Here is a 144,179-nt window from a genome sequence, read left to right as displayed (position 1 = left end):
GGAATTAAAATCAACAAAGAGGGTGGCTTTGCGAGAAACTGAATGGCCCCCTCAAGGATAGAACTCAAAAATGGGTTTAGCAGGCCATTGATTTCACGGAGGGAGGGAGGAGAAAATGAATACAAAACAAATCTGGTCTATTTCTTGTTTTGATCCACTTCATCTATCTTTATACATCTTGCTGGCAGCAGACTGTGCAGTATAACTGCTAGCCATCCTCATCTTCTGGGTGCTCGGCAGAAGATGGTGCAGTATGACTGCTGGCCATCATCTTCTGCTGGCTGCTGATTAAAAGACAGTGCACTGCCGGTAGGACTCAATCGCCATGAGACACAACTTAAAAGGGAAATGACCTGGCTGAGTCACTCCCATGTTTGCCCAGGCACCCCGACCTCATTGGGGTCAGTTAAAAGAGCACCCAGGACTACGTCGACAATGGCTACCAGTCATATTGCACTGTCTGCTGCCAAAAGGCAATAAACTGCTGCTCTGTAGCAATGCAGTACCACGTCTGCCAGCACCCAGGAGACATACAGTGACGGTTATCTGAGCGGGCTCCATGCTTGCCGTGGTATGGCGTCTGCACAGGTAACTCAAGAAAAAAGATGCAAAACAATTGTCTGCCCTTGCTTTCAGGGAAGGAGGGAGGGAAGAGGGGGCCTGATGATATGTACCCAGAACCACCCGCCACAATGTTTTAGCCCCATCAGGCATTGGGATTTCTACCCAGAATTCAAATGGGCGGCAGAGACTGTGGGAACTGTGGGATAGCCACCCACAGTGCAACACTCCAGAAGTCGACGATTGCCTCGGTACTGTGGACACACTCCGCTGACTACATGCACTTAGAGCATTTGTGTGAGGACACACACAATCGACTGTATAAAAACGCTTTCTACAAAACTGACTTCTATAAATTCGACCTAATTTCATAGTATAGACATACCCTCAGGCGCTCATTCTGCTCTCATACTGGTGTAAATCAGGATTAACTCCATTTAAGTCAATGTAGCTATCCAGTGTAAAACTAGTGTGAATCAGAATCAGGCCACCTGAGGACACACTGGGTGGCCTAGCCTGTTAGTCATCATTACTCACAACTGTACATACAGAACAAAAAGCCTGATTGAAACACAAGAAAATAAATGCTTCAAGCTAGAATTTATGAGAAATGGGTCGTGTAATGGGAAACAATTCTTTTACCCATAGTCCACAAGTTACTAAATAACATAAAGTTTGCCCCTTTCCAAGCGGCTTTGCCAGTCACTTTTCAACATGGCAACTACAAATATATTACTGTAATGTCGTTATTTGGCCCATGGGAGCTAACGGGCAGTTCCTGGAATTTTCTTGTTTGGGAAATATTTTTTATGAGATCTGGATTTGGGTCTGAGTCAATGTAGGGAAGTGTAGGAAAAACAAGGCAGTCACAGGCAGTGTCTGCACTCACACAATAACCATGTTCTAAAACTGTGTCCCACGGGGATCTGTAGAAAAAAGTGTGACTAGGTCTTGTGTAGTGTCAATCACACTGCACTGGAAGGAAAGATAGCTGAGCAGAACTTTCAGCCATTCTCGGTCTCAATAATCTAGAATGGTAACTGGTTCTCAAACCATGATCCATGAACCACCAGCATTTGTCTGCTAGATTAAGGAGCCCTTTACTATCAGAAATCTTATCCCCATGTAGATACCTATCATTTTGTAAAGGGATCTTGTAGATACCTACATTTTGTATACTGCTCAGTACAACAAAAATAAGGCTACTCACAGGTGAGAAAGCTGAGAACTTGCTGCTTTATATAAATACATCGCAACAAAGTGGGGAGAAACAGCCACTAGCTAAACATGAAGAAAGGAAGGGGTGGAGCATAATTCCAACACATAATACGCTGAGTATTGATGATCACTTTACTACATATAGACTGTGATCAAGTCACTTCTGTCTTAGAATCATAGAATATCAGGTTTGGAAGGGACCTCAGGAGGTCATCTAGTCCAAACCTCTGCTCACAGCAGGACCAATCTGCAATTTTTGCCCCAGATCCCTAAATGGCCCCCTCAAGGATTGAACTCACAACCCTGGGTTTAGCAGGCCAATGCTCAAACCACTGAGCTATCCACTTCTGTTCTCTTCTCTTTTGTATGAGAATTTTGTGACCCGACAAATGTTGCCATGAATGTCCTGGGTTTTGATTTTGAAAGAAAGAAAGAAGAATCTACCTGAATAGCAGAAGCTGTCTTGTTGACAGGAGCAGTAGTGGTGGGGCAGGGAGTGGGAGGAGAGAATAATACACTAGAAATAAAACTTTGCTTATCTTACTGTAATGACAGAAATTATTCCTCCTTATCTTAATTTATGCAAAGTGTATAGTAAAGAAGGTTACACAGGCTGTTTCTGTGGAACCAGCCCTCAAGATTGAAAGAAAAGAATCTGCTTTCTAGTTGAAAACTCGAGAAAATGGAATTTGTCACAGTTAAGTTCCATAATTTTAGAGAAGTTAAATAGTGGTGAAACCATCAGTTTACTGTTAAGAGCTGATGTAAAGAGCTGCAGAGAGGAAGCCCTTCCCAATGCACAGCAACTAGTTTTTTGCGTCCTACAAAACTTAGGGACTGTGCTACAATTCTTGAGTGCCACCTACTGGCACTTTATCGGGTAATTATTTACATCGATACAGACATTGCTCAGGACACTAATTAACCCAAGCACATTTAAAGGAAAGTTGTAGAACTTACAAATGATTTGGGTGTGTAGGCGGCTATGAAGCTGGTGCAGCTTTTTCTTTGCACCACACCTTTACGTTTATATGTTGTCTACCTCGATGCAAAGATCAGGTGTCATTTTCAGAGTTGTCGTAGCAAGGAATGGAGAAGACTGACTTTTGTTCTTCCTTGTTGCTTTTCCTTAACCTAAAATGGAAATCATTGTAGACACAGTATGTGTTTGTTTCTTCACACAATGACAAAATGTCCAAAACTTTCATATAGCAGGGGTGGCCAACCTGAGCCTGAGAAGGAGCCAGAACTTACCAATGTGCATTGCCAAAGAGCCACAGTAACACGTCAACAGCCCCCAGTCAGCTTCCTCCCCACCCCCAGTGTCTCCCACCTGCCAGCAGCACTGCCGATCAGCACCTAACCCTCCATCCCTGCACTTCCCGCCCACCGCGATCAGCTGTTTTGTGGTGTGCAGGAGGCTTGGGTGGGGGGCGGGAGGAGGAGGAGCAAGGGCACAGCAGAGTCAGGGGAAGGGGCGGGGGCCTTGGGGGGAAAAGTGGAGTGGGGGTGGGACCTGGGGCAGAGCCAGGGGGTGAGCAGGTTGCACCCTGTAGCACATTGGAAAGTTGGCACCTGTTGCTCCAGCCCCGGAGTGGAAGCCTAGACAAGGAGCCGCCTATTAACCTCTGAAGAGCCGCATGTGGCTCCGGAGCCACCGGTTGGCCACCCCTGTCATATAGAGTCTGATTTTTTCACCATCTAAGGGGTGAATAAAGCCTTACTGGTAAGTATTATTTAGATGGGAACCTGTCAAGAGAGAAAAGAGACCTGTTGAAATACTGAAACAGGGAAAGATATTTCTATAAAGTGCTCTGAAATTTCTCTCTGTAATATACACATAATTCTTTAGCTAAGCGTCCTGTCCCTCACAGTGTTGAGTGACTGCATCGAATCAGGCCCTATAGTTTTGTGACTAGTCACTCCAGTTTCATTTTATTGGATGTCATTTAGAATCCAGAGACCTTTTCCCATCAGATTATAACAATTATGAAATCAGTCAAATTTAGAGCCTGAAATCTGTCACATATATGATAACTGATGTTCCCAGAGAGGATATAAATTTCTTGTTGAAGTTTCTACTATGTCACAAACCACAGAAACACAACAGGAGCAATTTCTAACCATCAGCAAGAATCCAAGAGGGAATCAGATCTATGTGCACTAGCATGTTAATGTCTGTTATTTGCAATGATACATCTATACTCCCTATTATTCTTGAGGATACTTTTTGTCACAAGATTTTGTTTCAGCATACTTTTTTTTTAAACAAAAATAATTTGTAGATAGAGAGAATTGGCTCTGATATTTGAGATCTGTGTAAGCTCAAAAGCTTGTCTCGCTCACCAACAGAAGTCCAATAAAAGTTATTACCTCACCTACCTTGTGTCTCTGATATTTCAGTCACCCTGGTTTGGTGCATTTCCAGTTTGACAAAAGAAAAGTCAGAACAGGGAGTCTAGAAACAATAGCTAATAAAGAAACCATTAATGCAACATTAAGGCTAAGAAATCAAGTTCTTGGGAGTCCAGAAATGAGGTCCTTAACTATCACTTTACATCCTCAGCTGGTGTAAATTGGCATAGCTCCATTGACATCAATGGAGTTATGGTGATTTACTCCAGCAAAGGATCAGCTACTGAAAGCTCAAACTGAAATTTGTCCTCTGCCTTAAAACACAGCATCATTTAAGCTTCAAATCAGCATCTATAGGGCCCAATCAAGTAGAATTACAGGCCATCCTGCTTTGCTGTGTTGTTTTGAGGATTAATTAATTAATGCTGGTAAAATGCTCTGAGATCCTCAGAGAAATTAACTGAGAAGCATGCTTTAGATACCCCAGTATTTAGTAGTCTGGAGAGGAATTCAAAACTACTGATCAAAATCTCAGGTACTAGACTTGGCTACATTGAAACCTGCAATGAAACAGTCCCCAGCCTATGGCCTGGGTATAAGTCCTTTTCACAAAGCAGTCAGTGGCCTCTCCCAGGACCTGGATTTGTTATTCTGCTGTTAGCATTCCTTGTGGCGACATACAACTAATTTCAGGGATCAGGCCTGGAGTGGGCTTTGGAAATGGCTCTTCTGGAGTGAAATCCTGGCTCCACTGAGAACAGTGCATGTTTTGACCTTGACTTCAACAAAGCCAGGATTTCACATCAAGCGCCTTCCTGTGTTTGGAAGAGGAAAAGGGGGTATAAAAAGGCAAAGGTGGCTTCTTCGCTGCAACCAGCAGGATTAACACATAGTTGTATGAAAGATGCTAATTTAGCCGCAAACTAGCCTTATCATCTTCTCAGCCCTTCTTCTCTTTGAAAGTGCTACCAGTGGTCATGCAGCCCCGCAGTCTTTAGTTTGATAGTTTAGGATTAACGGTGGAGTTGGCCAAAAGCAGCAAGCCATTCTGAAAGTTCTCAGTATCAGCAGGAATTCCAGTTTATTGAATTTATTGAGCCAATTTACTGGATCTTTTAATCTGGCCTCTAAAGCTTGCAATTTTACCCTGAAGGACAGGGGAACATTTGAAAAGCCATTTCACTTCCCTCTCCATAACCATATCTAAGGGAAATGAAAGTTGGCGACAGGAAAAAATGAACAATGGTCAATATCCTCTAAGCCATTCCTTGGAGCTCCAATTTCATAATACTGCAAATCATAGGAGCCTTGAGCTTTATCCACACAAAATTGCTTTGGGTTTGATTCTGACTTCCCTCATGTTGGTAATATGAACTAGGAGTAACTCAATAGTTACACTTGTGCAAACCCTGTGTGAGGGAGATAAGGATCGGACTCTTTGTTCTTAAACTCATTACCAGATTCTTTAGCTAAGTAAAATGATTATTTCCCCCACTATGATGTAGTGAAGGAGACACCAAATAATTGTTTGAGATGCAAAAACCACATCTTAATCCCTGTAAAATCAAAATATCTGTGGAGGTATTTTTAAAAAAGTAATAGCAGGTTTCAGGTTCTTTTAAGGGTCCTATTTCCATTATATTTTCTTTAAATGTCAGGTTGTTGGCAGTAAGTTTAAACATATCCAAGTCTTAATGCAATAGTTTGTGTTTATATATATTTTGACTTGGGAAGGACAAAAGGAAGGTTCACAAATGAAGGCACTACCATCACCATTAATACATTGCCTTTTACACTAGGTAGATGGCATTTCCACCCATTCAAAGTGCTAGCAGCTGCTTATCATGTGTCACCAGCTGCCAGAACACATTATTTCTTAGAGTCAAGGTTCATTGTTGGAAATTCCACTGTGTCAAAACCGCAGCACTGAGAATATTTTCCTTTTGGCTTCTTTAATCATTTGCTTCTTGTCATCATTATATGCACACTCTTATCTCTCCTATGGGGAACCGGGTGACTGTCTATTAAGGAATTTATCAAAGGCACTGATATTAAAAGAAGAGGGAGTGCTTTGTATTCAGTTCACAGGTATTTGCAAAGCAGCAAGCGACATTCTCAACCTCTTCAGTCTCTACACAAAATGTTCATTTAATAAAGGATATAATCATTTACACAGGAAAGAAACGGCATTTGTTAGAAGCAGATAAACATATGGATATAATGCATCTACTGTCCCTTTACATAGAAATGTAATATACTGTGTGTAGGTAAGTTCTGTCTGTAGTGAAAATATTTATAATCGAAGAGACATACACCCATAACAGAATTTGCCTTCTCTGGGGAAGGAGAAGTTCAGCTACTTGAAGATGTAAGCACGGTACCTTTCAGCATGCAGGTTTCTCACCTCTGATATTTATTAGGGTAAAGTCTTTCACATGCTTTGTCTTTTTCTTCATCATTTCAGAATAAAACAGCCATGTTCTTAAAGATGAACAGAACTGATTTTAGAATATACATTAGTTTTGGGGGTTCCCATACCATTAATATGTTGACACCCCACAAATCTCTTTCTCTCATTTTCCCCAGTCTGTATCCTCTATCTATTATCCACCCACATTGGAGCTATCAGATTTTCTCCAATAGGAGGTAGGAGGCAGTGTAGGTTAATGGTTAAGGCACTGGGGCTGGGACTCAGGAGACTGGGGTCAAACATTATTAACCCCAAGCATTCAGTCAGGCCCCAACTGGGCATGAGATAGATTTAAAAATCATATGATTTTTAAAATAAGTTTTGGACTCTTTTGATTTGCCTTCTAGCTTCTGAATTTTAGGGTGCACTTGGGTCATGTTCTCAAGCTTTTCTCTGCACCCATGAGGGCCTTCCTTTCTTAAACGAAAGCTGAGATTCACATCTTATCACTTGTCCCCAAGTGCTGGGGCTTTAACTAAAACATCCAATAGCATATTATAATCAAAACCATGAGAATTGGCACCATTGGGTTCCTCCCTAGATGAGATGTTCTACATGAGCTAGGTATTATTAATCTTATTCTTCCCTTCTTCCACATGGTGGCACAGAGGAGTGTTTCCCCTGCCCCCCAGAGAGAATAAATTCCATGTTGCTTTTTGCTTGGCAATGTATTAGTCATTGTACATTTGGGACAGAACCCCTAGTCATTGTACATTTGGGACTATGGCAGCCCCCATCAGCTAAAGGTTTTATAAGTATCACAAGTTTACTCTAGGCATTGTGCAGTATCACCTCTAGCTGACACCATCCCCTGTGGCCTGGTTCTGACCAGCATAACAATGCTGAGGCATCTCCCAGTGTCTGTGTGGCTAAGAGCGCAACATTTACTCAGTAGGCACAGGCAATACAGAAATCTTTATTGTTGCTCCTAATCTATTATTGGTTAAAAATAAGGTGGCTAAAACCCACAGAGCAGGATTCCACTAACTTCTGGACTGAAATGTTTATAACAGATAGTTTTACATGTTACATGTAAATAGCATGTTTTCATTAGGGATATTTACCTTGGAGTCAGGAACAAAATGTTCATGTCCTTTTATGTATGCAGTGTAGTTGTAGTCGTGTCGGTCCCAGGATAAGAGAGACACAAGGTGGGCGAGCTAATATCTTTTATTGGACTAACTTCTGTTGGTGACAGAGACAAGACACCTCTTTGTCTCTCTCTCCCTGCCGATTGCATTCTCCTCACCCGAGAAGACAAAAGGAAACTGCTGTTGAGCTTTGGGGGAGGGATCCTGACCTGAAGAGTTTGGTCAGTATTACTGGAAGCATGTGGTGAGAAAGTTTGCTTGAATCAAATACAGTTTGTTAAGTTAGACACTAGAAAGTGATTTATCTTTATTTTTCTTGTAACCATTTCTGACTTTTATGCCTGATTACCTGTACTCACTTATAACTTCTCTCTTTGTAATTAATCAACTTCTTTTATTGTTATCTAATCCAGTGTGTTTAAATTAAAGTGTCTGGGTAACTCTATTAATTCTTACAGGTTCTCCTGTTCCTGAAGATTCTTATTTGGTTCCACACATCTTTCAGGATAAAAATAATGGCTTAATAATGGTTTCTGACTTCATTTCGACCAGGGTGTAAGTGAGATCAGAAATCTTCTTCTTTCCCTTATTCCCAGTTAGCTGGGGTCAGGTCACTGGATCCAACTGTGACGCTGTATGGAACCTGGGTGACACATTAGGATATTATGAATACCAATATTGTAAAATTGCAGTGAGTCATGCCAGATAGGCCATATAAGATATCTGCAAAAGTGTTATAATTTGTCAGATATAATAATCCTGTTTATGTGCTTGTATCTCCTTTGTATTATGAGTTATAGACATGTATGTATGTCTGCATTTCAAACTTGTGCTATGCTTCTGGGTGACACCCCCAGACGGTTTGGCATCAGCACTGCCTAGCCTGCTTGATGGCCCATTAAGGACCATCAGTTATACAACTGACCCACTGAGAGAAGGCAAGGGATACACCTTATGACCCAGACAGAAAACACTTCTTCTGGGCAGCTTGTGTTTGAAACAAAGGAAACACAGGCCACATGGCAAAAGGCTATAAAAGGCAGCTGCATCTTCTCCATTTTGTCTTCAATCCTGATTCTTACCTCTGGAGGAACTTTGCTACAAACTGAAGTGCTGAACAAAGGACTGAATGACCCAGCCAAGCTGCGGATGTATTCCAGAGGGACTTTCAAGCCAGAAAACTCAACAGTACTGCTAGGAACCTGATATATGGACTTTGAAGTCTTTGTATGTATGTGACTGTTTTACCATTTAACTTTTCTCTTCTTGTTCTTTCTTTTTTCTTTATAATAAACCTTTAGTTTTAGACACTAAAGGATTGGCTGGCAGCCTGGTATTTTGGGTAAGATCCAAACCTCTACTGATCTGGTAATGTGGCTGACCCTTTTGGGTCAGAAGAACATTTTTATATGTGAGCAGAGTTTCTTTAAATAACTTCTCATTGTACTGGACCTAGGTGCTGACTGGGAGCCAGAGAACTGGAATGCAATAAAGGTGGCTGTATGATTTCTTTTTTGCTTCTTGATAACCATGGTGGGGAATCAGAAGCACAGTTTGTGACTGGTCAGAGAGTTTAACTTCAGTGTTAACCACTAGTCTTGGGAGCATCTGCTCTCCCTTTTGCAGCCTGCCCTGACATTGGCATTTCCAGTGAGGGCTGCCCTAGGCACCATGGGTGACACCATCTTTTCCAGGCTTGTGGTCCAACACCAGTTCCATATCCTCTCCATCCTCCCACACACAGTCTATCCACTGTTTTCTTGGCTGTCCTCTTGTTCTCCACCCACACAAACTGTATTCTCAAACAGGAATCCCTTCATCTATCCTTCACACATCTCAGCCTCCTTTCTTGCAGCTTCTCTCTGATTCTGATGACCTTAGTCTCACTCCTGATTTCATCATTCCACAAGCGGTCCAGCAATTTTATCTCCCCTGACTGCCCTGAGACATCTTATTTCAATGGATTCCAGTCTTCTCAAGTGCCTCTCTTTGATTGACCATTTCTCTGATCCGTACAGAAGAGCTGGTCTTATCGTGATTTAGTATAGTTGTCCCTTGAGTAGTCTGGGCATCTGTTTATCATAAATCACTCCACTTATCTCGCACTTGATTTTCCCCACACTCAGCAGCCTTGCTTGCTCTTTTCTGTTGATTTCTCCACTTGCTGTTAACCAGTCCCTACTTAAACGCAGAAACCTGATTTAGGCACAAGTTCTCAATGTTGATATTCATCTGTCTTGGTTCCGTGCATGTCACCTATGTGACTTCAGTCTTTTCTTTATTCATTTTGAGTCCACAGTTTGTTAGTTTCCTGTTCCAGGCATCAGTCGCGTGGACCAAAGCTTCCTCGCTATTGGTCATTAATGCAATATTGTCTGAATAGATCAGCTATTTACCATCTTCCATTTGGGTTTGCTTACTCATGAAGTCCATCACAATTATGATTAGTAATGGACTAAGTGCTGATCCCTGGTGGGGCCCAACCTTCACCTTGAAACTTTCATCTTGAAAGGGCATCTGCACTTTTGTCATAGAACCACCAGACAATCCATCACCATCTGGACAAGGGCCTCTGGTACCCCCATAGAATCATAGCAGAGGCAGTCACCTAGGTACTTTGTCAAAAGCTTTCTCCAAATCAGTGAAAGCCCATCCATGCTCAGTGTTTCCCTCCAGCTTCTTTTCCCAAAGCCAAACTGCTCCCCTATTTGACAAATGTGACTATCTATGATTCTCTCTAACTGTTTAATGAAGTGGAACAGCAACTTAATTCCCTGATGCTTTGAACAGTTGTGTAGGTCACCATTTTGTTTATATATTGGTACCTGTGTGGACTTTCTCTAGGCTCTTGGGATTTCCTTCTCTTTCAAACTGCATGCAGGACTCATGTGACCCACCGTAAATTAACCTCTCTCCTTGATCATTTCCTCCAGGACTTCATTCAGACCTGCTGCTTTGCCAGGTGCCCTCTTCAGCAGTGATGTCTGCTTCTCACAGGTCAACATCTGTGATTATTGGTTCCCACAATGGTAGTGTGGCATATAAAGGGTTCTCCTCATTAAGAAGACCCTAATAGTATTCACTCTATTGCCCATTTACCGTGTCTCCTGACACAAGCCATCTGCCCCCTGCATCCTTTAGGAATGGCATATTCAATCTGTCTTCCTTCCTTTTGTTTCTTGTCCTCACAATCACATCTATTTCCCTTTTGGCAAGCTTAGGGCAGTTATTCAACTCATTATGCAGCTTATCTAAAGCTAAATGTCTCACTTTTCTAACTGCTTGCTTGGAAGCTCTGTAAGTGGCTGTCACAGTATTGGGCAACTGCATCTTTAGTCCCCTTCCATAGTCCCTCAAGGGCACCCATTCCAAGCTCCTGGCTCCTCAGCCCTCATCTCTCTTGGGCAGAGACCCATGTCTCATTCTCTCCTGACCAGGGTTTTTTCCAGGCTGCATAGTGAGTTCCCCAGACTGCCTAAAAGGCCCAGGTCTGTGCTTTGCTTTCTCTCTGAAGGCTATGAACAATGTAACTGCCAGCAGTTATGAGTTACCACACAGCTCCTTTTAAGCAAGCACATTTATTTTTAAGGTGAAAGCATTATAGAGGCAGATTAACAACAATGAAAGAACCTACCCCCATGCTAGAAAGCTTACCAGAGGTTACCCCAACTCCAACCTCAGGATCTGGTAGGTATCGTTCCTTCAAAATACACAACGGGGTTACTGTCTCAGATTCAGAAAAACCATGAGTTCAGTCTCTCCTTTATACAGGTTGGGCCTTTGGTCTTGGCCTCATATAACAGGTGGTCAACAGCCAGTGGCTCACTCCTGAGGGTGTAGCTTCAAAAGGATGTTTTTTTTTCATAACTGGAGGTGGGAAATTTGCACTTATCTCCCCCTAGATATTCCGCAGGTATCACATCTGTCACATCTCCCCCCTTGGGAGAATACATATAATCCCTGCCCACTATTATACATAAACCATTCATTAATACAATGGACCCCAAAGATACTTAAACTTAGTTCAACAAGGTCTCCCAAGGATATTGCAGGAAATTGCCATATCTGCCACAGTGGCAACCGCTTCTTCTGAAGGATCATTTTCCCTCACCTTTCTGACTTTTCTCCTATTTCTTACTGCTTTCTGCACCACCTTGTTCCACCACCATTCTTTACAAGATCATGGTCCATCCAGCGTAGGGCATCCACATAGCATGTCATATCAATACTTTCTTGAAGATACACCCCTCCTCTTCGGTTGTTCAAATTTGGGCATCTCTTGGCTCAAACCTTGTGACTGTCTCTCTAACGTTGTCTGCAGTCACGTTGTGCAGTCTCCACATCCTGATGCATGTTGATCAGAAATCAAGCCCTAACAGCTAGGGCCCTACCAAATTCATGGTCCATTTTGGTCAATTTCACGGTCATAGGATTTTAAATATCATAAATTTCATGATTTCAGCAATTTAAATCTGAAATTTCGCAGTGTTGTAATTGTAGGGATGCTGACCCAAAAAGGAGTGTGTGTGGGGAAGGGGAGGGTCGCAAGGTTATTGTAGGGGAGGTTGCGGTACTGCTACCCTTACTTCTGTGCTGCTGCTGGCAGTGGCGCTGGCTTCAGAGCTGGGCAGCTGGAGAGCAGCGGCTGCTGGCCGGGAGCCCAACTCTGAAGGCAGAGCGGCCGCCAGCAGCAGCGCAGAAGTACGGATGGCAGGGTACGGTATTGCCACCTTCACTTCTACGCTGCTGCCTGCAGAGCTGGGCCCCCAGTCAGCAGCCGCCATGCTCCAGCCTCCCAGCTCTGAAAGCAGCAATGCAGAAGTAAGGGTGGCATAGTATAGTCAAGTTCCGGCTCCTGACACAAGGAAGAAAGGAGAGCAGCAAAATATGGACCCTGGACTTCAAAGTCTGCTTTTCTGACTCCCTCAGGGAACGGATGGGCAGGATCCCCTGGGAGAATAACATGAGAGGGAAAGGAGTCCAGGAGAGCTGGCTGTATTTTCAAGAATCCTTATTGAGGTTGCAGGGACAAACCATCCCGATGTGTAGAAAGAATAGTAAATATGGCAGGCGACCAGCTTGGCTAAACAGTGAAATCCTTGCTGATCTTAAACATAAAAAAGAAGCTTCCAAGAAGTGGAAGATTGGACAAATGACCAGGGAAGAGTATAAAAATATTGCTCTGGCATGCAGGAGTGAAATCAGGAAGGCCAAATCACACCTGGAGGTGCAGCTAGCAAGAGATGTTAAGGGTAACAAGAAGGATTTCTTCAGGTATGTTAGAACAAGAAGAATGTCAAGGAAAGTGTGGGCCCCTTACTTGAGGGAGGCAACCTAGTGACAGAGGATGTGGAAAAAGCTAATGTACTCAATGCTTTTTTTGCCTCTGTCTTCACGAACAAGGTCAGCTCCCAAACTGCTGCACTGGGCAGCACAGCATGGGGAGGAGGTGGCCAGCCCTCTGTGAAGAAAGAAGTGGTTCAGGACTATTTAGAAAATCTGGACGAGCACAAGTCCATGAGGCTGGATGCGTTGCATCCGAGAGTGCTAAAGGAGTTGGCGGATGTGATTGCAGAGCCATTGGCCATTATCTTTGAAAACTTATGGCAATCCGGGGAGATCCCAGACGACTGGAAAAAGGCTAATGTAGTGCCCATCTTTAAAAAAGGGAAGAAGGAGGATCCTGGGAATTACAGGCCAGTCAGCCTCACCTCAGTCCCTGGAAAAATCATGGAGCAGGTCCTCAAGGAATCAATTCTGAAGCGCTTAGAGGAGAGGAAAGTGATCAGGAACAGTCAGCATGGATTCACCAAGGGCAAGTCATGCCTGACTAATCTAATTACCTTCTATGACAAGATAACTGGTGCTGTGGATGAGGGGAAAGCAGTGGACATGCTGTTCCTTGAGTTTAGCAAAGCTTTTGACACGGTGTCCCACAATATTCTTGCCAGTAAGTTAAAGAAGTATGGGCTGGATGAATGGACGATAAGGTGGATAGAAAGCTGGCTAGATCGTCAGGCTCAACAGGTAGTGATCAATGGTTCCATGTCTAGTTGGCAGCTGGTATCAAGCAGAGTGCCCCAAGGGTTGGTCCTTGGGCTGGTTTTGTTCAATATCTTCATTAATGATCTGGAGGATGGTGTGGACTGCATCCTCAGCAAGTTTGCAGATGACGCTAAACTGGGAGGAGAGGTAGATACGCTGGAGGGTAGGGATAGGATACAGAGGGCCCTAGACAAATTGGAGGATTGGGCCAAAAGAAATCTGATGAGGTTCAACAAGGACAAGTGCAGAGTCCTGCACTTAGGACGGAAGAATCCCATGCACCGTTACAGACTAGGGACTGAATGGCTAGGCAGCAGTTCTGCAGAAAAGGACCTAGGGGTTACAGTGGACAAGAAGCTGGATATGAGTCAACCGTGTGCCCTTGTTGCCAAGAAGGCTAACGGCATTTGGGGCTGTATAAGCACTGCCAGCAGATTGAGGGATGTGATCATTCCCCTCTATTCAATATTGGTGAGGCCTCATCTGGAGTACTGTGTCCAGTTTTGGGCCCCACACTACAAGAAGGATGTGGAAAAATTGGAACGTGTCCAGCGGAGGGCAACAAAAATGATTAGGGGACTGGAACACATGACTTATGAGGAGAGGCTGAGGGAACTGGGATTGTTTAGTCTGCAGAAGAAAAGAATGAGGGGGGATTTGATAACTGCTTTCAACTACCTGAAAAGGGGATTCCAAAGAGGATGGATATAGACTGTTCTCAGTGGTAGCAGATGACAGAACAAAGAGTAATGGTCTCAAGTTGCAGTGGGGGAGGTTTAGGTTGGATGTTAGGAAAACTTTTTCACTAGGAGGGTGGTGAAACACTGGAATGGGTTATCTCGGGAGGTGGTGGAATCTCCTTCCTTAGAGGTTTTCAAGGTCAGGCTTGACAAAGCCCTGGCTGTGATGATTTAGTTGGGGTTTGGTCCTGCGTTGAATACGGGGTTGGACTAGATGACTGCATGAGGTCTCTTCCAACCCTGATATTCTATGATTCTATGACTGGCCCAAGACAGAATTTAGTCCCGTCTCACAATCCCACGTTCTGATCACTAGATCATTCTGTCTTGGCCAGACCAGAATGATATTTAGTGATAAAGAGACTTTCACATAGATTAGTCTCCACTTTAAAAAAGCAGCCAGCAAGTCACCACGCTGCAAAGCTCTTTAAGAGAAAACCTCCTCCATCACTGTATGCACTGGTATTTGAGAGTCTCCACCCAGGCAGGGGAAGTCAGGCAGCAGTAGTTCTAGTCACAAAAAAAGACAAACACAAGTGAGCTGATGGTTGCCATGGCACATTAGCTGCACCTCAAGCAAATTAGTTTCTCCTTCTCAGTCCCAATAACACTGGAATTTCCTGGGTTTGGTGTCTTCAGAGGAGTGGGGTGGCAGGGTATTATTTCTAAATGTGGATGAAAGGGCCCACAGAGCCTGTGAGCCAAAGCCTTCTCTGTCCATTCATTCATTACTGCCGTTTTCTCTCTGTAACTCTAAGCTGGTAGCACTGTGTTGCTGTGAACAGCAAGGGATACTTCAAATCCTTAAACACAGATTTAGGTTCCTAAAACATTGTCTCTCATATCAAGTTTATTCTGCAATCCTGCAAATCCTCACTCACATGAGCAATCCCATTGAAATAAATAGGATTACTCAGGTGATGAGACACTTGCTGAATTGGGGCAAGAAATCCCACTTAGACGTGTGGCTGTCTGGAAGCAATCGACCTTACACAATACACATGTCCAGTCCAACCCTCATGTCGCAGCAATTCTGCGTGACAAATTTAACTTTTATGCTGGAACAGACCCCTCCCCATTTCCGCATCTTCCCCTCCACTCCTACCACCAACCATTTCCACTTCCAAGCTATAAAATTCAAAGTATAAAGCTGGCAGACGATGTATGGCACCTGGAGGCTGAACTTCCCATATTATCTCCCTTTCCTTCTCTATCTTACTGTACTGAATCCAGCTGACACCGGTACAGGCATGTGTGTGTTAGCATACACAGACACCCAGGACTATACATCTATAGGGATGTGTTCAGTGAAACAGGTCTCCCTACTAGCTTCTGTCTGAACAAACCCATCTAATTGATTTCCAGACTCTGAGTACTCTGAGTGTGAATTTTGTATTGTGGAGCTGGTTGCCAAGAGCACATTGTATTTATTGAATCTGGTTGCGTAAGGCAGCTTTTCTGGGATTTTTTGCTTACAACATGAAAATCAAACAATAAGCCAAGAGCTCCCCCTATCATAGAATCATAGAATCATAGAATATCAGGGTTGGAAGGGACCCCAGAAGGTCATCTAGTCCAACCCCCTGCTCGAAGCAGGACCAATTCCCAGTTAAATAATCCCAGCCAGGGCTTTGTCAAGCCTGACCTTAAAAACCTCTAAGGAAGGAGATTCTACCACCTCCCTAGATAACGTATTCCAGTGTTTCACCACCCTCTTAGTGAAAAGTTTTTCCTAATATCCAATCTAAACCTCCCCCACTGCAACTTGAGACCATTACTCCTCGTTCTGTCATCTGCTACCATTGAGAACAGTCTAGAGCCATCCTCTTTGGAACCCCCTTTCAGGTAGTTGAAAGCAGCTATCAAATCCCCCCTCATTCTTCTCTTCTGCAGACTAAACAATCCCAGCTCCCTCAGCCTCTCCTCATAACTCATGTGTTCCAGTCCCCTAATCATTTTTGTTGCCCTTCGCTGGACTCTCTCCAATTTATCCACATCCTTCTTGAAGTGTGGGGCCCAAAACTGGACACAGTACTCCAGATGAGACCTCACCAATGTCGAATAGAGGGGAACGATCACGTCCCTCGATCTGCTCGCTATGCCCCTACTTATACATCCCAAAATGCCATTGGCCTTCTTGGCAACAAGGGCACACTGCTGACTCATATCCAGCTTCTCGTCCACTGTCACCCCTAGGTCCTTTTCCGCAGAACTGCTGCCTAGCCATTCGGTCCCTAGTCTGTAGCTGTGCATTGGGTTCTTCCGTCCTAAGTGCAGGACCCTGCACTTATCCTTATTGAACCTCATCAGATTCCTTTTGGCCCAATCTTCCAATTGGTCTAGGTCCTTCTGTATCCTATCCCTCCCCTCCAGCGTATCTACCACTCCTCCCAGTTTAGTATCATCCGCAAATTTGCTGAGAGTGCAATCGACACCATCCTCCAGATCATTTATGAAGATATTGAATAAAACCGGCCCCAGGACCGACCCTTGGGGCACTCCACTTGATACCGGCTGCCAACTAGACATGGAGCCATTGATCACTACCCGTTGAGCCCGACAATCTAGCCAGCTTTCTACCCACCTTATAGTGCATTCATCCAGCCCATACTTCCTTAACTTGCTGACAAGAATACTATGGGAGACCGTGTCAAAAGCTTTGCTAAAGTCAAGAAACAATACATCCACTGCTTTCCCTTCATCCACAGAACCAATAATCTCATCATAAAAGGCGATTAGATTAGTCAGGCATGACCTTCCCTTGGTGAATCCATGCTGGCTGTTCCTGATCACTTTCCTCTCATGCAAGTGCTTCAGGATTGATTCTTTGAGGACCTGCTCCATGATTTTTCCAGGGACTGAGGTGAGGCTGACTGGCCTGTAGTTCCCAGGATCTTCCTTCTTCCCTTTTTTAAAGATTGGCACTACATTAGCCTTTTTCCAGTCATTTTTCCCTATGTTTGGAGTAGCTGCTTTTTACCTTCTTGGGAAACATGACTAGAAGAGCCCAAGTTTTTTAAAAATACGTGGGATTCAGTTAAGTACATAGGCCAAGACTTTTTCAAAAATAGGTGTCTCTAGTTAGGCTCCTAAACAGTATTTTAGATGCCTAAATAAGTCCCCAGCTATTCAGAAGTACTGAGCACCCAGCAACTCTCACTGACTTCACTAGGATGCTCTACCAGACTAAGAGTTGCTGTTTTAAATCCCGAAGACTTTTTATTTTACAAAACAAACTGAGAAGGCAATGGTGTTCACCCAACAAATTAGACTTATTTCAATGAGTGGGGGTGGAGAATGGGTGGCCCAAGGAGCTCTCTGTGCCTCAGTTTCCCATTGGGTAAAATAACACTTAGCATACCAAAAGGGTTTTGCAAGCTCAATTAATGTTTGTGGACTACCTTGAGATCCTCTGATAGAAGACACCATATAAAGGCAAAATATTTTTATATACAAGATTTTATGTAGGTGTGATGCCCTTGGGATGGTTGCCTAGTTAAATGTCTAGACTGTAAAATATTTTAACAGTCCATTTCAATGTTATTTTATCACTGGAGTGATGTAGGCCCAGAGGCTCAAAGGTACATAGGGCCAAACTCCTATTCATTTCAATGGGTGTTAGGAGCCTTAATACCTTTGAAGAGCTGGAACAAATTTATTCCCCATCTGTAAATGGGGATAATGATATTTAACTCCTTTGTAAAGTGCTTTGTGATCTACTGATGAAAAGTGCTAGGTATTATTATTCTGCCAGCAGGTGGTGACATTGAGTACTATTTATTGTAAATGCAGCAAAAAGGAATTGTCATTTTAAGAAATGAAGTCGTAGAGGGTGGTCTCTATTTTGGAGTTTACACAAAGGATCAATCTTTTTTTTTTTTTTTGGACATGTTCATCTATGATAGTGTAGACAAAAGAGGGAGCTTCCCATGAAAATCATATACACCAGCTGTACTCCTTAGATGGTGTAGTCCCTTTTATCATTATTAAAGAATTCACCATTCAGGGCTTCCAAAATACACTGCTAATCCAATCTAATATAATGCAATGGAGGTAAATATATTGTTCTTCTCAAATTCCCCCACTTATAATATTCAAATGATTCTTCTTTAAAAGACAAAGACAAATTCAACCTAGTACAAATAGCTCTCGCTAAAAATGAGAGCCCCTTTCTAAGAAGTTGCCCATCAGCAGACCCAATGACACTAATCTTAATGTGCATTTTAAAAACTGTGATAGCCTACTGGCTATTACATTGTACTGTCTCCTTTCCCTTTCATGTAATCACTGCACACCCTCCATTGAGTGGCTGCCTACCACCCTTTCTCCTGGTATTTCTTGTATTTCTGATATTTCTGCCTCAGGCTGCTCTCCCAGCTGGCAGCACCACGTGGTTGCACCTACCCCAGCCTACCCCTTGCTCCCATGGCTCATGAAGCCTGGACAGTAGTAAGGAGCAGTTCAACTATAGGCTGAGCAAGTGCAGAATGGTGGTAGAATGCGATTCTGGGACTGCATGGTCCCCTGCCCTGATGAGCTCACCATGCTGGCCAAACAGGAAATGAAATTCAAAAGCTCCTGGGGCTTTTACTGTGTACCTGACTAGTGCATCTGAGTTGAAAGTGCTGTCCAATGTGGTCACAATGGAGCACTCCGGGATAGCTCCCGGAGGTCAATACCGTCGAATTGCATCCACACTACCCCAAATTCGACCCAGTGATGTTGATTTTAGCGCTAATCCCTTCATCGGGGAGGAGTACAAAAATTGATTTTAAGAGCCCTTTAAGTCAAACAAAATGGCTTCGTTGTGTGGATGGGTGCAGGGTTAAATTGACCTAATGCTGCTAAATTCAACCTAAACTCGTAGTGTAGACCAGGGCTTGTATACCCTGTGTCATCCTAACACAGAAATGTTACAATTGATGTATGGTTAATTAACAAAATGCCCATAACAAACAGGATCAAATGTATCCCTAGTGTTTGTGATAAGTTCCCCACCCACATAACCCTGCAGCTAATGTATGCTTGGCTGTAAATATTCAACAGCTTTGTAGACAGAGAATGTATGTTCACTTCTTAGCAGTTTTTAGAGTTTTGGGGCAAAACCCTCTTTCTCCATGGAATGGGATACCCCACCCCAAAGGGAGAGATTAGTTCTGAGAACCACATTCTCAGTCAGTCCTCTGTTCTTGAGCTTGGTGCAGAGATGGAGGGATAGGAGTAGAGGTTGTTTTATGTGATCTTTGCATTCCCTGTTCTGGGCCTGGCACAGGGAACTTTCCTATGGATGCCCTCCAGCTATACACCTGGTCTGAGAGTAGAGCTGGCATAGAGCCCTAATGCTAGATGTGTGCTGACCGGGAGGCTGCTGTGCGGGGGGACAGCCTTATGAAGCTGCTTTTAAAGGTTCCTTTATGCTGCCAGAGTGGCATACAGGGATGTTGGTGGTAATTGACCATCAGGCTCTGAGAGTCTAATACGCAGCGTACAGTCCCCTACTGGGGAAAGCCCCCATAGGAGACAATCTAGCCCATCTCCCCAGTGGATGCTTCAGGCAATACTCACGGCTGGGTACAATGACATTTTTTCTAGAGGTGGTCGGGAATTTTTCAACAACATTTTTTTTTTTTATTCATCAGAACCAAAACATTTTGCAGGAAAGGGGAACAGAGTTCCCATTTCGGAAACACTTCAAACAACGTTTTGAAATAGTTGAAAAGTCCCATTTCAACATTTTTGAAAAAAAAAGTTCTGTTTTTTCAGTTCAAAATGACTTTTCATTTCCAAATGTAAGTTAATGTATTGTATCTTTTTTTAAATAAAAAGATAAAAATCAAACTTGAAACATTGAGACTGACCCAAACTGAAATATTTTTTGAGTTTTGGTTCACTAAATTTTCAACTTTTTGTCCCTTTTTGGGACTCAAACATTTTTATAATATCAAAAATTTTCCCAGGATGGAAAAACCGTTTCCCACCCTGCTCTACTTTTTTTCCCTTTTTGTTGCTGGATGACATTATATGAATTAAGTTACAAAGGCCCATTTTGCAAGAAGCTTTTGGAGGACCTCAGACCTTTTTACAAGTTTTTGCTAGGAAGAGGAGCAAATGGCAGATAGAGAGGGAGCTATGTTTGGAGGGGATTTCATACAGGAGATGACACAATCTCTTCCCTTGGTCTGAGAGACAGCATTGTGCTTCATCCATGACAAGCTAATGGCACACCATTCTTTCGTCTGAATGGATAGACAAGAAAGAAATCCCTCCTGTACCTGCTGCCAATATATTTTTGGCTGGACAGTCAGTGTCTGGCAATGACTCCAGGCACATGCACAGAACAGACTCAACACTATTGTATTGGCAGAGTTCCAGCAAATGCCTCCACAACCTATAAGAGTTTGTGTATAAACCATTGAAGCTACTAGCAATGTTTATCCTTCTCACATTACAGCCACATGGGAGCCTTAAGGAAACACAACATTACAGCCAGTTGTAGGCAAAATTATTCAGCTGGGATAATGCTTAAGATTCTCCATATGCATGTGATAGGAATGTCTGTAGCCAACTCCTCCAACCAAACGTGAACCTCATATGTCGCATCAAAAATGGCTGAGAGAGAGTGTTATCATTATTCAGATTAGGGAACAGATAGCATCACAATTCCTAAGCCTCCGTCCAGCTCAGCCACTGATTTTCTGTATGACTTTGAATGAGGGAATGAGCCCTGTCACACTGTCTGGAGTGGTTCACAACCATGAGTGCCACCTTCAGTGCAGACTGTCAAGACGCAGGACAGAGACCCCAAATGGCCTGGATCGTGTTTTCTATCATTAGATTTCTCCAACGCAGTAACTAGAGTGAACTCCCGAAGCACTATAACCATCTTACCATGGAGTCACAGACAGTCCCTGTGACGTTGAACTCGGTATGATTTTATGAAAATATGCTACTGAGTGTGAATATAATGTAACTGGAATATGCTTCATGCAAAAGGTTTCTTGTAAGGTATAATTACAAAGCTTATAATCTACTGAGTGTAGTCATCCTATTTGTATAAATGTATCATTCTTGTATCTGAAACTAGAAATATGAAATATAACTCTGAGGTCCTACTGTAATTATGCAAAGTGTGGGCCATTAATGGTGGTTTGGAACCTTGATGGCTCCCATCAACTAGGACAGTTGGTTGTAAATGGCTCTGTTTACTTGCAAGTCTTCCTGTGAGTCAGGCCAAGAAGAATGAAGGCTTGGGGTCTCACAGGACATGTGACCATGTCACCTGGTACCGGAATCCATCTTAAACCTGGTGCTTTTCCATTTAGAAGGAGGGGTGGAGACCCAGAGAGACAAAAGACCCCCGCCTTGTGCCAAAGCTATATAAGGGGGTGGAACAGAACAAAGGAGGTCCCAGTCATGAGAAATCCCCTAATTACCACCTAAGATGGAGCTAACAAGAACTGTACCAGGGGAAAGGAGTGGGGAAAGGATTGGGCCCAGACTAGGAAGGAGTCCAGTCTGTGAAAGAAGCTTATTGGAACATCTCTGAGAGTGAGATTTTATCTGTAATCAGTTTCCTACTGTATTAGGCTTAGACTTACATGTTTTGTTTTATTTTGCTTGGTAACTTAGTTTGTTCTGTCTGTTATTACTTGGAACCACTTAAATCCTACTTTCTATACTTAATAAAATCACTTTTGCTTATTATTTAACCCAGAGTAAGTAATTAATACCTGGGGGAGCAAACAGCTGTGCATATCTTTCTATCAGTATTATAGAGGGTGGACAATTTATGAGTTTACCCTGTATAAGCTTTGTACAGAGTAAAACGGATTCATTTGGGGTGTGGGCTACCAGAAAGACTGAATATTGAGTGCTTGGAAAGTCTCTTTTAACTAAGAAGCCCCTGAGCTGAGTGGATCTCAGTTTCAGTGAACTGCAGGGGGGGGCGTGGCCCACCACTTGGTCTGTGCTGTAGTTGACTGCAGTGTCTTACTCAGCAAGACAGGAGTGTAGGGAACTGTTCTCTGGCAGGGGGGTTTGTTCTCATGGTATCCCAGAACATCTAGTGACAGTATTGAGGGAGTTTCTGTGATCGAACCTGTCACAGTCCCCTTGGACATTCCAGTCTATCTTGCCACCCAGGCAAGCTGGACTTAGTGATGGTTGCTATACACCAAGATCACAAAATATTCATGTTGCTTCCAGTCCCAAGAGACCAGTCACTTAAAAGTTTATTCGTTTCCTTCCAGTGTTTTACTTTAAAAAGTTCCAGGCATCTCAAATGTGGTCTTCCTTAGCTTCGCAGAAGATTGCTTGGAGATGCCAGTGTTGTGTATTGTGAGTTCCTACACCCTTATTAAAGGATTAGGAGTACTGAATTTTTAATAAAGACATTTTTCTCCCAACTGTTTGTTACACATTTTGGAATTAAATAGGTTTTACCAGAAACAAAATACAACAGTCTGTATAAAAGTCCCACTCTCTCTCAAATTGTTCATCTTTCACTTTTGTCAGTTGTGATGTCATCATTTTACTGGTTGTCTAGTGACTATAGAGTTTTCCTGACTTTCTAATACAAGAAAAAAGCAATAAAGCTTTTTTTGGAAAAATATTTCAGGCCATCTTTATACATCATAAAGAAGCAACAAACAAACAAACACCCTAAAAAAATACCACAAGCCCATTTGTTTTTCATTTTCAGGTCACCTCAAAGGTTCATGACCAGGGTAGGATGCAGATCTGTGTTTTTTCCTAGCTACAGCTTCTCGTTTAACTGTGTGACGGTAAATCAGCCTATCTTTCCATTTCCTCATCTGTCAAACGGGTATAATACTAGAGAAGAAAGCTGGTCTTGTGGTTAAGTTGCTAGTTTGGGATTCAGGCCATCTAGGTTCAATTTCCAGCTATGCCACAGATTTCCCATGTGACCTTAGACATAACAGTTGGTTTCTTTATGCCTCAGTACCCCATCTGTAAAATGGAGATGATATTTGCTTTTCTCCCATCCTGTCTTGTCAGTTTAGATTATGAGTTCTTCAGCTCTTTTTCTTTCTCAGCTCTATGTTTGCAGAGTGCCTAATACAATGAAACCCCACTATTAATTGGTGCTACTGTAACACAAATTATAGTAATAAAAATAGTTACCTTCTTCATAGGGGTTTTGTAATGCTAAGTTTGTTAGTGTTTGTATGTCTGAGACCCTTTGGGGTTCTCTACTAGCAGTTGCTGCAGAATTCCAAAGTAGCAGTACTAAAATACAGCTCTTCCCGGGAAAGGAAAACATTGACTTTTTCTAGTACACTCACATTTTTTAAGGTCTCTCACCTCAGAAGGTGGGTGAGTCATGAAACACACACTTCTTTCAGAAAGCTACTAATTAGCTAGAAATAGAATAGAGCAAAAGTCACAGTGTTAAATACAAATCCACACACTTCATTTGGTAGCATTATAAAAACCCTGACACGCTATTGCCAGGTCAAACCAAAAGTGGAAAAGCAGAGAAAATAGAAATGGATAAAGGAGCAGTGTGAAATACAAATGGTACAGATTTCATTCAATATAATTACTGTGTAAAGCCCTGACAGGCATGAGCTATTGCATGGCCAACATCTGGAAGGCTAAGTCAATCCTGCAATTACCACTCTGTAAAGAAATAGGTCAGTATCATCGTATTTATCTCATCATATAGTTTGATGAACTAATATACTGGATGAGAACCTGGGGAACTGTTGCAAGACTGACAAGTGTATCTCAGTAAATGTGTCTGCCAGTTTTCTCATGTGTCTGCCAGTTTCCTGTGAGCATGGTTGTGTTTTGTTTTAATATAGGATCTAAAATGTCTGCCTCTATGGGAATTTCCTGTTCCTTCTCTGGATTTGTCCCTGATAAAGAGCTATCTGGGCTCAATGTGAAGGCACTTAACTCTATAGAGTGGATTAGTAGGATCGAACCAGTATAATCCACACTAGCCCAGTGTTATTGGCCTCATTAGCACCACAAAAGCAATTTCCCCTCCCTTGGTATTTACCCCTTCTTGTCAACTGTTGAGAATAGGCCACTTCCACCTTAATTGAATTGGCTCGTTAGCACTGACCCCACACTTGTTAAGGCAACTCCCATATTTTCATGTGCTCTAGTATATATTCTGCTTACTGTATTTTTCATGCCATGCATCTGATGAAGTGGGTTTTAGCCCATGAAAGCTTATGCCCAAATAAATTTGTTAGTCTCTGAGGTGCCACAAGGACTCATCATTGTTTTTGCTGATACAGACTAACACGGCTACCCCTCTGAAACCAGTGTTATTTTTGTCTTCCTCTAATGGCTGATCCTCAAAAGGATAAAAGCCTGTCACTGCTGCCAGGTAAGGAGGTTGCTCCCTTATTTCACCTGATACAGGCTCATACTTTTAAAGTTAAAGGTTCCAGGTTCAAATCCTACTGACAGCCCAAACAGATGCTCATTTTACCAGAATGCAAGCCTAGTTTTCCAGGGCCTACCTGTTGACTCTTCAGACAAGAAGCAACAACCTAATTTTCCCCATTATTCCCCATCTTGGGAGGTTGTGCTTCTAGGCAGAAAACTACAACTATAGCCAGACACAGCAAATAGAGGTTAAAAAAAAAAAAAAAGATAAGCTAAGAAAGGCCCAGGTGCACAAAACAATAAATAGAGAAATAACCCATAGAAGCCTTGAGACTTTCTTGTTTAGGGTCAGCAATGTATAGCTGGGATCCTTGGCACGCCTGGCCAAGGAGTGATTGCTAACATAATGAAAAGTTATTGTTAGCTCTTTTGAGGTGAGATTATTGGCATTAATAATTACCACCAATGAAATAATATATGGGAATTTTGGGATCATTAGTGACAATGCCCAAGAAACTCAAAGAGCAAACAGAAATGGTAGGAGCAATAAGAAATGTGCTATTTGGGTAAATATACAGCACAGATAGCTTTGTGAAAGATGTTAATAAACATTTAAAAGAGGATGAAGCACATCTTGCAATAGAAACACTTAACAACCTATTCATTTCAGGGTCCCAACCTTGCTTCTTAAAGGGAAATCAGGTTTTTGTAACAACCTACATATATCAGGCAGGCATACATTTTCAATTACATCTTGTCATCAAATTTCACCCATTATCATAGACCCAAGATTATCAGACTAGTCACATCCCATCTGTTTAGATCAGGTCAGATTGATTGGCAACCACAAAGCTGCTAATCATCTACATGAGATTCTAAATATTAGATTTTTCTAGACACATTTTCACAGAAAGAAAGTTAGGAGGCAAATCCTCAGGTGTCATGAAGTAGCATAGCAACAATGATTTCTATGCGGCTTTGCTGATTTATGCTAGCTGATCATCTAGCCCTAGATTTTTACCAACACATGTTGAAATAGTTGTATGTTTCAGGTATTGTCCAGATTTGGTTTCACTACTCATTAGACTGAGCATGCTACCATCTAAATCAGTGGTCACCAACGGGTCAATCGCGATCGACTAGTCGATCCTAGAGGATCTCCCAGTCGATTGCAATCTGTGGTGGCACAGTGGGGCTGCTGCTAAGACAAGCTCCCTGCCTGCCCTGGCCCCATGCTGCTCCAAGAAGCAGCCAGTGCAGCCCCGGGGGCGGGGGGGGAGGGGGAGGCAGGGGTCTCCCTCTGTGTGCTGCTCCTGCCTGCAAGCACCGTCCCCGCAGCTCCCTTTGGCCAGGAACAGGGAGCTGTGGCCAATGGGAGCTGCAGAGGCAGCACTTGCAGAGAGGGGCAGCGCACTGAGTCATTTGCCACCCACACCTGCCCCAGGGGCCACGGGGACACGTTGGCCCCTTCCGGAAGCTGCGTGGGGTCGGGTTAGGCAGGGAGCCTGCCTTAGTGGAAGCCATGCTGCGCAACCGAGGTAAGTGTTCCCAGCAGGAGGCCGCACCCCAACCCCCAGCCCCCTCCCAGAGTCAGAACCCCAAACCAGCCCTGAGCCCCCTCCCAGAGCCAGCACCCCATATGCATTCCTGCACCCTGAATCCCCTCCTGCATCCTAAGCCCCAGCCCTGACCCCCCTCCCTGAGCCAGCACTCCCACCCCCTCCTGCATCCCAACACTCTGCCCAAGCTCTGACCTTCCAGAGCCAGCACCCCATATCCCTTTCTGCACCCCAAGCCCCTGCCCCAGCCCTGATCCCCTCCCAGAGTCAGCACCCTATACCCCCCTCCACACCCCAACACTCTGCCCCAGCCTGGAGCCCCCTCCTGCACCCAAACTCCCTCCCAGATCTTGCACCTCTCATCCCCTTCTGCACCCCAACCCCCTGCCCCAGGCTCAGCCCAGAGCCCCCTCCCACACTGCGAACCCCTCGGCCCCAGCCCAGAGCCCACACCCCCTCCCGAACCGCAACCCCTTACTCCAGCCCGGTGGAAGAGAGTGAGGGTGGAGGAGAGTGAGTGACGGAGAGGGGTGGGATGGAGTGAGTGGGGAGGAGTATTAGGCAAGGGGTGGGACCTCAGGAAAGGGGCGGGGTAAATCCTGGGTTGCCCTTAAATTCCAAAAGTGATCTTGGGTGTAAAAAGGTTGGAGACCACTGATCTAAACAATTGCCTGTCCATCATCACTTTAGTGAATGGACACATCAGAGAGCCCTGTGTTTCTCTGTGGTATGCCACTCTTGTGTATTGTTTTTATTACCAAACAGCTGGAGATTACCATGTCTTCCTGAAAAACCTGACTCCAGAATCCTTGAGCATCCTGTTGAAAAAGAAAATTCTTTGATTGCAGAAGTTCTATTTAGGGGTTACTCTGCTGGAATTTATTCCTATATAGCTCTAAGAAAATGACATTTCTTGCAACAGTGAAGTGATACTTGGAAAATCTGTGATTTGTTATTCACCCCTCCGAACCAAGTAACTTTCATGATAGCTTCTAATTATATAAATTACAGGATGCCATATGGTAGCATTTTCAAAAATGCTCTGCTGAACTCTTCTTCCACTGAAGTCAAAGGGACTGTAATTGTTAATTTTGAGGGAGCAGAGTTAGGCCAACACTGAGTGCTTTTTTTTTTTTTTAGTTTGTTGCCAACTCTACATAGCAGGAAGTCACCAGACAAACCTTGAAAAGTCACTAGATGTGGCTGTTTAAGCACTCAAAAGGAGTCAAAAATGCCACTAAACAAAATTTCCAGAGAATTCAACAGAGAATTATACACACACACATGCTTAGACAAGTATAGTCCCAAAATTATTCACAAGCAGCTCAATAGTGTTAATAAAAATCCATTTCATGCTCGTCTTATTACATTCTGTTGGACACCAAGTCAATATTCTGTCTCAACTGAGCATGTCCTCGGAAGGAATTGCATTCCAGGGCTTCTTGGGCTGAGATCACTATAATCTGCAGACGAGGAAAAAAAGTTTGTGGAGGCTAATTAAATATTTTGCTCAGATACTAATGGAAGCCACATAAAAACCATAGACAGAGTTCTGTGTTCATCAGTAAGCTTTATCTGAACAGTGCTTCAATATTTTCTTATTTAAACACATATTTTACTGCACTCATATGGCAATAAAAATGGAACATTCATCACAGTTTAGGTAATTAGAACCCAACTTTCTACTCTCATCATCCCTTACTTTAGGATATAATAAAGAACAACAGTATTTACAGGTTAGCATGTCATTTTATTATAGTGAATCTTATTTACATGGTTCAGATCTAATATTGATTTTTTTGTTCATTTAAACAAAAATGTACTTAATACATTATCTCTTGGAATAAAGTGAAAATTATTAATAGAGAACATGATAATTATTAAAAATATATTTTTAAAACGCTTTAGAAGCTATGATGTTATGCATTAAAAAGGCAGATCTGGGGTGTGTGACATGGCTTAAATATACTAGCATTTCACGGCTGGAGACCTTGCCTCCAGTCTGATTTAGTTCGCAGGTAAGATGCGTTCAGTGGTCTCAATTGAGGTTACAGACACTTGCCCAAATTATAATTCAGCACATTCAAGAAGAGAGCCCTAGCCCTGGAATAGGAGGGGCAGTGCAGGTTGCTGGTGAGGTGCTGGGTTAATTTCTTACTTTTCACGGGCACTAAAATTTCACCAAAATATACAGATTTTTTTTAAAAAAAAGTCTTATCACCCCAGAGTTGCTCTTGCCTGGCTATAAAAATTAAACAGATACCAAAGGGACCACCAATGAGCATCATTCCACTCCCATGTCTTTATAGGGATGGTCCCAAGCCCTGAAGTTTAGATCAGGAGAAAGATCCAAACTTCCTAAACATTTCAGTGTCTGTGTATCTACAGATGGCTTGAAATACAGCTCCAGTCATTTGCTAACTCTGCGCCATGTCCCTGTGCTGACTATCCGTAGTCAGAAAATCTGTACATAGATTTGCAGTGTCTAGCCTTGTTTCACTATTGCACTAGATCTCCCCTGAGCTGGAATTTGTGTACCTAAACAACCAATGGCCAGACATTGACACTATATGGCTGTATCTATCTGGGGGTAGGGACAACTTTCTCTGGGACAAAATGAGTGCCTGAATAAGGGAAGAACAGTCAGGCAACTTGGGATTTTAATCTCTCTCTGAGATACAATGGAGGCGGATTTTAGTGTATCCACAGAAGCACTGACTGGCTGCATCTCACTAAAATGACAGCAAGGGAGGGCAGGTTACTACAAGGATGGACAAAAGAAAAAGGATCACATTTCCAGTTAATTGAAACATACCGTCTCTTATTCAGCTAATGGAGGGAAGGGGGCCCCACCAGACTGTATTCATGCTTGTAGCCTCGGCTGTTTGCGTGAGCCCTTTCAGTCTAGTAATCAGTTATCCAATAATTTGATATGATTATAGTACACAGAATCTGTAGTGTTGTATATTTTTACACCTCTTAAAAAAAAAGCCTGAAAATATAAGACATTAGACCATAATTACACTGAGTAGAAACACATACTCTTTACCACTTAGAGCTTGTGAAATAATCAGACTTTCTGCTCTCCTAATCATGACAAGTTGGCAAATGTAGCGACAATCAAGAATTTGAGCTAACTCCTGCCTCCCTCACATACGAGGTCAATGGCACTTGGATAAGGCAGCCTCGGAAGACAGAAAAGAAACAGACTCTTCAAAAGAGACTCATGTCTTGGTTGCTGATAGATTCATTGTCCTGAATGTACTGGAGAATGTCTACCTCGTCCATGGTTTGAATCTTGTCTTCTTTCAGCTTTGCTGGAGGGGCTGGACTAACATTGTTCTTAGTGGTGATTAATGGCTTCTTAAGCAATGCTGGTTTATGTGGCAGCCTGGGTTTTGGCTTGGAACTCTCTCTCCAGAGCCTCTCTAAATCCTCTTCAACCCTAAGGAAAGAAAATAAAAACACAAAAACATACATGACTCCTCATTGGAGCTGACTGGGAATTTTTTGACTAAAAATATTTTTCCTCAGAAAATGCCAATTCACTGAAACTGAAACTTAATGGGAAAGGGTTGATTTCAACATTTCCCATTCTGAAAATTCTGGAAACTTTGAAATTGTCACAGAAACCAGTAAAATGAGACACTAAATGAAAAGTTCCATTTTTTTAAATGTGAAATGACTTTTTATTTAGAAATGCAAGTTAATGTAGAATAAAGAAAAAGTTAAAAAAATTGAAATGGAAATAAAACCCTTTCCGTTGAACCAAACTGAAATTTTTTTTTCCTGTTCACAAAAGTTTGAGATTGATTTTTTGCCTCAATTTGGAATGGGAAAATATTTTTGAAATCTCACCATTTTTCACAGGACAGGTAAACTCTTTCCTGCCCAAGTCTGCTTCTCAGATGAACAAGATGAACTACATATCTAGCCTCTAACGCTGATCTGGATAAAGTTAACCACAGAATGGCTTGTTCACACATGCTCCTGTGAAACAGAAGGCTCTTTTGATCTGTGTGCACTATGCTTTTTTAGGGTAACTTTTCCCAACATTCTAATCAAATAATATTCAAACAACATCAAAACATAGAAGGAAAAATTAAAATAAATTACTGGAATTTATAGTGTCAATGGTATTTGTTTGGCTGGATTGAATGCTGTAGGTATTAGTGTGAGATTTCAGGGTGGGATCAAGCGCTCTACATTGGTCTAACTCTACTGCCGTTGAAGTCAGTGGCAAAACATGGGAGCAGGGTCAGTGCTGAACACTTTGAAAAATCTCATCTTTGATCATTCTGAAAGCTGCAGCTGGAAAGGCCCCTCCCCCCTTGGCAACAGGATGGGGGAAGTTCTGCCACGCACTGGGAGTGCTAGATTGATAGGGTGCACCCCTCTCTGCAGCAAACATGGCTCCCCAGAAGCAATATGTGCAGAGCAAGTGGAGATGGGGATAAGGGAAGGGGCAAAGCCAGAATCTTCTCTTCTGTGGGGATTCTCTGGTCCTCCTGCTAATGCTGTGACACCAGTGGCTAAAATGGGTTTGGCAGAGCAGCTCTGCAGCCACTTTACTGCCTGGGGTGGGCAAAGTTCCTTTTAATTGTGTCCCTTTTCACACTCTATGCTCGTTGGGTGGTGACCAGAGCCTTGGATTTGGTCCTTATCTCAGATTAGTTAGCCGGTATTTTGGCTCCCTGTAATGTCATTTATTCTTTGTTGTTCATATTTTCTCCACCAATGTATCTGTTCCTGTTGCGCTAGCTGATGGCTTTGGGATATACTGGGTGAAATCCTGGCTCCATCAACGTCAATGGTAAAACTCCCACTGACTTCAATAGGGCCAGAATTTCACCCCTTAAATATTTATTTACTGGTGTCCCCTAGCAGAGATTTAATAAGTCTCTCTACTAAGTACAGCAGAGCAATAAAGGAGCCATTTGCAGGTTATTAAACGCAAAGCAACGCTGAGGAGTCCCATAACCATAGAAGCAGTTTATTCTGCTTATGGCTCCAGCACCACGGCCATTATTCCACACAGGCAATAACAAAAGAAGAATCAACAAATCTGGGACGCTTCTCTCATCACATCATCCATCACAGTTACAATTCTATAAATATTTGAATTTTAAAATACCAGGTACTCAAAGAACTCCCTCGTCATTATTACTACTAGCAGAAATAGTATTAGTTTGCCTTTCCTGAAAGATACAACATAGAATTTCTGACTGCACTGCCTAAAGGAGTGGTTTTCAACCTGTTTTCATTTGCAGACCCCTAAAAAATTTCAAATGGAGATGTAGACCCTTTGGAAATATTAGACATAGTCTGCCGACCCCAGTGGTCTGGGGACCACAGGTTGAAAACCACTCGTGTAGAGTGAATCTAGTTGAACTTAACATCATTTGGACCATGCAATGGCTAAGTAGCACCTTGACCTTTCTATTTCACAAGGGTTTTTCAGCCTTTTAAGGTTGTTGGAACTTGGCCCCTTATTTGAAGTCAAACATTTTGACAACCCCTTACGTTTACTATAAAAGTAAAAGTGTATAAATGATAAGCCTATATAATACAACTACATTTGACCTCACAAACTTGGAAGGTGTTGTGAACCATGAAATAATTCTGAAAATTGTATTTTCTCTGCTTTAGATCGTAATAACATTTTCAACGCCTGGCAACCTCCCTGATTGCCTTCCATGTCCCGGTAGGAGTTACAGCTGGAGCAGGGCAAATAAATGATTTTTCTGTACAGGGGCAGTTCCAAAAAAATTGAAAATAAATTTGATTTCGGCTCAATCAAATCTGAAATGTATACAAACTTTGATTAGTCAAAAAAGTGCACTCTGGGTCTCCACATGGGTCTCCAGCATCCACTGTGAGCACCCTCACCAACGAGGTAAAGGTTATATGGTGGGGGGAAGAGGGAAGCAGCACCACTTCCACCTCTGGCTGTTTTGTGAATGGCTGAAAACGTTCATGTTCAATTTGTGAATAGTTTCAGGTCGACCAAACCTGCATTTTTGGTCAAATAAACTATTAGTTTGAAAAAATTTTTCTCAGCTCTAGCAGTGACCCACCAGTTCAAAAACACCGTATGAAGGTATTGCTCCCCTTTCCACCACGCTCTGTCTGCCTGCCCATCCTTGAGTCGAACACGTACATTGTTGTCTGCAGACTGGGGCCTCAGATTGTGAGCTCCAGGTCAGGAACTATATAGATTCATAGCTACTAAGGTCAGAAGGGACCATTATGATCATCTAGTCCGACCTCCCGCACAACGGCACGCCACAGAATTTCATCCACCCACTCCTGCGAAAAACCTCTCACCTATGTCTGAGCTATTGAAGTCCTCAAATCGTGGTTTAAAGACTTCAAGGAGCAGAGAATCCTCCAGCAAGTGACCCGTGCTCCATGCTACAGAGGAAGGCTGTCTGAAAACCACCTAGCACATTGTGGGCAATACCACAGAACCAACCAACCAACAACTAATATTTATCATGCCCTGGGTTTTACTATCTTCATCTTAGATTATAAAAACGGAAAAAGCTTTATCATGTATGACTTTTTAAAAAATTATCAGCAAATTTCCTGTAAAATTTACACAGGATGTGTCTCCTCTTACCCCATTTCTCAATGTCCACATGTGTTTTCTGTAATAATCTGTCTGCTAGCCTCACGGTGAGTCCCATTCCTAGAGGTATCCCTTTGCACAATGACAATTCTCTTTCATTTTTGACTGAATTAAATTCTAAAGCAGGCCACAATTAAATAATACATTTTCTGCATGAATATTCTTAGGCCATAAGGAAAAAGAGGCCCTGTGTTCACACAGTACAATGCAACAAATGAACCAGAAATATACAACCCACAAAGACGTAAAGGACAGAGAAAGACTATGGTACATCAAGGCTTTCCCCAATTATTTTCCCTTAGGCACTGAATTATATTTTTCTGTGTTAAATCAAAACAACACACCTTAATATACTGCATGTGCAAACAAGAAGGGTTTGAGCTGTCATCCAAATTGACAAAAACAGAGTTGTTCATCTGTAATAATGAGGGTAAAAGTGGGATAAGATATTTAACTAGCTGTGCTGAGTGTTGCTCACATACACAGGATAGAGCTGATTGCTAACTTTAAGGTAGACAAGGACTTGACTTCCAGGAATATCTCAAAGTGATCTTGGGGTTTTCACTATCCTCTGCAGCATGGATCATGTACTAAGACTGGGAAGTGTATCCTCCACTCGACTGTAGGGTGAGCAGATGTCCTTGTTTTCATCAAAAGTTCTAAAGTAAAATTTTCAAAACCATCTAAGTGATTTAGGTGCCTAAATCCCATTTTCAAGAGTGACATGCTCAGTTTTTTAAAAGTATTTAGGCATTACCGTGCTTAGCGTCACAATGCCTAACCGATTTAGGAGCCTATGTCTTATTTTCAGAAGTGACAGGCACTTGGGAGCCAAAATCCCATTGATGGTCAATAGGATTTAGGCTTCTAAATCAGCAAAAAGAACAGGAGTACTTGTGGCACCTTAGAGACTAACTTGCAACATTGAGTACAGCAACACCTAAATGCCTTTAAAAATCTGGGCCAGCACTTGGCAGCCTAAGCCTCACTGAAAGGCAATGGGACTTCAGAGTCTAAGTCACTTCAGTGTTTCTGAAAATTTTCCCCTAGTATCCCAGGCAGTTTAGTGAAGCCAGTTTCACCTCAGTTTCACTAGCTCTCGCCAGGTGTCCAGCCAGCTGCCTTTCCCACTCCCTTCTTCTCTCTGGCCTAGCTGTGCCTGTGCTCAAGATGCAAAGTATCGTTTGAATTATTAACATAGCAAATATGCGTAGACATTTGTAGCTGTCCAGCAGCTCAGAAGGGAAATTATTAAGGCGTTCAAAAAACTTTTTTTAAAAAAAATTAGAAATAGTTTCAAATAACAAACATAGGAAGGAAGCTTTTGAAAAGAAAATTTGAAAAAGAAGAAATTTGCAACTTTTTCATCTGCATTGAATCAGAGGAACCAAAGATTCACCTTGGTCTCTCTCACTCCTAGCTGATGCCATAAACTGGGATTCCCCGATGTCACATAGATGGCATGGTACTGAAAAGTTAATTAAGCTGGCATCAGCGTTCACCATTGCCATGGTCTAGTCAATACTTAGCTTAATGGAGTTCAGACAGTATGAACGAATGTCCAGATCAGGCAATTGGCTATCAACCTGCAAGTCTCTGCCAATTATGTTTCAAAACCACAGATATTATAATCTGAAGTAAATAACCCTGAATACCAGAGGGGATAGGAGAAGGGTCTGTGACGCTAGGCAAGGTTACTGAGACATGTGCAGTGTGGGTTGGTTTTTTTAAATAAAATCCCTTTCACTTCAACTCAGGGTAGAACAATCACAAAAGTCAGAGATGGAACAGACCTTTTCAGGCATGATCCAGCCAAGCACTTTAGCACCTGCTGAACTTTAAGAACGTGAGTAATCCCAGATGTTAGAGCTAAGAATGAGTTTAAGAGCATCAGGGCCCGAATGCTCAGGGCAGGACTGTTCAATACAGCGCGCCCTCTGGTGCTTTGTCAAATCTAATCTTAAAAATCTCTCATGGGACTGAGCCTCTAGCCTGTCACCCGGAAGACTATTCCCTATGCTAAAAAGCTATGACTGTGAGGAAACATTTCCTGATCCTTGGCCTAATTTCTTTTAATTTTTGTTAATTTCACCTCATCACACCTTAATCCTTTGGATACCCGAAACAATTCCTTCAGATACTTCTAGTCAGTAATCATATCCCCTAGGTTACACAACTGCCCTCCGTCATCCTTCAGTAAAGCTCTACACATAGAGCCAAACTCATCCTTGATGTAATTTCACTGACATCAGAATTGTTCCAGAGATAAATTTTACCCATTAGGGGAATATTCAGAGCTTTCCTCTGCCTTAGTGGCTTAGGTGGGTTTCTGCTGTGCAAGGGGAAGGATGAATAGAGAGGGAGGGGAAGGAGATTCCCTCTATATGACACCTTGCTCCATATAATCTTGCTGCATGGCAGAGCACAGGTGATGGGTAGGGGATGAGGAATGGTTCTGGGTGAGGCTAGACAGCCCACTGAGGTTACTTTTGATAGGAGCCTCTTTGGAGTGGTTGCCCAGGAACTTTGTGCCTGATGTTGATGGTGGGTTTCTCCTCCCTCTCATGCACCTGCCAAACACCCAGCCCAGCTACCCAAGCCAGGTACTTGGCTCTGGGTTTTCACCTTAACATCCTCTCCAGAATTTGTCACATCAGCCCTAAATCATGTTTGTATTACAGTCAGTTGAAAATATTGAACTGGAGATCAAACTGCTGCCACATATCCCCAGAACAGATTCCCTGTTCTCTGGTACACTATACAATAAGTAATAATTCTATCCCCTCCGCCCCCACGGCACAAATATTGAGTGAATAAGCAGCCTAGAGTGACAAAGGTCTGGCCATATACAATGCACACAGAGAGATCAGGTATAGATTTCAGGACCTCAAACTAAAATATAAAGGCTCGACTTGGTGCTTTCAGTGTTGTAGCTGGGTTGGTCCCAGGATATGAGAGAGACAAGGTGGGTGAGGTAATACCTTTCATTGGACCAACTTCTGTTGGTGAAACAGACAAGTTGTCGAGCTTCACAGAGTTCCTCTTCAAGTCCTGTAGGTCAAGGGTAACCATATTTTCCCCAAGGGAAAACGGGACACTCCCTGTCTGGCCCAAGCCCTCCCTGAGATCCCCCAGTCCCCACCACACTTGGGCCTGCCTGAGCCCTCCCTGCCTCCCGCCCACATGGGACCAGCCTGAGGTCCCCCTCCCCACCGGTGCCTGGGGCTGGCCCAAGCCACCCCGCTGCCCGCCTGCAACACGCCCCCGTCCGAGTCACCGCACCGCCATCCTGCGACATCCTCCCCACACCTGGTCCAAGCTCACCAGCAATGCCTCCCCCATCCCCCCGCTACCCTTCCTGCATGCACGGCCACATGGCTGGTGGTCTGAGCCCTCCCGCTGCATGTCCGCGCATGGGGCAGCCTGAGGTCTCCCTGCACACAGGATGGGGCAGCCTGCCCGCGCTGCTCTCTGTAGCCCTCCCTCCAGTGCAGGGCTGGTGTTATCACTGCCCCCCACACACACGCTCTTCCGTGCCCCACTAGGGGTTCCATGTGCGTGGGGGGGGTCGGCTGTGAGGTGAAACACTGCTCACAGCCTGCTCCCACTGCCACAGGGCCAGCGGAGCCCCGCCATATGGAGGAGCAGGGATCCTCCCACCATGGGTAAGCAGGGACCCCCTTCTCCGCGGGCTGCCCCAGGCGGGGGCACACCGTGCTCTGGCTTCTCAGCCGTGCAAGGCGGGAGCTAATGACGGTGTGGCGGGAGTGCTGCCCAGGAGGTAAGGGGGGCGGTGGGACAGGAGCAGCAGCAGAAACGGGGAGGGGAGCAGCGGAGTTCAGGATGCTCCCAGGCGCGCTCTCACTGCCCATCCCCGGCACTGCTGCCACTGAGGAGGCAGCAAGGAAGATTCCGGCACCCGCTGGGGAGTGCAAAGAGGGGGGCATGGCTGCTTGCTGCCCCCCACTGCTGGCTGTGCTGCGATCCCCGAAAATAAGGGACAATTTGCCCGTATTTAACTAAAAGTCCAGACACTTGGAAGAAGGCTTAAAAACGGGACGTCTGGTCGCCCTATGTAGGTTGTCCTTTGTAGCTCGAAAGGTTGTCCGTTTCACCAACAGAAGTGGGTCCAATGAAAACTATTACTCACGTTGCTCTCCATTAAGTGTAGCATTTGTCAAGGTCAGACATTTTGTCCCCTCGAGGGCAGGAATACGCATGCCATTGACCAGTAACCTGGTTGGTTATTGTGACTTTCAGAAATTCTGACTCTCATCTGGAGTTGCACTTTAATCTTAGTTAGCTTTTGTCATAGCAGCTAAAATGTTTATCGCACAGTCTTAAAACACCAAACAATATATGGCCTCAGAATGCTGCTTAATAGAAATAATAATTTAAAAAAAAACCAGAACCTGATACCAGAGGACAGTTCAGTTTCAAACGGGTCTGGGAACTGGTAGTCCTAGATTTTGAAAGACATGGGTTAGCTAGAGATCTTTTACAGAGAAATATAGTATATAACGTGCAATCTTTGTCTCACAAGCCACTTTCAGTGCTGTTGTGCAAGTCAGAATGTCTGATGCTTTGTTGCTTGATTGTGAAAGACATGGTTAACAACAACGTAAAATGCCTTAGGCCAAGGTGGAACCAAGGACTTACATTTCTTGGCAAGTAAATGAATTGTTACCATGCATAACTATCACATTTAACTCAGAGCTGGGGGATGGGGGGGGGGGAATGAAACCTAGCAACAGCATGGAGCTCTTCTCACAGGAAAAAAAAAGAAAACATTTGTTTAAAAGATTATAGGGCACAGATATCCAGCTAATGAATTCTTCTCCCAAAGTCTGACTTCTCTTGGAAAAGGAGCACTGTAGTGTTTGAAATTCTTGTCATAATAATGTGCTTATTCAACTACAGTGCAGATTCTAAGTAGTAATGGAAAATATCATTTTTTTCCTGGAATAAAAAAGTATCTCCTATTAAAAATAAAAGGCTTATAACAAATTCAGCTGTGTGAGGTTAAAGCTGAGATGTGAATTTTGAAAGGGAGAAGGATTTTATGTAGAGAAACAGATAATGCTGTCATCACACTGACCAGTCTGTTTGTTCCTCCACCTGGTGTCTGTCTTGCCTATTTAGACTGCAAGCAGGGCTGGTGCAAGGATGTTTTGCGGCCTAAGCGAAACTTCCACCTTGTACCCCCCCTCTGCCCTGAGGCGCCCCCCCCCGCCCTGAAGCACCCCCCCCCCCGCTGCAGCTCCCCTCTGCCCTGAGGTGCCCCCCCTGCGGCAGCTCCCTGCCGCCCCCTCTCCCTTCAGGGAGCTGTGCAGCAACTCCCCTCGGCCTGGGGAGCCATGCGGCAACTCCCCGCTCCAGCTCACCTCTGCTCTGCCTCCTCCCCGAGCACGCCGCCGCTTCTCCTGCCTCCCAGGCTTGCAGCGCCAATCAGCTGTTTGGCACGCAAGCCTGGGAGGGAGAGAAGCAGAGCGGGACGGTGCACTCACAGGAGGAGGCGGAGCAGAGGTGAGCTGGGGCCCTGTGTGCCGCCCCCCAACCCCCACCATTACTTGCTGCAGACGGCCCTCCCCGCGCCCCTCTGCCCCAGTTCACCTCCGGTCCACTTCCTCCCCAGAGCGCGCTTTTGGCCACCCCCAACCACTTGGTGCCCTGGGAGACTGCCTAGTTCACCTAATGGTTGCACCGGCCCTGACTGCAAGCTCTTCAGGGCAGGCAGGGCAGTTCCATTCATTCTCATAAGAACATAAGTACTGGGTCATACTGGGTCAGCCCATCTAGCCCAGTATCCTGTCTTCTGACAGTGGCCAATGCCAGGTGCTTCAGACGGAATGAACAGAACAGGTAAGCATCAGGTGATCCATCCCCTGTCACCAACTCCCCCATCCTGGCTAATAGCCATTGATGGACCTATCCTCCATGAATTTATCTCGTTCTTTTTTAAACCCTGTTATAGTCTTGACCTTCACAACATCCTCTGGCAAAGAGTTCCACAGGCTGACTGCGTGTTGTGTTAAAAAATACTTCTTTTTGTTTGTTTTAAACATGCTGCCTATTAATTTCATTTGCTGACCTCTAGTTCTTGTGTTATGAGAAGAAGTAAATAACACTTCCTTCTTTACTTTCTCCATACCAGTCATGATTTTATAGACCTCTATAATATCCCCCCTTAGTCATCCCTTTTCCAAGCTGAAAGGTCCCCATCTTATTAATCTCTCCTCATATGGCAGCCGTTCCATACCCCTCATCATTTTTGTTGCCCTTTTCTGAACCTTTTCCAATTCCAATAAAACTTTTTTGACATGGGGCGACCACATCTGCACGCAGTATTCAAGATATGGGCGTACCATGGATTTATACAGAGGCAATATATTTTCTGTCTTATTATCTATCCTTTTCTTAATGATTCCCAACATTTTGTTTGCTTTTTTGACTGCTGCTGTACATTGAGTGGATGTTTTCAGAGAACTATCCATAGTGATCTTTTTTGAGATGGGGCAACCACATCTGCATGTGATATTCAAGATAAGGGTGTACCATGGATTTATATAGAGCAGGGCTGCCAAGCGATTAAAAAAATTAATCACAATTAATTGCACGATTAAAAAATTGTGATTAATTGTGTGATTAATCACATTAAACAATAATGTTATTTTTGGATGTTTTCTACATTTTCAAATATACTGATTTCAATTACAACACAGAATACAAAGTGTACAGTGCTCACTTTACATTTAATTTTTATTACAAATATTTGCACTGTAAAAAACAAAAGAAATAGTATTTTTCAATTCACCTCATACAAGTACTGTAGTTCAATCTCTTTATCATGAAAGTTGAACTTACAAATGTAGAATTATGTACCAAAAATAACTGCACTGAAAAATAAAACAATGTAAAACTTTAGAGACTACAAGTCCACTCAGTCCTACTTCAGCCAATCGCTCAAACAAACTTGGCTACAATTTGCAGGAAATAATGCTGCCTGCTTCTTGTTTACAGTGTCACCTGAAAGTGAGAACAGGCATTTGCATGGCACTGTTCTAGCCGGCATCGCAAGATATTTATGTGCCAGATGCGCTAAAGATTCATATGTCCCTTCATCTTCAACCACCATTCCATCTGACATGCATCCATGCTGATCATGGGTTTTGCTTGATAACAATCCAAAGCAGAGCAGACAGATGTATGTTCATTTTCATCATCTGAGTCAGATGCCACCAGCAGAAGGTTGATTTTCTTTTTTGGTGGTTCGGGTTCTGTAGCTTCCGCATCTGAGTGTTGCTCTTTTAAGACTTCTGAAAGCATGCTCGACACCTTGTCCCTCTCAGATTTTAGAAGGCACTTCAGATTCTTAAACCTTGGGTTGAGCGCTGTAGCTATTTTTAGAAATCTCATACTGGAATCTTCTTTGCATTTTGTCAAATTGGCTGTGAAAGTGTTCTTAAAACGAACATGTGCTGGGTCATCATGAAATATATGGCAGAATGCAGATAAAACAGAGCCGAAGACATACAGTTTTCCCCCAAGTAGTTCAGTCAAAAATTTAATTAACACATTATATTTTAATGACCATCATCAGCATGGAAACATATCCTCTGGAATGGTGGCTGAAGCATGAAGAAGCATACGAATATTTTGCATATCTGGCACATAAATACCTTGCAACGCCGTTTACAACAGTGTCATGCAAATGCCTGTTCTCACTTTTAGGTGACATTGTAAACAAGAAGCAGGAAGCATTATCTCCTGCAAATTGTAACCAAGTTTGTTTGTCTGAGCAATTTGCTGAAGCAGGACTGAGTGGACTTGTAGGCTCTAAAGTTTTACATTGTTTTGTTTTTGAGAGCAGTTATGTGACAAAAACAAAATCTACATTTGTAAATTGCACTTTCATGATAAAGAGATTGCACTATAGTATTTGTATGATGTGAATTGAAAAATACTATTTCTTTTATCATTTTTACAGTGCAAATACTTGTAATAAAAATAATAATATAAAGTGAGCACTGTACACTTGGTATTGTGTTGAAATAGAAATTAATATATTTGAAAATGCAGAAAAACATCCAAAAATATTTAATAGATTTAAATTGGTATTCTATTGTTTAACAGTACGATTAATTGCGATTAATTTTTTGAGTTAATCATGTGAGTTAACTGCGATTAATTGACAGCCCTAATATAGAGGCAGTATGATATTTTCTGTCATATTATCTATCCCTTTCTTAACGATTCCCAATATTCTGTTAGCCTTTTTGACTGCCGCTGCACATTGAGTGGACGTTTTCAGACAACTATCCACAATGACTCCAAGATCTCTCTGAGTAGTAACAGCTAATTTAGACCCCACCATTTTATATGTATAGTTGGGATTATGTTTCCCAATGTGCATTACTTTGCATTTATCAACAGTGAATTTCATTTGCCATTGCCTCCTATACATTCTGGGGCTACCCAGAGTGTGTTGCCCTGCAGGACCTTGGGGTTATGAGGTTTCAGGCCTCCAGTCCACTTGGAAGCCCCGGAGGGCAGGAAAGAGTGAATGAAGCCACAGTGCCAGAACCCAGGGGGAGGTACCTCATCCAGGTTCCCCCATCACCACCACACACACTTGCTAAGAGTCCAGGAAAGCTGACCTCAGAGGAGGTCTTTTAATAAGAACAACAAATATGCATGGTAGGGAGGAGCCGTGTTGGAGTGGACAGGGGGATTTTGTGGCAAAGCAAAAGCCTTGTGGTATGTGGAAAATTATCTAAATCAGGGGTGGGCAAACTACGGCCCGCAGGCCGTTTTAATCTGGCCCTTTTGCTCCCGCTGTGGAGCGGGGCTTGCCCTGGTCCAGCGCTCCAGCAGGGAAGCAGGGTGGGGGCCTCTCCATGTGGCTCCCGGAAGCTGCGGCATGGCCCCCCTCCGGCGCTCCAGATGAGAAGCAAGGTTGGGGGCCGCTCCACGCAGCTCCTGAAAGCAGCAGCACAGCCTCACTCTGTCTCCTACACGTAGGAGCAGCCAGGAGGCTCCGCTCTGCACGCTGCCCCCACCCCAAGCACCACTCCCGCAACTCCCATTTGCCAGGAACTTCGGCCAATGGGAGCTGCAGGGGTGGCGCCTGCGGACGGGACAGCGCGCAGAGCCGCCTGGCTGCGGCTCCACATAGGAGCCGGAGGAGGGACATGGCCGCTGCTACTAGGAGCTGCTTGAAGTAAGCGCCGCCTGGAGCTTGCACCTCTTAGCCTCTCCCCGTGCCCCAACCCCCTGCCCCAGCTATGATCCCCCTCCCACCCTCCAAACCCTCAATCCCAGCCCAGAGCACCATCCTACACCCCAAACTCCTCATCCCCAGCCCCACCCCAGAGCCTGCACCCCAGCCGGAGCCTTAACCCCCTCCCGACACCCCACTCCCCCACCCCAGCCCGGAGCCCCCTCTCGCACCCTGAACTCCTCATTTCTGGCCCCGCCCCAAAGCCTGCACCCCCAACCAGAGCCCTCACCCCCTCTCGCACCCCAACCCCAATTTTGTGAGCATTCATGGCACGCCATACAATTTCTATTCCCAGATGGGGCCCTCGGGTCAAAAAGTTTGCCCACCCCTGATCTAAATGGAGATAATCTGATTAGAGCCTTTTAAAGTTCCCCCGCTGCTAATATAAAGTGTTTTCTTTGTTCATAATAAGTCTTTCTTTGTTCATAATAATTTTTCGTATTTCATTTTTAACGCTTTCAGAGAGAATGTGGAGTCTTCACAGTTTGTGCTGTTGGAAGGAGAGATTATAAATGCTCCTTTATGTTGTGACATAAACAGCCCACACTTATTTTACCATTCGTCATCTGTAATGGAGTTCTTTCACTCTGAGAGTGTTTTCTAAACCTTTCCTCATTTTTTTTGCTCTCCTCTGGACTCTCTCCAATTAGTCCATATTTTTCCTAAAGTCTGGTGCCTAAAATTGGAAACAGGACTCCAGCTGAGATCTCACCAGTACTGAGTTGAGTGGAACAATTAGCTCCCATGTTTTACATACGATACTCCTGTTAATACTTCACAGAATGATATTAGCCTTTTTTTCATAACTGCATCACGTCGCTGAATCATATTCAACTGGTGATCCACTATAACCCCCAGTTCCATTTTAGCAGTACTACCACCTAGCCAGTTATTCCCCATTTTGTAGTTGGGCATTTGATTTTTTCCTTCCTTAGTGAAGTACTTGGCACTTGTCTTTATTGAATTTCATCTTGTTGAATTCAGACCAATTTGCCAATATATCAAGAACCCCCTTTTGAGTTCTAATCCTGTCCTCTAAAGAGCTAGCACCTCTCCCAGCTTGGTGTCATCTGCAAATTTCACAAGCATGCTCTCCACTTCATTATCCAAGTCATTAATGAAAATGTTGAGTACCAAACCAAGGACTGACTCCAATATGCCCCCTCCCCCCAGTCTGACAGCTAACCATTGATAACTACTCAGAGTATGGTTTTCCAGTTGTGTACCTACTTTACAGTAATTTAATCTAGACCACATTTCCCTAGTTTGCTTATTAGAATGTCACGTGGGACTGTATCAAAAGCCTTACTAAAATCAAGATACATCACGTCTACTGCTTACCCCATCCAGTAGACCAGTAAGCCTGTCAAAGAAGGAAATTAGTTTGATTTGGCTTGACTTGTTCTTGACAAATAGCTATTAGCAAACTGGCTATTCCTTATCATCCTATTATCCTCTAGATGCTTACAAACTGATTGGTTCATAATTTGTTCCAGTATCTTTCCAGGTATCAAAGTTAAGATGACTGGTCTATAAGTCCCCAGGCCCTCTATGTTCCCCTTTTTAAAGATAAGTACTATGTTTGCCCTTCTCCAGTTCTCTGGGACCTCAGGTGTCCTCCATAAGGGTCACCTCACATATCCTCCATAGGGGTGACTTCTAGTGCTTTTTCAGAATCCACCGAGTACCTTCTTACTACAAGGTCCCCTACAGAAGGCTGAAGGGCTGCCTCCTTCTCCGCTGCCCCACATCTCTGGCCCACTGACGGATCGGTTGTTGCTCCTACCTCAACCCCAGGTGGCTAGAAAGAGGTCTCTGCTCCACTTTCAGAGGGGAGCAGGACTGTAAGTATGTCAGGGCTGAGGCTGACTTTATTTTTGTGTCCTGAAACCACAGAGGCATTGCCCCTGTTAAACAAATAACAAGAATAAGTGAGGGACGGAGAGCATGGGAGACAGGAACATCACAGGTCACTATGGGGGAGGGACCCATGGAACAATCAAGTCCATGATTTTATCAACATTTGCTGAAAATCAGTCATGATTTTTTTGCAAACATTTCTGTGGCAAACCACTAGCCCTGCTCAGGAGCGAGGACGAGATATTGACACATATCACCAGCCCCTGCATGAGGCATGGAGACACACTGTACAGCTAGTTGAAGACTTTTCAACAAAAAAAGGCATTTTTTGACCAGTGCCAGCGAATTGCTGAGCTGCCTGGGACACAGCATTAGGTGGGTGGGAAGTTAACTTACAGCAGTAATTTAAATATCTTGGGGGAGCCCTTCAAACACTGGCCTCACTCTGCTCCCACTAAAGTCAACAGGGATGTTACTAATGACTTCATTTAGAACAAAGATAGGCCAACGGTGAGCGCTTTGAAAATCCTACCCTGTGTCTTTCCCTCGTCCAGTGCCTGGGATGACTTCACTATTAATGGACTATGTACAAGGGACAAAAAGCACACGTAGTGCAGTCATTCAAGTTAGGGAGGTGGTAGAATCTCCTTCCTTAGAGGTTTTTAAGGTCAGGCTTGATAAAGCCCTGGCTGGGATGATTTAACTGGGAATTGGTCCTGCTTCGAGCAGGGGGTTGGACTAGATGACCTTCTGGGGTCCCTTCCAACCCTGATATTCTATGATTCTAAGCACTCATGTTCAAAAGAGATGACAGACCTTAAGGTATGTCGACACTGCAATAAAAGACCCACAGCACAGCCTGAGCCCAAATGTCTACACTACAATTTTATAGCCCTGCAGCCCGAGGCCTGCAAGTCCGAGTCAGCTGACCCAAGCTCTGAGACTCGGTACTGTGGGTTTTTTATAACCGTGCAGACATACCCTAAGAGACCCTGGCCATGTTCTGCTGCAGTGAAAACTGGCAGTTGAGAGGCTCTCTCCTGTTGGTACACTGAGAGGACCATTTACAGTCAGTCAACCAAACACCATCAAAGAGATACAGGAAAAACAACGAATAGAGTTTAGGTGGATTCAGAATGGTCAAATGGACACCCCTCTCCCACATTAAATATCCTGACAAAATTTTCAAGAGAAACAAAAAGAAAAAACCACTAGCAGCAGATCCCACAAATCTCTACACTTGCAGAGAATGTCTAATCAGCATCTGAACCATCTACAGCCACTTGCTTATATGCAAACCAAACTTGCAGGTGACACTCTCCAACTGCCAGTGGTGGCTAGATTCAGCTTTCAACTTACATGACCCAAAGGGAGAGAGAAAAACATACACAAGTGCAGCCCCCAAACTGTGACCCATGGTAGTATAGGAGGCCACATGGTGCAGTCTCCTCCCCCTCCTTTCCAGCTCCTTCTACAGACCTCTGGGTTCTTCAATGTATGGGAGATGTAGGGGCCTGCGAAAGTGGGTGGAAAGGAGGAGGAGGTGCCAATCTACTTTTACTAGGAGCTACTGCTACACAGGAGGAGAAAGCAGCAGCTGCTCTCTGTGACCAAAGCCCGCAGTGGGACGAGAGTTATTAATCTTTTTAAATCATAATCATTTTCCATATTAACAATAATCTGACTATGACACACAATCCTTGTGGGAAAGCATCTGCAGGGAGTAGGAACCTCAAAGGGGGTTTCCCAATGGAGTCCATTTAGTTACATACATATACCGAGGGCATTGGGTTTACTTGCTTAATGTAATAAAGTACAAAACAAGGGATCTGCTGTTCTCTTGATTTATGGAAAAGTTATGTGGATAAATCCCTTGGTGTTCACAAGAGAACAGACCCCAAGCTTCACAACAAGTCAATGTAGGGCTAAAATCTAATCTCAGATAAGTGGGCATGTACTGGCATGGTCTTGAGTACACCACCACTGGGCATACATGTGTGAGCCATCCTCCACATAGTCTGTTAGTGGTTACTACAAGAGGGGGGAAATCAGGACATTTTGTTTGTATTCACAGTTTTAGAATACAGTCATTCTTCACTGATGCTTGTGCTTAGTACAGTATATCCTTTAATCATACTATCCTACACTAAATGTATCTGTCTGGTCTAAGGCAAGCTATTTGCAAGGATCTTGACTTCAGGACCTCACTTAGGTTATGGTACTGACTTGATTTCAGGCTTCCTTTGTTCCATTTTTCATTTCAAGGGGCACTCGTAGATGGTTTTAGGCCTTGCGTTTGCGCTCTCTAAAATGGGTTTTCAAAAGAGCTTCACGTATATATAATATGATGAGACAACTATGCCTTTTTCAAAGGTGACCTGCAGATCAATATTAAGTGTATGTTGTGTGCTGCATGCACTAAACAACAAGGGCAAAAGAGCTGTTCACCTCATGTGGTTTTTAACCTCTCCTCCCCTTTCCTTCTCCACTGTACTTCCCACTATTTCATATCCCACCCCGTGGAGTTTCTTTTTCCAAAGTGATGCTCCGGGTTGTGATGTCACAGAGACTCCCTTATTCCCACTGGGGAACAAAGATTTGGTAGAAGACTCAGGAAAGTCCTTTTAAAAAATATTTTATATCCCACATGGATTTGGAGAGATATATATTAAGATCCCTGTCTGACCTCCTCTGTCCCTACCCCAATATGCCAGCTCCAGCAAGGTTTGCAGTAGCTGGGATGCAATGCTTGTTGATGTATCTGGAGGGGCTGATTGGAATTCTGGAACTAATGGGGTGGGATGGGGAGTAAGTTCAAGGCCACTTGTGCACTGAGTGGTCTCTGGACTCTGTTTAAATAATTCAGTATTTCACCCTTCATTAGATCCTTACACAGATATCAGTTTCTTGAACTCTAACACAAACTTTGTCAAAAAATAAATCCTGCTGCAGTTTTGGGCACCGAACTTGAGACAACTTGGGGCTGGATTTTCAGAAGTGCCATGAGGTGCAGTGGAATGCAATGGGAGCTGAAGATAATCTGTGCTTCCAGAATCAGGCCACAAGTGTCACTAGTTCGGCATCAAAAATTGAGGTACCCAGAATCAGCGACTACTTGTGAAAGTTAAGCTACAAAGGCTTCTGGCTTCACAGATAAATTCTCTTTGGGGCGAAAAGAAGAACTCCACTAGGTTAAGACAGCAGGATCTCATTTGTCACCTCACATCGTCCCTGTTCTATTTTGCTTCCCATCAGGTCCATAATCAGACTCCAACATTTCTATGTTTTTCAGGTTCTCTGCTAATTTCCATCCTTCATTATTTCTCTTCCTCCAATAGCTCTTCCTTATTCCTGCTATTTCTCTCCGTTCAGTTTACCTGCTCTGCGCTATATCCATAGGGCACTATCTTTCTACATCCCTACCAGGAATAAGATTTGTCTCTAGATCAAGAGCGATTCCCATGCCATTTTCCAGTTGGGTCACACACTTGATTTTCTGCTGGGCTACACCTACTCATTTACAACTGAATGTTGGCACTGCCAGCTGCTGAAGGCATTGATGCTGGCACCGTGACAACTCAGGGGGAAAAAACAGTCATAACTTAAAGAATTAGTATCTTCTCCCTCTTCTGTCATTATCACCAGCTCTGGCAATTGATCAACTGTCACTATCTTCTTCAACACCAAATCTATATAAGGGCATAATCTGCCAGTCGAAGAGCGGGCTTCAGGGTCCTCTTTCACTGTGACTGAGCAGGGAAGACTGCGTAATTTGAAATGCAATAATATGACAAATGGTCAGGCTCTTTCCACTGCTTTCATGGCTAATGGAGGAATTGCACTAAATAAGGCACTTTTGTTCTAGTCATATCACCAATTTAGGTCAAGCGTTTTATGCCTAGATTAACAGCACAGAATAAAGCAGACATGAAAAGCTGAGAATGTGTGTGTTCACTCCCAACGTGCCACCTCAGTAAATCAAGTTATGTCTTGCCACATCATGTCTTGTAAATATCAGATGTGCCCCCAAAGTGTAAGAGGAGATGGCATATAACCTAACTTAACTGCTGCATAAATTAAGCCAGGTATTTCTGCTGTGATATGTTAGTACTAAGGCATTTTGTATAAACAATGGAGGCTGCAAAACTACCAGCTCCAAGGGATTAAGAACACACATCAGAATTTTTTCATCTCTACTCAGGACTGGTTACTAAAGTAGGATACTAAAAAGCTGGTTAGTAACTAATAACATGAGCGAAAAGGTGGTTCCGCAGCTAGGGGGCCAGAGTGGGACTCAGGAGACCCACATTCGACTCCTTGTACTCCCACACACTTCCCATGGGACCTTATTTTTTCTGAGCCTTAATTCCCGATTTATAATGAGGGAATGATCGGAGCAGCAAAACTACCTCAACAGGAGTACTGTGAGGATAAATACATTGAGAGGCACTCAGATATTCTGGTAACTGGGGCCATATTAAGTACCTTAGATAAAAGGAGGGCATGTTCATGAATGCTTCCTTCTACCTCAGAGCCTCCTGATAATCCAGATCTTGCATAGTTCTGATTAAAATATAAATGAACGTTATAAGAGACACTGTTTAAATAACGAGGAAGCCCAGTCTAGTGGCTTGAGCACAGTGTCTGAGCCATGAGCACCTAAATTCTAATCTCAGTTCTGAAACAAAGTTCATCTTTACCCTTGGACAAGCCACTCCTCTGCCTTCATTTCCACATTTGGAAAATGGAGAGCTAACCTACCCATCTACCCTCCTGGGGATTATTTGTAAAGCACCTTGAGAAAGTAAAGGTGCTACTGTTTGTCAGTGCCCATTATTCTTAAGCTTTAATAAAGATGATGTGTGTTTGATTTTCAAGCTTTTAAACAAATGTCTGCGCTTGTCTTGGTTAGTATGAATGTCAATCCACTTTCAGCACAGAATGTTTTTTAAGCTTTGCCCTGGAATTTGTGGCATTGGGATCTAAATTGCTTCCTGCTCAAGAATGCCAAGTGGATATCATTACTACAGGAACCGTTTTAGATGAATACCTCAATAGCTCCTCTGTGTCCTCTTTGAGGCTGGTGCTCAGCACATAGTCCTTGTTCTCACAGGCCGTTGGCAGCAGCAGTGAATCACCTAGTTTAACAGTCCCACCGAGGTCTGGGTCTTCAAATAATTTCAGGTCTAAAGATTGAATCATCAGAAAGCTTTAGTCAAGCTTCAACTACATCACCACCATGACTGTTAGCAGGGGAATCAAGTTGTGTGGCTGAAAGGAAACATCCTATAGAAAATTTATTTTTATAAAAAGTCTTCCATAGCCAAAGTAAAAATTCACAAAGCGCTAGGAAATACATTCTTGATACACTGCACTAGCAGGAGCTACTGGCTCTACTCACCCATCAACATAAGCTAGACAACAACTACAGATCCATAACAACTGACAATCCCAAAGTCCAACAGTGTATGCCTGTTGCAACTGCAAGCCATGTTTATTTCCACTTCTAGCTAATTTACAGCTGAAGGTCTGGCCCAACATTCTTACATCGAAACCCAAGTTTCATGCACTGCACCATTCCATTTTAAATACAAGAGCCTTATAGAAGCTTTGGGGACCACAACCTAACTGTACATAATGGAAAATGGAACATATTTACTCTCTTTGGCTGACAAGTTCTTCTTGGAACTGGAAGATGAAAAATCTTTTACTGGGCCAAATAGTCCTTCCTCAGGATCTACTTCCTCATCAAAAATGGTTAACTTGGGTTTGTCTTCCTTGGCTGCAGGAGGTGCAGGCTTCTTAGGTTTTTTAGATCTAAAAGTACAAGAAACAAGAAAGAAATTCAGCTGATATTTCTTACATTACAAGAACTATCAAGGAATTCAGCCAGAAATGGAAGCAAGATGTATATTAAAAATTACAACATGATCACATTTGATTGTAATTTTCTCCTCCTTTTCAGGACTTTTCATTTGTCTGGGAATAGCAATGGTAGACTCCTGAATACATTTCAGCACCACTGAAATACAAGTGAGGGGAAGGGAATGGCCTGGACCCATTTGGCCACGTTGCAGACACTGGTTAAATCTGTGTGATGTTTTAGAAGAAAAACCCTGTGAGCCTCCCCAGTCAGTGGCTACTACTTTTAGTCCTGTGTACCTCACTGGTGAAGAGAAGGTAGCAGATACTTTAACACTGCAAACTCACCCCCACCAGTGGGCATACGACACTGGGGGCCTTGTCCAGGATCTGCACCACCTTTGGCTGAGGGAGAGGCAGGGCCATGAGCCCACATCCCTTTAGTCTCTGTAGCAATCCCACTCAAACATAAGGAGGACTTGTGGCACCTTAGAGACTAACAAATTTATTTGAGCATAGTCTTTTTGCAGATATAGACTAACACGGCTGCTACTCGGAAATCACGCAAACATGTAGCAGCATCCACGGCAGAGCGAGAAGCACAACAGTGACCTGCTCAGAACCTACTGACCCACTCAGAAGATCAGCAGCCATGTTCTGTATTAGCTGAAGCTTTAAGGCGGCCTTCACAGTTAGGTACCACACATTACAGCAATGCAGCCTGAGGTAAGAAAGGGGAAAATTCAAGAGAGAAGTCGGCATGTGGGGAGCCAGAGAAAAACGGAAGGCTAAGAGGAAATCTTTGGATGAGAGAATTTAATTCAAAACAAGGGGAAATGCCTATTCATTAGGGCATCAAATCATTTGCACAGAATCTCCTGATATTTGGACCCACAAGCATAACAGTCATGTCCTCGCAAGGTACCAGTCCACCCCCAAAAGGCACCTTTTGCACTAAAAGATCTGCTCTTCTTCTTTACCCAGTATAAGGTCAGGTTTCAGTCTACAGTAAAACTAATTAGCAGCATTTAAAATGCTATTGCCATCAAAAAAACAAGGCAATAATGTTGAAGAGATTACAAGTGCATTCCAGTCACATTAAACAGGCCAGTAAAATACTCACCAGATTGCGGCCACACACAGAGGGTAAGCGGAGTCTGGCTACTTTTCATAAGAGTTTATCATCAACAAAACATAAGCCCTGGTGAATAGCATGTTCCTGTTGTTGCTTCATCTCTTAGCAACAGCAAAAGATGCACTTTAAATGACTACACAAGATCGATAAGTAATGCTTAACCACTGAATGTTTTGGAAATGTACCATACTGACGGGAAATGACAAGGAAGCAATTGCTAAACAGCTTGCTAAACAATTTCAAATGGCAACAAATTCAGTTTGTGTTTTGGTGCTCAGATGCTACAGAGGTACAGTGGTTCAGGAGTGGGGGTGGGGGGGTTCCTGTGGTTAGGGTGTTAGCTAAAGACCTAGACTCAATACCCTGCTCAGCCTCAAACTTCCTGTGTGACCAAGGGCAAGACACTTAATCTCTCTGTGCGTCAGTTCCCCATCTGCAAAATGGAGATAATAGCACTTTCCTACCTCACAGTGGTGTTGAGGATAAATACATTAAAGACTGAGGTGCTCAGATACTACAGAGCTGGGGGCTATATAGGTACCTAAGATAGATGGACAGATCTGTTAACTTCTCTTTCCCAACTTACAAAGAGCCCATTTTTCTCCAAATACACAAGCCTTTTAATGGCATGGCCACCTAGGACATAGGTGAGTAGATAGTGGAGTTCATGTGTAAATTTCTTTCCAGTCACCTCTCTGCCTGATCCAAGGTGATCGTATGTATAGTAAAAGGTGCATAGTTCTGCAGCATAGTTTCCGTAATCCTTTCTTTCATGCCCTTCAGCCTCAGTTTTTCCCTTTATTTGACTAGATGCAACCATTCATCCATCCACTGGAGAGAGGTACGTTTTAAATTCGAACATTAAAACACGCCGAGGCAGATTTCTGGAGGTAGCTCTTCTCCATCCTGCAATTGCTTACAACACGACACAAAAGAAAAATATACCTTAAATCTCCATATAAGTGATCTTCAAATATTGCAGCAGGAGTGAAGATGAAAAATCAGGCGCATTGCTACAGAGAGAAATGTACTTAGCCAATTGAATGTTATGTTTTCTTTTTGCTATTATTGCGCATTTCTGCTGGGATTTTCCTTTTTTAAAAGTAGATTTTAGTGCTCAGTTATTAAGTACTGGCTTAACAGCTGTGGAGAGTGAAGATCTTTGTAGCCTCAAAACAGGGTACTGCACAGTGCTTCCAAGCACTGCCCCATCAATCAATGTGTCTTACTTCTGATATGGAGAGAGCACCTCCAGGGGATAAGAGAATCATTAGGAAGCTTCCAGAAAATGATTATTTCCTCCTGGACAAATTAGATGGTACACACCTTTTCTGGGCCAGATCCTCAGCTGGTATAAATCAGCACAGCTCCATTCACTCTGTATTTGTGCCCAAGCTGTCACTGGCATGGGAGGAATAGTTTATTGTCAAGGTTTTTTTTAAAAAAACCTTGACTCGGAAGCTGGTGAAAGCAACTCTTGCAAGGCGTCAAGTCCACTAACATCAGTGGAAGTGGAGAGCTGTTTGAGCTCCCTCAGATAACGTCAATGGAAGTTGATAGGTTTTAGCACCTTACAACCTCTGAACATGCAGTCTGGAATTCTCAAAAGAACCTAAGGGAGTTAGATGCCAAAATATCATTGGGAATTGGGCACGTAACTCCCTTAAGCTCCTTAGGAAATCCCAGCTGTAACATTCCAAGGTTGAGATTCCGAACCCCTTACCTCCAATGGAAAGCAGGTACTCGCGCAAGCTGTCCCTTTGAAAGTCAGAAGATGAGGAAGGGCTTCATGATCTGGCTCTGAGATTATTGGCATTTAAGAGCATTGTAGTGGTGGGAAATGGCAGGGGAAGGAAGTAGAGCCAGAATAACACTGTCACAGTGAATAGTGCATTAAAGAAAATGAACTGAACTGCAAAGGCTTGCTGACAATCCTCTGTTTAGTCTAGCAATCAAAACTATCCCAGTTACCCTTGGTCATTTTTAGTCTTGCCAGGATACATCACTGGACAGTTGCATGGCCCATGACTGAGAGCACAGAAAGTGACTTGCCATGTTTTCTAAACATTACCAGGCTGAACAAGAAAAGGTCATTTCTTTGTGATGGATCTGCTTCACCTTACTGCCCTTCTAAGGACACCAGCACTGTGCTGCCAAGTGATTCATGTTTACCAGCAACATGGCTTTCTTGAGACCAGAATCTAAGCCAAAAAAAATCCCCACAGTTCTGTATTTAGCTGATCGGTTCCATGCCACACACTGTAGTAACAATAAGATTATTTTGAGGGGGGAAACATGAGTGTATAAATGTTGCACTGCTACAAATCCAGGGCTCAGTCTTATAAGAGTGCCAAACAAGGAGTTGCCAATAAGGTGGCTCTGTCACTCATGACCCAACAAGTGAGGTCAGCTGAGGTGAACAGAGAGTGGTTAAAAGCGACATTGTACGCCGCATGTGTCATGAGGAATGAAGCAGCTGGCTGGGAGAGTAATGTTCCATGGGAGCCTTCACGGGCGCCGCAATAGGGGGGGCCCAGGAGGCCATAGCCCTCCCACTTTTTGAAAGTGGACAGGCCTAGTTTGGCAGGTGCTCCACCCCTCCTCTTCCCCCTGAGCGCCTCCTCCCCGCACCCAGAGCAGGAGAGTCCGCAGCTCTCCACAGCTGCCCCTGGGTCTTACCTGGTCCCGGCTCTGGCTGGGGTGGCCGCAGCCCATCCATGGTAAGAGCCGTGCAGGCAGCAATGGGGAGCTGTGCTGTGGAACTCTCACCTGGCCCAGGGCAGCGGGGGCACAGGCCAGGGGCTGCTTTCGACCTCCTCATCCCAGGCAGGTGGAGGGTCCATGGCACAGCTGCCCATGCAGCTCTTACCCTGGCCAGGTTGCGGCCCACCAGCCAGAGCTGGATCCAGATAAAAGCCGTATGTGGGCAGATGTGGGGAGCTGCGGACCCTCCTGCCTTGGGTGGGGGGCCTGCAGGGCGGAGACACAGGCCCGGGGCTGCTCTCGACCCCCATCCCCGGGCAGGTGGAGGGTCCATGGCTCTCGGCCGCTCCAGCTTGCAGCTTGGCCATGGGTGGGGCCTTGGGCGGAAGAGATGGGGCGCTTGGGCCCTGCCCCCACCCCACACTTTTGGGCAGGCTCTGCCGTCCTTGGGAACCTTCAGAAGCATTTCTATGTCTGGACCCCAGGGCTGCCTCAGTTATTAATTTCTCCTTCACACAGCTCATCTATCTGCATTACACTCATCACCTTGGTATCTGGTAACTGAAGGTTAGTTGAATAAGATACTGCATCTGACTGGCAGCAGGATTAATGGACACTCCTAAAAATGGCTCTTAACCAATCATTTACATTTCTTCAGAAGCACTTAAGCCCCTATGCTCAGCCCTGTCCTATCACATATACACTTCTCCCTACACAGCAGGGCTCACAGTTCAGGCAGTAATGCTGAGCACTGTGCATATTTCTTCGCACAATGTGATGACCTCTGTGCACAAAGGCTGAGCACACCCTTGCACTTTGGCTCGCTGCACTTCCTTCAGCAGCTGACAGGATCAAATGCTAATAGAGCTGGTATCAGCCATGCCACTCATTGGTCCCTGGTCCTTAGAAAACTGACACTCATTTGGAAAGAGTCCTGGAGCCCTGAAGCATGCTACAGCTTCATGGGAACGTTCTATGGGATTGAACACAAAATGTTACCTCTGCTATATGGTGATCCCAAAAAATCCCTAAAGCTAAGATAACCTATTGAACTGAAGCTAAAGTTTCAGAATAATTTCTACGTACCCTTATTAAAGTTCTGACTGATTTCACCCCTATTGAGTTCCATAAGTGTAATGCTAATTAGGCCACTGAACTTTCTCAGATCAAGCTAAGACATTTTGAAGATTATGAGCTTCAAAAAGGCTCGACAATGCTAAAATTTTTTGTTGTATAAAGCCTGTACATAAAACCCATCTGTGTAAGCATTAAGGGCCAAATTTTCAATCCATTTTTGTGGGCACTATTATTTGCATCTGCGGTTTATAGAGACAAGGTGGGGTGAGGTGGTATCTTTTATTGGAGCAATTTCTGTTGGGAGAGAGACATAGACTTTGTCTACAGGTTACTACAGTATAATTTATGTTGCTCAGGGGTGTGAATAATCCACACCCCATGAGTGACATCCTAAGCGCCAGTGTAGACAGCACTATCAGTGCTGTAGTGTAGATGTAGCCACAACCTTTCGAGCTTACACAGAGCTCTTTTTCAGGTCTGGGAAATGTACTCAGAGGGTCTGCACTTTCCACGGCATGCATCCGATGAAGTGAGCTGTAGCTCACGAAAGCTCATGCTCAAATAAATTGGTTAGTCTCTAAGGTGCCACAAGTACTCCTTTTCTTTTTGGGAATACAGACTAACACGGCTGTTACTCTGAAACCAGCTAAATAAAAGGTGGAACAGAAGTGGCCCATTAACACCTCTTCAGTCAAAGGTGAAGGGAAGGGCAGGGGGAAGGGCAGTTAGTGGGTTACAGATTGTTGTTTTAAGCCACAAATCTAGCGTGTCTATTCAGCCAATGATTTTTAATGTCTCGCAACACTATGAATTTAAGCTCTAAGGCTCGTCTTTTGAAGGTGTTGTGCAGGTTTCCTTTGAGGATAAGGACTGATAGGTCAGACAAAGAGTGAGTGCTTTGTGAAAAGTGTTCACCCAGAAGTGATACAGTGTTTTTATTGTCTTTTATCAATTTTTTGTGTGAGCTCATGCAAAAGTGTAGTGATCGTCTTGTTTACCCACACAGTTGTTATTGGGCCATTTAGTGAACTGGATGAGGTAAATCACATGTTGTGATAGGCACGTGTAGGACCCTTGGATCCTGAAAGACATGTTGTTGGGGAAGATGTGATTGCAGGTTTTGCATCTGTTGTTCTGGCAGGGTCTGGTGACACTGACATCCTGGGACAAATACAGTTTTAGGAAGCTGGCTGACTGCTCACTGGTTAATCCTGTCATTGCCTCTGAGAAAACAAGACAGCAGGTGCTGAACTGAAAATGTCATCTGCTGCTCTCTCTCTATTCCAACAGTGTTCATTTTCCGAAGCTGTATGATAACCGACAAGACAAAAGGGTCATTCTCATCTGTCTGGGAGGAGGGGTGCCGAATGGGAAATCTAAGCCAGCCAGCTCAACCCAGCGTGACTGCTCAGCATTAAGTAACGGTGACAAGAGCTTGCTGTAGGGCAAGTTCACCTCAAAGAGTCAGCCTTTTCTTGCAGACACCAGGGCAGAAAAATCAGTTAATAGTGATGGAAATGCTTTCTGGGTCTCAAAAAGTAAGAGAAGAAGTTATAAAAGGTAGAAAAGTACCCTTGTTTTGAAACAATTTTTAGTGAGAAAATTATCAAGTAGGGAAATTTTTGTTCTCTGAGATCTTTGGACCAGGCCGCTCTTGGATTATATAGTTCCAACCAACCAACAGATGGAGACAAATCATTAAGGGCAAGTTTTACAAGAGTTCAGCTCCCATTTAGGAACCTAAACACGTGGCCAGGTTTCTTGAAGTGCTCAGCACTGAGGAGTTTCTGTTGTTCTGAATGGAAACCATTGGATGCTTAGCTCTTCTGAAAATCTGGCCGTTAGCTTTTAATGCCGTACACTCCTATGTCATTTGAAAGGAAGACCTCCAACACACTATAGTGAAACTATTTTTGTTGATATACAATAACCAATATCTTTAACCATAAATATGAATAGTTCCATGAAAACTCTGATTTTAATCTACACAGGCACTAATTTACATAGGGAAGGAACCTGGACTGGTTTACGAGATCTCAAAGGAAGAAAATTGCCAGGAAATATTTTCCCTTCTTTCTGGATCCCCTAGACCAGTCCAGACATTTGGAACGGGCTAAAACAAGGTTTTAAATAACAAGATAAAATTTTCAAAATCTATCAGGATGACACATTCACAGCGTACAGTGATAATGAAATACTTTCTATTGCAACTGTAACTAGGGTTGATATTAAAACAGCAGCTGTTACAGTTAAAAATTTTCAGATCCGTAGGGCTAGATAAACTGTATCCAGGAGTTTTAAAAGAATTGGCCAAGAAGCCCTCTGAACCACTGATGTTGATATTTTAACAATGTTTTGAATTCTGGGTAAGTTCTAGAGGAATAATTTTTTAAAATGCTAATATTGTGCCAATATGTAACAAGGTTAAATGGGACAACATGGGTATCTTTATACTGGTTAGCTGGATATCAATCCTGGATAAAATCATGGAAAGGCTGATAAGGGATACAATCAGTAAAGAATTAAAAGGATGGCCCCATAATTAATACCAATCAGCATGGTTTTATGGAAAATAAGTCATCTCAGACAAACATGATATTTTTTTTTAATGAGATTACAAATTAGGTTGATAAAGGTAATGGACATAAAGTCTGACATACTATACTGCATATGTCCAAACCTTCTTCTTGCCTTATGAGGCAGGGAGAACAAAATCTTTCGGTCTACCTTTTCTGGGCGGCAGGGGTACTGTTGTGGTCAGAGCCACCTCAGATGTAGCCTTCTTGGTGCTCCTCTGCAACTGGTTCAAGTCCCTCCTCTGAATCAGGCAGAGCAGAGACCTGACCTTGTATTCCCCATATCCTAAATGAGTGCCTTAAACACTGAGCTCTTGGTTTTCTGGGGTCTGCCTGTCTGTCTCTATGACCAAAAATTCCACCTGGATCTGAGAAATCTTCCTGATGAAAGCTTCAACAAAACAGACCCTTTCCTGCAAAAAGTCTAATTTTCAATGAGCTGCCATTTTCTGATGAAAAGCTGTCTCATCCAAAAAATTCCCAACCAGTTCTAGGCCCAGCCCTACACAGGAGTTATTCACAAATGTTTTAATCCCAAACACAGATCCATTAATTTACATCCAACACTAACTGTTCCGAGTGTGGGCCTTTAGTCAGTAAACTCTTGAGCAAGGACCGCATCTCACATCTGTAAAGCACTGTGCACATGCTGTATACATATCGAACCATGAAAAAAAAAATATATATACACAAGAAAATAGGAGTGACTAACGTAATGAAATCCAACCAACCTTACACTTTATATATCCTCCTCTTTGAAATGTCCTGAGCAGCTTTATGATCTATGGCAATTAAGTTGATAAGGAGAGAATGTAAAACACCTCACCTAATAAATGTGTATTCACTGTGTACTGGAGAGGTTCAGAGCAGCAGACACAAAAAGAGAGAGGAAGGTTCCACAAATAAACAGCTTATAGTAATATATTAATCTAAACATAGGGCAATCGCTCTCTGACTTGGCTCTGCTCTGGCACCTCTTTAGATTTCACTTTGTACGTCACATATCGCTGCTGGAAAATGTGATTGTGGTTGGGAAAATCTGAAATTCAGAGGTCTCCACAGTGTGCATTTACGGTATCAAATTTAATGAAACCTTTAATATCAGTGAGTAGGATTACTACAGCTTCTAAAAATTAACAATGATGAATGCAAACAGCAATCATTTCTGGCATTGGTGACCCGTTCCTTAAACAATGAAATGGTGAAAAACTGATCAATAACAGTTGTTTCTAGTTCAGAGTCATATTTGAATAATTTTTCAGAACCATTCAATCAAGGAATTTATTTGAATGTGAAATTAACCTGATTTTCAAAAGTGCTGATTATCTACAATTCTAAGTAAAAGCAATAGGAGCTGCAGGAATCCAACACCTCTGAACATCAAGCCCTAAATACAGGATGTTATTCTTCTGGAAGACCAGCGCTTAATCATTTAGAAACTGCTTTGCAGGGGTTTAATTTCATGCTGCCTAATCATCCAGTGTACTTCATTTCCTGGCAGTCCACAGTGGATCCTGCTGCACATGCCAGTCAGCCTCTCCGTTACCCGCTGTGCTCATTGGCATAAGAGACAAAATTCACACTCTGCTGCTGCCTGCTCCATCACTACTATATCCAAATGCTGAGCAGACATGAGCACAAGGGACATGGGCAGATCTCTGATGTTGTGTGTACAAAGTGAACAGAGAAACCTAGAAGAAAAGGGCCTGTTTCCTTCTATTCCCCTTCCCCTCATCCCAACCCTCACTCTAGCCTTCGAGGTTCCTGGGAAAATTATGTCTCAAGCACAGTTTCCAACTTTCACGGAGTAAATAAGCACCTCAACTTTCACAATAAGCCAAAAATCAAGCTAATCCCATTTCAAAACAAGGCCAAAACAAGCCAATCCCTAAAAACCCCAACACTCTATGAGACTAGATCCCCCTGGCATGCAGTCTGGGACTGTGGTGGGCCCACTGTGCACCCCTGACTCTCTCCCCCCTTTGCCCCTGCTTGCCGGGAGCCGATCAAAAAAAAGGAGGCAACAAGCTACCAGCCAAACAAGCAACAAGCCAAAAACTAGCCAACAAGCAACTCACAAGCCAATTAAGCCAAAAACAAATGCAATTTCTGTGTTTTTTTTCATGGGTTTGGCATGTCTGGTCTCAAGATACCCACTTCTCTGAGCTTGGTATATACACAGTCCCACCATCGTCCTAAGAGAGACCTCTAGCAAAGTACAAGGGATGCTCCAGTCTAAAACTTCCCCTGACATACCTGTTACACCACATCTCAGTAGCTTGTTATAAGCAAGACAAATGCTGGTTACTAAGGCAGTGGACAAATTCCAGCAACAGCTAGGTAGTATATGTAGACAAAATTACTCCATTTAAAAGGTATAATACCTTGACTAGTTGATGATATGGTCCCAGGAAGCACCTGGCTTAGGCTGGTCTTCCACTGTTTTTAGAATTAGCTTCATTTATACGTGACTCCGACACTAAGTGTTCTGGATTCTCAACCCACAAACCTTTGCATTTTGCATGTAAATAATTTCAGGACTTGGGCACATGAGGTTTGTATATGGAATCACAATAGTTGGATAAGTGGCTGCTATATGGAGTCATAGGACCCTATTTGGTGAAATTCTGATTGCTCTCTGCATCTGGCAAGATTAGGCCTTTAAATGAAGAATAATTCAACCTAAACTGCACAAAGGCACTAAGTGCGGAATGAGTGTCCACATGGAGACTTAGTCGGAATATCCACTGTGCTTTAAATTCACATCCGAGCTATTTCACACTAATTTCCCCATGAATACCTTGTGTAGACAAGTCCTAAGAATGAGAGCCAAATGCCAGTGCTCCACAATGTAAAGAGTTATGTTAGTACTCCATTCTTCAGGATTGATGCTACTCGACTAGCCTCCTTGCTTCCTCTCTCCAGTTGGCCATTGCGCCCACATTTTCTCCGGGTAATGAGTGAGGCACCATCATAGCCTCCACAGAAAGGTTAGTACTGATGACAGAGTGCTGCAAACAGCACCTGTTATTACAAAGTGAATGACCTGTAAAACAGGGCCCAGTCTTCCCCAACATTAAGGATTTTAAACATGTATTTAGGTTCAGCCCTGTTCAACAAAGCACTTAAGCACAACTTTCACGGAGTAAATAAGCACCTCAACTTTCACAATAAGCCAAAAATCAAGCTAATCCCATTTCAAAACAAGGCCAAAACAAGCCAATCCCTAAGAACCCCAACACTCTATGAGACTAGATCCCCCCGGCGTGCAGTCTGGGACTGTGGTAGGCCCGCTGTGCACCCCTGACTCTCTCCCCCCTTTGCCCCTGCTTGCCGGGAGCCGATCAAAAAAAAGGAGGCAACAAGCTACAAGCCAAACAAGCAACAAGCCAAAAACTAGCCAACAAGCAACTCACAAGCCAATTAAGCCAAAAACAAATGCAATTTCTGTGTTTTTTTTCGTGGGTTTGGCATGTCTGGTCTCAAGATACCCACTTCTCTGAGCTTGGTATATACACAGTCCCACCATCTAATTAACTTAATTAGAGTTAAGCGTTTTGTTGAACTCAGACCTCAGCGCACAAGGCCTAAGTGCGTCTGAAGTCAGAACCCAACCTTCAACCCCCTTGACAGCACATAACACAACAGTCTCAAAAACTAGTCATTGGACTTCCAGCTCCACCGCGGACTCCTGTGAGACCCTGGACAGGTCACTATCTTGGTGACTGTTACTCACCTCTACAATAACAATAGCATGACCTACCTCCCAGGTGTGCTGTGTGCTCCAGCTGCAATAGGTTACTGGTGCTTTCCAAAGCAGACTAGTATTTTTAAAGTTAATTTAGCATGGTTGTAAAACATCCAAAGGACAGACCCAGAGACTGTGTCTTATTTATTCATTGAGCAGATACCTCATTGGCACAGACAGTACAAACTTCCCATACTGCTCCACCAGCCTTCTCAGTGCTAACCAGAATGGACCACTTTAGGAGTAAGTGTGCTTCAGCCCCTTGTCCTCTCTTCTGCTAAGTGTGTAACCTGTTATGGTGCTTTGTAATGAATATCAGTTACTGGGCCTGGGCTAGCTTCAGACACAGTGTTAACATAATAGGCTCCACATCCCTTTCCTGATGGCTGAGAGCCATCAAGTCCCAGACAGGAGTCTCAGTTTAACGTGAAAAGATCAAAACCATGGCTTAAAAGGGCATGTATAGTAATCATCACTGCTTTTAAAAAGAAAAATGAATATCCACACTATGGTTTGTAATGAACCTCTGAAAGTCTGAATAGATTTATTGTGCTCTCTATAGATCAATTCCTACTGTACAATCAAATAATAAATCTGGATAGGAAGAAGTCACACTTTGGGAGGGGAAAAGCAAAAAAGTTCCATCTTAGCTCCAACAGAGCCCACACAGAGTTTTGTTTAACACATCAGAAAGGAACAGCTGTAGGTTGTATTTTATGCTATGCCTGTTTTTCATGGCACAGTTCCTAAAACACAATTTCTAAACATATTTTCTATCGACAATAACCTCCGCAGGATCACATAATGTGCAGTAACACTTGCTATTCCAGCAGCACTTTGCAGAGACTGTAGACAGATCTGCTCAGCAAGGCCTCTATGGTTCCATATGCCCAGAGAATTATTATTTTATACAACATGCGACTGAGACAGCTGTATGATTTATTACAGAATTTTCCCCTTGCTCCCACGTAGCTAACTGATGGTGTGCTATGATCTCTCACTGCAGGTTCCCCCCTCCTTTCCTTCATTTGGGGATAAGGATTGGGGGGTGGGGGTGGGTGGGAAGAGATGCACCAGGGAGCATGTGTGTGTGAGAGGGAGCACAAATAGGTTTTCATGGACCCACAAGTACAAACCTCAAGCATTTGAATCCCAAATGATCTCTGCACTGGGGAGTGAGGTGGAAAGAGGCCTGCGGCTGTGTATGGGCCTGCTCAGGAAGAGCTCCTTGCTGCTGACTCAGTGTGTGAACTTGGGCAAGTAGTTTGACCTTTCAGTGCCTCAGTTTACTCACCTGAAAAACTGAGATAATGGGCCAGGTCCTCAGCTGGTGTAACTTGGTGCTCAGCCACCACAGCCAATGCAAATTCACATCAGTGGAGAATCTGGCCCATTATCGCTCATCTACTGTTACTCACTGGGGACTTTTTCATTTATGTATTTATTTTTCCTTTTAGTTCCCACAAAACATCTTGAGCTATTGGGAGGTGTGATGGGGCACCTGCCGCACACTGGGTTCTAAGGAGTTAATAGAGCTCTTGGGAGGCTGCACAGGAGGCAGCCAATCAGAGAGGGGATGCGAGGAGAAGCCAATCAGGGCCGGGCTGGTCCATATAAGAACAGAGCAGTTTCAGTCACTCCCTGGAGTTTGAGGAGGGAAATGGACTGGCTGCCTTACAAGCTGAAGGCAGCAAGCACCCTGGACAGAACAGTGCTGCAGGCAGAGACCCAGGGAGCTAAAGGCAGCTCCTGGAGGGCTGTAGGCATTTGCAGGCTGAGGCCCTGAGGCAAGGGCAAAGAGGGTGCTGGGGCTGTGGGGAAGTGGCCTAAGGAAATCTACTGAGCATCGGAAGGGGTGCTGCAAGCAGCAGCCATCTGCAGGGTCCCTGAGCCAGGACCTGGATTAGTGGGTGGGCCTGGGTCCCCACTCCCACTTGCTACTGAGGAGGTGGCTGGACTGAGGGACTGTGATACTGTCCCCTGGAACGGGGGGAACACAGAGTGTGGTGCAGCCGGAGGGCTGTGTCCTGAACAGGATGCTGTGGCCCTGGGAGTGATGTGGGCCCCTGGAGCAGAAGTGATGGTAGTGAGACATCACTGGAAGAGGGTGCACTGGTGTACATAGCTAATCCCCAGGACAGCCAGCAGGAGGCACTGCAGTGGTTAGTCCCACCCTGTCACAGGAGGACATCTTGCACAGCCTACTGCTAGGCAAGCTTCCTCAACCCTAACCTCGCTTCACACATGATCAGTCCTTGTCCTCTCTCCTGAGACTGCCATGGGGGGGCTCGTCGTGGCTGTGGCAGTTTTCAATGACAGTCATGTCCATGTGCTAGGATCTGGCCAGAGGCTGGCTGTTCATTTTAGATATTCCGCTCAACGTGAAAAAGCATTTGGAGGTTGATCCAAAACCCACTGAAGTTAATGGAAAGATTCCCATGAACTTCTATGCCCTTCATCATCATTAACAGTCTAGATTTGATTTTGCATTTCTAGAGTGCCTTCAATTACAGGATCTCAAAGCTTTTGATGGAGCTGAATTCAGCCTCACAAACCCACCTATGAAGTAAGTATTAATCTCTGTTTTCCTATTGGGAAACCAAGGCATACAGCTGTTAAATGACTTACCCAAGAACACCCTGTGCCAGATCCAGGAGCAGAACCTAGATTTGCCAATTCCCAGTTCTGTATTTTAAGCTCTGTACTTTTACAATGCCATTCTTCTTCCCCCGGCTGGCAGTCTGGATGGGAAAAGTTCCACAGTGTGTTACCAGACTACAGATCAATCCAATTACCACAGGAGAATCTGATCCTAGGCTACTTTAATCTGCATCAGCTAATAACTGTATAGTTATACCAGACAATTAATGGCACATCTGGAAATGTTTTATGGTTTGCTCCCAAAAATCATTTTGCAATGGCCAATTCTTTGGTCCTTTAAAATAGGGTACATATCTTTGTACCAGGTATGTTGGGACAGGAAACCATAGAACCAACATTCAGTCTGTTGGGTTGCGTTAATTGTTAATTGTTCAGATGGATGGGGATGCAAGATTTTCCAAGGATTTAAACTGAAGGAACATTCACTCCCACAAACAGGCTTCTTTCAAAGCAAATGGGGAGGGATAGCTCAGTGGTTTGAGCATTGGTCTGCTAAATCCAGGGTTGTGAGTTCAATTCTTGAGGGGGCCATTTAGGGATCTGGGGCAAAAATTGGGGATTGGCCCTGCTTTGAGCAGGGGGTTGGACTAGATGACCTCCTGAGGTCCCTTCCAACCTTGAGATTCTATGAAATGATTCATTTAAACTCATTAAATAGAAGACAACAGGTAACTGAAATTCATCCCCTATTAGCAATTTGTTTAATCTACAAAGCAGTTCTGTAGATCTATTGATTAAACATTTCCTGTGGCTCAGTACAGACATCAGGCTAATCAATGAGGTAATGCTTTTTTAAAAATTCTAATTGAGGGCTTGAGTCAACCCATTATGCTAAAGCCCATGAGACTTAGCATGTTTAAAAGCTTCCCAATTACATCATGCTTGGCTCTCATAACAAAGCTGGAGTATAAAGGGACTTTGGATTTTGTTTAGCTGTGAAATTACCCTGCACAGCTTTTAAGAAATCTGCTGCTTTCTACATATTTACATCAGTTAGCCTAAGTCTGTCCTCTATGCTTGCAAGGCTGTTTTCTGCAGCTTCTGCTTGATTTCATGTTATGCTCCACATGGCTACAGGTGACTCTCCATATTATTGTTAAATAAGAAGAACGAACCACAGAATGGGGTAAAACAACAACAGAGAGGTTTGCCAAAAGGATTATAGAAATTATTTAACAGTCTGTTCAACCTAGTGGCAATATTATTGCAGTTTTATTAACTTATGTTATTTGGTTCTCTGTAATTCTTCTATACACAAAGTATGTGGCAAATTTTATTGTTTTATATATTAAATTATTACAAACAAGGAATAGGATCCACTGAAGATCTCATGGCAATCTTTTCTAAAGCAGAGGTACCTACTGCAGCAAATTCCAACTTAGATATTTCTATTACATCTACCTACAATTCTCCCAGCATTTCTCTTGGATAAGGTATTCTCCACTTACTTTCCTAGGCTGCAATGTGGGGATGCTATAAAGTAGTAAACAATCACTGTGTTTTACCCCAGAGGTAGCTGCATTTTCATTCTGGATGAAGAGATCATGCTACACAGAGTGCCGTTTAAATTTGCATAGCTCTTTGTAATCCTCTGGGATGAGAAAGGTTATATAAATACAAAAATTACTATTTATAAGCACTACCAAATATATTCAGGGGTCTAATCAGAAGGAAAATGAAGCATACTAAAAATAATTTACTTAAACTCTTTCCCAAAGGATCTTGAAGTGCTTTACAAACTTTAATTATATACATAAATTTGGAATAACTCCATCCATCTATGAAATGCACATACCACTGTGCTAAAATATGGTAACTGCTTAAGAGTACACAGCAACGCTCCCCAGAGCCTGGGAAACAATGACCAGAGGATCTTTTATAACCAGAAATTTAAGAATAGATCAAGAGATGCATAGAATCATAGAATACCAGGGTTGGAAGGGACCCCAGAAGGTCATCTAGTCCAACCCCCTGCTCGAAGCAGGACCAATTCCCAGTTAAATCATCTCAGCCAGGGCTTTGTCAAGCCTGACCTTAAAAACCTCTAAGGAAGGAGATTCTACCACCTCCCTAGGTAACGCATTCCAGTGTTTCACCACCCTCATAGTGAAAAAGTTTTTCCTAATATCCAATCTAAATCTCTCCCACTGCAACTTGAGACCATTACTCCTCGTTCTGTCATCTGCTACCATTGAGAACAGTCTAGAGCCATCCTCTTTGGAACCCCCTTTCAGGTAGTTGAAAGCAGCTATCAAATCCCCCCTCATTCTTCTCTTCTGCAGACTAAACAATCCCAGCTCCCTCAGCCTCTCCTCATAAGTCATGTGTTCTAGACCCCTAATCATTTTTGTTGCCCTTCGCTGGACTCTCTCCAATTTATCCACATCCTTCTTGTAGTGTGGGACCCAAAACTGGACACAGTACTCCAGATGAGGCCTCACCAATGTCAAATAGAGGGGAACGATCACGTCCCTCGATCTGCTCGCTATGCCCCTACTTATACATCCCAAAATACCATTGGCCTTCTTGGCAACAAGGGCACACTACTGACTCATATCCAGCTTCTCGTCCACTGTCACCCCTAGATCCTTTTCCGCAGAACTGCTGCCTAGCCATTCGGCCCCTAGTCTGTAGCAGTGCATTGGATTCTTCCGTCCCAAGTGCAGGACCCTGCACTTATCCTTATTGAACCTCATCAGATTTCTTTTGGCCCAATCCTCCAATTTGTCTAGGTCCTTCTGTATCCTATCCCTCCCTCCAACGTATCTACCACTCCTCCCAGTTTAGTATTATCCGCAAATTTGCTGAGAGTGCAATCCACACCATCCTCCAGATCATTTATGAAGATATTGAACAAAACCGGCCCCAGGACCGACCCTTGGGGCACTCCACTTGACACCGGCTGCCAACTAGACATGGAGCCATGATCACTACCCGTTGAGCCCGACAATCTAGCCAGCTTTCTACCCACCTTATAGTGCATTCATCCAGCCCATACTTCCTTAACTTGCTGACAAGAATACTGTGGGAGACCGTGTCAAAAGCTTTGCTAAAGTCAAGAAACAATACATCCACTGCTTTCCCTTCATCCACAGAACCAGTAATCTCATCATAAAAGGCGATTAGATTAGTCAGGCATGACCTTCCCTTGGTGAATCCATGCTGGCTGTTCCTGATCACTTTCCTCTCATGCAAGTGCTTCAGGATTGAGTCTTTGAGGACCTGCTCCATGATTTTTCCAGGGACTGAGGTGAGGCTGACTGACCTGTAGTTCCCAGGATCCTCCTTCTTCCCTTTTTTAAAGATTGGCACTACATTAGCCTTTTTCCAGTCATCCGGGACTTCCCCCGTTCGCCACGAGTTTTCAAAGATAATGGCCAATGGCTCTGCAATCACAGCCGCCAATTCCTTCAGCACTCTCGGATGCAACTCGTCCGGCCCCATGGACTTGTGCACGTCCAGCTTTTCTAAATAGTCCCTAACCACCTCTATCTCCACAGAGGGCTGGCCATCTCTTCCCCATTTTGTGATGCCCAGCGCAGCAGTCTGGGAGCTGACCTTGTTAGTGAAGACAGAGGCAAAAAAAGCATTGAGTACATTAGCTTTTTCCACATCCTCTGTCACTAGGTTGCCTCCCTCATTCAGTAAGGGGCCCACACTTTCCTTGGCTTTCTTCTTGTTGCCAACATACCTGAAGAAACCCTTCTTGTTAGTCTTGACATCTCTTGCTAGCTGCAGCTCCAGGTGCGATTTGGCCCTCCTGATATCATTCCTACATGCCCGAGCAATATTTTTATACTCTTCCCTGGTCATATGTCCAACCTTCCACTTCTTGTAAGCTTCTTTTTTATGTTTAAGATCCGCTAGGATTTCACCATTAAGCCAAGCTGGTCGCCTGCCATATTTACTATTCTTTCGACTCATCGGGATGGTTTGTCCCTGTAACCTCAACAGGGATTCCTTGAAATACAGCCAGCTCTCCTGGACTCCTTTCCCCTTCATGTTAGTCCCCCAGGGGATCCTGGCCATCCGTTCCCAGAGGGAGTCGAAGTCTGCTTTCCTGAAGTCCAGGGTACGTATCCTGCTGCTTACCTTTCTTCCCTGCGTCAGGATCCTGAACTCAACCAACTCATGGTCACTGCCTCCCAGATTCCCATCCACTTTTGCTTCCCCCACTAATTCTACCCGGTTTGTGAGCAGCAGGTCAAGAAAAGCGCCCCCCCCAGTTGGCTCCTCTAGCACTTGCGCCAGGAAATTGTCCCCTACGCTTTCCAAAAACTTCCTGGATTGTCTATGCACTGCTGTATTGCTCTCCCAGCAGATATCATGAAAATTTAAAGTCACCCATGAGAATCAGGGCATGCGATCTAGTAGCTTCCGTGAGCTGCCGGAAGAAAGCCTCATCTACCTCATCCCCCTGGTCTGGTGGTCTATAGCAGACTCCCACCACTACATCACTCTTGTTGCACACACTTCTAAACTTAATCCAGAGACACTCAGGTTTTTCTACAGTTTCGTACCGGAGCTCTGAGCAGTCATACTGCTCCCTTACATACAGTGCTACTCCCCCACCTTTTCTGCCCTGCCTGTCCTTCCTGAACAGTTTATAACCATCCATGACAGTACTCCAGTCATGTGAGTTATCCCACCAAGTCTCTGTTATTCCAATCACGTCATAGTTCCTTGACATCACCAGGACCTCCAGTTCTCCCTGCTTGTTTCCAAGGCTTTGTGCATTCGTATATAAGCACTTGAGATAACCTGTTGATCGCCCCTCATTCCCAGTATGAGGCAGGAGCCCTCCCCTCACAGACATTCCTGCCTGTGCTTCCTCCTGGTATCCCGCTTTCCCACTTACCTCAGGGCTTTGGTCTCCTTCCCCCGGTGAACCTAGTTTAAAGCCCTCCTCACTAGGTTAGCCAGCCTGCTGGCAAAGATGCTCTTCCCTCTCTTCGTAAGATGGAGCCCGTCTCTGCCCAGCACTCCTCCTTCATGGAACACCATCCCATGGTCAAAGAATCCAAAGCCTTCTCTCCTACACCACCTGCGTAGCCATTCGTTGACTTCGACGATTCGACGGTCCCTACCCAGGCCTTTTCCTTCCACGGGAAGGATGGACGAGAACACCACTTGCGCCTCCAACTCCTTTATTCTTCTTCCCAGAGCCACGTAGTCCGCAGTGATCCGCTCAAGGTCATTCTTGGCAGTATCATTGGTGCCCACGTGGAGAAGCAGGAAGGGGTAGCGATCCGAGGGCTTGATGAGTCTCGGCGGTCTCTCCGTCACATTGCGAATCGTAGCCCCTGGCAAGCAGCAGACTTCTCGGTTTTCCCGGTCAGGGCGGCAGATAGATGACTCAGTCCCCCGGAGGAGAGAGTCCCCGACCACCACCACCCGCCTTCTCCTCTTGGGAGTGGTGGTCGTGATGCACATGCAGCAGCACAATGCCCCCTCACTAAAAACTTGCTCCAATATTGGTCCCTCACTGACAGAGGAAGAACTGAAATTTGTCCCAGGAATAACCAGCAATTAATTATACCTGGAAAAAAAGGAATACACAGAGACCAATTTTAGGATCCTAAATTATCATAGAGCAGACACTTCTCTACCTGGTTAGCACCTCAATGCCAATTTGAGTGCTCTGGCATCCAAATCAGAATGCTTATTCACTATTTTTCTTTTTGCATTTGGCTGCCAAATTTGATATCCTGAATGAGCAGCAGTGGATGGAACATGGGAGTGGGAGTCAGGAACTTCCAAATTCAAATCCAAGTGCCTAACCAGACTTCAGCTGTGACCTTCAGGAAGCATATTTATACTGAGGAAGAAACCATTACAGAGGGCATGAGTTACAGAAGATGGTTCGTTCTTCAGCACATCCACACTCAACACTGTTTGAGAGGCCCCGCAGAGGAAAGGTTCTATAACTAGGGCCCTACCAAATTCAGGGTCCCCTTTGGTCAATTTCACAGTCATAGGATTTTAAAAATTGTTAATTTCATGATTTCAGCTATTTAAATCTGAAATTTCGCAGTGTTGCAATTGTAGGGGTTCTGACCCGAAAAGGAGTGTGTGGGGGGAAGGGGAGGGTCGCAAGGTTATTGTAGTGGGTGGGTTGCGATACTGCTACCCGTACTTCTGCGCGGCTGGTGGCGGCGCTGCCTTCAGAGTGGCGGCAGCGGGAGAGAAGTGCCCAGCTCTGAAGGCAGAGCAGCCGCCAGCAGCAGCGCAGAAGTATGGGTGGCAGGGTACGGTATTGCCACCTTCACTTCTGCGCTGCTGCCTGCAGAGCTGGGCCCTCAGTCAGGAGGTGCCACGCTCCAGCCGCCCAGCTCTGAAGGCAGCGCAGAAGTAAGGATGGCAATACCGCAACCCCCCTAAAATAACCTTATGACCCCCACACACAACTCCCTTTTGGGTCAGGACCCCTTATTTGAGAAATGCTGGTCTCCGCCGTGAAATCTGTAAAGTACAGAGTAAAAGCTCACAAAAGACCCGATTTCACGGGGGGAGACCAGATTTCACAGTCCATGATGGGTTTTTCAGAGCTGTGAATTTGGTAGAGCCCTATCTATAACCCATGACCCACTCCCTGAGCCATCCTGACCCCCTGTATAGCACTCCATACCAGTTACATCATGCTCTGCTTGGACAGGAAAAATCCCTTTCTGACTCTTGAAGCAATTATTGAGTGATGAAGCATTGCCAGAAGTGGAGTGGGGTTTAGCATGTGGCTTATTAGCTCAACTCTGTTTTGCTCTGAAGCAGGATTTGCTTGTTTGCTTTTAAATAATCTCCACACCTCCACCTTTATATACACAGAAAGTGTATGGCAAATTTTATTGTTTATTATGTTAAAATATTAAAATCAAGGAATAGGAGCCACTGAAGATCTCATGGCAATCTTTTCAAAAGCAGAGGTACCTATTGCAACAAATTCAACTTTGATACTTCTATTATATCTTATATCTACATTGTTCTCCCCCAGAGGGTTTATAGATCTCTTGGACAAAGTGTATTAAAGCAGGCATGATGTACAAGAAATACAGACTGCATCAGGGAGTGGGATCCAGGCCTAGGAGGCCACAGGGAAACAAACAGTGGGAGGAGTCCATAATGGGGGCAAAAAGTTATGTAGCAAAGACAGACAAACAAGGAACAGAAGGTGATGAAACAGGTGAGAGTTGGGCTGTGCAAACGGATCTCAGTTTTGATGCAGATGGACGGGATCTGAATCAAGGAAGTATCCAAGAAATGAACACAGCTAAAACACAGATCAATCTGTACCAACAGACATACAGATAAACTATAGCAATAAAATTCCTAGAGAAATGAGAGCACCTCTTCCATCCTCTCCCATGCGCCTATCTACTGGGTTTGAAAGGGAACAGAAATGATAAGCCAGACTTTTAAAAACAGCAGGGGAGCCTATCCAAGAAACCAGTTCATCAAAGAGATTTTAGAACTGATCCCACGAGGCTGAGAACTGAGGCTCCAAATAAAGCCAAGGAAAGCTGGCTTAAAGGGGAGTGGCTCAGCCCCTCTCCGGATCAGCAATACACACTCCACAGTTTTAAAAAAAGAGCTATGGCACCACACCACTTTCTCAGATTTGAAAATCTCTTCAGGTTGTTGCCCTAAAATGTTTCTCAAGAGGAGTGAATGGACAGGAGGAAAGGAAGGGTTGTTTACTGGGGTTTGTAAGCTGCAGTTCCGACAGCAATGCGATTGGAATCAGCACAAATATTTGTGGCACTTGGCAGCAGTGATGTCCAAGCATGGTTTGCGACCTTCACTGGTGACTCAACAATTGACAGCACATAAAGATCTGCCTGTTTTAGAACTCTAAAGGCTTCACAGCTGTGTTCCTGGACACACATACTGCCCTACAACTGCATGCGAGGAAAATACAGCATTTGAAATGAGTTCTCCTTTGCTTGTTTTTCTTGTCCAAAGTACATTTGAACAACCACCTTGTAACATGGGCCTTCCCCTTTCCTTGCTGCCTTGGCCCCTGTTCCTAATTATAGTGCCCTGGTAGAAGAGAATGGGACAGAGCAGTGGGGTCGCTGCTGATGTGGGAGAGTTCAACTGGATTCAGAGGTGAGCTCATACACCCAAAGACTAGGGTGACCAGGTGTCCTGTTTTTAACAGGACAGTCCCGTATTTAAGCATTCTTCCAGATAACCTGACTTTTTGTTAAATATGGGCAAACTGTCCCGTATTTTCTGGGATCACGGCACAGAGCCAGCAGCAAGCAGCTGTGCCCTCCACCCCCCACTTTGCTCTCGCCACCGCACACCCGCAACGGAATCCCCCTTGCCGCCTCCTCCAGCGGCAGCAGCAGCACCAGAGCCGGGGATGGGCAGTGACAGCGCGCCCAGGAGCAGCCCGGGCTCGCCACTCCCCCACCCCCCGTTCCTGCTGCTGCACCTTCCCCACCGCCCTCCTGGGCAGCACTCCTGCTGCGCCACCCTCAGCTCCCACCTTGCGTGGGGGAGAAGCCAGGGCCGGGAATGCCCTGCCCAGGGAAGGGGGTCCCTGCTCCCGCAGGCAGAGGGGCTCTGCTGGCTCCCTGGCAGTGGGAGCAGGCTGTGAGCAGCATCTCACCTCGCAGCCTACCCCGCCCCCGCACGTGGGACCCTTAGGGGGGCGTGGAGGAACTTTTGGGGGGGGAGCATGGCAACCCCAGCACTGTGCTGGAGGGAGGGGCTAGGAAGAGCGGATTGGGCTGGCCAGCCTGCCTGCATACAGGGGGACAAGGGGGCCTCAGGCAGCCCCACGCACAGGCGTGCAGCGGGGGGGGGGGGCGGGGTGGTTTGGACCACCAGCCCTGCAGGCAGGCGACAGGGGGCCTCGGACCACCAGCCCCGTGTGCGGCAGGGAGGCTTGGACCACCAGCCTGCATTCAGGGGCTCGGAGGACCAGCCTCGCGTGCAAGGGAGAAGGGGGGTCAGACCAGCCCCCGGGGGATTGCAGACAGGCAGCGGGGGGGCTCGGACCAGGTTGGAGGGGATTGCAGGTGGCGGGGGGAGGTCAGATCAGGGAAGGGTTCGCATGCAGGTGGCTCAGGGAAAATACAGTCACGTTTTGGAAAATACAGTCACGCTACCAAAGACCCATAACAAACTACTAACATAGGACCAAATAAAACTGTGAATTCAAGGACTGGTCCATGTGTGTGGGAGGGGTGCGGGGTGGGGAGGGGAGGAATGAGTGGCCTGAGGACCAACAACTTTAGCAAAATGGTAGAATCCTGATGGCAGCAGGGATGACAAGGCCCAGCAGATAGGGTTGCCAACTTTCTAATCACACAAAACTGAACACCCTAGCCCCGCCCCTTTCCTGAGGACCCACCCCTTTCTGAGGCCGCACCCCTATCCCGCCCCTTTCTGAGGCCCCACTCCCTGCATTCCCCCTCCTCGGTGGCTTGCTCTCCCCCACCCTCACTGGGCTGGGACGGGGGGTGTGGGTGGGGGTGAGGGCTCTAATTGGGGGTACAGGCTCCAGGGTGGGGCCAGAAATAAGGGGTTCAGGGTGAGGGAGGGGTCTCCATCCTGGAGCAGGGAGTTGGGGTGAGGGAGGGGATGAGGGCTCCAGCTGGGGGTGCGGGGTCTGGGGTACAAGAGGGGGCTCCAGGTTGGGGGGCGGCCAAGGGATTTGGAGTGCAGGAGGGGGCTGCGGGTTGAGGCAGAGGGTTGGGTTGCAGGAGGGGGTATGGGCTCTGGGCTGGGGGTGGAGGCTCTTGGGAGGAATGAGGGGGTTGGGCTGCAGGAGGGGGTTCTGGGTTTGAGGGGGCTCAGGGCTGGGGCGGGGGTTGGGGCTCGGGCTTACCTCAGACGACTCCTGGTCAGCGGTGCTGCAAGGCTAAGGCAGGCTAGTCCCTACCCGTCCTGGCACTGTGCTGCGCCCTAGAAGCGGTCCAGCTCCTAGATGAGGGGGCCAGGAGGCTCCTCACGCTGCTCTCGCCTGCAGGCACCACCCCCCCAGCTCCCATTGGCAGTGATTCCTGGCCAGTGGGAGTGCAGAGCCTGCCTTAGACCTGCAGCACTGCCGACCGGACTTTTAATGGCCCGGTTGTCAGTGCTGACCAGAGCCACCAGGGTTGGGCCGCCCTTTTCGACTGGGCATTCCGGTCGAAAACTGGACACCTGGCAACCCTACGAGCAGATGCAAGTCCACTTTGACATCCTATATTCCATTTGACCATTTTTCTAATCTATCAAGATTATCCTTCATTGTAGCTACATCTCTTAACTCCTCCTTCTAATTTAATATTGTCTGCAAATTTAAGGCTCTTACCCTTGGTAGCTTGGGCTAAACTAAACCATTAATACAAATATTCAAGATTACTGAATTCAGAGCCCTGTGGGACTCCGTTTCCCATCAAATTCAGCACAGAGTGCATACCTTCAACAATCTGACATCTACCCTCTAACCAGTACTTTACAGATCTTATTAGTTACCTAATACCTGTTTAATCTTTCTATGTAGTATCTTAAATAGTGAAATGCCTCTCACAACCAACCAATATAGAATCATAGTGTTAGAAGGGACGCAAGGGTTACCTGGTTTTATCCCCTGCCAAGATGCAGGATCCAAGACAGATAGCTATCCAGCCTCTTTTTGAAAACCTCCAGTGAAGGAGGTTCCACAACTTACTTAATTGCTTAAGTTTCAAAGTGAGACATGTCCAATTTTGGTCCCTCAGAAACACTCCCCCTTCCATCAGAAAAGAAAGGTAAAAAATTCTAAAATAATTTCTTGCCTGCATATCTGCAGAGAGCAGAGCCCCTATCAGACTCCACTGGAGACAGAGAACAGACCCATATGGCAGACATTTGAATGCTCCATGAGTCTCACTTTCCTTGTGTCACTTCACCCCAAATAAACCTCTTCCCAAGCAGCTGACAAATTATACCCTTTTCCTCTGCAGAATGAAGATTTTTCTGGTGCTTATCAATCTTATCTAGGATGTTCTGGCTGCCAATAAACAGCTTCTCAATCCTGTCCCTGCCCCTCAGATATAAACATGCCATGGCTTTCCCTTCAGTGGTTTAGTGGAATGTTTAATTTTTAAATACTTCAGCATGATACTGATGTAGCCCATTTCAATTATGCAGATGTGTTTGCCAGAAGTATCATAGAAGATTAGGGTTGGAAGAGACCTCAGGAGGTCATTTAGTCCAAACCCCTGCTCAAAGCTGTATCAACCCCAACTAAATCATCCCGGCTTTGGCTTTGTCAAGCCAGGCCTTAAATACCTCTAAGGATGGAGATTCCACCACCTCCCTAGGTAACTCATTCCAGTGCTTCACCATCTTCCCAGTGAAACAGTGTTTCCTAATATCCAACCTAGACCTCCCGCACTGCAACTTGAGACCATTGCTCCTTCTTCTGTCATCTGCCATCACTGAAAACAGCCAAGCTCCATCCTCTTTTGAACCCCCCTTCAGGTAGTTGAAGGCTGCTATCAAATCCCCCCTCAATCTTCTCTTCTGCAAACTAAACAAGACCAGTTCCCTCAGCCTCTCCTCGTAATTCATGTGCCCCAGCCCCCGATCATTTCCATTGCCCTCCGCTGGACTCTCTCCAATTTGTCCACATCCCTTCTGTAGTATCCTAATCACCATGAAATGACCACTCCTGCCTTGCAGCTATCACTACCGTCCTATTCTAACATTAGTAGATTTTCAATGTCTTTGACCTCACGTTCATTTTTGTTTTCTTCCTTGAGCCTTACCCAGCTGGTGGACCACCATTTCCTCATTATAAACCGCACTGCAACATTTTAGAATCGGCTGCACGAGTATTTTCAGAAACCACAAGCATACTATGCCGTTTCAAGTACAGCATGTTTGCAAGTTAAAGCTTTACGCCCATATGGTTAAGCAACAACAAAAAACAAAAAAGGAAAAAAAAATCAGGACCACCAAAGTTAAAGCCTCCCACAGGAAAAGCAGCCACAGATGTCACTGTTACATACTTTTCAAAGTGTGCAATAAATGGAAAAGATGGACAATACTGTTGATTAAAGAGAAACTCAATACACTGTCAATATAAAACTAGCCATTTCTCCGCCTTGTTGTGGGGTCAGGTTGAACCCAGTCTTTCACTTAAGACTTAACACAGGCTATCAACATGTACAGATGTTATTTGCAGTGGGGGAGGGGAGTAATTGGCTGGTATTTTTACATTTTATAGTGGTAAAAACCAGGCCATGTTATTTGAGATGTTACTGTGACATTGAATTATGGCAGAGTGCCTGAAGCCAGGGTTCAGCACATATTTATGTTTTTGTACAGTGCTTCCACACAATGGCGTCCTGGGCGTCTAAGTACCACAAAAATACACATAAATAATAATAAATAAAGATATGTAGCATAAGATCAGTAATATAGGCACAAAAGGAGCTGCTCAAGACATGAGGCCTGGTTCTGATCTCCATTACCTTGGTGTAAAATGGGAGTTACTTCCACTGAAGCTGGCGGAGTTACACCAGTGTAGCAGCAACATAAGGTCAGATTCCGGCTTATCATTTCAACTTTAAATTTCTGGCTTTTGTAACACCCTTAATACGGGTGCTTTGTGCAGAACTTTTTAAAAGAAGAAGAACCAGATTAGCTGGATGCCAGAACAGCCACCTGTTAAGAGTTTATTTTTCAAAGCATTTGATTTTTAAAAAAATTCACCAACAATGCAGAGATTCCCACTGTAGCTGAGTACATATTTTTAAGTGCCTTGTTTGCTCTTACTTAGGAAAAACTCCATTGATTTCAGCAAGAATGCTGCTTTCGTAGGAAGTGGCGAACAGGAAGTTAAATGGGGATTAAGTGCCAGATCTGTTCATCCCTCGATACACTCAAGAGATCCAAAGATTCAGACTTTTAGACACAAGTCAAACCACCACAGAACGGGAAAGCAAACTTCTTGTTTATTTTGGCACTGTGAATTCTTTACAGCTTATCTTTGGTGTAAGTGGCAAATCCAACAATACATTTTCTAACTCAAAAGATCATTTTCCTATCCAAAAAAGGACAGCTTCTTTTGTAAATTGCCCAGCTGAGGCTGATTTTGTGGGAAGTATTGCTATACCTAGAGTCTCACTGTAAACAGTAATTTAACCATTTTTTAAAAATCCATCTTTAAAAAAAAAAGAAATAATTCGGATACTTGGCAAAGAACCTGTTCAATTGCTAAATGAATAACAGTTAAACTATTCCAATGACAATCAAGGAATGAAGTACACTAAGTAAAAAGAACAACGTCTGAAAGTTAGTAATTGCAACTTGTTCTAATAGTGGCAATGAGCTCTAAAACATGCTTCCAGAATTAAACATTTCTGCTTGGCCCAACTGCAGCGTGGGAGACCCAGGCTTGGGAATGACCGTAGGTTAAGTCACATTCAGATTTAAATGGGAAAAGTAAAAGGAAAGATCCATCCCATGTTGCCATCCTAGGGAGGAACCAGTTCAGAGCAGTGTTAAAGTCCTAAGACAAGATTTTCAGAAGTAACTGGTGATTCTGGGTGTCTGACTTGACATACCTTAAAGGAGCTCGATTTTCGGAGGAGGGTTGTTTAGCATTTCCTGAATATCAAGATCCTTTAAACTTTAAAGTATCTCAAGTTAGGCACTGCTGACAATCCACAATATTGCTGTTGTCACTGCTGACAATCCTGGCTACATAGGTAAGCCAATTTAGCTGCAGGGCTTCTGTTGCAATTTAGAAGTGGTTTTGGGAATTAGTGAGGGATTTCAGATTTAAATAAAGAAAATAATTGCCTTAGAATTACAAGTTAAGTAGATATCTATGTTTGTTTACCTAAGTAGGTCTTTATTTAATTATTCAGAGTCTTCAGATACTGTTGCTTTTGCTCGCGATCATATGAGGTCTTCGGAGTCAGGAAGAACAAGAAAGCCCACACGTGGACACCATAATAAAAATGCTTTATATTGTTGCAACTCCAACTTCAATGGTGTAAGTGAAACCTGCCTCATATGCTATACGTAAAAATGGCATAAAACAGAGAAAGAAGACAGTCATACCTGATTATGCCAAGAGGATCTACATCTTCTTCCTCCTCTTCCTCCTCTTTTTCAGCATCTTGATCTTTTATTAACCCAAACCGAGGGAGTATGTCGGATGTCCTCTCCTCTTTGAAAAAATCTAACTCTTCATTTTCTTCATCTTCCTCCTCCTCCTCAGGAACATTTTTACCTTTCAAGTCAATGACACTAGTAGATTTTGTCCCTGCGAAAAAACAATAATTCATGAAGAACTGAGCATGCCAATTTAAACTCACAGCCATACTTTTTTTGTCAATTTCTTCCACTTGTTCCCAATAGTTAGGCTTGGGGAATGTGTTCCTAGCTTTACAATCAGCTATTGTCAACTATATCCAGCAATCTGGACTGGAGAGTTAGTTCCCCCTATCCACTAACATGCCATTATATGCACCTCTAGATCTGAAATATTTGATACTGACTTAACATATCTGGGCTGCTCTCAGGTCAAACCCCATCAGAGAGTGAAAACTAAAAGTACAACCCTGGACTGCATGAAAAATGAAGCTGAGATAAGTATGTGGTGCAATTCTTCAATTTGCACACATAAATTAAAATCTAAAATGGATAGAAGAGACTGTGCCCACCTGTGGTACACATACCCCTGGGGGTACGCAAGACATCTCTGGGGAGCACATGGGAGAAATTGTATAATGGTGGATTTTAATTATTTTATTTATTGCATTTTCATAATAGGCTACTCAGATGAAGCTTTAAAACTCTGTGGAAATTTGTTATATTAAATAAGGTAGTTAATTTACTTCAAGATGTACCAATGAGAACACACAGATACACAGAGACGCTGACATATACAGCCCTCATCTCCAGTCACCATACAACGTGGGTTCAGTTGCCCAGCAACTGTCCAGTCTAACTGAGCTCAGAACTTAGTCAAGGGGTTTTATTTCGGTTATGTACCTTACACTATAAATATATCTGTACGTAACAGTGAAATATGGACAGATGGCTAAAGACAGGTAGTGTTGCGAAGAACACACAAAGTATCAGTGATGAGAAGGATAGGAATACGCAGGCATCTGGTAGATCTGGAAGGAGATAAGCAATAAGAAAAGTTTGGGAACCTCTGTATTAGAGCATGCACCACTCCAGAACCTGGAACGGAACCCAAAATTCCCAAGTCTCATCATTCCTTTGCTTCCAGAAAATATCTGTGAAAGCCTCTGGCAAAGTGTTGCATCCCCCTCTACTGCTGGTCCACACAGAGGATAAGGGCCTACTACTGCTATCAGTTACTCTGTTAGCTCAAGTGGCAGATGTCTGTGCAGTGGATGTAAAGGTTCCAACTCTTCAGATAATCTTCCAATTTGCTTTTTAAAAAACCTAGAAAATTACTCACAAAAATACTGTGTTTATAAGAACATTATTAAGGTTGCAATGTCAAACACCCCAAAGTTAGGAAATGCCAGAATTAAGATTACCTGTGCAACCCCTTATGAGTATGCATTATGATACAGTCTTTAATTATATGGTCACATCCTGTTTTTCCCACAGGACCCTCTGCTTCATTCATTTAGGGAGCAGCTATTCAATACTGTCTTTTCTCATTGTTCAGTGTGTGGCCCCAGACCTTATTTACTGCACACTGTTCAAATCCTATCATGAAGACAGAATTATTAATTTCCTCATAGGCTTTCCTATGGCATTTATCACTCTAGTATCCATGTGCTTCACAAACATTAATTAATTGATTTTTACAACACCTCTGCGAGGAAAGTGGGTGTATTATCCTCCGCTTACAGGTGGAGAACTGAGGCACAGACAGATCAGAGTCAAAAGCATTCATTAATATTGGATGCCCAATTTGAGATGCCTAAGGCCTGGTTTTTCAGAGCATTATATAGCATTTTATATGTTCATGGCATAGCTCCCATTGACTTCAGTTGCAGCTGTGAGTGCTCTGAATTTCTGCAAATCAGACCCCAGTATCTCAAGTCAAGCATCCAGAAAATGAGGAACACACAATTAGTGACCACTCGTGAAAAGATTGCTTTAAGTGATCACACAGGTACCCTGTGGCAGGGGTAGGCGCAAAATCCAGTTCTCCAGGGCGGCATTCAACTGCCTGAACCATAAGACCATCCTTTCTCTTCCTGCAGTCCCGTCTCTTTCACTACACATCTTCCAACTTCAGCAACAAATAAAGCAAGGTCTATAGACAACAGCCTCCTTCAATATGCAGCCCTCATTCATCTCCAGAGCAGGTCCATCCTGTGCAATGAATGAGGGAAGGAAAAAATAGCATGTGATCATGTCATTAAAGGCTGTACCATAATGCATATGCACATGGGGGGCTGAATTAAGGTTGCACAGGAGACCATAATTCTAGTATTTCCTAACTTTTGAGTGCTTAACTTCATATCGTTTTAACGGGGGGGGGGGGTCTGAGTGCATGTGCAATATAATTATTTTAGTTACCTAAGAATTCCAATAATTCAGGACTTGTTGCGAGTTCCAAATCTTTGGCAATGAGCCTCATGATGTCATTGAACACCACTCTTCGTTCTCGGATATCAGATTCCCCAACAAACAGAGCTTTCCTCGGTAATGGTGGAAGAGATGCCTGTGGGTAGCGGGCAGTCAGCTTTTGGTAAAACTCATCAATCTCACTGTACTTCTTAGAGATCTGTAATGAAATATGCATGTTGGATTAGTTTATGAACAGAGAAGAGTGAAAGACAGACCGCAAACAGGCAGGGAGTTATGCTCCACGAAACATTTCCCCTGGATGCCTCAGTGTAAAATATGCAGTACCAAAAAGCTTTCCATCTGGCTTGGTGTCAGCTTGTCATCTTTGTAGCTCACCACACAGCATTACTGTGATCCCCTACTGTAATGAAATAAAAATCCAGCACAGTATTCAGTCAGACAGCATGGCCATCAGCTAGTTGCACATGGCGTGGATCAGAACTCAAGACATTCTTCTTTGAAAGCACAGACCCTTAACATTCAGCTACAAACAGACTCTTTGCTGCCTGCCCTGAGAGAGGTCAGGAAGTAGGAACGTCTCCAGGCTAGCATCCTAATGGAAAAAGCTGCATGGATCTTTTTCCCAGTTTGCTGCTTCTCTTTAAGGCAGATTTGCCAACCTTGGTAGGTAGCTGCTCTACGCTGTTGGTGCCTGAATGTCTGCCACATTTGCTAATGTACCTGATAACCAGCACAGAACCTCAGAACTTGTCACTACCTCCAGTGGGAAGAAGTGACTCTGAAAAAAGATTTGGGGGTCATCAGCTGAATGTGAGCTCCTAGTACATGGACGAAATGGCTAATGCAATCCTGGAACACATAAGTAGGAATCACAAGTAGGAGCAGAGAGGTTAATTTACCTCTATATTTGGCACTGGTGTGACCACTGCTGGAATACTGTGCCCAGTTCTGGTGCTCACAATTCAAGAATGATGTTGATAAATTAGAGAGAGTTCAAAGAAGAGCCACAAGAACAATAAAGGATTGGAAAACATGTCTTATAGTGACAGGCTCAAAGAGCTCAATCTATTTAGCGTAACAAAACAGAAGATTAAGGGGTGCCTTGATTACAGTCTATAAGTATCTACATGGGGAACAAATATTTAATAATGGGGCCCTCAATCTAGCAAAGAAAGGTATAAACATGATCCAATGACTGGAAATTGAAGCTAGACAAATTCTGATTAGAAATAAAATGTAACTTTTTAACAGTGGGAGTAATTAACCAATGGAACAATTTACCAAGGATTGTGGTGGATTCTCCATCACTGACAATTTTTAAAGCAAGACAGGATGTTTTTCTAAAAAAATATGCTATAGGAATTATTTGAGGGAAGTTTTATGGCCTATGCTACACAGGAGGTCAGATTAGATGATCACCATGGTCCATTTTGGCCTTGGAATCTACAAATCTGTAAGTACCTACATAGGGAGAAGATCTCAGATGGTAGGGGGGCTCTTTAATTTAGCAGAAAAGGCATCACAAAAACCAATGTTTGGAAGCAGGACTAGAAATAAGGCAAATATTTTTACAGTGATGGTAATTAATGACTGGAACAACTTATCTAGTGATCTGATGGATTCTTCATCACTTGAAGTCTTTAATTCAAGACAAGATGTCTTTCTAAAAGATATGGTCTGATTCAAAGAGAAATTATGGGCTTGACACAGGAATGAATGGGTGAATGGTTATGCAGGAGGTCAGAGAAGATGATTATAATGATTTAGTTGGGGATTGGTCCTGCTTTGAGCAGGGGGCTGGACTAGATGACCTCCTGAGGTCCCTTCCAACCCCAATATTCTATGAAAATGGCCCCTTTTGGCCTTAAAAAAAAACAACCTTTGAATCTATGTGGATAGATGCAATTAGAGAGTTTGAAGTAATTAAAACAAGTAATGCTGTACTTGTCTAGCAATTATTCATCAGCTCCTCTTCTGCAGTCCAACCCCTTTGCACCTCATTCTCCTGCAATTTATTATTAGTTCTACACTCATGTAATTCCAATGACTTCAAAGGACTGACTCTCAATTTACATTGGAATAAATGAGAGGAGAATCAAGCCCCATGCCTCAGGGTATAGGAAAGAGAACAAAACATTTGTAACTGGCCCCAGGATAAAAGAAAGTCCACAGAACCGAAGCACAGAAGCAGAAAGGAACCAAAACTGAGATTTACCAAGGACACTTATGTAATAACAACCTCAGGTTAATATTATGCTGCCACTTGGAACTATCATCCAGAAGTGGTGAGTTTAAAAAGTTTTATATTATTATTTATTATTTGAATAATGTGCTTGGTGCTGAATAATGAAACCCTAGTAGACCTATCCCAAAGAGCATGTAATCTAAACAAGACAAGAAGAGATGACAGAATACACCGGGAAGCCCAGAGGAGTGATTGACTAGGATTTTCGACTCACTTCCTGTGAGCACTGTAGGGGCAGGTCTGTAGGTGGGATCTAAATGCACATGAGCATCCAGGTAGTAGAGGTACCTAGGACAGATGGAACTCCTTTTGATAAACAGCATCAACAGAAAAGTGAAAGAAAGAAGGAATGGCCACATTGGTATTCTGGAGTCACTACCCATTAATCCTTAGCTAAGAGCCACAAGCTTACAGGAGAGGGTTTCAGACCAGAATCCCTTCCAAAATCATGTGAGTGTGAGAGAGACGCCTGGTCTACATTTAAAATTTATATGGACATAGTTACGTCGGTCAGAGGGTCTGTAGAAAACCCCACCCTCTAACTGGCATAACTATGCTAACAAAAAACCCAGAGTACATGCAGCTATGCCAACAGAGCAGGGCACTTATCAGCTGCTTGGGGAGGTGGTGTTCCTATTGTAAACTCTGTGGCCTGAAGCCTATGAGAGAAGGGACATAATTGAGTGAGCTCTCTGATGCCACCTGCTGGAGACCAAGGGGAGCTCACTGCGTGACAAAGACCAAGGGTCAACCTGGTCCAGAAACTGGCAAGCACAACCTGGGGAGCATCAGTGTCACGGACATCAACGATGGCCCTTTGTACTCCGTAGCCGAGTACTGCGCACTGATATGGATCAGAAGTAGCCATACTCGACTTGTTGATGTCCAACTGAACACTGCAATGTGGTGCATCACTGGAAACCTCAAGTCGACCCACCGCCATGGCTGCCAGTACTGTTGCACATTGCTCCCCCATCCATTCACCGCAATGCCGCAATACTTTGGGAATTCCAGTGGATCATGGAAAACGAATGTCTTCCCACCCACCAGGACGTTAACAACATCCCTCACCACCGCTTGAAGTCGTGTAAGCCCTTTTGGACCCATGCATTTAACCTTCAACAATGCAACTTCAACCCTGATGAAGCTTGGAAAGCCAAATGGAATTCCCAAGAAGTCACAAATGGACACCTTGTGAAAGACCCAGTGTGGAAGATCCCTGGCTTCGGTCTCCCGTGAAGCTCATGGGCAACCCTAAACTGTATCTGCACAAACCATGGCAGATATGGATACTTGCTGCACAAATGGAAAATTAAAGACTCTCCAGCGTGCGACTGTGGCCACACAGAACAGACCATGGAACATGCAACAACCCAATGCCCACAAATACAAAGGAGCCATGACAGCAATACACTCTGCTACTCTAGACACAATTATCTGGCTTAACCATCTTAATGTAATACTATAGTTGTTGATCTACATTTACTTCAGCCAGACAAAGAAGACTGAGTGAGGCAGTACCTCATTTAAATATTAATGTGTTCTCTGCTATCATCTGCTGGACAACAAGGGCCATCAACTGAGTGACAGTATCTCATTTACATATAAACAACAGGTAGTTTGGGGACACGGGGGTATAATTTGACAAAGTTTTGTACTTGGGGCCCATATTTTTGAGATTACCCTGTTGGGAACCCACCTGCACAAAGCCTAGACAATGACTGGGTAGGAGTCACCCTGATTAAACCAATGTTTGCTGGGGTGGGGTAAGAGCCCAGGGACAGACAGACCCAGGGGATAGAAGTACAAAGGCTGGACATGCTGTGCTGGGAACACCTTATTAGGTGGTAGGGACTCTGATGGATTTTTAAAACCACTGTACCCCTTGTATCTGAAATTGCTCTGTAAGACCTGTCATTGCCTTATGTGAACAGAGCTCACCAAAGGTTCCCATCAGTGGCAAGCAGAACCCAGAGCCCAGCAGCAGTTCTGGTCACCTGAGCAGCAGGCAAAGCAAGGTTGGAGTTGGGCCCAGCCATAGCACTCAGTAAGCAAAGAAAAGCAGCAGGTGGTTTCACGCACAGGTCACAGCTTCCAACAGCAGAGTGAGAGCAACAGAGAGCACTCCAGCGAGAGCAGAGAGATTTGTAGCAACTGTCTGTGCCAGCTTAGCGACTCCGATGAGGCTGCCTGTCCTAGGTGCTGAAAGCAATAAAGCAGGACAGGTAGAGCCCCAGGGCTGCCTACGAAACAGGGACTCTGATTTTCCTGAACTCTTGGAATCACAAACTGTAAGTGTGGAAGCTGGGGAACCATGAACTGAGAGTGGGAGGCTGGAAGGCAGAACAAACTGCATCAGCCATTCAGGGTCCAATTGTTTGGGACTGTGACTTATGCACCCTGGGGTAAACGGTGGTGGAAGGTGTGAAATTGTAAATATTTGTCCCATTCAACCTGGCCTTTCCCTTTTCTCCTCCACGACCCCCCCTTCGCCTCCCCCACCCCCCATCAAAATGAAGGTTTGTTTGTTTAAATGTCTGTGCTTGCAAGTGGGCACAGATTTGCCTAGCAAAGGTACTCAGAACAGTTATTGGTAGTGATCACTTGGTGGACGTTCGAGCCAAAAATTAAGAAACTGTAGAGAATCCCCTGCCTAAAATAAGGACCCAGCCCTTGTTGCTGCCTAAGGTCATTGGTAGAAGGGTTACACTTTACTGGCAGAACTCCTTCTGTTGGCACACATTGCATCTACACTAGGGGGCTGGGGCATAGGCTCTGCAGTGTAGTGGGGAGAGGAGATTCCTTGTTTCTTCTCCAAAAGAACAGATATTGTTCTTCAGTGATGTGCACAATATGTCAAATGTAGAATTAATTGTAATAAGTAGCAAGTTAATTTATTTAACTAATATGAAAGAGCAACTAATCCATAGAACTACCCCAAAAATATTACACTCAAATTCAAAACTGAGCATTGGGATGAGACAAAAAAACCTTAAATATTACTTTTTTTCTCTTCACCCCAGAAAATTTTAATCTTCCTATGCAAACCAAATGTGCAAATTTTTCATAAATCTCAATTTGTGTTTAATTATACTATTGAATTTAGAGCAAATGTGCACCCTGGTACATTATTACTAATTAAACCATTGAAAATCCTTGTGGGCTTCCCACAACAACCAACCATAATGTGCAATACAGCACACAGAATGTGCTAAATACTCTAACCCAAGCATACTAATCTGCTACCTGAAAGTCTGCATGTTATTACATCATGCAAAATAATTTGAGACAGTGCTTAAGTGCCCTCTGCTGGAATAGTCTATCATGTACCAGTCTCAGGATTAAATATCTAAAATATCTTTTTTTATTCTAGCAAATAAATAAAAATCAATACTATTAAGCTGTAATATGTGGTTCAGACAATATTCTCCAATTACCTGTGATTCTTCTAGCCCCCAATTCTGCAAACATTTATACACGTGCTTAACTTTACTCATGTGAGTAGTATCCTTTGGCCAGATTCTCAGATGGTATAAACTGGCATAATTGGTTTAAATAAAATTATACTAATTCACACCATTTAAGTCTCTGGCTAATCAACTTCAAAGAGACTACTCATGTCACGTGAATAAAACTAAGCACAAATGTATTTGCATGACTGGGGTCCTATTTACAATATTCATTTTGAAAAGACAACATGTACTTTAAGGAGACTTTAGGATGACTTCACTGGGATTCCCCATGTGTATCACTTGTAGGGCTGGAGCCAAAGTTTCAGTCTCCACCTTGAACTTCCGGGTCTCAAGTTGCAGTGGGGGCGGTTTAGGTTGGATATTAGTAAAAACTTTTTCACTAGGAGAGTGGTGAAGCACTGGAATGCGTTACCTAGGGAGGTGGTGGAATCTCCTTCCTTAGAGGATTTTTAAGGTCCAGCTTGACAAAGCCCTGGCTGGGATGATTTAGTTGGGGATTGGTCCTGCTTTGAGCAGGGGGTTGCACTAGATGACCTCCTGAGGTCCCTTCTAACCCTGATATTCTATGATTCTAAGAAGGATTTTGTTGCTAGAAACACATTCATAGATGTATCATGAATAAAAAAATGCTGAAATAGCTGGAAGAGTAAGAAAACTGCCCAGAAGTTCAAGGTGGAGACTGAAACTTTGGCTCCAACCCTACAAGTGATACACATGAGGAATCCCAGTGAAGTCATCAAGATGTATGTGAAGTTAAGTACCCCCCGTGCTCCCCGCTACTGTGAGAAGCTAATTTAAAGAGCCCATGTAGGCAGTTAATTGAATAAGGTACATTTGGGCCTGTTAAAAGGCCTTTAGGGCTCAGTTTCAGGGAAGTGTTCTCAGAGAGACCACCTCTCCCAAGAGAGAGGAACTCCCAGAGTCCACAGGCCACAAGGAGGGGGGCTGTGCAACCCCTGAGCCCAAAGGGAGAGACTTCTGGCCAGAGAGCCCAGGACTGAAACTACAAGCCCCAAGAAGGAGGAGGGCTGTACAACCCCTGATCCCCTGGGGAGAGACCTTATTTCAAGGTTATTTGGCTTTAATAAAGTAGTACCTCAGTCAGGGTAATTTTGTCTTACATCCCCCTTTCGGCTGTGTTGTTGTTAAGGGAGTGCCTGGAGCAGGGAGTGCCTGCAGGGCCTCCTTAGGTCAGCAGGGGGCATTATAGGACAGGCACACCCCACAACAAAGCCCTCGTCCCAAACTTATGCCCTTGTGCTTTTTGTTCACAAGGATTTCAGTGTGCAGAAGACATGGTGTATCCTTAACTCACTGCCCGATAGCTTTCTGAGTACAACTCTTCATTTTGCAGTATTTTACAGTATGCACATTTAAACTGTGTTTTCCATTTTAAAAAAGCACTTCTTCATACTACGAGAAAATGGAGGCCTGGCATTGTGGCCTTTGAAATGAAACAACTGCAGGCTTTGAAAGGACACGAGAGAAAGCAAACAAACAAACTCTTTTTACAGAGATTCCAATCCCAGGTTGCAAAGTCAAGCACTCAAAAAATAAGAAGTTAAGATGTAATTAAGGTTGCAATCTTGTGCCACAAGTATTATGACATAGTTGCACGATCACATGCTATTTTTTTCCACCCTGCCTCATTAAGTGCAAATAGGAGGATGCTCAATATTTCTTTTCAGCAAGATGTGGCCCCACGTCTTATTTACTGCACACCAACCAACCAACTGAGGCACTGAGTGTGGAATTGTTTCATTACCCCATGAGCTTTTCAGCTGCATGTATCACCTAGTATTAGAGCGCTCCACAAACGATGAACTTATCTGCACAACATCCCTCTGAAGTGGGGAAATGTTATCCCCCATTCACAGATGGCACACGAGGAGATTTTAGGCCAAAATTTGCGTGCGTGCATCGATAAAATATACATGCACACGTATACAAGAGAGACAAAGAACCATCAGTGGGTGTGGCACATACATAATAAAGCTGCATTTTGTATGCAAGACAGCGAGACAGTAAGGGCAGGGTTATTTTAGCCTTTAATAAACTTTATCAGCAAATTGAATTGTGAACTAGTAAGTCATTACACTGAGTATTAGGTTGATACATAAAACAAAATATCAAGGGCTGGGTGCATTCTAAAAGGGGAGGGGGCAATGGAGGACTGTTACTTCTGGAAAGACAAGGCGTGAACAGCAGAAACGCATTTGAGATAAGAGAAGCCGGTGTATCTCTGCCCCAGAAAATGGCAGTTTGTGTGCACTAATTAAGCTTTACCTTCTCAGTAGCAGGTATGATTCAGTTTTAAAAATAAAGCAACTCCATTGTTTCTATATACCGAGAACATTCTGAACTTTAAAAGGAAACACAGCCGAGTTTTCCTTTAGTTTAGCAAGTGTGACCCCAAGGTTAATGCTTATCTACAGCTCACACTACAATCTGCAGTGCTTTACAAACAGATGTGTTTAAATAGCTTCACATGCACAAAGACTCTGATTTGAAGACTCATCTTGGAAGTGAACTGCTGTGCTGATACTCAATATGAACGTTGCATTTTAAATGTACTGATACCAAATGCTATGCAAACCAACACGCATGCAAACTGCAGGTTAATAGGTAAAGCTATATTGTTCAAATCAAAGAAATGGTAGGGATAGAGTTTTTCACATTTGTAAGTGAAATATGTCTTCCTTGTTAAACTAGTTTTGATTAAACGCACACATTATACCTTGTAGAACAAGTCAATAAAAGGTTGTTACCCCCCTGTCACAGTTCAGGGCATCTGCACCAATCCCTCTGTGGTCCTTTGAAGGCCCCACTCTAGGCTGACTGCTCCTGTCTTGGGCAGAGACCCGCATCTCTCTCCCTCCCGACCAGGGGTTTTATAAAGTTGTGCAGTTCCCTGCCTACAATGTGATATTTCCAGCAAGCCAGACTGCCTAAAAAGGCCAGAATCTGTACTTTGCTTTCTCTTCAAAGCAGCGTACTGCCTGCAGTTAAGAGTTCTTTCTAAGCAAGTACATTTATTGTTAAGGTGAAAGCATTACAGGGAAAACATTAAAAACAATAAAAGAACCTATGCACATGCTAAAAAGCTTATCAGAGGTCACCCCAACTCCTGCCTCGGGCTTTAGTAGATATAATTCCTTCAAAACCCACAACTGGGTGACAAGTTCATAACTGTCTCAGATTCAGAACCTGAACTACCATTAATAGTTCAGCCTTTCATTTATATAGCTTGGGCCTTTGATCTTGCCCTCATGGAGCAGTGAGCAGAAGATAATGGCCCCCTCCCCAGGACGTAGCTTCAAAAGGCTGGGGTTTTGCATAATCGGAGTTGGGGAATTTGCATTCACCTCCCCCTAGATCAGGGGTGGCAAACTTTTGGGCTACGTCAGGGGAATAGAAATTGTATGGCGGGCCATGAATGCTCACAAAATTGGGGTTGGGGTGTGGGAGGGGGTACAGACTCCGGGATGGGGCTGGGTATGAGGAGTTTGGGGTGTAGGAGGGTGCTCTGGACTGGGACCGAGGGGTTTGGAGGGCAGAAGAGGGATCATGGCTGGGGCAGGGGTACGGGAAGGGGTGCAGGTTTCAGCTGGGGGCGAGGGCTCTGGGGTGGGGCTGAGATTGAGGGGTTTGGAGAGTGGGAGGGGGATCAGGGCTGGGGCAGGAGTTGGGGCAGGGGGAGAGGCTCAGGGGGTGCAGGCTCTAAGCGGTGCTTACCTCAAGCGGCTCCCAGAAGCAGTGGCATGTCCCTTCTCTGGCACCTACATGGAGGCACGGACAGAGGGCTCTGCACACTGCCCCATCCGCAGGCACCACCCCTGCAGCTCCCATTGGAGAGCATAGGAGCCGGAGTAGGGCCATGCCGTGGCTTCCCAGAGCCGTGTGGTGCTGCCTCCAACCCTGTGCCCCGGCTGGAATGCCGGAGTGGGGCTGAACTGCCTGGTGTGGCCCCTGACCCAGCACCAGAGAGAGGCCGAGCCACTGGTGCAGCCCCCAATCCTGCGCCCTCGCTGGAACGGGTCCGAGCTATGTGGTGTGGCCCCCGACCCAGCGCTTCGGCCAGAGCGGGGCCGAGCCACATGGTGCAGCTCTCGGGCCGGCTTAAAACGGCTTGCAGGCCACAGTTTTCCCACCTCTGCCCTCGATATTCCCCAGGAAAACCACTTAACACTTTTTGTTCCAAAAATCCATTCTTGTCTGGCACATTGTTCCATATAGAACCCCGGATCTCACATCTGTCACATCTCTCCCTTTGAGAGGTTATATACAATCCTGGCCCACAATAATACATAAGCCATTCATTTACTACAATGGACCCCAAAGATATTTAAACTTAATTCAATATGATCTCCCAAGGATATGACAGAAAATTGACATCTCTGTTCCACATGCCGCCACCACCTCCACCCCTTTGCCCATTCCATCGCTAAAAAAATCATAACCATCCAGCATCTCTTCATATCTCCCTCCCTCCAGCTCCTGGTTCTCACAGAGACCTGGATCCCTCCATCTGACACTGCAGCTGCCCTCTCTTATAGAGGCCTCTTCTTCTCTCACAGTCCCCATCTTAAATCAGACTGTGGTGGGGCTGTAGGGCTTTCTCCTCTCCTGTTCCTGCTGCTTCCAAACCTTCCTTCTTCCTCTTTCTCACTGTTCCTCTGCTCCTCCATGTCATCTACCATTGCCCAACTCCTCCTCATCATCCTTCTTCTCTGATTTTGATTCCTTGCTCTCTCTCTCCCTCTCCTCACAATCTCCCACACTCATCCTTGGTGACTTCAACCGCATGCTGATGACCCATCCAACCCCGTAGCTGTATGTTTCCTCGACCCCATCTCTTAATTTGACCTGTAGTTCTTGTTCAGCTCTCTCACTCACAAAAAGGGCTCTTCACTCAACTTGGTCTTCACCAGTCTCTGCCCTCTTTTGCTAAGGTGCCCCTCTCTGACCATCACCTAATCTCTTTCAACATCTCCCATCAGCCCCTTCCCTCACACTCTGTCACTCAGCCTTTCTGTGCCTTCCAGTCCATCAGTGTTGATGACTTCTCATTTGCTCTCAGCCCTCCCTCCCTAGTCTCTTCCACTGATATCATTATTGATCCTCTCCATGCTTCATTCTCCTCCACCCTTGATTCTTTTGCCTCTCTCTGCCATTGCAAGTGTAACCCGCACATCTCCTGGGTGTGGTGTTCTGTCCCCTCTAGTGGCACCAAGGCCATTTAGAGAGAGATATTAATGAGACTGCTCTACAGCCTGAGCTAACAGCCATATAACTTTTAGCTCATGCAGTAGAGGCTCATGCATTTAGCTCCAGAGATCCCAGATTCGATCCCGCCCACCGATGACCAGGGTCGGACGGCGTTACACCAGGTCTTCCCTGCCAACCCCTTACATCTGTTTCCTCTGCTTCTGCTCTCGCACTGCAGAGCATCTCTGGCAGAAATCCTGAAACCAGCTGACTTCCTCTATGACTAATTCATTCGTCTCTTTCAGTTCTGCCACCTTCTGAGCAAAGCAACTCTACTTCTCCAACTCAAATGAATATCACGCCTGCAATCCTGGCTGCTGTTCACTGCCTTTGACTCATTTCTCAAACCCTTCCCTCCTCCAGCCTCTTCTTCTCCCTCTCACAGGATCTCAACATTTTCTGCCAAGAGAAAACTGACAACATACAATGGGACCTTCCTCTGCCCTTTGGCTCGCCTCCATTTCTCCCATCCCCTCCTACAACTCTCTTCACCTTCCCTCTGATCAGATGCAGAATTTTCTCATATGCTCTCCTCCTGTAACCCCCTCCACTTGTCAGAGTGATCCTATCCCATTCCCAGATCTCCCTTGCACCCACTCTCAGCCCCCTCCCTTACTCTTCTGCTTAACTGCTCCCTCTTCTCTAGCCCTTTCCCCTCAGAACACAAGCATGCTTTAGTTGCTCCCATTTTAAACAAAAAACAAAAAACTTATCCTTGACTCCACTTGCCTCTCCTGCTGCTGCCCCATCTGCCTTCTCTCTTTCATCTCTAAGCTCATTGAATACACTGCTTGTAATTGTTGTCTGCAATTCCTCTTCTCCAATTCCACCCTAGACCCTCTCCGATCTGGCTTCCAGGCTTTTCACTCTGCTGAAACCGCGGCCTCCAAAGTCTCTAATGACCTCCTGATAGCCAAAGCTCAGAACAAATATTCCATCCTCATCCTCCTTGATCTGTCAGCCACCTTTGACACCACAGACCACCTTCCTCTTCTTGAAATTCTGTCCTCCCTTGGTTCCTATGATTTTGTCCTCTCCATCCTAATTGCTCCTTCTGCATGTTGTTCAGATGATCCTCCTCATCCACCTGCCAACTTTCTGTGTGGGCTCCACAGGACTCTGTCCTTGGTCCCCTTCTCTTCTCCACCTACACCTTATCTCTGGGCACTCTCATCCGCAAACACACATTCAACTACCATCTCTATGCTGACAATTCACAGATCTGCCTTTCTACTCCAGGCCTCTCTCTTTCTTGGCCGGTCTCTCTGACATCTCTTTGTGAATGCCTAGTAGCCAGTTCAATTTCAACAAGGCTAAAACAGAGTTCTTAATCTCCCCGGCCCCTCAAAAGCCCCGTCTGCTACTTCTTTTCTCAATCAGTAATAATATCAACACCATCCTACCTGCCAGTCAGGCCCATAACTTGCGTGTCATCTTCAACTCGGACCTTTCTCTAGATTAGGATGGAGAAAAAGATACAGTAGAACTGGAAAAGATACAGAGAAGGGCAACAAAAATGATTACGGGTATGGAACAACTTCTATATGAGGGGAGATTTAAAAGACTGGGAATTTTCAGCTTGGAAAAGAGATTACTAAAATAGGATATGATAGAGGTCTATAAAATCATGAATGGTGTAGAGAAAGCACATAAGGAAGTGTTATTTATAACTTAGAATAACACGAGAACCAGGGGTCACCCAATGAAATTAATAGGCAGCAGGTTTAAAACTAACAAAAGGGAGTACTTCTTCACACAATGCATAGTCAACCTGTGGAATGCTTTGCTAGGGCATGTTGTGAAGGCCAAAACTATAATGGGGTTCAACAAAGAATTACATAATTTCATGGAGGATAGGTCTATCAATAGGCATTGGCCAAGATGGTCAGAGATGCAACCCCATGCTCTGGGTGTCCCTAGCCTCTGATTGCCAGAAGCTGGGACTGGACGACAGGGGATGGATATCTTGATAATTGTCTGTTCTGTTCATTCCCTCTGAAGCGTCTGGTATTGGCCACTGTCAGAAGACAGGATACTAAGCTAGATGGACCATTTGTCTGATCCACTATGGCTGTTCTTACATTCTTATGAAGTGTGAAACCAGCTTTTGTCTGCAGTAGCCTCTTTTGCAGGTTTAGACAAACTATTTTCTTCATTTCAGTTTATTCAACTAGTTCAGTTCAATGACTTGTTCATTCATAGTTAGGAAACTAGTTGGGAGTTGAAAAATCAGGAAAGCTTGTTTTCCTCTTCCAACCTCTGAATAAAAACTCAGTGTGTGAGGATGAGCTCTACTATTTCGAAAACCTTGAAGGACATGATGACCAGAAATAATCAGTTCAATTGACTAACTACAGATAATACTCTCTTTGTTGAATACATCAGCTAACTCAAAAACATGCAGTCTTTCCTATCCATCCACACAGCTAAAACTTTCATCCAGGCTTTTATCATCTCATGTCTTGATTACGCCTCTCTGGACTAGACAAATGCAATCTTGCCCTGCTCATGTCTATTCAGAATGCTGCTGCAAAGATCATTTTCCTATCCCATCATTTTGTTCATGTCACCATCTCCCTGAATCACAGATTCATAGATTCCATGACCAGAAAGGACCACTGTGATAATCTAGTCTGACGTCCTATATAATGAAGGCCAAACTTCCCCAAAATAATTCCCTCCACTGGCTTCCCCCTTCTCTGTTACATCAAACATAAACTTTCACTTTCAAGGCCCTTCACAGCTTATCCCCACCCTACCTATCATCTCTCATTCACTGTCAAAAGGTCGACTCCTGACTCTGATAGGCCCATGATCCAGCCTCCACTGCCCACTTGTTACATTTTCAAATTAGCACCTTCATGCTTTGTCCTATGCTGCCCCTCATTTTTGGGAGGTGCTCCCCACAAACTTGCACAAATCCACCTCATTATCCTTCTTCAAAACCTTCTCAAAACTCTTCTTTGCCATGATGTCTACAAAAAAATTTGACAATGGTTAGGCTGCTGGTGTGCTGAGATCACTGCCTGTCATACTGACCAATAATGTCTCATTTTACTCCTCTGCCTGTTCTATACTTAGATTGTCAGCTCCGTGGGGCAGGGACCATCTTTTTGTTCTGTGTTTGTACAGTACCTAGCACAATGGAGTCCTAGTCTACGACTAAGTCCAAGGTGCTATGGTAATACAAATAATAACAGTAAACCAAACGTGAAGCATATACCTTACCACCCTATAAACTCAGGGTTTAAAATTACTTCCACATGCTCAAACTATTTTCCAACAAAGTCGGAGGAAAACTGAGCAAAAAATATTTGATGGGATAAAATTCCATTCCTATAAATCAGCTTTACTTTATGACTTCCCCAGGAAAGGTGAAATGCCAGGATGACTAACAATAAACAGGGAATTAGACCAATCTCACTGAAGAGTACATATTAAATTCAATAAATCACATTATTACTTAGCGAGAACAGCTTGGGGAGCATAGGTAGCCTCAGAAGATGTTGAAGATAGGGTAGGAAATCTCTGTGCTCCATGTCTTATGTGGAGACAATATTCATCTACTTTTGTAAAGTGCTTTGAAATGTTTGGCTGAAAAGCACAATTATAGATGCAAAGTATTGTTATTTTGGTAACAGCCCAGACTGTCATATTGAAGATTATGAATATGATCAAACATGTAATGTTACAACAGAATAAAAACAATAAACGCTGATAGAGGAAAAAAACCCAAAAGATTTCTTTATCAAACACAGCAATGATTAACTACTTACCATAAACTGAACCACATCTTCAGGTTTGTGCTTTCCTGATTTGAATGCAGCCAGTCGGGTAACAGCTACAATGTGATATTCCACATGGCCAGACATCATCTTCCCACGGATTTCCTGGTACTCTGGCACTGACAAGTCTATCCCTGTGTGAGCATTCTGAACTTCCCTAAGAACAAAAACAAAATGTTGATTCAAATATAGACAGCACTGACAGGAACACCTTTATAGATTGCCTCAAAGAACACTTGATCCAAGGTCCACTGAATTCAATGAAAAGACTCCCATTTTAATAGGCTTTGGAGCTGGAATTAAATTTGGTCCTTAAACCATTGCTATCTAGTGAAAATATGACACCACCAACTATGCTGTGAAAGAAATAACAAATGTTGCTTGTGTAACATTTAAGTATTTAAAGCAGCACTGACTATACTCAGCTTAACAAGATACACTGCAAAACCCATACACTTTAGCATCAAGACTGAAAAGTATTTTGCATTCATTTTTAATCGCAAACTTGAAATTTGCTGCAGCCAAAAGAAACTTCTCCAATATGTTGCTAACTAACCTCCACAGGATTTTAGCCGAAGGGTCATATTTTCAAAGGTATTTAGGTGCGTAAAGATGCAGATCAGCACCTAACTCCCATTTCAGAAGCACCTAAGCCCCCTTTAAATATCTATTACATTTAAATTTCTACTTTATACTATTTGAGATTATCTGTGAAAAGGTTAATCATCCTCTATTCTACTGAGAAATACCTTCTATTGTACTTTGTATTACTCTGTTTAAAATGCCTGCCCCTTTGCAAGGAACAGCAACTCCAATTAACCAAAGCAAAACCACTTTTCATAGCATGCAAATCACCACAAGCAGGTCTACAGATTTTCACGGCCACATCACCTAAACGTGCACAAATGAACTTCCTGCTATTTGCTCACCTTCAGCATGCTCCACCCACAGATGAGATGGAGAAAGGACCATCAGCCTCAGCCTCTGTGGCATTGCCTGCTTTGAACCCTCAGATATCTTAGAATACTTTTTTTTTTTTTTAAACATACACCACGGGGGCCAAAGCAACCAACATTATTGCTGCAAAGGTTGTTTGTTGCCACAGTGAATTACGGGACTGGACCTCTAGGCCCTGTCCTCCTCTCTGGTATACACATAACTTCCATTGATTACTGTTGGAAATATTTATTATTATTATGCAGGATATTATCATGACACTAATTTAACCATAAATTCCTTTATTAAATCCAAAGCCTGAATGGTATTTATACAATTGCTCTAAACATGCTTAAAAAGCCCAAAAAATAAGCAATAAACAACAAGCAATTTACTGCATCCAAACAGTAGCAAAACATTTATAAGACTTTGATCAAGATACTTGCAAAAGGGCTAAGCCCAGTGGTGCTTAGACCCATAGTGGCTGGCTCCAACATGTTCAAGCAGGTATTAGTAATGAACCTTTTAAGAGTTTACTTTTTATACCCCTTAAACAGGCAATGTCATTGCCAATTACTGACTTCAGCTAAAAAACAATTTGAGACAGTTCACTTTTATTTCCAGTCTTAAACCAGATACAATTTACAACAGCGTTTCTCCCTAAGCCCTTTCCTCCCTATCTCTTCCCCTCGTTCTTCTTGACCAATAGTTTTTCCTTTGCACCCGCATTCACATAGGCCCCAGTGTTGGAGATAATGCTGGTATGTGGGGTGGGAAAGCCCACGATGGCTCTTTTTACAACAAATTCTCTTTGTCTTATTTAAAGCCTCTGCAGTCACCCCTATCAGTCAGAGTCCTTCTTTTTAGAAATTTCCCCTTATTTCATCAGTGATTCTTTGGACCAGACAACCTCCCTACTTCATTCCTTCTCGCTTTATAACTCTTTACTTTCAAGGTCTTTCTTTATAACACATATTTCTTTAACCAAATTTGAGCTAACTTAAATTATTTATTCTACAACTACAGTGACAGTTACTCATATTCTGGGCCAGGAGAATAGGAGCCCTGGATTTTGCACCTCGAGTTATAAGCAGAGCTGCATCTGGCTAAAATTCACGAGACCTATGCAACACTGCATACTCAGGCAAAGTCCACAGTAACAGCTGAAGGTTAAATCCTGGCCTCACTGAAGTCAATGGGAGCTTTGCCACTAACTTCAAGGGGCCAGCATTTCACCTGGAGAGTTCTGCCTGAGTAAGGAGGGAATAAGGAACACTGATAGGAAAAACAGGAATCTGCTTGAAAGCAGGGACAGCCTGAGACACAATGTGAACATGTGCTTGAGAGCCAAAGAGAGATTCAGATTCTAAGGTTTTGTCTTTACAGATAAAAAAAAGTGTGTTATTACCATAGGATAACTAACGTGCATCAGCTATCCTACTGTAAAGTCCTAATGGAGGCAATGCACTGTAGTTCTACCATGGCAACTAGGCAAGGTCAACCACGGGTGGGGAGTGCTAGCTACCTGGCAGTAAAAACTACAGTGCCTTGTCTCTATTAAGATTTTTCAGTGACATAGCTATTGTGCAATAGTTATCTCACTGTAAAACACACACACAGGCTGTGTCTACACTTTAAACTGTGCAGCTGCACCACGGTAGTGCTTCAGTGTAGACACTCACTCCAGTGATGGGAGGGATTTTCCCCTCACTGTATTTAATCCACCTCTCCAAAAGGCAGTAACTAGGTCAACAGAAAAATTCTTCCGTCAGCCTAGCACTCTCTACACCAAGGGTTAGGTTGGCTTGGATGTGGGTATATGGATTTTTCAAGCTGAGCTGATTTAATTTTCTATTGTAGACCAGACATACACACCCTCCCTTTCGGCAATGAAGACAAAGCCTCAACTCTGCAGTTCATCAGCCAGCCCATTCCCTTTCTGACAGCTTGGGGCCCTGCCTTTACACAGGGTCCACAAATCATAAAGCCAGACCTACTGACAAGTTAGTGTTTTGATAGAACTTGGGCCTGCAGAAGAACTGGATTACACATTACTTGGTAGATTTTAAAACAACAGCTGTGTCTGGGACTTGCAAACTTGGCCTCTGTTTTAAGTATTTGCTATCCAGTATGGCCACGTGTTTGGAAACAGGTCACATTTCATAGTTCTTTTTGCTTCTTTCCAAGTGTCTCCCTCCCTCTTATTACACTGATCGCTTTACGTGCTTCAGAGGTTTCTTCAGATCACTGGAATTGTGCTGAAGCTCATAAAGTGAACGAGGCAGCTAAGATGAAGAAGAGCATTGAGAACTACCAGCTAATCAGAAATTGATTCAAACTTTAGCTGGGCTGATGCTAGATATTATTAATATAAATTGTTTATTGCCAGGTAAAAGAAACTCGTCTTCCAAACAGAACCACAGTGACCATCTTCAGTTACTACGGCACCATTTCAAAAGCAAATAGGAGCAGTGAGGATACCAGGCATCCATCTGACATGAAAGATGTTCCAATTCACTTTCCAAAAAGAGTATCATTCATCTTCCTGTTCTAATCATTGTACACTGTTGCTGTGCTTAGTTAAACAGTTGTTACCTCAGATGTGTCTACCTTTGAGTGATAGGTCAACAGTAATTTGTACTTTGATCTCCTATCCATTAAGACAAAAGGCAAGTGCAAGATATTTTAGACAGATTAAGTAGCAGACAGCTATTTACTTTAGGTACTTATATGGCCCCATTAATGTAGTATCTGAGTGCCTCTCAGTCTTTACCCTCCCAACACCCCTACGAGGTATTCTCCCGATTTTATCCTTAGGGAGGCACAGGGAGACTAAGTGACTTGCCCATGTCACACATGAAGTCTGTGGCAGAGAAGGGAATTGAATTTGGATGTCCTGAGTCCTAGATAAGTGCCCTAGCCAATGAGCTTCCTTTCTCTAATGTGAATATGATAGTGCTCTCAAGATCCTTCTTTATTGTTTTGTGGTGGAGTATGGTTAAGGATTAATGGAGGGAGGTTTTGGGAAAAGCAGTACACTAAGTCGTGTAGTACAGTACAGTATTTTCATTAACATTACAAATCCCAGAGTATACACCAAGGCACTATGTTCCGGCTGTTCGGATAGTCCCAGAAAGGCTGTACCTACGTGTAGGTCAACACGCAAAAATTCTAAAGCCAGGTTACACTCAAAAGTTAAGTCAACCCAGCTACCTTGCTCTGGAGTGTGAAAAATCAACACAGTTAAGCCAACCTAACCCCTAGTGTAGACAGTGCTAGGTCGATGGACGAATTCTTCAGTTGACCTAGCTGCTGCCTCTCGGGGAGGTGGATTAACTATGCCAATGGGAGACTCTCTCCCATCACTGTAGTGCACTGGTCCCCAAACTGTGGGGCATGTGCCTCCCTCGCGGGGCGCAGGGACATATTTTTGGGGGGAGGAGGCGGCGGGGCCTGGACCAGCCTCCACAAAGGCCAGGGAGGGAGCACCACTCAGTCCCCAGCCCCGGCTCCACTCTCAGCTGCAGCTCGGGGGAGTGGGGGCGGACAGGTTGCATTATGGGTAAGGGGCGGGGCGCAATGGAAAAAGTGTGAGGACCACTGCTGTAGTGAGTGTCTACAGTGAAGCGCTTAAGTTGTGCTACTGCAGTTTTTCAAATCTAAACAAGCCCTAAGTAAGTCACTGTATTTCAGAAGGGAGAAAAAGAATGGCTATGTGTACGCACAATGTGTACACAGAATCACTATGTGTACGCACAATGCATAAAAAAAAAAACCTGGAGTAAATCCTCAGCTGGTGTAAATTGCGGTAGCTCCCCTGACTGCCATAGAGATATACCAAATTACATCAGCGGAGGATCTAGCCCTACATTTGAAATTCATTTCGATAACACTTTTCAATTATGCCAAAGTGCTGTACAGAAACCAGCAATACCGTGAGGGTAAGCATCCAAAGATGATGCTAGAAATAGCATGATTAGTTTTTCAACGTAACTTTAAAAAAAGAAAGAAAAGCACAAGTATTATACAAAGAAGAATTTTACCAAGTAAATGCTAAGTAGGCAAAGACCCAGATGGTAGCAGTAATGACATTTCAGATAAGAGTGTATAGAGTGAAAGATTACCCACTGTCCTAAGAGTTAATGAAAAAGGGATCATGTCATAAGCAAAAGAAAGCTATATTAATGAGACCATGAGCAGCTTTATCTCAGTTTGCCAAAACAAATTAAGAAAGTTTAATATAAAACAATTAACAATATTTTAGTGTCAAAATGTTCATAATTTAAGATTGTGTACAGTACTCAGATAATGCACCTATAACTATGTTTGTTGAAAGAGAAAAAGAAACAAAGATGAAACTGTTTGGAAATGGTAAAGTCCAACAGATCAAGGAAATGTTACTGAGCAGCGACACCTGGCTTGGTAAGAACAAAGGTAATGTTTTGCACAAGACAAAATTAAAATTATTTGGCAGATGCTTTAACATACACATTTTCCAAAATGCTTAAAAAGTTAGACAAGAACACAATCAATATGCTCATTTAATCCCACTCCAACTTGTTTTCTTCTTCTGCCATTTTAAGATCCACAGTATTATCTCCCACCTGGTTCCATATCTGAGAAGCTACCCCAAATTATCTACAATAGTTTTGAAGAGGGAATGCCAGCATCCCATTACACCCTTTGTTCACTGGTAGAAAGCAAGACATTTTATAAGGGCCAAACTTTGTGTTCAACAAAACAGACAGTGTAGTATCACTGGCTGGAAAATAAAACACTATGCACAGAGATGGGGATGTTTTCCTATTTCACCAGTGTACATCTACAGTAATTCCACTGACACTGTTAGTGTAACTCTAGCTTTACACTACCACCAAAAAGGAATTTGGTCCACCAAGTGGTGCTTTTGTAATCAATAGCACTAAATATTATTTGAACACGCATCTCCCTGTTTTTCCTTCCCTGCCTGTTTTTTAAAAGTGAAATAAAAAAGGGGGTGTATGTGTAAAAAATTGAGTTTCTTTTGAATTAATTTTGTTTTCCTCCTTGTTTTTACCCTTAAAAATAACAGGAATGACAAATCCGGTCTTCCCTGGATTTGTCTGAGAATTTCTTGAGGCTCAGAGATGTTCATTATAAATTCTCACGCCTCAATTGTTACAGGCAGGCTTCCAAGTGTTCATTAGGTATTAGAGTTTTAAATGTGCTTTAAAAAAAAACAGAAAAGAAATAGTTTTAAATAATCTAACTACAAATCCCTCCCCCTCTCAACATGTCAGGTTTCCCTGTGTGCTTTAATGTGATGTCATAATTGAACTAGTTCTTTAGATACTGATGAGAGTTTTCCAGAGTAGACAAGACATAATTTCTAATGTAAAAACCAAGTTGAATTTTTTTTTAAACAAAAAGACTGAGGTTTCTTTATAAATCATTTAAAAAAAAACAAAAAAAACCCCAAGCACACTAGCCCAATTTCTCACCCACCCCTCTTTACAGATCGTGTTGAAAAGGAACATGATCCTAGGCCCACTGACTTCATTGAGGCCAGGATTTCACCCTAGGTACCTAATGTTATATGCTTTATGTGGTATTCTGTCTTGTCCAAATTCCCTTTTTTTCCCTCTAAACACTGGCAAAGACTCATTTTAAAATCAAGCCAAATTCTGTTCTCAGTTACACTAGTGAATTGACTTTACCAGGGTTGTCCTGATGTAAGAAAACAGAATTTTGCCCATACTGCTTAGATGTTTGCACAAAAGATTGCTTCGCTCACATATAAATTATGGCTGTTATTTGGAGTGTCTTCTCCATCAGTGGCAGCCAACAATGCTGAGTAAGGGACATCTGACAGTAAAATCTGTTTTGTTTTAAATCTGGATTTACATTAGAGACAACACTCCCCAAATGCTTACTCACTCAGATTGCAGCAGTAAGAGTTAGTCAACAGTTCAGCAGGCTGGTAGTTTTGACTAAGTTCTGTTTCTGGTAACAAATCCTTAGACACATCTCTATATTGCAGATTCATAAAGCAATCTGTTCTCCCTCTCCCCACCCACAACAATAAGAACAGGAAAATGTTTCGACAAACCATCTACCATTATTCCAGCTTCCTCAGTCCATGGAACAACTCTTTTGTCTAGATGAAATCTAGCAGCTAGTCAACATTCTTGTATATTAAGATAGCAACTGACTTCTATGTATTGGGATCAAAACACTAGTTTAACTACAAGGGTTACTGAATCAGAGTTCTTAAAGGGCTATCCACCCGCCCAGAAAAAAAAATCACACTGATTTTTGGGCTTTTTTCATATTGTCAGAAATAACAGCTAAGATTACTATAACGGAAAGAGATTAGAGAGGGGAATGATATTTTTGTTTGCAGTTTGTTAACTTTGTGCCTTTGACAGCACTTTGCGTATGGTCAGATTCATCGTCATTGTTTCCCAGGTGCAGTTTCCCTGTTATTTGGGCAAATCTCTCCCACAGTAACAGGGGAGAGAATTTCATTTATTTATTTATTTATTTTTAATTAGGAAATTGCGATCCTAAAACCACAAGGATTGGCAGGGAAATTCAGGCAGATGCATTATCTGAAGCGACTTTCGAGTTTTTGAATTAAAAGTTTCAAAATGAATGTCCCTAGGACATTTTGGCTCTCTCAATATTGTTATTAATTGAATTTTGGTAGCACCCAGGGGCCCCACCATGCTCAGCCTTCTATAATTACACTGAGTAAAAGACAATCCCTGCCCAGAAGAGTTTACAATCCAAGGCTCCGACCCTGCAACATTAGAGAAATGCTTAAACTTTACCATGAGTCATTCCATTGATATCAGTGGGACTATCATAGTAGTAAACAGGGCATCATTTGTTATGGGACAAGGGAGGCAATTGCCTGCCACCAGACCTTGGTCCCCCCCACAGACTTGTCCGGGGTCTATATGCGCCAATATATCGTCCACTCTATCCTGCCCAGACTTTGCAGGATATGATATAATCATATATAATGTTCTATATACTGACACAACTTTGGCCTCCTTCTCCCCCTTCCATAACAGTTCTGAAATGATGCCCCTAGCAGTAAAGCTAAGTGCAAGCATGATGGCAGAATTGGGGGCCTAAATAGACAAGACATACAAGGGGTGGTAGAAGGCAACAGAACATACAAGCGGAGCTAACAGAGTGATGGTTCACAAACAACATGTTAGTGCCATGATTTTTTGTTAGTTTATTTTGATTTTCATATGATTTTTATGGGGTGTTGTTGATTGTACATTGTATTATATCCATTACAGCTGTTGCGGGGGGGGAGAGAAGAGATGGGAAGGGAAGGGAGAGAGGGCTAAAGGGAAAAACAAAGGAAGGGAGATGAGAAAAGAAAGGGGAGTGGAGTGGAGGGCAGCTGGAGTTATGCTGAAATAAGGAGGGTGATGGAGCAACAGCCAAAGAGCAAAGGGGGGAGGAATGTACAATGTTAATCTGTTGTGTTTGTTAATCTCCTACCACTAGTTAACACTCCCCTTTTAATGTATTTTACATATAGAACATAATAATAATTCTTATATAGCACTTTTCATTAGTAGATCTCAAAGTACTGTGCAGAGGAGGGCAGTATCACTAACCCCATTTTACAGATGGGGAAACTGAGGCATGGAGATGACCCAGTAGGTCAGTGGGAGAACCACAAGCAGAACTCAGGTCTCCTAAGCCCCAGACCAGTGCTCAAGCCACTAGGCACGCTGCCTAGTTAAATATCACCAAGCTTACAGTAGACTATAAACAGAAATAAAGATGAAGGCTGGTCTACGCACATCTGATAATGGGTACTATTAAAAGCACATGCAGATTTTTCCCTATACTTAATTTACAAGATTATTTATTATTTGTACGGTTGCAACAAGGATACCTGCTCATGGATCAGGATCACATTGTGCGAGGTGCTGTACAAACACAGAACAAAAAGATGGTATTTCTACTGTACCTTGCACATACTCATTCTCCAACAAGCGTGGAAACAAACATGCCAATCCCACAATTTTAGGAACTCAGCAATTTCTGCTGCGTTCTACAAATTCTAAACTTTTCTTATAAAAAATTAGGTTTATATTAATTATTATTATTATTATTATCCTTTTGACTGAGGAGCAGCCAAATGCCCTCAGCCCCTGGTAGGATTAGGCCCTTACTGAAGAGTGAGCAATGTTTACTTTCAGGATATTATTTGTCGAATCACCCATTTGTAAAATTGTTTTAGATGAATTACCTACAATCACAAAGAAGGCCATAAAGCAGCCTGTGCTCTTCCTAGCTCTATGGTTATAAATAAATAATTTTGATGACTGTATACACTACTCTATAGCAGTAGATAGCTGTACTCTACAGCTGCAGAGAACCTCGAACATTTTAAGAGAAGTCACACATTTTTCACTTGTAATCTCACATCCAGAATTCCTAGCAGGGCAGAAATTAAAATGGATTACTTTACACCAATTAAGAAGGCATTGCTGGCATTGCCATGCAGCATCATAACAGGCTTTGCAGAACCATTGCCTGGCGGTACCTGCCTGTAAAGCTATTCAGAGGCAGGCTAATGTGAAGGGAGTCCTGCTGCACAGAAAGAGACGGATTGTTGCCACAGGTTTGTGTTTCTCACCTGCAGAGCCCAGAACCCAAGGGTCAGCGCTGAAACCTTTGAAGTTCAAGAGTTTGTTGCCAGTCCCATAACTTTGGATACCAGTAAAGGAACTGGTTTCAGAGTAACAGCCGTGTTAGTCTGTATTCGCAAAAAGAAAAGGAGTACTTGTGGCACCTTAGAGACTGACCAATTAATTTGAGCATAAGCTTTTGTGAGCTACAGCTCACTTCATCGGATGCATACTGTGGAAAGTGTAGAAGATCTTTTTATACACACAAAGCATGAAAAAATACCTCCCCCCACCCGATAAGCTATTACCAGCAAGAGAGTGGGGTGGGGGGAGGTATTTTTTCATGCTTTGTGTGTATAAAAAGATCTTCATCGGATGCATACTGTGGAAAGTGTAGAAGTGAGCTGTAGCTCACGAAAGCTCATGCTCAAATAAATTGGTTAGTCTCTAAGGTGCCACAAGTCCTCCTGTTCTTTTTAGTAAAGGAACTAACAACCTCCCAGGCGGGCCAGGCTTTAGAATGGTGACACTATCTGGGAAAGAGAAAGTCTCAAGAGCAGGAAGCTGGCCTGGTAGCTGTTCAGAGGGAGGGAGGCAATTCAGAACTGCCAGGTGGTCAGATCGCCTTCAGATCATCACCCACCTCCGCAGTGCCCCCTTGGCACTGTGGAAAGGGATCACAGCTGATTGCTGCGAGCGCTGCCTAGCCCACCCCCTCCTCCGCCCAGGGCAGAGCGCCAGCGGCTCCCCGGAGAGCCCAGAAGCTCGGGGGGCCGGGGGGGGGCGCCTGGCAGCCAGGCCCGGCCGAGGCCCCAGCGCGGCGGCACAGAGGGGGCACCAGGCTCTGCCGCGGCCGCCCCGTTCCTGGCCCGGGGGTGGCCGCAGGCAGCGCTCAGGCGGGGCGCCCGGCCGAGGCTGCCCTGGCTTGGGGCGGGAGGCTCCAGCAGGAGGGCACTGCAGCCCCCCGCAAATCCCTGTCCGGCCAAGACCGAGTCCCGGGCAGGGTCGGGGCAGAGCCCGCGGAAGGGAGGCGCAGGCCGCAGCCCCGCGGGCGCGGGGGAGTCCCGGGGCCGTGTCCCAGCGCGGGCTGCGGCCGCAGGAGCGGGGCGCCCCGGCGAAGGAAGCGGCAGCTGCCCGCTGCGGGCCCGGGGAAAGTTCCCCGCCCGGCGGCCCGCCTCACCTGCTGGTGACCAGCACGGCCGGCGCCGCGCCCTGCTGCATCCTGCCGCCCCCGGCCCGGCCCAGAGTCCCGCGATCGCTCCCCGGCTAGCGGCCAGCTGCCGCGCAGGGACTCCGTGCTGGGCAGGCGTCGCTCCCCCGGCCTGTTTTCCGGCTGCTCTGCCCCATGAGGGCGTTTGTTTAAATTGCAAAGGGGAAAAGAAGCCAAAAGAAACCCGTAGTCGGCAGGATTCGAACCTGCGCGGGGAGACCCCAATGGATTTCTAGTCCATCGCCTTAACCACTCGGCCACGACTACACCTTGTTTGGCGTGCTTTCAAAGGGTGACTCTACAAATTCCTGGCTCTTGCACTTGTTCTTGGTATGTTGAAAATGTTTGTCTGGCACTAGGTGTCTGTAGTCCTGTGTCACCAGCTGAAATAGGCTGCTCATCTGTTGTGTTTGTACTTTAACTAGTTCCCGCTCCATAGTCTTTCCAAATCTTAGCAATAGTGCCACGCAGTGTCATCACCTTTAATAAAAGAATCCACTCACTAAAATGTGTCTGAATTGTTCTCAATATATTTGTCACTGAAGGATTCATGCCCCCACTTAATAACCTTTGCCCTCTGATGAGATACAGAATATGATTCAGCCTTGTATGCAACTCTTTGCAGTTCAGCGCAAAAGGAGCACTTTGATGCTGACCTAGAGGCACTTTTGTTTGGCACCCCTAGTAGCTGAACTCATGAAAACACAGACTGTACCATGAGTCTGTGTTCTTCTGTAGAAACGAAATAAACACCAAAATATGTTATTAAAACTCGAGGCCTGATTTTACAAACTCCTACTGGCCAGGCAATAAAGTTAGTAATGGATGTCAATGTTTTCAGGATCAAGCCTTTACTTTCACACTTTGAAAGAAACACAGTAACCACACATACATCCTTTCCCATCCCTCAAAAAAAACAAAACAAAAAACAAAAAAACCACAGTTACACATAATATACATATATGCAATTATTCCCAGGCAATGTTCCCTCTAATTTTTTCCATCCATGTGCAGAGTGAATTTTGTTATGTGCATCAATATGGAGGTGATGTGTGGAGGGGGTGGGGCTAAGGGGATTGGAGTGTGGGAAGGGGCTCAGAGCTGGGGCAGAGGGTTGGAGTTGGGGGGTGAGGACTCCAGCTGGGGTTGCGGGCTTGGGGTGGGGCCACAGATGAGGGGTTGAGGGTGCAGGAGGAGGCTCAGAGCTGAGGCAGAGGGTTGGGCTGTGTGGCAGGGGTGAGGGCTCCGGCTGGGGGTGCGGGCTCTGGGGTGGGGCCGGAGATGAGGGGTTTGGGGTGTAAGCTGCCTCGTGGCTGAGGCGGGGAGAGAGGACTCCCCCCCATCCCTCTCTCCCCGCAGCAGCCCTGGGGCTCAGGGAGAGCGTCTTTCCCTGCCACAGCAGCTCCGGGGCTCGGGCTGAGGCCAGGAAAAGACGTCTCTCCGTGCCCCGTCTCTCCCTGCACACCCCAAGCTCCCCACCCACCCGCTATTCCTCTCCTCACCCTAAACCTCTCTCCTGTCCAGGCCCCTGTGACTGCGCGCCTGTGCGGATCTCCTCATCCAATGCGCAGCCCTTCATGGGCTCCTGGCCGTGCAGGCACGCACCTTAGAGGGAACACAGTTCCCGGTTGCTGGTTTCTTATTTGAACTTCTCCCACCTGCCAGTTTCTCTGCACCTAAAAAAGTGCTACTTCTGGGTTCACTTCTGCTGTTTCCCTCCTCCCGCTGGTCCTGCCTTATGCTGCTCTTTGCTGTTGATGTCTCTCCCTATGCCCTGGATACCAACACTTCCCTAGCGACATAGGGATGCGACATGGATGAAGCTGTGCTGCTGTAGAGCTTAAGTGAAGACATTCCCATGCTGACAGAAGAGCTTCTCCCATCGGCCTAGTTAATCCACCTCCCGGAGAGCTGGTAGCTATGTCGACGGGAGAAGTTCTCCCGGCAACATAGCATTGTCTACACAAGACGTTAGGTTGGTATAACTACATTGCTCACGCGTATGGATTTTTCACACCCCTGAGCAATGCAGTTACACTGATATACATCTGTAGTGTAGACCTGTCCTCAGGCTCCAAATCCCCTTTCAGGTCCAGATGCCTCTGCTGAGTCCTCCAATTAATGCAACAGAGGTACAGGGCATTGGGTTTGGGATTGTTTTGGTTGGTGCTCCAGGATGGTCTGTTCCAAGTTAAGGAAGATGGGTGGTGGGTAACTTAGTAACCAAGTCATCTGACTGCTACAAAGCAAAGTAAAACTACTAGATGTTGTAAAATACCTGGTGTCCTCACAAGTGAAATTTCAGTGTTTTGCAAATAATCAATATAATTTACCATTGTACAGTGGTGCCGGGCCTGGCTCCCTGCTCCAGGTGTTGTGACCTGGTGCATGGGGTTGCAGCACTGCTCACTCAAATTTGGCCTGGTCACCACCACCCCCATCATGATGGAGGTGCAGCTGGGCCAAACCTGAGTGGCATTGTGTCCCCAGGCACCAGGTTTCAATGGCCAAACCTGGGCCCAGCCCTGCAGGACAGGAGCAGTTCCTGTGGAGTGAGTGCAGGGTGGGCTTGCTCTGCACTCTTCTCTGAGGGGCAAGACCTGACCTCCCCAGGTCTTCTACCCCCTGGGGCTGGATCCAGTATGGTCTCCCAGACACCTCCCATGTTAAAGAGTAATAAAGTGAAATTCCAGAAAAATAAATTAAAAAATTAAAAAGAATTTCATAGGGCTCTACTTAGCTCCACAACCACAAGAGCTAGAAACTTTCTTTCTTCCTTTTTTTTAATGAAAGCTGAGATCTGGGTATATTTGCATAATTTCAGGATCTGGGGCTTAAAAAACCACCAACTGTGGCAAGAAATGGCAAACTGCAGTTGCCATATACAGTGGTGGTGGCCATGAGGAGTTCAAAAATTGGAATATACCCAAAAAAGAGGATTCACTCTTTCAAAAAAAAAAAAATCATGATTGCAGAGCAATCTGATGATTTGGTGGGGCCTGCCTCATGACCTTTAAACGGTGAGGGTTAGTAATACTGAGAAAGGTACTTCATTTTTTAAATGACAGCTGAGAAATATTGTACAACTCAAAATCCAATAATGAGAGTGGGCAACACTAGGCCTTCTTGGCTGACAGATAGACACAGACAGACAGAGGCACCTACCAAGTCAAAGATGAAGCAGTAAGATGAAGCTTACACGACAGCTGCCTGTGGCTAATCAAAGGACTTCAGTCTTGGGTGTGCCAGACCTTCACCACCACTATTTTTTGTTGATACAATTTGGCTGACTTTTAAGTGCTGTAGGGAGATGCCTGAGCAGATGTCTGCTGTTCTAAGATTCCAATCTGTTCTGTTTTTGCTGTCTCAGATGGCCAGGTGCCAGCTCCTTATTGATCTAAATAAATTGGATTATGTCGGAAATCAGCCAGAGATAAAAATGCCGCTAAAAGAGAGACTCAGTCAGACACGTAAATATTTGGGGTGTACTTGTGCTTTCCATAGCTCCAGCGCAGAGCTTTAGAACCCTTATTACACACAGTAATTTCCAAGTGTTATACCTGGAAAATCGGTGTTCTCAGGGCTGGGAGTTGTTCACCAGTCTGTAGCATGTGGGACCATTTCAGCCAGCTGCCATTGGGCTCATGTCAAGAAGGTTCCAGGGGCAGTGTGGTGGCACTTCTCCTGTAGATAGGGAGAGCTTCTCCCATTGACATAGCTATCAGCTCTCCAGGAGGTGGATTAAGTAGGCCGATGGGAGAAGCTCTTCTGTCAGCATAGGAGCGTCTTCACTTAAGTTCTACAGCAGCACAGCTGCATCCATGCAGCTGCGCCGATGCCGTGTTTTTAGTGTTGACCTGCTTTGAAATATCCCTGCTGCTCCAAGAGGTTGAGTCCCTACGGGTCAGGTTGGAGAGAGGCTGGTAGAGCAATATGTGTGGAAAGGTTAGCAGGCTGCTGTCCTGCAAGTGACATTGTTCCCACTGCCTGTCAATCTGACACTTTTTACCAGCACTAAATTCACCCACAACTTCTTTTTTTTAAATTGAGGTTTATGATTCTATACAAATATGCAGATTAGCATCACGGGTACAGGGCTAGTTGCACCTTTGACCCCTTTGTGGGTGCACCCCCTCTCGGCTTCATGCTTTTACCTCTCCGAGGTGGAATTCTGCACTTCACCCACTCCTGAATTGGACCCTGGGTTACAGTACCCTGTGTATGAACTGTTCTTACCCAGCAGGTCCGACTGTGATTCTTCACTTCAGGAGTCTGCGACCAGTGGCGCATATAATTACCAAACAGTCTTCTTAAACCAAGTATTGTTTATTTATCAGTGCAAAGCATTTAGAGAAACAAGAACTGTAAAACAAGTCCACACACATGGCTTTAGAATCATAGAAATGTAGGACTGGAAGGGACCTTGATAGGTCATCTAGTCCAGTCTTCTTCACTGAGGTAACATTACATGTTATCGAGACCACCCCTGAAAGGTGTTTGTCTAACCAGTTCTTAAAAACATCCAGTGACAGAGATTCCAGGTAATTTGTTCCAGTGCTTTACTACCTTTATAGCTAAGAAGTTTTTCCTCACGTCTAACCTATATCTCCCCTGCCGCAATTTAAGCTAATTTCTTCTCGTCCTATCCTCAGTGGTTAAGGAAAACAAAGTATCATCCCATAGGTGCGGGAAGTATGAGTGCTGCCACACCCCAGGGCTTGAAGTGGTTTCCATTATATACAAGGTTTATAGTTTGGTTCAATGGATCTCAGTGCCCCCACTATAAAAATTGTTCCAGCACCCCATAGCATCCTCCTGTTTATAGCACCCTTTTACATATCTGAAGAGTGTTATCCTGTCCCCCCTCGATCTTCTCTTCTCCAGATTAAACAAAACCAAGTTTTTCAATCTTTCCTCATAGGTCATGTTTTCTAGACCCATGATCATTTTTGTTGCACTCCTTCAAACATTCTCCAGTTTTTCCACATCTTTCCCAAAGTGCGGTGCTCAGAACTGGTCACAGTACTCCAGCTGAGGCCTTATCAGTGCTGAGAAGAATGGAAGAATTACTTCTCGTGTCTTGCTTACAAACATTCCAGAATGATACTTGCTTTTTTTTTTTTTTTTTTTGCACAACAGTATTACATATTACCTACAGTCTTCCTGATGGTAACCTAAACAGGCCTGACTTCTTCATATACCCTCGCAGGTGCTTGCATCTTAGTCTGGTTCCCCTGAACAACTACCACCATTGAGAGAGAGTCCCTTTTGAAACAACTGTAGTCCTTTTGTTGTTCTGCATTCCCAGGACTTTTCCTGTCCTGGCATAGTCTCTTAATGACCCTGTCATAAACATACAGATAAGGGTAGCATAAAATCCCTCCTGGGTAGCTGTACTGAATCTTTACCTGTAAAGGGTTAAGAAGCTCAAATAGTCTGGTTGGCACCTGACCAAAAGGACCAATAAGGAAAGATACTTTCAAATTTGGGGTGGGGGAGCGTTTGTTTGGGCTCTCTTTGTTTGTTCCCCCTCTGGATGGAGAGACAGACCAGGCAGGGACAACATCTCCTGAAAACATACCTGAAATGATTCATCTAAGATACAAAAATTGTAAGTAAGGCAAGGAAATGCGTTCGATTATCTTTTGTTTTAGCTTGTGAATTTTCCCTATGCTAAGAAGTAGTTTTATTCCTGTTTTTGTAACTGTGAAGCTGAGTCCAGAGGACAGTCCTTTGTGTTTTAAATCTTTTTATTACCCTGTAAAGTTACTTTCCATCCTGATTTTGCAGGTGTGATTCGTTTACTTTTTCTTTATAATAAAATTCTTCTTTTAAGAACCTGATTGATTTTCAGTGTCCTAAAAACCAAAGGGTTTGGTCTGCGCTCACATTGTTAACCAATTGGTGGGTATATTATTCTCAAGCCTCCCCAGGAAAAGGGGTGAAGGGGCTTGGGGGGATATTTTGTGGGAATAGAGACTCCAAGTGACCCTTTCCTGAATTTTTGTGTAAATCACTTGGTAGTGGTAGCAATACTGTCCAAGGACAAGGAAAGGAATTTGTGCCTTAGGGAAGTTGTTAACCTAAGGTGGTAGAATATAAACCTAGGGGGTCTTTCATGAGGGTCCCCACATCTGTACCCCAAAGTACAGACCATCAAATGTTTGCTGAGACATGGCTAATCTCAGGCCATTCTTTTGCCTTCCTGCTTGTTTTTCCTTACAGCCACCTATTAAACTAAACCAGTACATTCATACACTAGACTCTCAATAAGCAGTGTGACAAACGCACCTCTTTTGTCACATCAGGGCTCAATGTTTCTCCCTTTGGTATTGATTTATCCAAGAACCCCTCAATCCCACTCCAGAGATTTAATATTTCATATTGGTTTATTTACAGGGTAGGCCTTAGGTTTGGCCTGAGAGCTTCTTTTAAACAAAACCAAAATAATTACTTTTCTTAACTTGCCTCTTCTTATGCTAATCACCAGCCACCCTCTCTGGGCCCAGCTATGCTGGGAACTAAGGCCCCCCGCCCCAAGCAGAAGTAAAAACAAGATTTCCCCTTATAGAGTAAAACAACTTTTAAGCTAGAATAAGCTTTTTCCCCTAACTGCCTCCTTCTGTAGCTTGCTTTTCCCATCCCTCCTTCCTTTTCTCTCTCACTGGAAGAGGTTTTTAAAGATCATAGGCTTCCCTTAATTAGACTCAGGTGTCCATAATTAACCTAAGGTAACCCCTTTCACTTCATAGGAAAAAGGACATTAACCATTCTGACTGATATAGCTGCCTTCAACCACCCTTTCAGAACTGTCAGGTCTGACTTTGTCACACCAGGTAAGGGTACAGTATTCATTTGTAGATTCCAAGACCAGATGGGACCATTATGATAATTTAGTCCGCCCTTCTGCATAACACAGGCCATAGAACTTCCCCAGAATAATTCCTAGAGCAGATCTTTAGAAAAGCATCCAATCTTGATTTAAACATTGTCAGTGATGGAGAACCAACCATGACCCTTAGGAAGTTGTTCTAATGGTTACTCTGAAAAATGTACACCTTCTTTCCAGTCTGAATTTGTGTAGCTTCAACTTCCAGCCATTGAATCATGTTATACCTTTCTCTGCTAGATTGAAGAATCCATTATTAAATATTTGTTCCCCATGTAGGCACTTACAGACTGTAACCAAGTCACCCTTAAACTTCTCTTTGTAAGCTAAATAGATTGCCCTTCTTGAGTCTGTTGCTATAAAGCATATGATCGAATGTTTTAATCATTCTCATGGCTCTTCCCTGAACTCCCAACCCCAATTTATCAAAATGCTTCTTCGATTGTGGACATCAGAACTAGACACAGTCTTCCAGCAGCGGTCACACCAGTGACAATACAGAGGTAAATAACTCTCTACTCCTATGTGAGGATTAGATCCTATTAATACATTATTACAGAGCAGCTCCACATCCATCACACGCTCATTAAACAATTTGCATAAAATATCTGCTCATCTAAGTGTTCCTAATTTTTTCACCACAAAGTGATACCCTAAGACGCTGCAGCCTCAGGGTTTCTTAATAGATGAGGTATAGTGTCAAAAATCCAATGGAGCCCACATAAAACACGGCCACTCCCTGCTACAATGAGCCATAATTGGTTCCATGCCCCAGAAGAAGACTTTGGGTCACATTCCATTCCCCCACCCTCTTTTAAACCGCAGCCACCTGCAAGCCAGCTAGTGGGGAAGGGAAAGTGTATCGCTCTCCATATTTCAGCGTTGCCAATCTGTGCGAATCTCTAGCTATTCGGCATTTTTACGTAAAGCCCTGGTCGCTGGAGTCACACAGTTAGGTGAGAATCTCAGCTTTCATTTAAAATAAAACAGGCAAGTTTCTAGCCCTCACAGGTTCAGAGAAAAGCTTGACAATATGACTCCTAAATGCTCCAATACCTGAAGGCAAATGAAAAGAACCCAAAATGTATTTTTTTTGAAAAACCCATGGATTTGGGGGGCCTGACTCATGGTTTTTGAATGCTTGAGGGTAGCAATATTGAGATTTTAAAATGCACACATCCACTGGGCAGTGGTCTCTGTGTGATAAATTACAGAGGCATGTGTGATTGACTGACGGATTTCCATCTGTGAGAATTAATTTAACGTTGAGCTGAATTTATTGTTAAAAACAGAGTGCAACATGACACACAATTTTGCAAACAACAGATCTAAATATCTTGGAAAAAAAACAGAACCTTTTTTGTGTAGCATTTTATATCTACTCTTACATGTAATGGGATTCACGTAATAAAAAAGAAATCACCTTATCACAATATCCAGTGTTCTCTTAAAAAGACTCCACCTCTGGAGTCAAATGATTAGGTGAGAATTTCCACTTTCATTTAAAAAATAAAATAGCAAGTTTCTAGGCTTCATGGAGGAAGAGAAAAGTTTGAAAATCTGACTACAGTCTAAAAGCTAAAATCTCAAAACCTAAAAGGCTAATAAGAACCCCACATTTCTTATTTTTAAAAAAATCTCATAATTTGGGCAGCGGGTGAGGGGTGTCGCTCCTGATTTTTGAATAGCTGGGGTTGGCATCCGATGAAGTGAGCTGTAGCTCACGAAAGCTCATGCTCAAATAAATTGGTTAGTCTCTAAGGTGTCACAAGTACTCCTTTTCTTTTTGCGAACACAGACTAACACGGCTGCTACTCTGAAACCTGAGTACCGGTAAGGTGATTCACGTGCACTGTGACACTGTCAGCAGTGACACAAGCGCATGAGTACCAATCTAAGGGCAGTCAGTTAAAAACCAGGGCAGAAACCCCAAATGCACTGTGAGTGCTAAACTTAGATTTCACCAACCAAGTGCAAACTCCTCAGGCTCTTTAACAGCCTTAACACAGAGAGTTCCCTTGGGGACTCAGGCCTGTCTTGCCACCTAAGGGAGTGTATCTCTGTGATAGATTGTCCCTTACACTAAGAATCACAACAGTTTTCTGGTTACTCCTGATACCAAAGACCAGTCACTTCCCCCTGGTCTCACCGCAAAGACAATGCTTGTAGCCAATCTTATAGCAAATGGTATGAAGATTTATTAAATAGGGAAAGGAAATTAGAGCGGTATTTGTATTTAAAACAAGCAAACATAGACACACGAATGAGTTACAGTCTTAGGCTTCAAAAGGTAATATAGGCTTCTATAATCAGCAAGCTCTTTGTCCTTTAGGGCTAACCCAGGCTAAGTAGCTGGGGAATCTCAGGCTTATGCCTAGAAACACATTGCCCCTCCCACCCCGAGACCAAGAAACATAGTGATCCTTTGTTCCTTTGGTTTGTGGTTTTTATCCCCCTCCTGCCATGTGCTCTGAGCTGCAAACCCAGCTGATGGGAGGAGTCCACTTCCATGACTCATCTTCACAGAGAGGAGAGCGGAACAGCAATAAGAGTCTTTAGTCCTTTTGTTAACAGTTTCTCAGGCCAGATGCAGGGAGTTTCCAGTTATAAGATATACCCATTGTCTGTCCAGTATTGATGGGTCTCCTTTTTTGGGAGGGGCATAACAATTTCTGTAGAAGGGCAGCTCTTCATACTAATGAGTCTCCTGTCTGGCGACTCATATAGTCACAGAGGCTCACAATACAACTGCTCAAAAACTGCATTACACTGCAAAACACAGATATGACAAGTAAGATTAATGCAGGCAGCAACTCACAGGCACTCAATAGAGACTAAACACTTTTTTATAATGCTAACACCTATTTATCAATATGAATCCACAAGTGAGCCAGAGAGATGCCAGCTATGTATCTGTCAGTGTCCAGTTGAGACATAGGTATGTTGTTGACAAGCCAGCTCAGATCAAAGCCATAGACTAATTCACTTGTGGATGAATATCAAAGAAATGTTAAGTGTACTGGTATCCATGGACCAATTCATTTGTGTGTGGATATCAAAGAAATAATGGTATTGTTTTCACTTATCTATAACCTGTTGTTTACTATTGCATTACATTATGTATACCTGGTTTTTAGATATCCCAAGATTAAAGTGTGTGTTAGTGTTAAGATGTGAATGTGCTGGATGTGTAAACTTCATGAAAACTAATGAAAGATTGTTTCTGGCTATCACATTGTGTTTACCCTCACACAAGATTGGAGCCTTGGAAATGTACGAGAGATTGTTAACTTCAAAGCATGGGTCACTGTCTTCGACCACGGAAATTCACTGACTCTTTGCATATAATCAACAAAGGAAGAGCCCTTGCTGTGAATAAAAACACCTGCCAGATTGCCTTCCATGGAAAGATGGTATAAGAATCTATACAAACGGATCCAAGGATCGATCCTGTATCTCTGAACTGTTTTGGATTCTAACAGGGTGGAATACTGAACAGACAGAGATCCCAAGAATTACTGACTCACCTGTTGAAATATTTTACCTGCTTTAACCTCTCAGTAACTCTCATTTCCTTTTCTTAGCTAATAAATCTTTAGTTAGTTTACTAGAGAAATTGGTTGCCAGCGTTATCTCTGGTGTCTGCCCTGTTTGCTGACAGTCTGACCTGAAACTGGCACTCACAGTTGTGAGCCACTTCAGATAGCGTGACCAGGGCCGGCTCCAGGCACAAGCGTTCCATGCAGGTGCTCAGGACGGCACTGCGACAGGGGCGGCTGTCCGTGTGCTGTCATGGCGGCACTCGGCTTTCCACGGCAGCGGTAATTCAGCGGCAGTTTACTCTTCTGGCTGCCGCGGGAGGCAATTTGGCGGCAGCTTCTGTCTTCAGACATCCTACTTGGGGCGGCAAAAACAGTAGAGCCGGCCCTGAGCGTGACATGAGCTAGACTTGTCCTGCCAGGGTCATATGCACAAAGGAGGCAACTGAAGTTTACTGGAAGGCAACTTTAGCTCTGAGTTGACTGCAGTTCAGATGTTCATGCAATAAAATCTCAGCCTTACTTTTCATATTAAAGGAGTTTAAGTAACCAGGTGGGTCTGATGTTTTGAAGCTTTTTGCCATATCAACAGCACAATCTAGCCCTGAAGTTGATGTGTCTGACCCTGGAAGGATCACCCCAGTGTAAAGGGATCCTCTGGTGCCTTGTAAGTAGTGTCAAATGGAGTTACATCCTACGCAGCGGTGGGCAAACTACGGCCTGCGGCCCTGAGCCCCTATCTGCACCTTGCACCCCTCCTGCACCCCAACCCCCTTCCCTGAGCTCCTTCCTACAGTCCGCACCCGTTCTGCACCCCAACTCCCTGCCCTGAGCCCCCTGCTGCACTCTGCACCCCCGTGCACCCCAAACCCCTTCCCTGAGCCCCCTTATACATCCCTCACCCCTCCTCTTACCCAATCCCTTGCCCTGAGCCCGTTCCTGCACACCGCACCCCCTCCCACACCCCACACTCCCTCCCACACCCCAACCCCCAGCGTCAGTGCAGAGCTTCACCCACACCTCAGGAGCAGGAGCAGGGCTCCCAGCAGGGGGACAGCTGAGGCAGAGGGAATGAAGAGCTGGCCAAACTCTGATTTCAAGGGGCCATAGATAGGGGCCTGTCACTGGGGCCAGGGGACCTGGGACCTTCTGAAGAGGGACGAAAGGGGAAATATGGCGGGGGCTCTACAATTCCCCGCCCCCCCATCTTTCTCTCCTCCTCCCACCTGGGGGAGGGAGATTGTATAAAAAGGTAAAGCTCACATGAAAGGCAGCTTTATGCCACTCGGTCATCCCTGTGCTGTATGCAGGTCAGCTGGCCCCCAGAATTTAGCCATCCTGAATAGCACGTAGATAGTACAGACATTAGAAATGTAGCTAAGATAGTGGATCGGTTGGCTTAGGTAAAATGGACATTAACAGAGCTTTCCACTTGATTCCTTTTACTGTCCACTAGAGAGCACCCAAATACAGCCTACATGAGGGACACATACTTTAGAAGGAACTCAAGATATTTCCATGGCATCCTTGCAGCTAACCTTTTCGGAGTAGGTTGAGCAACCCTCCCTCATGTCAGTGAGCATTTTCTCGCAGAAGTAATTCCACTGACTTCAGTCTCATCCTTAGTTAACATTCAAAGACTGATTCTGGTTTGGCCTGAGGAGTGAACTATGTGCTTGCTTGACGTTTACAATCTATCCCTCGGCAGCTAACCTAAACTCATGTAAATATGACGCAACCCAGCAACGTTCTCTCACCCTCCCTCCTCGCAAGCAAGAAGGTGGACTAGGGGCGTTTGGTAGGGCGGGATCTCTCTCTCTCACTAGCTCCCAGAGGGGGAATGTTGCAGAAATAGCAGCACCCAGTTCTCAAAGGAGCGTTTAACATAATTCCCGCCCTCACCATCGCCACTTTCCAACCAGCACTTGAAGCCAGGTTCACAAGCTGCAGAGCGAGTAACACCCACCCTGGGGCCCAGCAAAGGTCACAATGAAGAGAAGAAAGTCAATAGAGGAATCCTGGATAACACACCTTCTGCCTCCCAGAGTGGCACAAACAGGCTAGGATCCCACTTAGTCTTTCCCTTTCTACTTGAATGCAAGATTCAGGTTATCTAAGGACACTGGAAAAGGTTTTTCAAATTGTGACAGAGCTTGGGGTGGGAGGGATAATCAGATGGCTCTAAGGAGTGGCAGTAAATTATAGGCTTTACAGTCCTAATCCAGCAAGACCAGAAGCTGGCACCATCATTTGCCTGTCTGGTGTCCTGTAGTTTGGTGAACCAGTGTTTGCATTACAAAAGCCACCAACCATCATAATTAGCACATTGGTAGCACCCAGCACAGAGGAGCAAGGGCCAAAAAGACTGCGGTGACTATCCCCGCCTCAATAGATAGTTGAGGTACATATGGGGGAAGCTTGTATGAAAACTGCTTTTCCCATTCCTGCTAGTGGCCAGCAATCTCCAGGCCTGTCAACCTGCCGCCATACACAAGCACTGAATTCACACAAATGTGTAAAGAGAGAGAGAGAAAAAAACCCTCTCCAAGTCCCTTAAAACCATTCGGTGATTTGCAGCCAGTTCTGTTTGCTCAGTTCAGTATCAATGACTGCAGCCGCACTGCTTAATCCTCCTCTGTTCCTCAGACAGACAGTGTGGGGCAGCAGGGGGGAGAAACTCCATCAGAGCACGATTTTGACCTGGTGATCTCATTCCGAGCATTACATTTCTCTCTCTTCTGCAATGCAGGGAGTAGCTCTGCTTAGTTGCCGTGCTCACAGCAGTTGGAATTCCAGAGTTCGTCAGCAGCTGGGTGTGATTCTTGGCAGCTTTCAGGTTTGCTTTTAATCTCCCCCAAACCAACAGGCGAACAACAGTGAGTTCATAAGCCCAGGGGGAATAGTCCGCCAAATTTCAAATCCCTGGCAAACAGCTCTGCTCATAATCATGGTGGGACGTGGAGAAATCAGAGCCCTACTTAGGGTATAGTAAATAAAATGGAAAAAACCAAGAACAGAGGCGCATATTTAAAAATAAAATAAATTGGCTATGAAAATACAATTGAAAAGCTGAACATAAACATTTTTTAGGTCTAGATCATATTGAGAGAAATACAATATTATTTAATTATTGGAAAAGGCTAAGCCGGGGTAATAGGATTCCAGTGAGATGACCAGTCACTCTATCATTTATACCTCTGTTTGTTTTCAGAGGACAATTACAGAACCCAGATGTGAACCTGTCGGAGATTTTATATTAGGATTGGGGTTCTCTGTGAGTTTCAAAGGCAGCTGAATTGGCAGATTTAAAGCTCACTGTTGTTATATGATGTGGTAAGGCTGTTGATAGCCTGTCAAGGCAGTCTTTTAACCTACACGCCTTCTAAACGCAGGATAGATTTATTCGGGGGAGAAGAGAGGAGAATTATATCACGTTTTCCATTATCCCTGGTATTTTTTTCCCCTTCAGACAATTAGCTTGTAATATGATGAGTGACATGTCAAGAACAATCATGGGGAAACCCTAAGTAATCCCTGTTGAAAGATAAACCTGCCACTTGCCCTGCTATAGTTCGGGAATTAAAACTCCATGTCTCTGCTAAGCATTGGGGTCCTATGTAAATCATGGACAAATTTCATAGTATCCAGCAAAGTAGAGGATATCACATTTCATGGTTTGCCCTAGTTTAATAAAGCCAGCTCTTACAATGCAGCAAATTATTTATATTACTTTCAACAGCAGCTGTGTCTGATGGAACTTTTTTGTGAAAAAATAAAAGGTGAAGAAAAAGGCTAGTTGATGGGTCTGGGGTGATTAATTCTTTGAACGAATGCAGTGAAAGGTGAATCTCTCAATTCAGTGAAAGGTGAAAGAACAGTCAGCAGCTATGGAAGCTTCACAAGTGCACTCCCAGTCTGCTCCGGGGAGAGCGCCTCTCGGAGTGAGAGGCACATGCAGTCCGAGCCCACCAAACTCTGGGCTTCTCTGCTGCACCCACCCATCAGAGTGTGATTTAATGCCCATTGGAGTTACAATCCGCCCCAGGTTTTCACTTGGTGAGGATTTTTTTTTTAATTGGAACATTTTCAATGACATTTTGGAGGAATCCTCCCCTCCTCCCCCATCTTTTAACTGATTCTCGAGCTGATTGAAATTGAAATCTGAACAAAATCAAAATTTTGAAGTGGGGGGAGGGGAAATTTCAAAAATGTGAAATATTTTGCCTTATTTTTTTGAAGAGCTCTAATTATGGTGGTGTCAGGTGGACACTTGAATCATCATCTCAGTTCCCGGAGACTGCCAGTCAGGGGTAGAATTACCCATCAATTATACATGACTGGGAGAGGAGAGGTAGAAATACATATCTTCTATGTACTGATAGCAATGCAACCCACATCATCTTGTGGTCTGCCACAGACAAATACAGATCTGTCCGTGCATGGGTACATGTCTCTCTAGAGGGAAAGAGATCAACCAATGACAGTAAAATGTACATGGCATTACATACACCTTGGGCATTGCTCTTCTCAGGTTGTGCAAGCTTTCCCTGCAAAAGAGCAAACTTACTCTTCATTCTCAATGTTATTTGAGGTTACGGGAAACAACAAAAGAAGAAAGAACAAAAACAAGTATTCACAAGGAAGCACATTGTTTGTCCTTGGTCTGTAATAGTCTGGGCCTGTTCTGCCCCCTAACATGACAGCAGCCTTCTAGACTTTTATAGGTGTACATATATATAGAAAACAAAATCATGGTGGCTACCTACATGCTGCACATTAAGGTGGATTGGCCCTCATCTGTTTTTAGATGGGAGATCTCAAAGAAAGACCCAGAGAGAAAATGGTGGCTCAGAAGGTGCTCTTCCCTGTAAGACTGCAACAGTGAATCAGCTTATGCACCTGTACAAGGGCTGTATAAGACAGTCCCTTACACCTTTATTGTGGGGAGCAGCATGGGGGAGAGCAGGGGTAGTGACTCCTGTGGGTGAAGAGTAAATAGAGCCTCACCTCTGCCCCTGCCCTTGCCATGCGCCAGCCAGCCCTGGTCATGAGAGGAAGTAATCAGTAGCAGATACTGCGCTGACAGATTACTTCTGTGTTCCCCCCTCTCTCCTGGAGCAATGAGGGCAAGTCTATGACTCTCAGAGTTCCTGATTAGCCCTGAGGCAGCACAGATATACACGGTCCCTCGCTTAAGGCTCATGGCAAAGCTACAGTTGAGCCTTACATCAGTACTGAACCAATGTCCCAGCATATTGGTAGGGCGTGGGATATGCCTCCTTCTTTCCACCCCAGCTCAAAACCTAGGGAACATGTTGATAAGTAACCCTGGTTACCTGCTGAGTTATTCACTAATGTGGAACTGTCCTGATCCGAAGGCAACAAAGCCTGATCAGCTCAGTCTTTCAGAACAGATTTTTGGACTGAGTCATTAAGAATGTGAAATATTTGGCTGCGCCTCTATTCCTGAAAGTCACCTTATTTACTGGAAAACTTTCTCCTAGGCACCTTGTTTCGTATTCAACATGTTGGGCCAAATACTGAGTTCCCGGGAGCGGCACACATCACTGCTGCATCTTGAAAAGTCCTCTCTGAACCTCACCCATGTGCATCCAACCACGCAGGCTGGTTTTCTCTCCCAAGATGCACGCCATCGCTCACCAGACATCTCATACTCCAGCCCAACCTTTAAAATAAGCCTCTAAAAGAACTGATGGAATACCATTTTACTTGCATGGATGAACGTTGGAAATCTAAGGCCTGTTTTAGGTCAACACCACTGCATTTGTGTTGGCAAATGGCATTAAAATACTTTGGTGTGGATTGAATTCATACCAGCTGGAGAGTTACTGTGCAGGAATAGAGTAAAGGGGTCTTTTCTTAAGGAAACACTGTCTACTGCAGTGTCCAGGAGACATAGAGTCAGATTCACTTGCAGTTTGCACCTCCCTAAACCAGCAGGGATGAATCTGGCCTGCAGTCAGGGTTTTAATTGGCTTTGGTATCTGACTATTCCTTTCAGTTGTTATTATTAAAACTGGAAACCCAGAGACAGGAGAGTTTAAATCTGGACTGCAGCGTTAGGGCCTGAACCATTAATAAAGGCAGTATACGTCCCTTCTCCAAGAAGTGTAAACCACTTGTTAAAGAATTAAAATCATAGAAATGTAGGGCTGGAAGGGACCTTAAGTGGCAACTAATTTCCAGTCAATAGCTGAGTTTTATATGTGGACTGATAAGATCAGTTATTCTCAGTGTTTCACTTGGATAACGTGCATGGAGTGTGAATCTTTAAATGCATTGTTTTATTTCCCACCTAGTTTGTTAGATCTTTGCATTAGTGGAACCGCAACAACACACTGCAAACTTGAAGGGCTAACGATGAGGGGTTTTTTTCAAAGAGAGCCAGTGCTTTTTTAGCATAGACCAATGTTCAGTTTAGAGTGTTCGTTTTCCCTCCTCATTACCTTAACAATTCCCAGTTTGTAACTGTGTGCCAGATGCTTCTGACCTTACCCACAAAAGCAATCCTATTGACTCCAGTAGAACTATTCATGTGAGTAAGGTGGGTAGATACTGAAAAGGCAAAGTAAATACATCACTTGTGTCACAAAGGCACAAGAGGTGGGAACTGTGTCATCTACATACTGATGGCCAGGCAACCCCCTCAGCTTGCAGCCACTCCCCGTATCCAGAAGTGTATGTACATGTATGGATATATTTCTAAAAGGAGAGAGATCAGCCATTGTTAATAAAGCATCACATACCCAAATGCATGTCTGTATGTATGAGTATATACGTCTGTCCAGATATATCAGCCATTGGCTCGTGCATGGGAGCTCTGCACGTGCAAGGAACGCAGAACTGGGCCTGTTTTATATATCAGTGTTTCACACACACTATGTCTCCAGACAGAGACAGAAAGAGAGATAAAGAGCCTGATTCTGATTTACACTAAGGCAACTTTATACAGTTCTGACAATGCATCAGAGCCTTGAAGTGGGTGTAAATTACATTTATATCCACTTTACGATCCCTTTACATTGCCATAGAGTGTAATGCAGGATTGGGACCATTTTATATATCTATATTTGGGCCAGGGCCTGCATTCCCTGTACACTCAAAACTCCCATTGACAGTCTGACAAGAATGGAAAAAACATGCCCACACGACACATTAAAGATCAATCTTTGCTGTCTATTCATTTTATGACCCAATCACTGATCTCTCTCTCGCATATACCACTGAACTGGTTAAGCAGTTTCACAAAAGAAATAAGGCCAGTGAAACAAGAGTACATTTTGCATCCTGCTTGGACCTTCCATATTCATGAATCTGCAAAACAGCTGAAGGAAGATACCCTGTCCTTGAAAGTTTAACCACTATAAATTCATTGACCAGCAGGTGGTGCTATTTTCCTGTGTATGAGCTAAGGTTATGCTCCAGTAAAGGAAACCTACAGCTAAATGGCAACCATTCCTCTAATAATATTCCAGATGTTATTTCTTTGGGGGCAGAGTGGGGGGATGCTTCTTCATCTTATGTGGAGAAGGGATCTTTTCCCGTTCCTCATCCTCTCCTGTAACTCACCCTTTGAAACAGGCAGAGGCCCAGGGCATGAGACAGATAATATGGGCAGTTTGCCCATGGATAAAGAAAGATACTAGGAAAGGGAAATGAGAGGTCAGGACAGAAAAGAACACAGGAAAACAGAAGTCCCCAAAGAGTGACCCTCCATATTAAAATATTGACCTGTAGGGGATCCCAAAAGATGTCCCAATGAGAAAGAAGGCAGTTTGCTACTTCAATCAGTCCTTTTCTGTTTGTTCTGTGAGCTTTTCATAGCTTCATTCAAGTCAATATCACTAGTTTTCCACAGTTAAGGGCACAACCCTAGGTTGCGTGCAGATTTGGTCTTTCTTTGAGACTGGCTACATTTCAAGAGTGGGATGATGATACAGGTAATGGGTAAAATCATCCCTTTATCAAAGGATTTTCTTTTTTGTGTGGCTGTCATTAAAACCCTCTCAAAAGTAGGAATTATTAGTATTGGCCTTTGGGAAAGTTGACAGGGATGTTAGAGTTTCTTTAGCAATGGGGAAAACCTGCCTAGCAAAGTGATGACATTATCTGTCTAGTTCAGGGGTTCTCAAACTTCACTGCACTGTGACCCCTTTCTGACTATAAAAATTATGACATGACCCTGGGAGTGGGGACAGAAGCCTGAGTCAACCCGACCTCCACCACCCTGGGCATGGGGGCCAGAGTCAAAGCCCAAGCCCCACCACCCCGGGAGCTCGGGTTGGGGGCAAAGCCATAGCCCAAAGGCTTCAGCCCCGGGACTGAAGTCCTCAGGCTTGGGCTTCAGCCCCAGGCAGCGGGGCTCGGGCTTAGGCCCTGGTTGATGGAGCTTGGGCTTTGGCCCTAGGCCCCAGCAAGTCTAACGCCAGCCCTGGAGACCCGATTAAAATTGGGTCCCTGACCCACTTTGGGGTCCCTGACCCACAGTTTGAGAACCGCTAATCTACAGGCTGAAAATTGCTGATAGGGTTGTGAGCATGAGAGTGAATGAGAGCAGAAAAGCACTGCTCTTTGGCAAGGAACACAGAAGGGCCAAAGGAGGAGTGAACACATTTTTAGTGGAGGAAGTCTCAGGACTTTCCTCAGAGGGATACCCAGTGCAAGCACATAGGAACTGGATGTTAGGAGTGAGCCAGAGGTGGGGGTTAGTGGGACAGACTTTGCAATGAGGCAGGGGGGAAAGGGCTTGATAGTGGAATGGAGGGATTCATCAACTAGGTTAGCAAAGGTGACTAAGGAGAGGGCCGGGAGGAGGGAACTGAGAGTTACAGAGAAGTCATAGATGTGAAAGGAGTGGAGACCATGGGAAGACGGGGTGGAGGAGGAGTGTAAAAGGCACGTGCCATCCCTATGCACCCCATTGTGGTACTGCAACTGAGCCCTCTCTTAGTTTGCCCAAGTGGGTCATCAGTAAGTTCACCAAGGCTTTCATGTATTGAACAGAGCCCCCTTCTGGGCGTCTGACTTATTAACAAAGTTCACCAGAAACACAGGACAGCCCTTCACCCTGGCATCTTGGCAGGGAAGCAGGCTCTATCTGTATTTATCAGTCCCACCTGACTCTATCAATCTCATGCCCAGGCCCTTACTCACCTCACACACTCAACTTTGATTCCTTCCCTAGAGCCAGGCCTTCTGCAGGGCCTTCCTACTGACTGCAGCTCTTCCCACAGCACTATGCAGCTCCTCTCTGACTGGGGCTCCTGCTGCAAGGTCCCTCCCTAAGCCCCTTTCCGTAGGAGCTCCTCTCCCTCAGCACTCCTTTCTCCAAGTGCGCTCTGGTAGCCTTTTAGCAGGCTCATTAGGCAATTGGTTGCCAACCAGCCACCTGGGCAGTTAGTTACTTACTGGTGGGCTGAAATGGGCTCACTGTCCTTAAAAAAGCCCATTGCAGGCAGACAGGGCCTTGCATTTCAGCAAGCAGCAATGATATGCTTAATGAAATATTACCGTTACCAACAGAATTGACACAATTGGGTGTAATCATAGGAACAGCACGGATCCCAGCATATGCAGGGGTAGCAGGCAATGAGCTGGCAGACAAAATGGCAAAAATGCTGTCAAACATGAGCAAATTGATGTAGAGATCCCTTTAAGTAAAGTGGAGCTTTAAAATCTAATTAATGGCAGGAAATATGGGCAAAAGAAACAACAAGAGAAAGAGTCCGTGAAATATGCCGGAGTCGAAAATGCTGATATACTCCAAGGCCCAGACAGAAAGAATGAAGTGGCTCTTTTGAAAATTTTGGCTGGCCAGTGTGGTTTAAATAGTCATTTGTTTCTAATAAACAAACATAAAGATGGATTACACGGGATGTCCAGAGTCCAAGAAACAGCAGATTATCTCCTGGGAGGTGCCAATGTATACCAAAGGGGGTGTATATGAAAAATGTAAAGTTTAAACATTTTCGCTGCAATACCTAGGAAGAGCACCAGGCAAATGGGGCCTGATAAAAAAGTCATCTTGCAATTCTTTAAGAATACTGGGAAAGGTGAAAGACTCGAATTATCTACAGTGTCCAATGCTTGTGTCATAGACTCAGCAAGTGAATCTGCTTCATCATAAAACACAAGAAGAAAAAGAAGATGGGGCCTTAACTCCTCCTAAAGGGGGCAGCCCCCCTGTGACAGAGAAGTAGGGTATCCGAAGGAGATGAGATGGTGGTTGGAGAGTAGGAACTCAGATTTTGAAAGACCAGAGAAGGACTTAGTGGAGCCATAGCAGTGCTGTGCTGCCTGCTACTGCTGAGTAACATAAATGAATCAGCAATAGCTTGTGGTTGATTGTGTCAAAGGTGCCAACTAGTATAAGCATTGAGCTATGTCCTATGTCAGTTGCCATGAGGAGTTAATTCTGCTCCGGACTGAAGGATGCTGGTGAGGGACCCAGGACATCAGCAGGTGTCACATGCTGGAGCTTGGTTGCATTGCATTCCCAGTGGTTATGTCTAGCAACGGGAGGTTGAAGATGGGAGGATAGCTGAATAAGTTTTCTGTGTTACACTAGCTTCTAGAGGATGGAGCAGACTATTGTGCTGTCAATGGAGTTGGCAGGGTTACCTCCCTGGAAGAGGGGTTGATAATTTCCATTAGCAGTGGGCACAGTTATTCTTTGCTGACTTTCCCGAACCAGGAGAGGTATAGGTCTGCTTCACAGGTGGTGGTTCATATATTCCTCAGAGCTGCTTGAACTTCATTATAGACCCCACTCAATTATATTTGAAATGGTGAGATCTCTCTCTGTTTCTTATGAATAATCTTCAAAAGGTTAAGTTGCCTGTAAAAGGACTTAAGGCCAATAAAGTATATTTGAAACGAATGCAGTCATCAATATGTGAGCTAAACTTAGTTAGAGTGAGTTTTCTGATGGTGCCTCTGTGCTTCAGAGTATGTTACAGCAAAGCCTTTTGCCAAGACCTTGAAAGGCAGATGCTGCCAGTCAGTTTAGAGGGCTGCAGCAGAGTACAGTAGCGGCTTCTTCCGGCCAACAGAGTATAATTGTTCCCTCCCTCAGATCCATGCATTAATGTTTTGGTGCTCACTTCCAAGGTTCACAGTGAGCTGAAGTATAACAAACATTGTTAAGGAAAGGAGGATTTTTTGGGATGGTAACTCAAGTTATCTGATTTCTAACATGATTATAACGTAGACACTCTCCGACATCTGTACCTTGTCATGGCTGAGTCCTAGGGTGAGCCATGGCAAGGAAAAAAATATTTGTGAATAAAGATTTGCAGGTGTCTATATAAACATTTGCAAGCGTATTACTTAACGATCTTACCAGCTTATTTGTCCCCTTCAATTGAGTGTTGAGAGACACTCTAGCTGGCACAGAACAGCAGTCATGAGTGAAAGAAGAAAATGCCCCTCTGGGGCAGCATTCAGAAAAAGAAAGAAAGCAAAGGAAGCTTTTCTATCTAAGCAGGAAGGAGCTCTCCTGAGATACATAGACACAAATGTTCACGGTGAGCCTTCCAGCCCCAGTGAGGATGTGAGTGGTGAGGAGAGGCCTGATCTTCCAGTTAGCCAGAGTGGAGGTGACCTGGCAGCTACTGCAGCAACCATATCTCCATCTCAGATGGATGTAACCATGCACGTTCCTGAAGAAAAGTGTAGATCAGAGAAGAGTGTGGTGGAGGTGCAAGAAACAGCTGCTGCTGAGTTTAGTTCCTTAAGTCTAGATGATCCAAGACTGTGGACCCACTTGAGCAGTAGCCTGAGGGAGTTCCTTGTACTGCATGGGCCACAGCAAGTGAAAAACTTTATGTTCCCCAAAGACAATGAAAATAGACGTTTCCATCCAACACATTACTGGTGTGATATCACCAATGGTGACAAAGAGGAGAGGCCATGGCTTATGTACTCAAAAACCCAGAATGCTGCATACTGTTTTTGTTGCAAACTCTTCCAGTCTAATGTTTCAGCCACATTGGGTTTTACAGGAACAAACGACTGGAAAAATCTGGCTAGAAATCTGGCATGCCATGAGAAGGAGGCAAATCACCAGAGAGCATTCCTTAGGTGGAAAGAGCTTGAGATGAGACTAAGGTTCAAGGCCACCATAGATGATCAGCACCAAGAGAAGATTGCATCAGAGTCTCTTTACTGGCAAAATGTTCTGAAAAGGCTTCAGAGTAGCAGCCGTGTTAGTCTGTATTCGCAAAAAGAAAAGGAGGACTTGTGGCACCTTAGAGACTAACCAATTTATTAGAGCATAAGCTTTCGTGAGCTACAGCTCACTTCCTCAGATGCATATCGTGGAAACTGCAGCAGGCTTTATATATACACAGAGAATATGAAACAATACCTATTCCCACCCCACTGTCCTGCTGGTAATAGCTTATCTAAAGTGATTTCCAGCACAAATCCAGGTTTTCTCACCCTCCACCCCCCCACACAAATTCACTCTCCTGCTGGTGATAGCCCATCCAAAGTGACAACTCTTTACACAATGTGCATGACAATCAAGCTGGGCTATTTCCTGCATAAATCCAGGTTCTCACATCCCCCCCACCCCCATACACACACAAACTCACTCTCCTGCTGGTAATAGCTCATCCAAACTGACCACTCTTCAAGTTAAAATCCAAGTTAAACCAGAACATCTGGGGGGGGGGGTAGGAAAAAACAAGAGGAAACAGGCTACCTTGCATAATGACTTAGCCACTCCAAGTCTCTATTTAAGCCTAAATTAATAGTATCCAATTTGCAAATGAATTCCAATTCAGCAGTTTCTCGCTGGAGTCTGGATTTGAAGTTTTTTTGTTTTAAGATAGCGACCTTCATGTCTGTGATCGTGTGACCAGAGAGATTGAAGTGTTCTCCGACTGGTTTATGAATGTTATAATTCTTGACATCTGATTTGTGTCCATTTATTCTTTTACGTAGAGACTGTCCAGTTTGACCAATGTACATGGCAGAGGGGCATTGCTGGCACATGATGGCATATATCACATTGGTGGATGTGCAGGTGAACGAGCCTCTGATAGTGTGGCTGATGTTATTAGGCCCTGTGATGGTGTCCCCTGAATAGATATGTGGGCACAGTTGGCAACGGGCTTTGTTGCAAGGATAAGTTCCTGGGTTAGTGGTTCTGTTGTGTGGTATGTGGTTGTTGGTGAGTATTTGCTTCAGGTTGCGGGGCTGTCTGTAGGCAAGGACTGGCCTGTCTCCCAAGATTTGTGAGAGTGTTGGGTCATCCTTTAGGATAGGTTGTAGATCCTTAATAATGCATTGGAGGGGTTTTAGTTGGGGGCTGAAGGTGACGGCTAGTGGCGTTCTGTTGAATGCTTGCTACCCAAAACCTAGCACTGTGTGGCACTTCAGATCAGCTGTATGTGCCAGACAATGGAAACTTCCTTAAAATTGTGGAGCTGATGGCTGAGTTTGATGCTGTACTCCAGGAGCATCTAAGAAGAGTCACCACCCAAGCAATGTACACACACCACTACCTTGGAAAAACAATTCAAAATGGGATCATACAATTACTGGCAACAAAAGTCAAACAGAAGATTGTGGCAGATCTGAAGTCAGCAAGATATTAGTCTATTTTTCTGGACTGCACACCTGACATCAGCCATATGGAACAAATGACTTTAATGGTGCATTTTGTAACAACAACAGAACTTAGTGAAAATGTCCCTGCAATGGTGACTGTCAGAGAGCATTTTCTAGAATTTATTGACATTGATGATACTACAGAAACTGGTATGACAAATGTGCTTCTTAAAAGGCTGGAAGATACGGAAATTGTGATAGCTGACATGAGAGGTCAGGGCTACGTTAATGGTGCCAACATGAGAGGAAAGAACAGAGGAGTGCAAACACAGATCTGAGAGTTAAACCCTCGAGCTTTTTTTGTCCCATGCAGTTCATTCATTGACATTGGTGGTCAGTGATGCAGCATCAGCTTCTAGTGAGGCTGCTGAATTTTTTAATGTAATTCAAAGCATCTATGTTTTTTTCTCTGCATCAACTCATCGATAGCAATTTTGAAGCAACATCTGGGAACATCCTCTCTGACACTGAAACCACTGAGTGCCACACGATGGGAAAGTCGAGTAGAGGCGATAAAGCCTATCAAACACTAAACTGGGAAGATAGATGATGCCATAGTTGCCATTATGGAGGATAATGTTATGACAGGAACTGTTCATGGGAGAACAATGGCAGAGGGAAATGGAATCACTAGAAACATACATAACTTCAAATTTCTGTGTGGCTTAGTGTTGTGGCATGACATACTGTTTGAAAAGCAGGAAGCAAGAGACTCCAAGCAAGAGACTCCAAGGTGTTGACCTTGATATATGTGGAGCAATGGAACAAGTGGACAAAGCAAAGTCATACCTACAGTCTCACCAGTCAGATGAGGGATTTCAAAACGTTCTGAAGAGTGCACAGAAGTTGGCAGAGGAACTTCACACTGAAGCTATTTTCCCACCCATTCAAGAATACAAGAGTCGCTGAAGAAGACATTTTGATTACGAGGCACGGGATAATCTCATAAGAGACCCCAAACAAAAATTCAAAGTTGAATTCTTTAACCAGGTGCTAGATTGTGCAGTACAGTCAGTTGAGGAACATTTCATGCAGCTCAAGGAATGCAGCAGTATATTTGGGATGTTGTATGATATTCCAAAACTCCTCTGAAGAAGACCTACACCAGAAATGCAGGGCACTAGAGACAGTGTTGACACATGATGACATGCGCAATATTGATGCGAGTGATTTAGGTGATGAACTGAAAGCCCTTTCAAGCTACATTTCAGCAGGATCAACTCCAAAGGCTGTTGTGGAATATATCTGCACAAATAAGATGACCACCCTCTTTCCAAATGCTTTTGTTGCTCTGCGCATACTTCTAACACTTCCTGTAACAGTTGCCAGTGGAGAACGCAGCTTCTCCAAGCTGTTTAAGTTAATAAAAACATATCTACACTCCACAGTGACACAGGAGAGGCTGGTCGGCCTTGCTACCATCTCAATAGAGCATGAGCTGGCCCAGACTGTGGACCTTCAGCAGGAAGCAGTTCAAATCTTTGCAACCAAGAAGGCACGGAAAGCACCATTTTGATTATTGAAACAGATAAAAATGCCAGTGTTTACTATGCAGACAGAAAAGTTACATTAGCTGTTCAGGCATTTGAAAGTTAAGTGTTACTTAAAATTTTTGAACAAGGCATTTTAAGTTGTTAGTTCTCCTTTATTGGGGTAGGTAGCAGAGCAGTATCATGAGAGGAGAACAGGAAGAAGGCAGAATGGAGACCTTTCAAAGTTTTGGCCCAAGCGAGGAGGCATGGGGGTGTCATTTGAGCTCCCCACCTCAGGTACCAAAATGTTGTGGCCTGGCCCTGCTGTATCCCTACCTGGGGTTTACCTTGACTAGCTGCATCGAGGTAAAAATGACACCGCCTTGTCTCCATCAGGAATTTATATGGAGACAGCTACCTTGAGTTTACCAGCTTGATGTAAAAACATTTTTTCCCCATGAAGACATGTCTTTATTCGGATTGCTCTGTGAACAAAGGCTTTCTAAATTGGCGGCCTGAACCAAGAAGTTTACTTGTGATGTTTTATTGGGGCTATTCAACACGCTCACAGGGGGGACACGATGCCTTGTGCAATCTAGCCAGGTGTTCAGCCCTCAGTTTATTTTTATCTAGTAATCAGCAGCTAATTGGAAGGTCTGTTTTTTTCCCTCGGAGAGCAGCTCAGCTCAGCTGTTAGTTGAAACAAGTGACGAAAAGAGGCACTGGCAGATTTTTGACACAAAATGATGATGATGCTCCATTGCCAGCAGAGCTGCCCAGGCGGTAGTACAGAAGTAGATGCTTAGCTGGTGGTAATCAACTTGGCTTATGAGGTTTGAAGGGTAATGTCAATGCTGTTTGTGTTTATTGCATTAATAGCGGCTAATGACAGGAAATCTCAACATGTGTGGAGATAAAGGGCTGTGGGGATGTGGCTAACCACTCCGGCATCAGACGTGCTGCTGCTGGCTTGCAGTTTCTCCTGGGTGCCTCAGTTTCTCTCCTTGGGAGATGGTCTTCCTTGGGCTGGTAGGGTGATTTTATTATTTGGCCCTGTTGTCAAATCAAAAGACCTCCTTTCCTGGGGTTAACCAAAAACCAAGCTTTCTCCCCTTGGGACAGTGCCTCTACAGACAACTCTTCCATCAGTGCAGCCCTCTCACTGGGATCTGCAAATAATCCTCCACTCTGTGCCTCAGGGTTGTCCCCATCCAGGAAATCCTGTGGTATAGGGGAGACAATGCCTTTTCCCTCCTCTGGGCTCCAGTCCTAAGGCCCTAAGTAATGGAGCAGCCATCTGCTCCAGCCTCAAACATCTGCTTCACTACAGTGTGTGTGTTGATAGGGGCAAATTGATTAAAGGCGGGGACCAGAGTAGCATTTTTGGGATCAAGACAGAGGGTTGTGGGAGCTGAGTCAGCAAAGGAGGGCTCAAATCAATCAAGTGGGGTGGAGGTGCTAGAGAGCGCAGTGAGATTGTGATGGAGTGGTTGAGAGAATGTTCAATCAGCTGGAGAGTTGCCAGCACAGGTGAGAGTGAGGTCAGAACAGGAGATGTTTCCTCTGAGGAATGACCGTGGGTTTGGGTGGGAGAGGCTGCAGATTGGCCAAATCTATGGGAAACGAGGACAGTGAGGGAGTTAGAAGAAAGAGAATCAATTGCATATAATGTATAAATCCAGGCTTAATAAGAATTCCTTACCCTCGCTCCAGCTAAATCACTTGGTAGCTTGATGAAGAGAGGAGGGGTTACCCAGTTAGGCAGCAGGCAATACCTCAGAACATCTTCGTTTATGCACTCCAGATTGTGGCCATTTACTGAAGCTAAATAATGATGCGATCATTCTGACTTCATCTAGTTTGCATCAGGGTAGGATTTGGCCCATTATCTTTAACTTCGATCGGCGAAGGGCTAAGGGGAGGGACAGATCTTTGTATGATTGGCAATTGAGAGTGCCCTCAAGTGGAAAGAGATGTTATTCTCTATTGGAACAGATCTGTTTGCTGGCAAGGTCCAATGGATATAAAATCTCTCCTGGTTGTAAGGGTGTTTTCTCTGTATAAACTCACTAATTGAGTTGTAAAATAAAACTGTGGCCTTTCCTCTCCAATTTCTGCTGCTGCCGTGTGTTAATTTGGGCTTTGGAAGGGGGCTGGTGGGGGTGGCCACCTGCCAGCATGAAGTTATGCGCAAAAAGTTTGCACTCCTAGCAAAGGAAGGAAAGCAGATCTGTCCAAGGAGCAGGAAAGAGCTAGAGGGTGAGAGGCTGCACTTCAGGAACCTCTGGGCCACTGCAGCTCTGGAAGGTCCTGCAGCTGGACTGGGCTGGGCTGATGGAAATTCAAGAAAGCCCAAAAGGATTTAGCCAATGCTGCAATGCAGAACAGATGGGAAACTCTGCACTTTTGTTCCTCTGATAGATGCAAATTGATAGAGAGGACAGAATGTTGGATTTATAATGTGCATCCCTTAGCGTTGGGCAGTCAGGATTTGTCCCTGTATGTGTGTGTGGGGGGAGGGGAGGGTTGATTCTTATTTTCACTGGCTTCATAGCAGTACAGTACAGTTCCATCGAACTCAGTGGAGTCACTCCAAATTTACATTGCAGTTGTGAGCGGAGAATTAAACTGCTGGGGTCAGATCTCCAGCTGGCGCATATCAGCATAGGTCCCTTGTGCAGCCATGCAGATTTACACCATCTGGGGAACTGACCCTACCTGTTTGTTGCTCAAATCGCTCCCCCACCCCCCACACACAAAGAGCAAAGCTGGCTTCCTTTGTTTTTATTTACTATGATGATGATAAACAAACCATGAGCCACACAGCCTGGTTAAAGCATAAGATGTCTGTAGCTCTTACGTGGGAGGGATAGCTCTATGGTTTGAGCACTGGCCTGCTAAACCCAGCGTTGTGAGTTCAATCCTTGAGGAGGGCTGTTTAGGGATCTGGGACAAAAATCGGGGATTGGCCCCCCTTTGAGCAGGGGGTTGGACTAGATGACCTCCTGAGGTCCCTTCCAACCTTGATATTCTATCTATGATTCTTTGGCTACTGTAAGGTAGTAGCAAGGCAGATGATGAACTCAGGCAAATAAACACTCAAATCTCTCAATAAACCTCTTGCCAGAGCAAGTTACTCAATGGCAGTGAGTGAGGGTTAATATTGTTTCTGTTTTAACCCTGAGACTTCAAACGGATTAGAAACATCCCCTCTCCCCCCCCCCCTTTTTTTTTTTTTTTTTTTACAAAACACATCAGTTAACTGGGTTTGGCCGAGTGGGGGTTTTGCACTGTGGCTCTTTTCTGAAGAAGGGTGGGTTTTCATGCAGGTCTCACGTGATTCCTTCCAGCAATTAGACAGCCTCTGACGTCGATCCTTAGAACTTTGCTAACATCAGACAGTGGGAACTGTTGAATGGGGGGGGGGGGCGGTTACTCGCAAGAATGGAGGAAAAGCGCTAAGTTCCCACCCATGGTGAGTCCCGCTCCCTCACCTTGGGGCTGAAAGGACAAGGAGCAGCTTTGTCCCCCTGGAAGTAGGTCCCTTAGAACTAGCTGGGCGCCCTCTGCAGCCCAGGGAGCAAAAGGAGAGAGGAGGATCCTGCCTCCTAGAGGAGAGGGGTTGTCTCTGGAGCCAGGAGGGAATCCCTTGGACTGAGTGCCTGGAGCTGTGATCCCTGCTTTCCTTGGATCAGAAACCAGCCCTAGGGGGGTCCCACCGCACCACCACCCGTCCCCAAACTCCGACACAGCGCGATTTGCCTGCGTGGCCTTCGGACCTCGGCGTCCGGGCTCTCTGTGTGCCGGAGTTAGGCGTGTGATCCGCCCCCCGCTGCCCAGCCAAGGCAGGCGCACGAGTGCGAGCGAGCGCACTGGAAGGTGGGAGGTGGGGTCGTACCGAAAGCCAGAAGCGCTGGGATAATAAAACACCTTGGGGAGGGCGGAAAGCATGTGCGAGGCTGGGCGCGGACACCCGGGGATTGCGCTCAGAGGAGGGGCTTGGATTGAAACGAGCTTCCCCTGGCACCCCGGGCCAGCCAGAGCACCGATCGCTCAGCCCAGCCTCTAACCTCCTGCTGGGGAGACACTAAACGCCGAAGTTACTCAGGGCTCCGCCGTGTATTAAATGCACATTGTTCTAACGCAATGAATGCCCGCGATGGCTGCCGCCTTCCTGAGCTGAGCTAGGAGGATTTTAATACACCGCAATATTTTAGCAGTCCCCCCCCCCGAAAAAAAAACCCAACAACAACAAAACTTCTCTCCCCACCGACACACAATCCTCTTCACGTTAGGGAAGAGCCGATGCAATCCTCTTGGCAGATCCAGAAATACTGAACCAAAGCTATGTACTGCTCTGAGGCATTTCTGCCCTGTTGGGCTGGACAAAGAACACCCTGGCATTGCAACAGGCGGGCACATCCTCGCAGGACTCGGCAGAGCTGGAGACCTCGAGAGAGATGGATTGGGGGCGGGGGGGGGGAGCGGGAAGACACTTTCTCCCGACTTCCAGATCAACCGTTTATCCTGACTTTGTAAATTACAGCAAGACAAAGTATAACAAACCGAGGGGGAGGGGGCGACACAAAGCTTTCGATCCAAACCCCAGAGAGATTATGCCAACCGATGAAGGATGTTGACAGATGCTTTTTAAAGTGACCTTTCGCTTTTGAAACCGCGGCAGTCCCGTTATAATAAGTGTCTCACAGAAGAAAAACAGTTAACCAAGTCTCCCCCCCCCCCCCCCGGACTATTATTCTCAGTGGCTGTCGAATTACACAGCGAGAGACGCAGAGAGCAATGCAGAATCAAAGTAGTGTATAAATAGTCCCGTTTTAAAGAGATTTTGTACTTTATTTAGCACGGACTATAATTTCATCAGGAGGTTGTCACTGGAACTGTTTCTATTGCATCATGCTACTTGTAAGTACAGAACAAATCTAGCTGCCTGACATAAAAATTTGCTTTTAATTTAGTGACAAAGCACCTGTATTTTTTTTCTAAATCCTAAATACTTTAGTGACAAATGCTCTTGATAAACGATTGTTTGGGGGGAGAAAAATGTTTGGTTTGGCTAAACACCTACATTCCTTAAATAAATCTTTGCAGCTCTTGTTTTTGTATTTGTTGAGAAATCGCAACAGACATAACCAGAAAGCCGCTGAAGAAAACTTGAAATAACATCCTAGTAAATATCGCAGTTTGTTATTTTAATCAGGATCCAAGGAAACATCTGAATTTTACCAAGGAAACCCTCAGTGCAAGGGAAAACATTCACACTGATGCAGACTTAAGTTTTGTTTTGCTTTATTTTTGTCTTTCAAGAAAGAATTAGAAACGAAGATAAACTATCTCCACTTTAAATAATCACAACCTCCACTTTGCATTTGGGCCAGTTTCAAGTCTAACGCTAAATGAAAACGGCAAGATGCTTCTTTAATGATCCCCTTCTCCTGTTGTTTAACGTGGTTTCTAAACAACTATACAATCCCCAATATTAGGAAAAAGAAAAAGAAATGAATTACACTGTGTTGCCACGCAGCAGTCTAACAAATCTCTCTGCATTTAGGACACGGCATTGCTCTGCTTTTCAGTTTGTAAAAACTCGATTATTGTCAAGAATTTCTGCTGCTTTATTTCCCATTCTTTCATAGGCTGGGTTTTTCAATAGGACATTTCTGCTTCTCTTCTAAACACTCAGCCCGTTTGCTGCTATTGTAACATTTCTATCTCCAGTTATATTGTCTTATTTTTTAAAAAAAATTAGACTTTTCCAACATCAGAATTAAAGTCGAAAAGAAAAATAAGAACCCACTTGAAAAGCAGATTAAAATCAATTACTCCACGGTTTATAATTCAAGTCAATACTAGGTTTCTCCTGCCCTTGGTGAATGCGTGTCACCCTTTGGGGGGACCATGGGTTTCTCCAGAGCCGGGGTGAAACCCCTTCTTCCCATGTCTGTTCATCGCACAGTCCACTCTCCTGAGTTTTCGGGATCTGGCTAGTTTTAAGGATTAATGCCAACTGTGGTGGGGAGACGGGGGCGGGGGGGGAAGTTGCCTACCTGGAAACAAAGCATTAGCATTCGTGCAAAGCCCGGGGCATAACAGAATCGCCTTATTTCCGACGGATTCCAAAGGAAAAGGGTGGGGGGGGGAAAGGGGAGGAATTTTAAAAGAAAAATAAATGATTCAGTGTTTGGGTCTCCCTTTTGGCGTTTGCCAATATACGTTGGAGCAGCAGGGTGGGCGGTAGGAGAGCTGGAAGGTGCGGGTGTGTGTTGGGGGGGAGGGGAGGGGGATGCGCTAACCCCAGAGAGCTCGGCAGGGGGCGCTGTGCAGGGGCTGCGGATCTCACTCGCTGATTAACACAATGTTAAAAAGCAACCGGGGAGTTTCCAAAGCCATCAAAGCCCCTGCACAACGCTCTCCTCGCCGAGCGGAGCCCACTGACAGCATGGATCTGAGGGCGGCCGCGGCCCTTTGCCTGTGGGTGCTGAGCGCCTGCCGCCCCCGGGACGGGCTGGAGGCGGCTGCGGTGAGGGGCTCGCCGGGAGCCGGCAGCTCAGGGCCACTTGCCGCCGCCTCTGCCTCCTCCTCGCAGGGGAGGCTCCCGAGGCAGAAGGAGGCTGGACGCCGCGGCGGAGGGGCTCTGCGGAACGGCACGGTGGTGCCCCACCAGTACATGGTGTCCCTCTACCGGAGCCTGTCCGCCCCCGAGCCGCCGGGGGCAGCCGCCAGCAGCGGCGGGGGCCGGGCCGATACGGTCACGGGCTTCGCGGACCTGGCGGCCGGAGGTGAGTAGCGGAGGAACAGCTGGAGCAGCGACGCAGGCACCTGTGCGCTTGGCCCGGGCAGAGGCAGGGTCCCTGGGGGAGCGGGGGGAGCAGGGCGGGCTCCCCTGGCCCGGGGCAGCTCCTCTGCTCACCAAGCAAGCGAATGAAACTCCGGGTGTGCGCAGTGGGACATCTGAGGTCTCACAGAAGAGGGGAGGGCAAGGGACGGGGCTGTGTCAGGCCATGGAACGGGTTCATCCACATATTTAATCCGGAGCCTTGTAATCCTAATCTAACAGCTCGAACTACTGCTGAGCTCTCTGCTCCGAATCTAATAGATCCAGCTACTCCCGAGCTCTCTGCTCCTAATCTGATATATCCAGATAATTCCGAGCTCTCTGCTTTCAATCTAATAGACCCAGCTAACCCCGAGCTCTCTGCTCCTAATCTGATATATCCAGATAATTCCGAGCTCTCTGCTTTCAATCTAATAGACCCAGCTAACCCCGAGCTCTCTGCTCCAAATCTAATAGATCCAGCTACTTCCGAGCTCTCTGCTCCGAATCTAATAGACCCAGCTAACCCCGAGCTCTCTGCTCCGAATCTAATAGATCCAGCTACTTCCGAGCTCTCTGCTCCGAATCTAATAGATCCAGCTACTCCCGAGCTCTCTGCTCTCAATCTAACAGATCGAGATAATCCTGGGATCGCTCACCCTAGTCTAATAGCGCGCGCTAATTCCGAGCTCTCTGATCCTAATCTGAGCGATCTAATGGCATCCTGATCTAACCAACCCTAATCTAATACATTTATGTAACCCTAATCTTAAACCAATCCATCTCATCCTAGTGAGTCTAACAGATGTATCTGCCTGCCTAGATCTGTTTCCTTTCACGCTTTATTTCCAGGGCAAGGTGTTCCAAACACAACCTCCAGAATAACCAGCAGGGCTCTTTAAGCAGCTATTGAAATGAAAAGATTTCAGGGTTTCCTGTGTCCCACCGATTGCCCTCCACCCCCACTCTCCACACTCTGGATCGGTTGGGGGGGGGGGAGGGAGTGAAGAGAAACTCAATCCTCCGCCCTTCTCCCTCATCCACCCACTGCCTCACTTTCCCAGAGCATCCGTGTAAACCGGCGAGTGGACACGGCTTCTAGAGGGAAGGGACCGTGCCGTGTCGCGGGGTGGGCACACGGGAGGGCCGCTGACGTGCTGCCAGCCCGGGAAGGAGAGTGGGAGAACTGCAGGGTGGCCGGCTCCTGGGCTGGAGGAGGCAGGTGTGCCGGAGGAAGAGGCGGAGGCAGAAAGGAGAGGCGTCAAAGATCCCGGGGGACCCTGTCTGGCTGCTCTCCTTCTGGGAGGAAGGCGGGGGGCCGCGGGAGGGGAGTAAAAGGGGGCACAGCCTCCCCTGCTCCGGGCTGTGCGGGGAAAGGGCCAGGGTCTCCCCGACTCCCCCGTGGCTAGCCAAGGAGGAAACTAGGGAGGCGCAATCTGCCCCCCCACCCCACCCCGAGACTGACCTGCTACCCAGCTCCAGACACGGCCTTCCCGGGTGGGACACCTCCTCCAGCACCACGCACAGCCACAGACCGCTCAGCGCCTTCCGCAGCGATTCGCCCCGCTTTGCCATCCACCGCTCGCTTGGGGCTGGCGCTCAGGCAGCCCCGGTGTGCGGATGTCTGGCCCCCGGTCTCTCCAGCGGGCGGCCAGTTGGCCCGTGGGTGAGTATCTGGCCGATTGTTGCTCTTTCCCCTTGATTATTAATTATTCTTATTGGCATCTCTGATTCCAGGGGCGAGCTCGGAAAGGCAGGGACCTCTGCAGACCTTTGGGTTGCTGGGTTTGGTGCATTTGTCATCTGGTTTGTGTTAATCTCCGCTGCCGTCACCGCAGCGGAGATGGAGACAAATGTAACGCACTGAAGCTGGAAAGGCAAGCCGTTTGAATCGTCATGCCCTGGGCAGGGGCATGGGGGTGGTGCCGGGGCAGAGCCGGGGTGCTCTTTAACAAAGCACCCACGTGGCTGGGGACTGAAATCGACAAGTCACAACCGATTGCAATCGGTGATGCTTCGGGCTCGAATGAGCAGCTCCCCAGGAAACAAAAGTTGGCCGCTAAATGCCGCAGAAAGCGTTGTCAAATGATCGATGTTCGCCCAAAACGGCAGTACAGTTTTTGCCCAGGTGTATCGCAAGCGAATTTATTGCCCTGGGGTGGGCTCAGTAAACACCGAGTAGGGCAGCTAAACGCCTTCCACTTGGAATAAAAAAGAGAGCGCTTTAATTTTTATTTATGATGTAACGAAATTACTGTTTTGACTGGTCTGGGAAGTTTGAAATGGACAATCTGGGCTGTAAAAAGATATTTAGATCAGGATGAAAGCTTTTATATATATATTAAATATATTTAATTATATATTAAAATCGTGGCAAGTTAAAGCGCTCCACACAGCAAATCTCTAAAGATAGCTCAGGAATCGCTGTCTGGACTTAGCTGGTATCTAGCAAATGCAATTTTCCCTAACGAAGACAGATCTGCTGGAGGGTGACTGTCAAATGAAAACTGTCAAATGAAAGAAGCTTAATCGCCTGGTTTTATTCTGACATACAGATACAAAACTGTACAACTCTTGTATTCTGAGGGGGCCAAGTCTCCTTAGGGAAGCCTCAGATGTACACATTAGCTCCTGTTAAATAGTAATCAGGATGTGTATCTAGTATTACTTATTACTGGACAAGATAGTGCCGTTGATTTCCTATTTATATTGTCGTGAGTTCTGCTTGGGAAAAAAGACACAATCTGGTATATTTATATGTATAAAATATAACTATATTAATATAATCTTGAATATTATTTAACATGAACTAAAATACGCATTTTAGGCTTCCGTAGATATAGGACCAGAAGGCACTTGAATACGCATAAATAGACATCCCTGGTTTTGGGTCTGTTTGGGTAAAGTCATTGGGAGGTTTGGCTTAAATATAAATGTCATCGTTCTGTTCTTAATTATTAATTATTATTATTATTATTATTATTATTGAAATACGTATGTCAATAGGCCATGCCGCGCAATCAGCTTTTAAACGGAAATCAGGATTTTCTACTTAAAACCCGATGGCTCAACCTTTTGAAACGCTCAACGAGCGGACTTAAATGGGCAAGCCGTCCCCGTATCACGCGCAACAAAGACCCCTTAAGCCTCCGATCTGATATTTATCGAGGAAACTTTTCTGCGGCTCAGCCGGGCTGTGAGCGCAAACCGCTTAATGCTGCGAAAAGTCTGCACAGTATCTGGGAGTTTCAGAGCAAAACGAAACCAGATGAGCGCTTCAAAGGGCTCTCCTTATCTGCCTCTCGCAGGAATTTTAAATCTGTTTTTAAAATGACGATAAGAAAAAAAATACGGTATCAGAGAACGCACCAAAATGGGTTGGTTTCCCTCTTTGGAGAAAAGATCCAGGGGTTCTCCTCCTCTCCAATGGTGAATCAAAGCAATACTCAGATTTTCTGTCCGCTACCATGGGCACTGGTTTCGAAATCAGTTTAAGAGAAGATATAAAAGTGCAAATACTTTACACAATTAACCTCGTTGCTAGGACCATATTCACTGCCCCAGCAAGTGGCTGCTGCGTGAGGCGAGGTTCAGAACTTGCAACATTTGAGGATCAGATTTCGGAGGGGGGAGCTCTTAGGGGTTCACTGCCATCTCCTTCTTTTTCTCCCCCTTCCTTTTAATTTTGTTTTCTTCACATCTAGGTCCTTTAATTACTCCCAGTAAACGTTCAAGTGTGGCATGGAACAGGAGTTTGGGTTTCAATCTGATTTACAAGGGATACACACACACACAATTCAAGGTTTCAGAGTAGCAGCCGCGTTAGTCTGTATTCGCAAAAAGAAAAGGAGGACTTGTGGCACCTTAGAGACTAACAAATTTACTTGAGCATAAGCTTTCCTGAGCTACAGCTCACTTCATCGGATGCATTCAGTGGAAAATACACCATTCAAGTTATCGCCTTTTTTCTAGCTAGTAGATATGAGTTAAATTGTCCTGACAGATTTCAAAATGTTTAACTTGGGGGGTGGGGGGGTGGGGGGACACACACTTTAAATCCTTGAGAACCTGCTAAATGGGCATCGACTTACAGATTGTGGCTTTCGCTCCAGGCTTTTTATGGGGATTGCAGTGCCTGCTGGTTTCACAGCCAGTGTCCCACCCTCGGGAGGGGAGGCTGCCGGGGGCTCCCCCGGGGCTCTGCAGCACCCGGGAAGCCCGGTAGATTGCTAAAGGCGTTCCCAAAAAAAAAAACACCCTCGCGCAAGGACTCCGCGGTCGCGGAAGGGCCCTTCGCGGGCGCGGGAAAGGAGCCGCGTGGAAGGGCGATGCAAACCCTCCTTCGAAAGCAGGCGGCTCCATCCACCCCGTGCCCAGCCGGGGTGGCCATTGCGGCAGCGAGGGGTCGTTTGCCTGCCCCATTTCCCTGGCAGGCCCTTGCTGGAGCTAAGCCCCGCTGCCTCTGTCATCCAGGATCTCCCTCCCGCCCTAGCCCTGCCTCAGTTTGCCTTTGCTTTCTCTCTTCCAGATGACTCCCCGGCAGAGGCCGGCCAGACGTTCCTCTTCGATGTCTCCAGCCTGCCGGAGACGGACGAGGTGGTGGGCGCTGAGCTCCGGATCCTCCGGAAGCCCCCCGCGAACCGGAGTTTAGCCCTGTCCAGACAGGGAGCCCTCCACCACCTGCTGCTCTCCGCCTGCCCCAGCGCAGACCGGCCGCCCCGGCTGTGGGACTCCCGGGCTGCGGACATTCTGGACTCAGGCTCGCCCCGCTGGGAGGTGTTTGACGTGTGGGAAGCCATGAGGGACGGGAGAGAGAAACCCGGCTCGGGCCAGCGGCTCTGCTTCATGCTGAGGATCGTGTCGGATCAGTCCGGGAGGCCTCTGCCCCCGGGGCAGCTGGGCTTCGGCAAGCCCCAGCCCCAGCCCCACGAGAGAGCCCTCCTGGTGGCGTTTTCGCACAGCAAGAGGAAGGAGAATCTCTTCAAGGAGATCAGGGATCAGGTGAAAGCCCTGGGCAGCCCCCCGTTCTTGGAGCCCCCAGATCCTGGCCAGGAAACGCCCACTAAACCCAGGAGGAGGCGCAGGACCACAATCGCCGCCCGGGCTGGGGGAAAAGGGCAGGGCAAGAAGGCAAAGACACGGTGCAGCAGGAAGGCCCTGCATGTTAATTTCAAGGAGCTGGGCTGGGATGACTGGATAATCGCCCCTCTGGATTACGAGGCGTACCACTGCGAGGGGATCTGCGATTTCCCCTTGAGGTCCCACCTGGAGCCTACCAACCACGCCATCATCCAGACGCTGATGAACTCCATGGACCCCGAGTCCACTCCTCCCAGCTGCTGCGTGCCTTCCAAACTCAGCCCCATCAGCATCCTCTACATAGACTCCGGAAACAACGTGGTTTACAAACAATACGAGGACATGGTGGTCGAAACGTGCGGCTGCAGGTAGCAATTTCTGCAGCCCCGTTACCCCAGCAGCCAGCCCTATATATATATATATATAGTGTCTAAGCAGCCTGGGTCTGCTACTTAACACTCTGCATACAGTATCCAACGTGCATGGAAAAGATGGGACATTGGAAGCAGGATCATTGCCTGGGTGCTGCTGGCTGTCCCCAGAGACAGTATATTTGCATCCCAACTTGATCCTAAATATTGTGCTGAAACATCACACAAATGGGCACTTTAAAAGGGGAAAAAATCCGTGACTGTTTTTCCTGGAATTACAATCAAGCTCTAATATACTTACCCAAACATTTGCTGTCCCGCCCAGTCTAGAAGGTCAGCTGAGGA

General features: G+C 44.7%; 2 protein-coding genes across 2 annotated transcripts; one reads left to right on the top strand and one right to left on the bottom strand.

Moving 5' to 3' along the window:
- Nucleotides 1-27,954: 27,954 nt before the first annotated feature.
- HS1BP3 (HCLS1 binding protein 3) lies at nt 27,955-106,163 on the bottom strand. The gene is made up of 7 exons (XM_084622619.1): nt 105,985-106,163; nt 95,215-95,380; nt 80,441-80,648; nt 77,987-78,191; nt 49,835-49,992; nt 49,226-49,361; nt 27,955-29,849 (listed from the first exon to the last, which is right to left on the bottom strand). The coding sequence occupies exons 1-7, from the start codon at nt 106,023-106,025 to the stop codon at nt 29,618-29,620; spliced, it is 1,146 nt and encodes a 381-aa protein (XP_084478745.1). The 5' UTR covers nt 106,026-106,163; the 3' UTR covers nt 27,955-29,617.
- A 31,846-nt stretch (nt 106,164-138,009) lies between these two features.
- GDF7 (growth differentiation factor 7) lies at nt 138,010-143,835 on the top strand (the record flags this gene model as incomplete). Its single annotated transcript, XM_084622300.1, has 2 exons — nt 138,010-138,349; nt 142,913-143,835. The coding sequence occupies 2 exons, from the start codon at nt 138,010-138,012 to the stop codon at nt 143,833-143,835; spliced, it is 1,263 nt and encodes a 420-aa protein (XP_084478426.1).
- Between the last annotated feature and the right edge of the window lie 344 nt (nt 143,836-144,179).

Source organism: Lepidochelys olivacea (assembly GCF_965140295.1).
Source record: "Lepidochelys olivacea isolate rLepOli2 genome assembly, chromosome: 3".
Classification (NCBI taxonomy): domain Eukaryota; kingdom Metazoa; phylum Chordata; order Testudines; family Cheloniidae; genus Lepidochelys; species Lepidochelys olivacea.
The sequence above is the reverse complement of the archived record's forward strand: the minus strand, read 5'-3'. Positions and strand labels throughout refer to the sequence as shown.

Coding starts and splice junctions, on each gene's coding strand:
- HS1BP3 (XM_084622619.1), bottom strand. CDS start 106,025: ATGCAGCAGGGCGCGGCGCCGGCCGTGCTGGTCACCAGCAG. Junction 78,192..80,440: donor TGAATTATTGGAATTCTTAG/GTAACTAAAATA, acceptor GTTTTTTCGCAG/GGACAAAATCTACTAGTGTC. Junction 49,993..77,986: donor GATCCTCTTGGCATAATCAG/GTATGACTGTCT, acceptor TTGTACTTTTAG/ATCTAAAAAACCTAAGAAGC.